This window comes from Gorilla gorilla, chromosome 12 (genome assembly GCF_029281585.2).
Source record: "Gorilla gorilla gorilla isolate KB3781 chromosome 12, NHGRI_mGorGor1-v2.1_pri, whole genome shotgun sequence".
NCBI classification, from domain to species: domain Eukaryota; kingdom Metazoa; phylum Chordata; class Mammalia; order Primates; family Hominidae; genus Gorilla; species Gorilla gorilla.
Window position 1 is genome coordinate 21,784,671 of NC_073236.2, and position 144,179 is coordinate 21,928,849.

Consider the following 144,179-nt stretch of genomic DNA (forward strand, 5'->3'; position numbering starts at 1 on the left):
TATAAAAGGCACTAAGCCTAGCGTGGGGTCCAGGCGTCTCTGGCACAGTGCCTTCCTAGGTCATGGTTGTCCCTCCTTGTTGCTCCTGCTGTCTTCTTCAGTTAGATCTGCTTCTCTGCATTTCCTCATTTTACAGTGTGTGAGATGCAGTCATCTCTGAACAGGAATAGGCAACTGTGCACCTGTTACGCCATGCTTGATGCTCTGCATTGATGTACACTGGGCCCAGGTTTCCCTAGTGGACTGCTTGGGCCGTTCTTGTCATCTGGCTCTGAAGTCTTTGTTCACAGAGGTGCACTTGCCAGATGGGGAAGCCAGAGATCTGGGGTCCTCTGATGAGGCCACTCTCACCCTGCTTATATTCCCTGACATACCTAACAGATGAAGCTCAGGTGGGCGATGCACCTCAGGCCACAGTGTGGACTGTTGTAACCAAGCGAGTTATAGAGGAACGCCACACTTTGAGACAAATTAAGGAGTCCTTTATTAGCCGGCGACCGAGGGCAGCTAACGCTCAAAATTCTCTTGGTCCTGAGGAAGGGGCTGGTTTTGTTTTTATTCTGTGGTCTAAATATGTGAGGGGAAGTTTAACTGAAACAATTTTTACAGAAGCAGAGCTGGCAAATAGTTAAAAAATTAATTGGTTACAAAAGCAGTTACAAAACAAATAAACAGTTCCAGGTGCAGGGGCTTAAACTATCACAAAAAGAGACATGCAGGGGTTTTGCGTGACATTCACCGAGCGCGTCCCCAGGAGCTGCTGGTGCAGCTTGCCTCAATATCTTATCAGTAAGTGCATTCCTGGACGTGCTTTGAGTCAGTTTACACTAGTTATGCCCTTAAGGGAGGGAGGTAATGGGGGCTGCACTTAAAGAAACTAAAATGGAGTCTCTCCGGCTCTCTCTCCTCTAGGAGAGAGTCACTCAGGTTAAAACAAGGTAGGGGATCACAGGACCATGTACAATTCTTCAAACTCCAGCTTCAACTCTTTCTAACTGTTCTCTTAGGACAGTATATTTAGATCGGAATAAATGAAAGTAATGTTATTAGGAGATAAGATAAAAATCTATCCCATTTGTAAAAAGGGAAGTAGATTATTTGTGAACTGTAATACTTTTTTTAGTGAAGAATCACCTTAAAACTTGGAACCTGGATACAAGATAATTCCTTCATTCTGCAAAAGTTTAGTAGCAAACTATATGCCAGGACTGTGTTAAGTACTAGGGATACATGGTTGACTATATAGTATAAGATGCCTTGGAGTGTCAGATAGTTTCATATAAATGGCTTATGCAGTATATAGACAGTGTGGTAAAAAGAGACTACTGAGATGCACAGAGTACAGACAATAAAGCATCTTCGAATGGTAGATAAATGTGTTTGGACTTTTCACTCAGGGCTGTTGAAGTTTTTGAAGGTCAGTGGTCTCAGAGTTTTGGTGTTTTCAAGCCCTGCTAAGTACTTTGTTTCTAGCTGATGATTGGCCACCATTACTGATCATCTATTGGCTCTGTCTGATTCAGCAATCCCACCACTGAGTATTTATGCAAAGGAAAAGAAATCAATGTATCAGAAAGATAACTGTACTTGTGTATTTTTTGCAACACTATTCACAGTAGCACAGATATAAAATCAACCTAATGTCCATCAACAAATGACTGGAGAAAGAAAATGTAGAAAATATACACAATGAAATACTATTCAGGCATAAAAAACAATAGAATCATAACTTTTGCAGACACATGGATGGAACTGGAGGCCATTGTTGTAAGTGAAGAAAGCCAGACATGGAGTAAACATCGTATTTTATCACTCATAAGCGGGTGCTAAAAGATGTGTAGATATTGACGTAGAGAGTGTAATGATAAGGGAGACTCAGCAGGGTGAGGGGATGGAAGGGGTGAACAGTGAGAAATTACTTAATGGGTACAATGTGCGTTATTCTGGTGATGGATACCTAAAAGCCCTGACTTCACCACTATGCCATCCATGCTTACAGCAAAATTGTACTTGGAACCCTTAAATTTAAACACAAAAAGTCTTAGACCTCTCTCTCTTCCCTCATAAGACTCAGAGCTCAGTGATCCCCTTCGATCTCCTCAGCCTGCTGAGTTTTGATTTTCCTACCTAAAATGATTTTGGGCAGAGACAAGGGAGTGTTTCAGCAAGATGTTCTCAGGCACACACTTCTAAAGAAACATAGGAGGCTCTTCTAGTGGCCTTTATCTAGTCACTGCTTTAAGCAAGGAATAAAACATCTGTGGCTAAAATTCGTAAAACTGTGTTTCCCACCCACCCTTCAGACCTGACAGAAGAGATTTTAGGACTTTAAGGGAACAGCTTTTTCCTGACCCAAAAGGGCACAGTGGTGCAAAGGCCAACGTCACGTAAGTACCTTTTCCCCATCTGTAAAATAACTTTCAGATAGTATTCCCACAGCTGGAATCAGTACAATGTTTTGACTGAGGTATTGGAAAAGCCTATGAGCTCATTATCATTTGAACATATGAGTAATGGAAAATTTAGGCAGAATTTTATTTGAAAGGATTATTTATGCAATTTTTAATTAACTGATTTATATTGCGGTTATTTCAAACAATAAAAATCAGGTCATTGTGTTGTAAGCTAGAAATATGTACAATAACACATGGTATTGATTATCTCACATAACGAATTGAAGATTAAAGCAAAATAATTTATCTTAGGAAATTTTGTGACAGTTTCTCTTTCACTTTGCTTTAATAATGACTTCAAACTGTTGCACATATATAGAGAACTCCTGACTAAAGAGAATTTTTTTGACTATTGTGCTATGTTTCTGTAACTTTTTAAGATCTAGAGGAACATACATTTAGTCTCAGTTGGCCAGCTAAATGTTATGGAGTCAGCTTCCGTGTTATGTGCTGAGCGTTGAAGGAATGGTGGAGACAAGGCTGCTGCCCTCGCAGAGTCTACGGAGAAAACCTGATGAAGTGTGGCAGGGAACATGCTGGGAGCATCCCAGGATGCTAAAAGCCCACACAGATGGAACACCTGCCTTAGAACCGGGGAGGGTCAGACAAGGAGAGGTGTCAGGAAAAACAAGGGAAGTTTAATCTGCAGGAATAGAAACACACTTGAGAAATCCATGGGGAATGAAAAGAGAATGGCTGAGCAGCAGCAGATTGTCAAAAAGGAAATCAAGAAGGAGCAGCCAAAGAGGTTGATGGAGAACCAGGAGAAAGAAGGTGACACTGAAGCCAAGGGAAGGAAAGTGTTTCAACTTTTCTGGGAAAAAATGACATGCTCTGTCTTAACCTTGCTGTTTCATGAGTCATATAGCCACATTCCAGGTTCTGAGAAGTCCAGCACAAAAGATGTTTCTTTTAGTTTGCTTAACCCAGCATTTGCCAGAATAATCTGGGCTCAGTGTGAGTGTGTGTGCGTGTGTGTGCAAGTGTGTTCTACTAATATCTCACTGAGGGTAGTGCTCTATACAACATAATTTTTAAAATACTGGTTATATCCATCTTTTTGTTCAGCTGCAGCACTTACAAAGGTCAACTTTGATCATGTGCCTTCGTTACTAAAGGAAACAAAACAAACTAATGAATAAATCCCACCCGGCAGTGGCTCCTCACTACCTGTAGGATGGAGCCCACCTGGCTTGGCCTGAGTGCCCTGTGCTGACCTGGCCGTGCTGTCTTCTGCCTGCTGCTTTGCCTCCCCTTTCCTCCTGAAGAAGGTAGAGATCCTCTGAGCTTTGGCCTGTCTGGAACATGTGTCCTTCCCCTCATGTGGCCCATGTTTTCCTGAGTCCACTTTAATCTCGTTTAAGGGTATAGAACTTCCCTTAAAGCTTTTGGTCCGGTCTCACTCTGTGTGCTGTCTTCCTGCCCCTTCTACAATGTACATACTTTACTGATACATTAATTATGCTATACCAGCCGAGGTTTTTACTTCTATATCATTTTATATCATCATCTTTTTTCTTAGAGCTTAGTTCACTTATTTCTTCAGTCTTTCCACAATATAATTGCATGTCATATAATTTCATATTTATTTTCATTGGTGTTTATATATCTTTTCTGTAAAAATGGAGGCTTTCTAAATAGATCTTCATTAGTGTTGGAAGAACAAGGTTTTAAGTCTCGGTCTCAGCCAAAAGGTGTTTCCCGCATTACCAGGAGGGAAAGAAACACTTGCATTGTTGCATTAGATATTCTTACAGAGAAAGAGAACCATGTGTAATGGAAAATTGTGAACTTTGCCTCAGGGAGAACAGGTTGATTCACTGAGAAAGTTTGAATTGGTTTAGAAAGCATAGTTCTGAGTTTTCTAGAAGGACAAAAGTTAGAGTAGAGCATAAGAAGTAATGCCCATATCGAAAAATTAGAAATATCTCAAATTAACAACCTAATATCACAACTGAAAGAATTAGAGAAGCAAGAAGAACTCAACCACAAAGCTTATAGAAGACAAGAAATAACTAAAATCAGAGCTGAATAGAAAGAAACTGAGACAAGAAAAAAGGTTCGAAAGATCACTTAATCAAGGTTTTTTGAAAAAATTAATAACATAGGGCACTAGATAGACTAATAAAGAAGAAAAGAGAGAAGATTCAAATAAACAAAATTAGAAATGATGAAGGGAATGTTACCACTGGCCCCAGAGAAATAAAAATAACAACCAGCAACTACTATGAGCACCTCTGTACACACAAACTAGAAACCCTAGAAGAGATTAATAAATTCCTGGACACATATACTCTCTCAAGGCTGAACCAGGAAGAAATTCAGTCTCTGAGCAGACCAATTATGAGCTCCAAAAATTGAATCCGTAACAAATAGCCTATCAACTCCCCAAAAAAGCCCAGGACCTGATAGATTAACAAATTTTAACACATGTACAAAGAAGAGCCAGTACCAGTCCTACTGAAACTATTTCAAGAAATAGAGGAGGAGGGACTCTTCCCCAACTTGTTCTATGAGGCCAGAAACATCCTGATACCAAAGCCTGGCAATGACACAACAAAAAAAGAAAACTTAAGGCCAGTATCCTTGATGAACATCCATTCAATAATCCACAACAAAATACTTGCAAACTGAATCTAGCAACACATCAAAAGGCTAATTCACCATAGTGAAGTAAGCTTCTTCCCTGGAATGGAAGGTTGGTCCATCATGGGCAAATCAATAAAATGTGATTCATAACATAAATAAAACTAAAGATAAGAACCACGTGATTGTCTCAACAGATGCAGAAAAGGCTTTCAGTAAAATTCAACAAAGCTTCAGTTAAAAATTCTCAATTAAATGAGGTATCGAAGGAACATACCTCAAAATAATAAAGGCCACCTATGACAAACTCACAGCCAACATTATACTAAATGGGCAAAATCTGGAAGCATCCTCCTTGAAACCCACACAAGACAAGGATGCCCTCTCTCACTACTCCTATTCAACATAGTATTAGAAGTCCTTTCTGGAGCAAACAGACAAGAGAAAGAAATAAAGGGTATTTAAATAGAAAGAGAAGTCCAACTACCTCTGTTTGCAGACAACATAATTCTCTATCTAAACCCTATAGTTGTGACCCAAAACTCCTTAAGCTGATAAACAACTTCCACAAAGTTTCAGGACACAAAATCAATGTACAAAATTTGCTAGCATTCCTATTCACCAAGAAGAGCCAAACTACGAGCCAAATCAGAGAGGCAATTTTATTCACAATTTCCACAAAAAGAATAAAGTACGTATGAATACAGCTAACCAGGGAGGTGAAAAATCTCTACAATGAAAATTACAAAACACTGCTCAAAGAAGTCAGAGAAGACACAAATAAATGAAAAATCATTCCATGTTAATGGGAGAAAGAATTAATATCATTTAAATGGTTGTACTGTCCAAAGCTATTCCTATTAAACTACCAATGACATGCTTCATGGAAGTAGAAAAAAGCTATTTAAAAATTCATATAGAACCAAGAAAGAACCTAAGTAGCCAAGGCAATCCTAAGCAAAAAGAACAAAGCTTGAGGCATCACATTACCCGACTTCAAACTATGCTACAGCACTATAATAACCAAAACAGCATGGTACTAGTACAAAAACAGACACATACACCAGTGGAACAGAATAGAGAGGTTAGAAGTAAGACCACATACCTACAACTATCTAATCTTTGACAAAGCTGGCAAAAACAAGCAATGGGGAAAAGATTCCCTATTCAATAAATGGTGCTGGGATAACTGGCTAGCCATATGCAGAAGATTGAAGGTGGACTTCTTCCTTATACCATACACAAAAATGAACTCAAGATGGATTAAATAGTTAAATGTAAAACCCAAAAGTATAAAAGCTCTGGAAGACAACCTAGACAATACCATCCTGGACATAGAAAGAGGCAAAGATTTCATGATAAAGACACCAAAAACAACAAATAAAACTATTGACAAGTGGGATCTAATTAAACTTAAAAGCTTCTGCTCCGCAAAAGAAATTATCAATAGAGTGAACAAACAACCTATAGAATGAGGAAAAAATATTTACAAACTATGTATCTGACAAAGATCTAATATTCAATATGAGGAACTTAAATTTACAAGAGAAAAACAAAAAAACCCTATTAAAATGTGGCCAAAGCCCTGACTTCTGAATGGCACTTCTGGACCCAGCCAGGGACTGAGGGATCTCACTGCCCTAAAGGAAAGAACACAGGCCTGTCTGGCTTTGCCACCTGCTAATTGTAGAGACCAAAGGCCTTGAGTGAACATAGGCAGTCGTCAGAAAGTGCATGCAGCAGGACTTGAGCAAGACCCGTGCTGTGCTAGCTTCAGGTCTGATCCAGGACAGTCATAGTGGTGGTGGCCAGGGGTGCTTGTGTCTTTCTTATCCCAGCTTTAGGTGGCTTAGAACAGAGAGAAAGACTCTGTATCTTTGAGAGAAAATAATGGTAGGGAAAAAGAGTCTCTGGCTAGTAAACCAGAAAATTCTCCTGGATTTTGTTGAAGGCTGTCAAGGTGGTACTTCTCTGAGTCTGGAAGAGTTACAGCATTATTGGGTATAAGGTCCCCCATAAAGCAGATATGGCTTAGACCACAACACCCAACTCTTTTCAAATATGTGAAAAGCCTTCCCAAGAAAGACAGCTACAAATAAGCCCAGACAATGAAGACTACAATAAATACTCACCTTTTCTCTCTTTAAATTTTATTTCTTAAACCTCTCATATAGTACTGCATGCCCAAGATTTTAATGTCCAGACACTGAAGAACACCTACTAGCATCAACACCATCCAGGAAAACATGACTTCACCAAGTGAACTAAATAAGGCACTGGGGACAAATCCTGGAGAAAAAGAGATATGTGATGTTTCAGATGGAGAATTCAAAAGAGCTGTATTTAAAAAAAAAAAACTGAAAGAAATTTAAGATAACAAAGTAAAGAAATTCCAAATTTTATCAGCTAAACTCAACAAAGAGATTGGAATAGTTACAGCAAATTAAGCAGAAATTCTGAGCTGAAAAATGCAATTGGCATGCTGAAGAATGCATTAGAGCCATGTAATAGCAGAATGGATCAAGCGAAGAAATAGTGAGCTTGAAGACAGGCTCTTTGAAAATACATATAAGAAACAAAAGAAAAAGAATAAAAACAACAAATCATGCCGACAGGATCTAGAAAATAGCCTCACAAAGACAGATCTAAGAGTTATTTGTTTTAAAGAAGATGTAGAGAAAGAGGCAGGGGAGGATCCAGAAAATAGCCTCAGAAAGACAGATCTAAGAGTTATTGGTTTTAAAGAAGATGTAGAGAAAGGGGCAGGGGTAGAAAAATTTATTCAAAGAGATAATAACAGAGAACTTTCCAAACCTAGAGAAAGATATCCATATCCAACTACAAAAATGTTATAGAACATTAAGCAGATTTAACCCAAAAAAGACTACTTCAAAGCATTCAACAACCGATCTTCCAATAATCAAACATAAAGAAAAGTTCTAAAGGAGGAAAGAGAAAAGAACAAATAACATACTGGGGAGCTCCAACACGTCTGGCAGCAGACTTTACAGTGGAAACTCTACTGGCCAGGAGAGAGAAGCAATAAATATTTAAAGTACTAAAGGAAAAAAACTTTTACCTTAGAATAGAATTTACAGTGAAAATTTTCTTCAAATAAAAAGAATACTGACTTTTTCAGACAAACAAAAGCTGAAGTACTTTATGAATACCATACCTGTCCTAAAGGAATGCTAAAGGGAGTACTTCAATCAGGAAGAAAAGGACATTAACGAGCAATAAATGATCACCTAAAAGTAAAAAAAAATCCTCACTGCTAATAGGATACAAAACAAAACAGAATATTATAACACTATAGATGGGTGTTGTGTAAACTACTCTTATTCAAGGTAGGAATACTAAATAATATCCAATCAAAAGTAATAACTACGACAACATTTCAAGACATAGCACAATAAAATATAAATAGAAACAACAAAAAGTTAAAAAGTTAAGGGATGAGCACGACCCGTCCTGAGCCGGCAGATGTGGTGGAAGCTCCGGAGCTCGGGAGCTCACGGAAGGACTGGAACGTGGACGGAAAGGAGGCCGCCCCTACAGCCGGAAGTCTGGGAAGGGGACAAAGGCCTCCGGCGCCCCCCAGCAACAGCAGGGCGGCGCCACATTGGTCCCGCGCCAGGCCTGGCCGCCGGTGACTGCGGGACTCTCTGGGAGGCCGGCGGTGCTCGGGTGTAGAGGGAGGCAGCTGCCCGGGGGCACGGGCGAGCGCCTCTGGGGGTCCCGGATCCGAGACCCGCGGCCCTGGGGTGGCGGTGACTCCTGGAGTCGTGCGGGCGTGGCTGGGCCGGGCTCTTGGGGCAGCCAGGCGCCGCTGCTGGCATCTAGGCCACACCACCCTGAACGGGCCCTCTCGCCTCTGATCTGTTGAAGCTAAGCAGGGTAGGGCCTGGTTAGTACTTGGATGGGATTCCGCCTGGTAATAGCGGGTACCATAGGCTTTCGGCTCCCCGCTCCCTCCCTCTTTCCCCCTTTTGTCTCCGTGCTTCCCAACTGCCCCCCGCCTCTGCTACCCCTTGACCACCCCCGCGCCCCAGCCGAAGCCCAGGACCTCGTCCTGAAGATCCGCCGCTGCAGCACCGCCAGGCAGCAGCATCCCACCTTTTCCGACTCGCCGCAGCCCCACCAGGAGCCCGGCTCCAACCCTGGCGCGACGGGACCCACCCCGAGGGCGAAGGCGCGGGTTCCCTGAGGTCCCGGGTGTCTTCACGCTCCCCGGACTCCCAGGCAATTCTATTCATTCTTCCAGCGACGCGGCAACCGTGCAAGCCGGGGGAAGGGGCGGGCAGGGACAGCGGGTCCCACAGACCCCAGCGAACACCTCCGCTCCAGAACCCGTGGGCTGCTTTCCCCAGGGGAAGGACATTGTCTTCGCCAGCCACGAGGAAATCCGTCCCTGTGCACCCGCTTTCCCAATGCCACAGACTTCGTGTGAACTCCAGTCCTGAGGACAGGAGAGAGATCCAGGTCTCGCCCCGTGGACACGCTCGGTGCCACTGCTTCCAGCAGACAAACCAGCACACTCTACAAATCTCGGGGCCCACGGCACCAAGGAGACAGAAAGAAGCAAACAAAGGAAGGACCTTCTGAAACGCACCCCCAAAGCAACCAACCAATTCAAGAAAAAAAAAACACACACGTCTCAGGGCTCCGTTGGTTTTCCTGGGTGGGGGTCCCTGACCCCCTGTTCTAGCCCGGCCCAAGCACCCTCCACCCCACCCCGGCCTGCTGAAAGGTGCCCTGTCTACCTAAGCAGAGCCTCCCTCTCCAAGGCTCTGTCGCTGTCGCTCTACAACTCCCTCACTCTCTCCCTTTCTCTACTTCCTCCTCCACTTCGCTCTCTACTGTGGGGCTGTCTCTTCCCCCCTCTGTCTCGCCTCCCCCTTCTCTGTCTCTCTCTCTATCGCTGTCTCTCTGTCCCTCTGGTTCTATTTCTCCATCCCTCTCTCCCTTGCTCTCCTTCTGTAGCAGGAGGAGCTGCAGACAAAACCCCTCAGACACCGAGTTGTAGAAGGGAGGGCTTTATTCAGCTGGGAGCATTGGCAGACTCACATCTCCAAAAACCTAGCTCTCTGAGTAAGCAATTCCTGTCCCTCTTAAAGGCTTACAACTCTAAGGGGGTCCGTGTGAGGGGGTCGTGATGGATTGAGGAAGCAGAGGGTACGTGACTGGGGGCTGCATGCACAGGTAATAAGATCAGAACAAAACAGGACAGGGATTTTCACAGTGCTTTTCTATACAATGTCTGTAATCTATAGATAACATAATCGAGTAGGTCAGGGGTCGATCTTTAACTACCAGGCCCAGGGTGTGGCGCAGGGCTGTCTGCCTGTGGATTTCATTTCTGCCTTTTAGATTTTACTTCTTTCTTTGGAGGCAGAAATTGGGCATAAGACAATATGAGGGGTGGTCTCCCTTCAAGCTCTCTGTGTCTGTGTCTTTGTGTGTCCGTGTGTGTGTGCCCGGGTGTGGTGTGTGTGTCCGTGTGTGTGTGTCTGCGCGTGTGCACCCGTGTGTATCCGTGTGTGTGTCAGGGTGGGTTTGCTCGTGGTAGTGGTGGGGTGTGTCTGGGTGTCCGTCAGCCCCTCTTTCCCGGGATGAGGCTGCCGGGGCTCTAGTGCTAGTACGGGGCAAAGCAGAGCCTTCCTGCCCCGTTGGCCACAGCAGGTCCTCGTCGGAACAAGCGACGATGGTGTGGGCGTTGTGAGAAAAAGGGCCCGCGGGGCTGGGCCGGCTGTTAGCCCCTGGGCAGCCCTGGCGGCTCTGGGTGTGTGGGGCAAGAGGGGGCCTTGCAGGAGGGGCGGCCAGGAATCCAAAATAATTTTTCCGCTGCAAGGCGGAGGACCGGAGGGTACCCGAGGACCCTGGGCCCTGGGCCCTGACGCCTCGGAGCACACCCCGTCCTGAGCGGGCCCCAGGTGTTGGAAGCTCTGGAGCTCGAGAGCCTGGGGAAGGCCTGGAGTGTCAGTGAGAGGGTGGCCGCATGGAGAGTCCAGAGCCCTGGCAGGGGATGGAGGCCTCTGGTGCCGCGTCGGTCTGGCGCGTGGTCTGGCCACCAGCGACAGCGGGACGCTCTGGGAGGTAGGCAGAAAGCGCAGCGCGGTGACTAGTGGTGCTTGGGCGTAGAGGGGGAGAGCAGCCCGGCCACGGGCAAGCGGCTCCGGGGTGCCTGATCCCAGCCTCGCGGCCCCGGGTTGCCAGCCAGGCGCCACTGCCATTGTCTACGGCCATACCACCCGGAAAATGAGAGAGACCCAAGCCGCGGCCCGTGGGCACGCTCAGCGCCACTGCTCCTGCCACAGTGACGGGTGCACTCTACAACTTTCAGGGCCCACAGCACCAAGAGGACAGGGAGGAGCCAACAAAGGAATGATGCTACGAAATGCACCCCCAAGGCCACCAACCAATCCAAGTAAAAACACGTATCAGGGCTCCGTTGATTTTCCCGCAGGGGCGGCCCTGCCCCCCTGTTCCAGCCCGGCCCAGTCACCCTCCACCCTACCCTGGCCAAAGGGGACCCTGTCTACCAGATAGAGCCTCCCTCTCCAAGGCTCTGTTGCTCTCCCTCTGTAGCTCCCTCACCCTTTCCCTTTCTCTACTTCCTTCTCCACCTTGCTCTCTCTCTCTCTCTCAATCTCCCCAGTTCTTCTCTGTCTCTCTCTCGATGGCTGTTTCTCTCTCTCCTTCCGTTTCTATCTCTCCATCCCTCTATCCCTTGCTCTCCTTCAAGTTGTCTGTGTCTTTGTGTGTCTGTGTGTGTGCTTGTGTTCCCACGCGTGCGCCCCTGTGCGTCTGTGTGTTTGGGAGTAGGTTTGCCAGTGATTGTGGTGGGGAGTGTCTGGATGTCCATCAGTACCTTTGTCCCGGGATCAGGCTGCCAACTCTATTGCCAGCGCGTGGGTGTCACAGTTGCTGTGATAGTCTCACACACGCAGGTGTGTGGATCTTGTTCATTTTCTCGTAGACAATGAGAGCAAAACCACAGAGAAAAGAAACATCCCGTACATCACAGCCTGACGATGCATTCTTGTTTCCTGCAAAATGGGGAGTCTCCAATATAGCCTGTTTGAAAACTGGAAAGCAGAGCACCGACATGATGCTGGTCTTCCACGCATTCCTGGAAGTTTCCGGGGCCCCACAGAGCTCGGGAAACAAACAGTCAACATGGTCACGCTTTCGGGGGGCAGAAACTTGAGCAACAGGCACCTTTGCAGAGGGCAAAGAACGTGGAATCCAGAATCACGCTTCAGTTGGCCTCAGTGTGACTCCCGTGTGGATGAGACTATCCGCCTCGAGCTCTGTTGCAGGGCTCAATGTGGGGATATGTCATCTGTGAACCATGTGGATGAAAAGCAGACAACCACCTGAGTCTCAACTCATTGCTTTCTGGGGAATTCGCTCATTCCTTCGGAAATGGAATTGGTCTGAATTTCTCCGGAATGAAGTAACCCAGGCTGGCGAACCAGAGGGCCGCTGATCACCCCGCTGGCCAACGGGGCTGTGGGCCCAGCACTTAGCCCGCAATGGGAACCCAACATTTTCCCAGAGTGCTGGGTCCTGTTGGCTCTGGAGGCATAAGACCGTTTTTGTCTCTGCCTTCTGTTCTCTCCTTCTTGCTCCTTTTGTCCCTCGGTCCATCCTTCCCTCTGTTCTTCCCTCCCTCCCCCGGGTTTTTCCTCCCTTTCTCCCTCCCTCTTTCTCTCCCTTCCGGGGTCCCTCCTTCCACCCATCCTCTCCTAGCTCCATCCTTCCATCTCACTCTTTCTCCGTTCCTGTCCTCATCTCTGCCTGCCTTCCCTTTTGCCTGGAATGGGCAGCACCCCGGTTTGCACGGGGTCTCAGGTCTACATTTAGTTGCAAGGCCCTCCATGGTGCTGGCAAGGAGGTTGATGGGACACGGGTTGGCAAGTGATGGTGAGCGAAGAGGCAGAGGAGTCGAGCCGCAGAAAGGAGAACTGGCCTGGCTTCTGCCCCGGCCCAGTGTTTCGCGGACTGAGGTCTCCGCCAACCCGACTGAAGAACGCGGGGAAAAAGGGATGAGAGCTCCGCCTGGGCTAGTCAGAAAACCCAGGCTGCTGCCTGGAAACCCGCGTATGCGCAGTAGACAGCCCACCTCCCGGTACCTGGACCGGCCCTGGGATCCCCGGGATGCTCAGGAATTCTTTCTTGTCATTCTTGACAGCCCTCCTCTGTGTGGAGTCTCTCGCTGGACCTGGAACTCAGGGATCCTAGGCAGGTCAGCTGGAAGGGAAGACACGCCTCTCCATACCAAGCCTGAGGTTCACCGCGAAAGAGAGGCCGCCGCCCTGCCCCCACCCCGCCCCAACCCCGCTCCAACCTGCTCCTCCAGAAGAGCCCTGTGTTCTTCCTGGCTGAGGAGTGGTTCCAGCAAAGCGTGCTCTTCCACGTCCTTCCGCTCTCCTAGTGGCGCCGGATCTAGGAAAGATTGAGCCTTTTGCTGAAACTTTGGGGTTGACAGGAGCTCATCTAACAGGCTGGAGGTGAGTGCAGATGAGAGCCCCGGCTCCTGGAGCTGTTGGGAGGCGCCTGGATGGCTGGCATCTGTGCTTGACGCGGAGGCCTCCGGGGTCGCGAGCTCCGGAGGTGGAGGTGCCCCGTCTTCGGGTTCCTACGCCGCCCTGGCGACCTGGGGCTCCAGCCCCACCACGTACTCCGGTGGGACGTGGGTGGCGCAAGCACACCTTGCCCCTGTGACTCAGCTTGAGGGGGCCCAAGCTGTCCCACTGAGCACGCGCCCAGAAGGACGTCGCGCTGCGGGTTCTGGTCTTCCTGTCATTTGTTGGGGTGCGGAGACTACCAGGGAGTCTGAGGATGGGAAAGCCCCAGTTCCGGAGGAGCCAGGGCAGCGAACACAAAGCCCCGCATGCCCGGGCAGGTTGGGAGAGTCCTTCTGCCTGCGCAGCCTGGCTGGTTTGGAGCAGAGGGATGGCCCTTGCTGCCTGGCTCACAAAAGCCCCCTGTGGGAGAGCCCCAGGCGCGCAGGGCATGTGGGTTGCGGGAAGCGCGGTTCCCCATGCCCCGGTGTGGGTGAACTTGATAGAGGAGGGAGGAGGGTGACACCCACCGGGGGTGCTAATTAGTAACCACTGTGGCTTCAAAGAACTCAAATGAAAGGAAGACTTGTATGTCTCTCACTTTAAGTCCAGAGCTAGAAATGATTAAGCTTAGTGAAGATGTAGAATTTTCATAGCTAGAGAGAAGTCAATGCTTGGCTTCAAAACTTCTTTGAGGACCACTGCAGCTGGTGACTTTAAGTTACAGCCAGTGCTCATTGACCACTCTGAAAATCTCAGGACCCTTAAGAGTTATGCAAAATCTGTTCTTTCTGTGCTCTAGAAATGGAACATCACTGTCTGGATGACAGCACATCTGTTAATAGCATGGTTTACTGAATATATTAATCCCACTATTGACACCCACTGCTCAGAAAAAAAAAAAAATTCCTTTAAAAAGACTGTTGCTTGACCAGGCATAGTGGCTCACACCTGTAATCCCTGCACTTTGGGAGGCCGAGGATCACCTGAGGTCAGGAGTTCAAGACCAGCCTGGCCAAAATGATGAAACCCCATCTCTACTAAAAATACAAAAACATTAGCCAGGCATGGTGGTAGTACCTGTAATTTCAGCCACTCGGGAGGCTGAGGCAGAAGAATGGCTTGAACCCTGGGGGCGGAGGTTGCAGTGAGCCGAGACCGCACCACTGCACTCAAGCCTGGGCAACAAGAGTGAAACTACGTCAAACAAAAAAATAAAAAGAAGGAAAGAAAAAGAAAAAAGTAAAGAAAAAGAAAAAAGAAAAAGATTGCTGCTTATTGACAATTCACCTAGCTATCCAGAAGCTTAGCTGGAGATGTACTTGGAAATTAATGTTATTTTCATGACTGCTAATACAAGATTTACCTTCAGCCTGTGGATCAAGGAGTGGTTTTGACTTTCAAGTGTTTTTGTTAATTAATAAATGCATTTTGTAAAGGTATAGCTGTCATAGATAGTGATTTCTTTGATGAATCTGGATAAACTGAATTGAAAACCTTTTGGAAAGGATTCACCATTAATCCTTTCATGATATTTGAACCTCCTCCCGTGAATCACAAATGTCCTTAATAGCAATCCTTAAGTGCCATTAAGGACATTTGTGATTGATGGGAGGAGGTTGAAATATTAACATTAACAGGAGTTTGGAAGAAGTTGATTCCAGCCCTCATGGATGACTTTGAGGGCTCAGGATGTCAGTGGAGGAAGTCCCTGCAGATGTGGTAGAAATTGCAAGACAGCTAGAATTAGAATTAGGGCCTTAAGGTGAGATGAAATTGCTGTAAACTCATGATGAAACTTGAACAAATAGGGAGTTGCTTCTTATAGACCAGCAAAGAAAATATTTTCTTGAGATGGAATATAATCCAGGTGGAGATGCTATAAACATTGTTAAAATGACAACAAAGGATTTAGAATATTCCATAAACCTAGTTGATAAAGCAGCAGCAGGGTTTGAGAGGGTTTACTCCAATTTTGAAAGAAGTTCTACTGTTGATAAAACGGTGCCAAACAGCATCACATGCTACAGGGAAATCTTTTGTGAAAGGAACAAACTTCATTGTTTGAAGAAATTGACACAGGCATCCAACTTTCAGCAGCCCCCACACTGATTAGCCAGCAGTCATCAATATAGAGGCAAGACCCTCACCAGGAAAAAGATCATGACTTGGTAAGGCTCAGATATTCATTAGCATTTTTTAGCACTGACGTATTTTAACTTAAGGTTTGTACACAGTTTTTTAGACATGCTATTAATTACTAATTATTAATTATTAAATGCTCATTAGACTACAATATAGTTTTAAGCATAACTTTTATAAGCACTGGGAAACAAAATGTTTATGCAACTAACTTGATTGTAACATTTGCCTTATTGCAGTGGTCTGGAACCAAACCCACACTATCTCTGACATGTGCTTGTAGGTTTTTGGTTGTAACATTTGCCTTATTGTAGTGGTCTGGAACCAAACCCACACTATCTCTGAGGTGTGCTTGTAGGTTTTTGGTTGTAACATTTCCCTTGTTGCAGTTGTCTGGAACCAAACCCACAATATCTCTGAGTATGCTTGTAGGTTTTTGGTTGTTCTTTGTTTTGAGATGGGGTTTCGCTCTGTCGCCCAGGCCAGAGTGCAGTGGCATGATCACAGCTCACTGCAGCCTCCAACTGCTGGGTCAAGTAATTTTTCTACCACAGCCTGCTGAGTAGCTGGGACTACAGGCATGCAGCACTACGCCTGGCTATTTTTTTAAATACTTTTTTTGTGGAGACGGGATCTCACTATGTTGCCCAGCTCGTCTTGAACTCTGGGGCTCAAGCAATCCAGCCACTTCAGCCTCCCAAAGTGCAGCCATTACAGGCTTGAGACACTGTACCCAGCTTGTCTGCAGTTCTTAAAACAAAAACGGCCAGGTGCGGTGTCTGACGCCTATAATCCTAGCACTTTGGGAGGCCAAGGCAGGTGGATCACAATGTCAGGAGTTTGAGACCAGCCTGACCAAGATGGTGAACCCAGTCTCTACTAAAAATAGAAAAATTAGCCGGGCGCAGTGGCGGGCACCTGTAGTCCCAGCTACTCGGGAGGCTGAGGCAGGAGAATCGCTTGAACCCAGGAGGCGGAAGTTGAAGTAAGCCGAGATCGTGCCACTGCTCTCCCGCCTTGCGACAGAGCAAGACTCCATCAAAAAAAAAAAGTAATTTAAAAGATTAAAAGTTAAGATAGATTTTTACAAATGTATATGTCTACCATTACAGTATCATACAGAATGGTTTTACTGCCGTGAAGATTCTCTGTGCTCTGTGTATCCATCTCTTCCTTCCCCTTGGTCCATGGCAACCACTGATCTTTCTACTGTTCCCATAGTTTCACCGTTTCCAGAACGTCATATAATTGGAATCGAACAGTACGTAGACTTTTCGGATTGGCTTCTTCTTTTAGCAATATGCATTTAAGTTTCCTCCATGTATTTTTTTGTGGCTTGATAGTTCATCTCCTGTTAGCAGTGAATAATATCCCGTTGCCATTATGCTTTTGTCAAGACTCAGAACGTACAACGTGAAGAGTAAACGTGAATGTTCACTGTAAGCTTTGAGTGATAATGAAGGGTCAAGGTAGGTTCCTGGTTGTCACAGGTGTGCTCCTGTGAGGCAGGAAGCTGTAGTGGGGAGGCTGTGTGTGGGGAAAGGGACATAGGAGAAGTCTGTACTCTCTGCTCCGTTTAGCTGTGAACCTGCACTTCTCTAAAAAATAAAATTAGTTAACATTAAAAGCAAAAAATTAGAAAAATTAAAACATTACAATGTGTCATATAGTTTTCAAATCACAAGACAGGAAAAGACATAATAAAAGAAACTATAGAAAACAACAAAGATAGGAACAAAACATCAGTAATAGAAGGCAGAAGACAGAAACGTGGAGCCAAACACATTAATTTATTTTAATCATTATTTATACTCATTTATACTAATTTATATTGATTTAACATATTAATTCTGACTAAATGGCATTAAGGGAGGTTTGAGGAATTTGCATGTCACATTCTGGATGAGAGGACTCAATAATATTAGCTCTTTAGTTTTCTGTAAAGCATTTAAAAATATGCTCAAATTCCAATAAAAATTCCAAGAAAAATATTTTTGAACAAGAACATGTGATTTTAAATCCATATATTGAACATACACACAATGAGAGCCAATATTATAAAATTTACTATAAGATATTTTAGATTATTGTCACTATTCAAAATTAAATTTGAAATGGCACAAAAATAAACACATTAATGAAAGGGAATTAAAAACACAGAAATTGAGTGTAATTTTATCTAGTAACAGGGTAACATTTTAAACCCACAAAACAGAGCGATTGTTCCAATTATGGTATTAAAATATTGGGTAATGATTTGAGAATATAAAATGAAAGAATTGAATCATTGTCCCACACCTTACATAAAAGTTAATTCCAGTATTAAATGTAAAAAAAGAGAGAGAGAGAAAAGAAAATTAGATGTGTGTGTGTTTTATGACCTTGAGAATGAATGTCTTCTAAAATCAAAATTTCAAACAGAAACCATATAAAAAGGAATAAACCTAATGTACCTAAAATGTAAATTCTTACATATTTCAACACCACGCAAATAGCACAAAACACACTGGGGACATTTTTACAACAATTATGTTACATGAAAGTTAAAATCCTTATGACATATACAATGTATAAAACAGTATTATTACCACTATTATTAATACCATTATGATTACCTGGTCTTCCCACGCACCAGTCCTCTTCTGGTTCCCTGTGGTGAAACAGAGCCCTCCCTCTCTGGCCACAGTGAGGGATCCAGCAGGAAAACTGCCTAAGCCCTCAGAGGGTGTGAGCCAAGCCAGGACATCACATTCCCTCCTGCAAAGGCTCAGATACCCACTCACGACAGAGATTTGGTCCCTCTCTGGAAAAGCTGTGTAAAAATTATTGCAGAAACTTGTTTCTTATGTTCCCAGACACATGGAGAAAGCTGGTCTGGAAGACTGATGTCCACATGCTAAGAGAAGCAATCACTCATAACATACACACTGCACACACCACACCATGTGCACACGCACACACCCCCCACACACAGACACCACACAAACAGCACACACACCATGTGCACACGTGAAGGGGTGGCCTGCCCCTCCACACTTGTGGGCGTTTCTCATCGGGTGGAACAAGACACTTGAGAAAAGAAAGAGACACAGAGACAAAGTATAGAGAAAGAAAAGTGGGCCCAGGGGAACGGCGCTCAGCATAAGGAGGACCCGCGCCGGCACCAGTCTCTGAGTTTCCTTAATATTTATTGATCATTATCGGGCATTTCTCTGAGAGGGGGATGTGGCAGGACAATAGGGTAATAGTGGAGAGAGGGTCAGCAGGAAAACATATGAACAAATGTCTCTGCATCATAAACAAGGTAAAGAAAAAAGTACTGTGTTTTTGATGTTCATATAAACATCTCAATGCCTTAAAGAGCAGTATTGTTGCCAGCATGTCCCACCTCCAGCCCAAAGGAGGTTTTCCCCTATCTCAGTAGATGGAATATACAATTGGGCTTTACACCCAGACATTCCATTGCCCAGGGAGGAGCAGGAGACAGATGCCTTCCTCTTATCTCAACTGTAAAGAGGCATTCCTCTTTTATTAATCCTCCCCAGAACAGACCATTTATCGGTGTCAGGCTGGGGGACAGTCAGGTCTTTCCCTTCCCACGAGGCCATATTTCAGACTATCACATGGGGAGAAACCTTGGACAATACCTGGCTTTCCTAGGCAGAGGTCCCTGTGGCCTTCCGCAGTGTTTTGTGTCTCTGGGTACTTCAGAGTAGGGAGTGGTGATGACTTAACAAGCATGCTGCCTTCAAGCATTCATTTAACAAAGCTCATCCTGCACAGCCCTTAATCCATTTAACCTTGACTCGACACAGCACATGTTTCTGTGAGCACAGGGTTAGGGGTAGGGTTACAGATTAACAGCCTCTCAAGGCAGAAGAATTTTTCTTAGTACAGAACAAAATGGAGTCTCTTATGTCTACTTCTTTCTACATAGACACAGTAACAGTCTGATTTCTTTCTTTTCCCCACACACACGCATACACATCCCACACACAGGCACACACACCCCAGACACCACACACACTGCACACACACCATGTGCGCACACACACACCACACACAGACACCACACACACTGCACATAAGCATCTGCACATGCACACGCCCCAGACACCACACACACTGCACACACCACACCATGTGCACAGGCACACACCCCATACAGACACCACACACAATGCACATACACCACACAGACACCACACCCACTGCACACACCACACCCACTGCACACACCACACCATGTGCACACACACACAACTCAGACACCATACACACTGCACATACACCATGAGCACATGAACACATATCACACAGACACCACACACTGCACACACACCATGTGCACAAACACACCACATATTGCACACACATGTGCACATGCACACACCACAGACACCACAAACTGCACACACACCATGGGCACACACACCACACACACACTGTACACACACCATGTGCACGCATACACACCCCACACAGACACCACACTGCACGCACACATCATGTGCACACGCACACACCCCACAGACCACACACCGCACACACCACGCCATGTGTACACACACCCCACACACAGACACCACACACTGCACACACCCCACCACACTGCAAATGCCACACCATGTGTACATGTGCACACCACATACACGCCACACACACCGTGTACACAAGCACACATGCGCCACACATACACTACAAGGCACCACACACACTGCACACAGCACACCATGCATGCACGCACACACACGCCCACACACCACACACACTGCACACACACCATGTACACACGCACACACACCACACACAGACATCACACACACTGCACACACACCATGTATACATGCACACACACCCACACCACACACACTGCACACACACCACGTGCACATGCACACACACCACAGACACCACACATTGCACACACACACCATGTGCACACGCACACACACCACAGACACCACACATTGCACACACACCATGTGCACACGCACACACCCACACACACACACCACACACACTGCACACAGACCAGGTGCACATACACACACCCCAGATACACCACACCATGTGCACACACACACCCCAGACACCACACACACTGCACACACACCATGTGCACATGCACGCACATCCCCACACCACACACTGCACAATGTGCACACACGCATACCCCCCACACACTGCACACACTACACCACACACACGAATCTACTACACACACAACATACACATACAGCACCACACACACCCCATACTCCCCACACACATCAAACACACACCCCACACATACTCCCCACACACTGCACACGTATATATAGCACCACACACACAGAGCACACACATCACATACACACAACACACACACTGTGCACACACACACCACACATTCTACACTCATCACACATCAAACACTACAGTGCACACACACCCAGCACCATACATACACACACATCACATACACCACACACTGCACACACACATATCACACGCACAACACACCACACATAGTATACACACACCACACACACATACACCACAAACACGGCACATATACACACCATGCACCACCCACAAACTACACACAGTATACACACATAACACCCACAATACACACCACACACATACATACCCCATGAACCTACTACACACACAGACCACATACACACACCATACATACACATCATACGCATACACCTGCGCACACCTCACAGCATACATACAATCCTCACTTTTAGAAATTAATTTGGCTTTTAAGGGGCCTGGATAGTAAAGTATTTTATTGGCGTTTGAATGAACCAAGAAAATGCATATAAATACACATGCGTAACTATAAGGGCAAAAGTAGTACTTTCGAAATCACAACATTAGATTAAACAATGTAAATTTTTAATTGTTTTTAAAAAATCAAGTCTTTCTCATCTTACTAGAAACTATTTACCAGAGTAAATAAGCTTCTTACTGAGGTCAAAAGACTTTCTGGAAAAACTTCTCCTTGATGAAATTACACTTAAAACATCACTTCCATCGTGAAGTATTTAAGATGTTCCTGGTCCTTTTCCTGTTATGTGGAATCATCAATTCAAATTTTAAAAGTGACTTTGAGATGTTTTTCATCTATTATTTTAAAAATGTTGAAGGTGTTTTTAATTCTGCCTTCAACAGAGATGGACACACTCTGATTATGATGTAAAACTGAACACGTTACTCTGACAGGCTTTCTTTTCTGCAGCTCAGCTACCATCATTATTAATAAGGATTGAATGCTTTTACTCCTTGCACAATCTGTATTCCCTGCTTTATAAAGAACAGAAATCTAATTCTCACTATGAAGGCAGATAAAAGTAATCCCTTCAACCTATAGATGAATCATTTACCAAAGCACTCAGACTTTAAATGGCATTTATCAAATGTGTCTACATTTCTACGCAGATTCATAGAAATAACATGTAGTTTAAATCATTGCACATTTTATGCTTTTAATGAGTTGTGATGGTCATTAGTATTTTTATCACATTTCCCCAAAGGTAGGCTAATTACTGTTATTATTTTCAGCTAGAAATATAAAATGTATTTTCTATTTTTGATGACTTTGAAACATAATCCTTGCAATATAATATCTGTGGAAAGCATGAAAGTAATATTCAAACAGTAGGCATTTTTTCCAGAATGAAAATTTCCTCTACAATGACATTCACCTTTTTTTCCCTGATGGGCAAATAAAAGTCAACATTTCTAACATTGCTGGATGTCATTTACATTAAACTTGCCTCAGCATCAGGTGTTGCAGAAACTGGACAAAAGGCCACAAGGTACACACTACACACACACACACACACACACACAAAACTTGTATTATTATACTTATCTAAGTGTCTAAAGAGGTGGATAAATATATTAGATTGCTCCAGAAGAAGGATTTTTATGGGGCCTATTGGAAAGTATGACTACAGTTTGAGTGAGATGTCTGTAAGAGATTCAATTTGGCCACTAATAGAGTATCCAATTTTAAAAATACCGACAGAAGGCTCATGAGATAGAAATTTTCACCTAGATCTATTGGAAATATGCTACTAGATTCTGTAATAAAAAGACTGGTGCGGTAATTCTAAAACACATCTGATATCTAAACCTTTGTTTGTTTTTTACCTGAAATCCTTATGAGGGTGATTGTGTATGTCAATTTGAATCTTCCCATCAACAAGATAAATAAATACTTGAATAAATAGCCAGGCTGCCTGGATAAATTAGCTCACCTTTTCTATATTTTGAGGGCAGTGCTTCTCCTCCTTTGACAGACACAAGATTCACCCGGGGATCCCTTGCAATGAAAAACCATAGACCACACTTTGACTAGCTTGGATAAGGAGCCAGAGCATTGAAATGAGTGTGTAGGTGACTGTGCTAAGATTCTGCTGCTCATTGGGGCACTGGCTCACCATATAAACAAAGCTTAGGACCTCTAGTCCTTGCTGGAAAAGAAATACACATACATAGGATGTGACTGTGCATATGGAATATCTGTTGTGTTCTGGACATTGTGCTAGACAACAGAGATAAGAAGTCAAATAATCCCTTGTCTCTATCGGAAAAGAGCTTCCTAAACACTGGCTTTTGAGGTCTTTGAAACTAGATTCACTTTCAGATTTGATTATTATATTTATGATTTGATATATTCATTGAACCCCATGATATAAGTTTTCTAGAATCTGCTAGAATAATTGACTTTGCTCTCAGCATTATGAAGCCACTGGGGCACATAAGTAATTCATTTATGTTTCTATTTAACCAGACAGGAACAACTTGAGCTACTTTTCTAGCCACTTTCGTTTAGAGCTGTTTTTGTTTGTTATTTTTGTTTGTTTGTTTTTGAGACGGGTCTCACTCTGTCACCTAGGCTGGAATGCAGTGGCGTGATCAGAGCTCACTGCAGCCTCTACCTTCTGGACTCAAGCAATCCTCTCACCTCAGCCTCCTGAAAAGCTGGGACCACAGGCTCATACCACCATACTCAGCTCATTAGAAATATATATTTTTTTTGTTGAGACGGTTTTTCCATGTTTCCTGGACTTGTCTCCAACTCTTGAACTTAAGCAATCTGCCTGACTCAGCCTCCTAAAGTGTAGAGCTGTGTTTTCAGTCTTTTTTGAGCTGTTTTACAATCCAATTTTGAATTGGTAAGTTTGGATTCATTCTGACATTTACAGATTTAACATCCTACTTCACAAGATGCTCATAGCCTTAATCCATTACAGCCAATGACTCATCCATCTCTGCTCATAGCCTTGATCCATTATTGTAGCCACCTCGTCCATCTCTGCTCATAGCCTAAAGTAATAGAAGCCAGAGGGAAGAAATGGAAGCCAACGTGAGTCCAGAACACACATTTTATAAGAGTATAAGAAATATAAAAATAGCAAAGTATATCGTGAAGTTTGTAATAGATGTGCATGGCTAAAATTTATTCTTAATATATTCTATAAATTGGGAAAAAATATTAAACACATGAAAAGTAAGGAACTTGGGCTGGGTGTGGTGGCTCATGCCTGTAATCCCAGCACTTTGGGAGGCCGAGGCTTGCGGATCACAAGGTCAGGAGATCAAGACCATCCTGGCTAACATGGTGAAACCCCGTCTCCACTAAAAATACAAAAAAATTATCCAGGGGTGGTGGTGGGTGCCTGTAGTCCCAGCTACTCGGAAGGCTGAGGCAGGAGAATGGCATGAACCCGGGAGGCGGAGCTTGCAGGGAACCGAGATCACGCCACTGCACTCCAGCCTGGGGACAGAGCGATACTCCGTCACAAAAAAAAAAAAGAAAGAAAAGTAAGGAACTTTCATCATTAATATATAACTAATATGACAAGAATGTGGTTTATGTTTTTATCTTTGCAAAATTTGGGAACATTTAGTGGAAGGAGGAAGAATTTATAATCATGAAGAGTGTGTATGATACTGGAGGGAGCCTTGTGACAAGGGGGAAATGGCATCACGAGATATGCTATGGTCATAGCTATGTGGGAGCGCAGCCAGCTATGATCTCCCCCGTCAAACCCACTGGTCAGTATTCAGTTACCAACATTGAGATAGAGCTCACCCACCCAGGACAGAAGAGAAAATATACACTGCAGTCAGAAGCCACTGTGTAGGAAGCTCCTTTCAGAAAGAGGCAAGGGATATTTGAATTTTTATCTCTAGTGTCTAGTACAATGTCGAGAACACAACAGATATTCCATATGCACAGTCACATCCTATATATCTGTATTTCTTTTCCAGCAGGAACTGGAGGTCCTAAGTTTTGTTCATATGGTGAGCCAGTGCCCACATGAACAGTAGGATCTTAGCACTGTCACCTGGACATCCATTTAAATGCTCTTGTCTTAGCTAGTCAAAGTGTGGTCTATGAGTTTGCATTTTAATAAGATTCCAGGGTGAATCTTGTGCATGTTACAGGGAAGCACTGTCCTACATCATATGTGACAGGCTGTCATAGTCACCATCATCACGGGAATCTTGTGCATGTTACAGGGAAGCACTGTCCTACGTCGTATCAGACAGGCTCTCATAGTCACCATCATCACGGGAATCTTGTACATGTTACAGGGAAGCACTGGCACACATCATATGTGATAGACTCTCATAGTCACCATCATCAGGGCAATCTTGTGCATGTTACAGGGAAACACTGTCCTACATCATATGTGAAAGGCTCAAATAGTCATCATCATCATGGAAATCTTGTGCATGTTACAGGGAAGCACTGTCCTACATAGTATCTGACAGGCTCTCATAGTCACCATCATCATGGGAATCTTGTGTATGTTACAGGAAAGCACTGTCCAACATCATATGTGACAGGCTTTCACAGTCACCATCATCACAGGAATCTTGGGCATGTTACAGGGAAGCACTGCCGAACATCATATGTGACAGGCTCTCATAGTCACCATCATCACGGAAATCTCGCGCATGTTACAGAGAAGCACTGTCCTACATCATATGTGACAGGCTCTCATAGTCACCATTCCCATGACCACAGTCATGGGAATCTTGCTCATGTTACAGGGAAGCACTGTCCAACATCATATGTGACAGGCTCTCATCGTCACCATCATCATGGGAATCTTGTGCATGTTACAGGGAAGCATTGTCCTACATCGTATCTGACAGGCTCTCATAGTCACCATCATCAGGGGAATCTTGAGCATGTTACAGGGAAGCACTGTCCTACATCATATGTGACAGGCTCTCATAATCACTATCATCACGGGAATCTTGTGCATGTTACAGGAAAGAACTGTCCTGCATTGTATCTGACAGGCTCTCATAGTCACCATCATCACGGGAATCTTGCACACGTTACAGGGAAGCACTGTCCTACATCATATGTGACAGGCTCTCACAGTCACCATCATCACAGGAATCTTGCACACGTTACAGGGAAGCACTGTCCTACATCATGTGACAGGCTCTCATAGTCACCATCACCATGGGAAGCTGCATTTAGAGCATTTAACTATATGGGCTCTGAAATCAGATGACTTAGGTTTAGACTTACTTCTACTTCTTACTATGCAGAGAACTCTGGGTTGAAAACTTTACGAGACCCAGTTTTATCATGTCCAAATTGGAGGCATGGGGAAATTATAGCATTTTGCATAGAATATTGTTTTAAGTATAAAATGAAATAGTACATAGTAAGCTTCTGCCATACACTGACTGCACAATAAATATTAGTTAATAGTAACTCATTTAATCCTAAGGTCTATAAATTTGTACACAATAATTTTTTGGGACTACCTTAATTTTCATAATTAGTCTAGATTTAAAATCAAGGAATGTTCTTACGTGTAGTTGGCAATCAATATGACATGCCAAAATGATATGTAAGTATTTCATTGTTGGTGGGGATATAAGAAATTTACCATCAAAAGAGAGATGATAATCTATGTTTGCAGACTCCAGAAAGCTATCTCTCACATAAGAATTTGCAATTTCTGGGGGAAAAGAAAAAGTTGATTGTGCAAAGAAAGATTACCATGGAGTCTTCTCTATGGCAACACCAAAAATGAAAGCTGATTCTCATCTTCCTAACAATCTGCAAAGATGAGAGAAACACAACCTACTGAGCATCAAGTTAAAGAAGGAGAGAATTTGAGTGGCACAGGAGGAAATCATGTCACCGCTAGCGAAATCAATATGACCAGTGTTCCTCTGCCCTCCTCCGAGGCTAAGGAGGGGTTAAATATCAGTGGCTTACCTCAGGTAATGGAATGAGCAAAAAAGCTATAAAAATGCATGCATTACATAATTAAGAGGGTGGGAAGGGATTTTTTTAAAAACGCAATTCCCACTCGGGTTCCTTCCTGTTCACCCCATTGGTGAAGAAGCTAGTCTTGCCCTAGAATTCTGGGAATGGCTGCAGACAAAACAAACACTGAGCAGACGAAATTCCCAGTAATTTACTCGTCACACATACTCAGCCCAGTGGGGGATGACACTGCATTTATGCAGGTCTACCCAGGGTTGCTCTCTGGAACAGATGGTGTGGGAGGCAGGCTTGGTAGAAATCAGAGGGTGGGGTAACCCCTCGTCCCTTCAGGGATGTGCTTGACTAATTCAGAGTTTTGCAGTCTGGTGGGGGCATGAAAGCCATTAGGCTGAGGACATGGTGGGGTGCTGCATGAAATTTTAGGTGTCACAATACAATTGACCCCTGATGCTTTAACATCAGACATTTATTTTCGTGATGACTAATATTTTGAGAGGCTGAGCGAAAGCTGCTGAGACATTGTAATAAGTGTTTAGGGACATAAGAGATTAGGAAGGCCACAGTTATGAGTAATGTAATGTGGAAGCCGATGCAAAGCTACTGCCCCCATTTATTTAGCAGGAGGCAGGAAAAGTGATCTGGGGTCTCTGGCAGAATAAGCGTGTTTGTAAATATTTGGGTGATATCATGCATTCCCCATGCATTGGTTTAGAGATCTGGGGTCTCTGGCAGCACAAGAGTGTTCATAATTATTTGGGTGACGTCATGCATCCCCCATGCATTGGTTTTCATGTCTCCAGTGAGTTGTTGCGCAAGTCTGATATTACTGATCCACACGCAGCAGACAGCTTCCTGTACTGAGCTAGCTCCACCCCTTGGACAGTCCAGGACTGAACGGTTGTCAAAAATGTGAACTCTTTGATGTCCAGTAAAGGCAACTGAGGGAACTGTGTAGCATTGGTGTAAAAAGTGCACTTTCCTAAGAAGCATGAACTTAGAGTAATCAAAGCCTGTGGCAACAGTGGAACCCAGCAGGGCATCCACTCGCTGCTTTGTAACTTAAATAGGAATTCTTTGAGGAGCTCAGTCTATCTCTCAACTAAAGCAGCTGCCTGCAGCCTATAGGGGCAGTGGAAGCCCTACTAGACACTTTCACAAGCCTAGCACTGTGTTTTCTGAGGAAATGTTGCCTTGGTCACCATCAGTAGTGTCAGGAACTCTGCAGGGGATAAGGAGTGTCCCTGTGAGATCCATCCTGTGTCCTTCGTTATAAAAAAGGCATCTGTTACCTTGATTGTATTCTGAGTATCCATGAGGCAAGAAGTTTCTTTAATTCAATGGGGAGGGAAGGTGGATAATTCTTGGCAATTGCCAAAAATTTGTAAAAATGTACAAATGGGGCTAATTGTTGGCCCAGCATCAGTGCTGAGATGACCACCTCAAGTTTGGCCAGTTGTGCTGAGGCTTGGGTGTCATCCTTTATCAGGGACATCCTGGCTAAGGGAGGGAAGACCGCAGCAACAACCCACTGAGCTCCATCACGTCAGATGATGGAATCCATTCAGAAGGTGGATGAACTTCACTGCTGGTCACTCAGTCAATCCCAAGGGGCCTCGGAGATGGGTGACTTCCAGCAACACAGCCTGAGGATGAAGGAGGCCAGTGTTTCCTGCAGATGAGAATGGCAGGGGGTCCAGGTTTGACTCCATCCTGAGGCAAGGAGGTCTCTGCAGCTGTGCCAAGGCTGTGGGGTGCTGCTTCCCAAGGCCTGATGGCCAGATGGGCATGAAGGCTCGTGGACATGGATGCAGAGCTCTCTGTTTCCAGAGGGTCCAGTATGTGGTCAGCAATCACTGCCCTGATGCTGTACAGAACACAGTGAAAAGGGGAAGGTTTGTTTTTTACATCAGAAGCCCATGGACTACTTATGGCCACCATATGCAATCCAGATACTTCAGGAGGCATGGGAAGAGGTTGCTAAAGCATCCACAGTGTGTTCTCTGAGGGAATTCATAGGAGCACCTGTTAATTTAGATTCGGACAGATTCCAGACTTGTTGGAGGAGGCTTCATTCAAGGTGGGTCAGTTAGCCAATGACAGACAGCATCAGTGAGATTAAGTAAGATTTGTAAATAAGAAATATGTTGTCACCTGAACCCCAAGTAAAGAATTAAAGGGCTGGGAACAGTGGCTGACACCTGTAATCCCAGAACTTTGGGAGGCCGAGGTAAGAGGATCGCTTCAGCCCAGGAGTTTGAGACCAGTCTGGGTAACATAGCGAGACCTTTTCTCTACAAAAAAATAAACAAAATTAGCTGAGTGTGGTGGCACACACCTGCAGTCCTAGCTACTTGGAAGGCCGAGATGGGAGAATTGCTAGAGCTCAGGAGGTCGAGGCTGCAGTGAGCTGAAATCGTGCCACTTCATACCAGCCTGGGTGACAGAGCAAGACTGTGCCTCCAAAAAACAAAACACAAATTAAAGAATGTTGGGCTTGTATTAACATTGTGGATGCTGAGAGGATCAATAACTATTTCTTGAAAGTGTCAGGAATAGAGCAGCCCCATGTTTACCAAGGAATTTTCAGGAATTGAAGCAAAGTGGCAGGGGCTTGCACTGCTGTGTTGGGGAAAGATCCATTCCCTTTGTGTAAGCCTCCTTGTATCTGTGTGTCCTTAGTGCGTAAAATGAATTTTCTCTGAGAATGATGTCATCAGTATAATGTCACACTTGTGCTCCTGTAGAAAGCTGGTTGCAGTGAGATCTTGTCTGTGAAGATTGCATGCAATAACAAGGCTGCCGAGGCACTCGGTGGGTCGCCTGGTCCCTTCAGAGATGAAGGCAGGCTATGACTGAGACTCTGTTAAAACAGGCACAAAAAGAACATGGCAGCCAAATCTGTAACAACAAAATATTTATCAGTTGCATGAATATATATAGGTTTATTGTAAGGAATTGGCTCATGTGGTTATGAAGGCTAAGAAGTCCCAGGACCTCCAGTCAGCAAGCTGGAGACCCAGGACTGCCAATGTTGGAGTTCCAGTCCAAGCCTAAAGTCCTGAGAACCAGGAAAGCTGATGGCGTAAGTTACAGTCCACGTCTGACTTCAAAGGCGAGAGAAGATCTACGTCTCAGCTCTGAAATCATCAGAGAGTGAATTCTCTCTTCCTCTACCCTTGTGTTTTATTTGGGTTTTAATGGATTGGATGAGGCCCACTCACACTGGGGAGGGCAAGCACTTTACTAAGTCTACATATTCAAATGTTCGTCTCATCAAGGAACACCCTCACAGACACATCCAGAGTGTTTAACCAAATATCTAGGCAACCCAACTTGGCACATAAAATTAACCATCATAGGGCGAAAGATATATACGATCTGAAGACAAATCAGGGATGCAGGATGGTTAAATATCTGCAAGTCAATAAATGTGATACACCATATAAACAGAATTAAAAACAAAAATCACATGATCATCTCAATACATGCAGAAAAAGGATTTGACAAAATCCAGCATCCCTTTATGCCTAAAACCCTCAGCAAAATTGACATAGAAAAAACATTTGACAAAATCCAGAATCCCTTTGTGATTAAAACCCTCAGCAAAAGCAACATCGAAGGGACATACCTTAAGGTAATAAAAGCCATATATGACAAACACAGCCAACATTATATGGAATGGGGAAAAGTTGAAGGCATTCCCCCTGAGAACTGGAACAAGACAATGATGCCAACTTTCACCACTTCTATTCAACACAGTACTAGAAGTCCTCGCCAGAACAATCAGATAAGAGAAATAAAGGGCATCCAAATCGGTAAAGAGAAAATCGAACTGTCACTCTTTGCCGATGACATGATCGTATACCTAAAAAGCCCTAAAGACTCATCCCAAAAGCTACTAGGACTGGTAAATGAATTCAGCAAAGTTTCAGGATACAAAATTAATGTACACAAGTCAGTGGCTCTGCTATACAGTAATAGTGAACGAGCTGAGAATTATATAAAAAACTCGCCCCCTTTTACAATAGCTGCAATAAAAACCTTAGGAATATTATAATTCCTATAATTATAATAGTATATTCCTATAATTGTCAATTGCATGCAATCTTTGCAGACAAAATCTTAATTATATCCGGAATACTTAACCAAAGAGACAAAAGACCTCTACAAGGAAAACTATAAAACACTGTTGATAGAAATCATAGATACAAACAAATGGAAACATATCCCATGCTCACGGATGGGTAAAATCAATATTGTGAAAATACCATACTGCCAAAAGCAATCTACAAACTCAATGCAATCCCCATTAAAGTACCAACATCAGTCTTCACAGAACTACAAAAATTCACATGGAACTAAAAAAGATATAGAAGGGACATACCTTAAGGTAATAAAAGCCTAGAACCAAAAAAGAGTCTGTATAGCCAAAACAAGACTAAGCAAAAAGAACAAATCTAGAAGCCGACTTCAAACTATACTAGAAGGCCATAGTCACCAAAACAGCATGTTACTGGTATAAAAATAGCCATATAGATCAATGGAACATAATAGAGAACCCAGAAATAAAGCCAAATACTTACAGTCATCTAATCTTCAACAAAACAAACAAAAACATAAAGCAGAGAAAGAATACCCTATTCAACAAATAGTGCTGAGATAAATGGCAAGCCACACATAGAAGAATGAAAGTGGATGCTCATTTCTCACCCTATTCAAAAATCAACTCAAGATGGATCAAGGACTTAAATCTAATATCTGAAACCATAAAAATTCTAGAAGACAACATAGGAAAAAGCCTTCTAGACATTGGCTTAGGCAAAGACTTCATGACCAATAACCCAAAAAGCAAAAGCAACTAAAACAAAGATAAATAGATGAGACTTAATTAAACTCAAAGGCTTCTGCACAGTAAGAGAAATAATCAGCAGAGTAAACAGATAACCTACAGAGTGGGAGAAAATCTTCGCAATCTGTACTTCTGATTAAAGGACTAATACCCAGAATCTGCAAGGAACTCAAACAAACCAGCAAGAAAAACATCCCATCAAAAAGTGGGCTAAGGACATGAACAGACAATTCTCAAAAGAAGATAAGCAACTGGCCAACAAACACATGAAAAAATGCTCAACATAACTAATTATCTGGGAAATGCAAATCAAAACCACAATACAATATGATACCCCGTCACTCCTGCAAGAATGGTCATAATCAAAAAATCAAAAACTAATAGATGTTGGCATGGATGTGGTAAAAAGGGAACATTTTTACACTTTTTGGAGGGAATGTAAGCTAGTACAACAGCTATGAAAAACAGTGAGGAGATTTCCAAAGAACTAAAAGCAGATCTATCATTTGATCCAGTAATTCCACTCCTGGGTATCTACTCAGAGGAAAATAAGTCATTATATGAAAAAGATACTTGCACACGCATGTTTATAGCAGCACAATATGCAATTGGAAGAATTTGAAACCAGCCTAAATGCCCATCAATCAGTAAGTGGAGAAAGAAAATGTGGTATAAATATTTACCACATGGAATACTACTCAGCCATAAGATGGAATGAAATAATGCATTCATAACAACCTGGATGAAACTGGACACCATTATTCTAAGTGAAGCAACTTAGGAATGGAAAACCAAACATTGTGTGTTCTCATTCTTAAGTGAGAGCTAAGCCATGAGGATGTAAAGGCATAAGAATGATACAATGGTCTTCGGGGACTCAGGGAAAGGCTGGGAGTGGTGGGGTGGGTGCGGTGAGGGATAAAACACTACACAACGGGTACAGTGTACACTGCTTGGGTGATGCGTGCACCACAAATCTCAGAAATCGCCACTAAAGAACTTACTCCTGTAACCAAACACCACCTGTTTCCCAAAAACCTATTGAAATAAAAAAAACCCCATCATATTCCCCAAAAACCTATTGAAATAAAAAAAAATTAACCACAATATTAGGCATTGGGTACGAGGGCCTTAATGGATGGGAGCACTGCAGTCACATTACAGCAATCCACTGTGAAACACCATTTATTATTTGCAGGTTTAAGAACAGGCCAAATTCTACTGCTAAACGTTGAATCAATGAGAATTATCACCCCTTCACTAATTAATTAGGTCTTATATAATAAGTTTTATTTATCTGAAGTCATGTTGTAATTTATGTTGGACCATATTTGCTAATTTATCAAGATGGGGAGGCTGGACACGATGGTCCACACCTGTAATCCCAGCACTTTGGTAGGCCGAGGCAGGAGGATTGCTTGAGGCCAGAAGTTAGAGACCAGCCTAAGCAACATAGCAAGACTCCACTTCTATAATGTTTTTTAATTGCCTGTGTTGGTGCATGCCTGTAATCCCAGCTACTTGGAAGGCTAAAATGGGAGGATTGCTTGAGCCCAGGAGTTCAAGGCAGCAGTGAGCTATGATTGTGCCACCACACTTCATTCAGCCGGGGTAATGGAGAAAAACCTCATCTCTAAAAAAACGAAAAATTAAAAATAAATCAAATTTAAAAAAAAACAGGAGAGGGAGTTCTGTAAGGTTACATTTGGTGAAGTCAATGTGTAAGTGCAAATGATTTAATATCAATTTGTTACTCATTAGGTCAGAGCATCCGGGTCCCCTATGGACAAAGGCTTCTACGACTACGGGAAATTTAGTCAAGGTAAAAAATGTGAGGCATAACTATGTGTCCTCTATTCTATATGCAGTTACTCTGCTAGGATTAGGGGATGCAATGTTTAAATTTAGTGAAATCTCAGGTATAACAAAGTTTGAGCTCCAGTATTGATTAAGTTTGTGAAGGTATGCCAATTGGTAGATTTCAGCAGATGTTAAAATTGATTCAGAATATATGCTGGAGAGTTACAAATACCAATCAGCACACTTTTATCTTTGGACTGTATAAATTGTTTTAGAAAATAGTACATTTACAATTAGGTCAGATGATAAACTTCCGTTTTAATTTAAATTTTGTTTTTCTGCATATCCAAGTTCCTTCCCTTCCTTCCTTCCTTCCTTGCATCTTTCCTTCCTTCCTTCCCTCTTTCCTTCCTTCCTTCCTGCCTTCCTTCTCCTTCCCTTTCCTTCCTTCCTTTCTTCCTTCCCTCCTTCCTTCCCTCTCTCCTTCCTTCCCTCCCTCCTTCCTTCCCTCTCTCCTTCCTTCCTTCCCTCCCTCCTTCCTTCCCTCTCTTCCTTTTCCTTCCTTCCTGCCCTCCTTTCCTCTCTCCTTCCTTCCTTCATTCCTTCCTTCCCTCTCTCCTTCCTTACTTCCTTCCATCCCTACCTCCCTCCCTACTTCCTTCCTTCCCTCTCTCCTTCCTTCCCTCCTTCCTTCCTTCCCTTTCCCTCATTTTTTTGCCGCTGGATATAGGGAAGGTTGTTCTCTTTCCCACTCATATTTATAATTTCTTTCTTTGAAACAGCCTCAAATCAGTGTCTTCAGAGTTAAGGTCCTCCTTGTGAGCAGATTGTGTGGTTTAAGAACCCTAGACTTAAGTCAGGTTTGGATTTATCCCTTCTCTGTGCCTCAGGCGTACCGCAGGTGTCTTTTCCTATAACCCTGGGAATTAGATCTTTGTTGCGGCAGAACCATAAGTCACAGAGCGATGCAGCACAACCAGCCCACAATTCAGGGGTCAGTGGATTGAAATCATCTGCTACGGCTCCATCTGGTTCTTCCAGGACTTCTCTCCCCTCCTTTTTTCCCTTTTAGGGTGTTGAAACATTAGTGGTATATACATTGCCTCATAATCAGTCAAAACTCCCTTTATCCCACATCATGGATTAAAGAAAACATTGCCAGGAGCCCTTCACTCTTCTAGAAGGACTTAATTTGATAGCTCCTTTTTCCATGGTTTAGAATAAAAGAGGTAATAACTAAAAATATCTCCCTCATAATAGGCTCTACAGCAAATTCTACTGTAAAGGCTGTTGTTCGTGTGTTTAACTGTGGCTGCCCTTAATGTTTTTATCATCCACAGACAATTGTTGTCTCATTTTGGTCCTCTTTAAATGATGGTTTTATAATCAGCTATAAAATTTAATAGATGCCCTTAAATGCAGGATTCTGATTAATGACGCTGGAGATTGTGATATTAGAATAGAGGGAAAACTTTCAAATGGAAGAGTGAATGGTGTTTGGTCTACTTTGGACTGTGTTTTTATAAATATGTTATTAGTATGTGTTCCAAAATTATTGGAAACTTCTATAGAAATGTAATCTCCAGTGTTGGAGATGGGGCCTGCTGGGAGGTGGCTGGTCCATGGGAGCAGTTTCTAATGGATAAGCATAATCCCCCTAGCGCTGCTCTTGTGATAGTGTTCCCATGAGATCTTGTTGTTTAAAGTGTGTAGGACCTTCCCCCTCTCTCTCTTCCTCCTGCTCTTGCTTTCCCTTCCACCATGATTGTTAAGTTTCCTGAGGCCTCCCCAGAAGCTGAGCAGATGTCAGCATCATGCTTGCTGTACAGGCTGTGGAACTGTGAGCCAATTTTCAGTACTCTTCTGTTTTCTTTTTATTTTTTTAAATTTTATTTTAAGTTCCAGGATACATGTGCAGGAGATGCAGGTTTGTTACGTAGGTAAACGTGCACTATGATGATTTGCTGTACCTATCAACCCACCGCCTAGGTGCCTAGGTATTAAGCCCCACATGCGTTAGCTATTTATCCTGATCTCCCTCCCCTTCCCCACTGACAGGCCCCAGTGTGTGTTCTTCCCCTCCCTGTGTCCAGGTGTTCTCATTATTCAGCTCCCACTTATGAGTGAGAACATGTGTTTGGTCTTCTGTTCCTGTATTAGTTTGCTGAAGATGATGGCTTCCAGATTCATTCATGACCCTGCAAAAGGCATGATCTCATTCCTTTTTATGGCTGCACAGTATTGCATGGCGTGTATGTACCACATTTTCTTTATCCAGTCTATCACTGATGGGTATTTGGATTGATTCCGTGTTTTTCCTAATGGGAATAGTGCCGCTATAAACATACGCGTGCATGCATCTTTATAATAGAATGATTTATAGTCCTTTGGCTATATACCCAGTAATGGGATTTCTGGGTCAAATGGTATTTCTGGTTCTAGATCCTTGCAGAATTGCCAAACTGTCTTCCACAATGATTGAACTAATTAACATTCCTACCAACAGTGTAAAAGTGTTTATTTCTCCACAGCCTTGCCAGCATCTATTGTTTCTTGACTTTTTATTTTTTTTATTATAGTTTAAGTTTTAGGGTACATGTGCAAAACGTGCAGCTTTATTACATATGTATACATGTGCCATGCTGGTGTCCTGCACCCATTAACTCGTCATTTAGCATTAGGTATATCTCCTAATGCTATCCCTCCCCCCTCACCCCACCCCACAACAGTCCCCAGAGAGTGATGTTCCCCTTCCTTTGTCTATGTGTTGTCATTGTTCAATTCCCACCTATGAGTGACAAAATGCGGTGTTTGGTTTTTTGTCCTTGTGATGGTTTGCTGAGAATGATGGTTTCCAGCTTCATCCATGTCCCTACAAAGGACAGGAACTCATCATTTTTTATGGCTGCATAGTATTCCATGGTGTATATGTGCCACATTTTCTTAATCCAGTCTATCATTGTTGGACATTTGTGTTGGTTCCAAGTCTTTGCTATTGTGAATAGTGCACAATAAACATACATGTGCATGTGTCTTTATAGCAGCATGATTTATAGTCCTTTGGGTATATACCCAGTAATGGGATGGCTGGGTCAAACGGTATTTCTAGTTCTAGATCCCTGACGAATCACCACACTGACTTCCACAATGGTTGAACTAGTTTACAGTCCCACCAACAGTGTAAAAGTGTTCGTATTTCTCCACATCCTCTCCAGCACCTGTTGTTTCCTGACTTTTTAATGACCGCCATTTTAACCGGTGTGAGATGATATCTCATTGTGGTTTTGATTTGCATTTCTCTGATGGCCAGTGATGATGAGCATTTTTTCATGTGTTTTTTGGCTGCATAAATGTCTTCTTTTGAGAAGTGTCTGTTCATATCCTTTGCCCACTTTTTGATTTTTTTTTGTTTTGCATTTTTTTTTGTCAATTTGTTTGAGTTCATTGTAGATTCTGGATATTAGCCCTTTGTCAGATGAGTAGGTTGCAAAAATTTTCTCCCATTCTGCAGGTTGCCTGTTCACTCTGATGGTAGTTTCTTTTGCTGTGCAGAAGCTCTTTAGTTTAATTAGATCCCATTTGTCAATTTTGGCTTTTGTTGCCATTGCTTTTGGTGTTTTAGACATGAAGTCCTTGCCCATGCCTATGTCTTGAATGGTATTGCCTAGGTTTTTTTCTAGGGTTTTTATGGTTTTAGGTCTAACATGTAAGTCTTTAATCCATCTTGAATTAATTTTTGTATAAGGTGGAAGGAAGGGATCCAGGTTCAGCTTTCTACATATGGCTAGCCAGTTTTCCCAGGACCATTTATTAAATAGGGAATCCTTTCCCCATTGCTTGTTTTTGTCATGTTTGTCAAAGATCAGATGGTTGTAGGTAAGTGGCATTATTTCTGAGGGCTCTGTTCTGTTCCACTGATCTATGTCTCTGTTTTGGTACCAGTACCATGCTGTTTTGATTACTGTAGCCTTGTAGTATAGTTTGAAGTCAGGCAGTGTGATGCCTCCGGCTTTGTTCTTTTGGCTTAGGATTGACTTGTTGATGCGGGATCTTTTTTGGTTCCACATGACCTTTAAACTAGTTTTTTCCAATTCTGTGAAGAAAGTCATTGGTATCTTGATGGGGATGGCATTGAATCTATAAATTACCTTGGGCAGTATGGCCATTTTCATGATATTGATTCTTCCTACCCATGAGCAAGGAATGTTCTTCCATTTGTTTGTATCCTCTTTTATTTCATTGAGCAATGGTTTGTAGTTCTCCTTGAAGAGGTCCTTCACATCCCTTGTGAGTTGGATTCCTAGGTATTTTATTCTCTTTGAAGCAATTGTGAATGGGAGTTCCCTCATAATTTGGCTCTCTGTTTGTCTGTTATTGGTGTATAAGAATGCTTGTGATTTTTGTACACTGATTTTGTATCCTGAGACTTTGCTGAAGTTGCTTATCAGCTTAAGGAGATTTTGGGCTGAGACAATGGGGCTTTCTAGATATACAATCATGTCATCTGCAAACAGGGACAATTTGACTTCCTCTTTTCCCAATTGAATACCTTTTATTCCCTTCTCCTTCCTGATTGCCCTGGCCAGAACTTCCAACACTATGTTGAATAGGAGTGGTGAGAGAGGGAATCCCTGTCTTGTACCAGTTTTCAAAGGGAATGCTTCCAGTTTTTGTCTATTCAGTATGATACTGGCTGTGGGTTTGTCATAGATAGCTCTTATTATTATGAGATATGTCCTATCAATACCTAATTTATTGAGAGTTTTTAGCATGAAGTGTTGTTGAATTTTGTCAAAGGCCTTTTCTGCATCTGTTGAGATAATCATGTGGTTTTTGTCTTTGGTTCTGTTTATATGCTGGATTACATTTATTGATTTGTGTACGTTGAACCAGCCTTGCATCTCAGGGATGAAGCCCACTTGATCATGGTGGATAAACTTTTTGATGTGCTGCTGGATTTGGTTTGCCAGTATTTTATTGAGGATTTTTGCATCAATGTTCATCAAGGATATTGGTCTAAAATCCTCTTTTTTAGTTGTGTCTCTGCCAGGCTTTGTTATCAGGATAATGCTGGCCTCATAAAATGAGTTAGGGAGGATTCCCTCTTTTTCTATTGAATGGAATAGTTTCAGAAGGAATGGTACCATCTCCTCCTTGTACCTCTGGTAGAATTCGGCTGTGAATCCATCTGGTCCTGGACTTTTTTTGGATGGTAAGCTATTGATTATTGCCACAATTTCAGCTCCTGTTATTGGTCTATTCAGAGATTCAACTTCTTCCTGGTTTAGTCTTGGGAGAGTGTATGTGTCGAGGAATTTATCCATTTCTTCTAGATTATCTAGTTTATTTGCCTAGAGGTGTTTGTAGTATTCTCTGATGGTAGTTTGTATTTCTGTGGGATCGGTGGTGATATCCCCTTTATCATTTTTTATTGCACCTATTTGATTCTTCTCTCTTTTCTTCTTTATTAGTCTTGCTAGCGGTCTATCAATTTTGTTGATCTTTTCAAAAAACCAGCTCCTGGATTCATTAATTTTTTGAAGGGTTTTTTGTATCTCTATTTCCTTCAGTTCTTCTCTGATATTAGTTATTTCTTGCCTTCTGCTAGCTTTTGAATAGGTTTGCTCTTGCTTTTCTAGTTCTTTTAATTGTGATGTTAGGTTGTCAATTTTGGATCTTTCTTGCTTTCTCTTGTGGGCATTTAGTGCTATAAATTTCCCTCTACACACTGTTTTGAATGTGTCCCAGAGATTATGTTGTGTATTTATTTTTTTTAAGGCAGAGTCTTGCTCTGTCGCCCAGGCTGGAGTACAGTTGCTCGATCTCAGTTCACTGCACCCTCCACCTCCCAGGTTCAAGCGATTCTCCTGCCTCAGCCTCCTGATTAGCTGGGATTACAGGCGCCTGCCACCACACCCAGATAATTTTTGTATTTTTAGTAGAGATGAGGTTTCACCATGTGGGCCAGGCTTGTCTCAAACTCCTGACCTCATGTGATCCACCCGCCTCAGCCTCCCAAAGTGCTGGGATTACAGGTGTGAGCCACCGTGCCCTGCCTGTTTCTTGTATTTGATGATGAAAGTCTGTTATTGACAGTAAGAGGATGGGGGCTCAGGTTAACAACAGGATGTTAGAAAAGCAGCAGTAAAATTTTGGTTCTCAAAACATTTGATGTCTTATTCCTTTTTTTGAACATGGGTTTTGCTAAAAAAAAAAAAGGCCAGGCATTTTGAAACTTGATTTTATTGTCATGTTCTCATTTTGAAATTCATCTTATTGTTTGTACAAATTGGCAGCCGTATGTGGGAAATTTCAGTTTTGCATATTTTCAGATTATTTTCATTTTTACATCAGAGATTTTGAACAGATGCTATACAAAAGTATTCATGTATTTATTCAACAAAATTTAGTGCTGGTTATGTTGCAAGCTCTTAGTGAACTTCATGGTGTACGTGCCTCAGATACTTTTGTGAATGTAATGGCAACATCAAAAACTTTGCCCTTATGCACCTTATAAACCTTTAATTTCAAGGCATGTTGATGAGTGAGCCTCTGCTGTAACATACTTTCATTGTCATTTAATTAACCATTATTTGGGTATACCTTATATTAAAACTGATTATTAAAAACTGGAAAATATTTAACACATCTTCATCTTGCCTTTTTCCTTAACATATGTAGATCAAGGGAGTCACTGAGAATCAATTTTAGGGATAGTTATAAAAATCTTAACTTTGCAATATAACTTTGTCCTCAATGTAATAAGTGGAAAAAATAATTTACGTTTCAAAGGCTTTAATCTTTGTATTTTTTTGAAAAGGAGCCTTCACCGAGATTCTTTAAAAATTCTTGCTCTGTCCTACAGTAGAGACTGATAGACTCATGGATATGGTCCTCTAATGGATCTGTACCACCTCAGTTCTCTGATCGTCGCCCTCCTGTGGTGAAAATTAAAGCTTATTTTCATTTCATGTTTAGGATGTAGTATGTTCTTTTTGGAAAAAATGATGTTTCTTGAGAAATAAGTGCCTTCATTATCACTGTGTGTCACTTAATAAATATGACCAGTATCTACTTTTACCAATTGCTGCAATTTGATCCTTAAAGAGCCATCTTTAAATTATACTTTTTCTTTGGTTAAAGAAATTATAATAGACATTAGTTATTTTTACATAATTTTCTTATGTGGACAGCCATTCTTAGAACTAAAACTTTCAGATGTTTATATTACAAGTACAATTATTATTTATTATTATTAATGTCAGTAGCCAAATGTAATCAACTGTCTTCCTTTTACTTCCTTTTTTGAATCAAAATGTTACACTTATACAAGCAAGAGCAACAGCTCTATATCTGCATCACTGCACTGCCTAGAAGATACAACAGCACAATTTACAAATCCAAATTTCCAGGAAGTCTCTGCACATACCTCTAGTACAAAAGATGCTTCAGAGACTAGAGGGTCAGAGGGCAGAGAGGAAATATTCAACTCCCAGTTCAGGTCAAAAGGGAAGAAAGACTGGTGTTGAAAGAAATCCAAGAATGACTGTATCTGCAACTCGCTCCTTTCTGTAAAGTATTCCTGGTGTTTTACTTAAAATATTTGCTCTTATGATGGTCAATAATATTAATATTTATGTTTTGTAAAAGAATTTATTCTTTACTTATAATTAATGGATCATTCTAAGTTATTATATGTTTAGTAGCTATAGGAAGATGACGTGAAAGATTTGTTGCCTGTTAAATGTTTCTGGGATCTTTGCTTTATTTTTATATTATGATATGTGCTTCCAAAGTTGAGCTGTAATTTTATTGTTTATACGAACGTAGAATAAAGCTTAAGTATGGGGAGAAAAATAAAAGCCAGAGTTTTCCTTTCAGCTATAGAACAGTCATTTATTTCTATAAATGTTCTTTATGTAGCTTTCCTAGTTCCACATTTAAAAAGATAAATATGGGGATCTACACAGGTCTCAGTAAATAATAGTTCTTGATTAATAATGCATTTATTATAAAGCTTCAAGTTTAAAGTAGAATTTTGCTCAGCCTACATATCTTTTATGGTCAGGCTGCTCTAATTATGTAATACCCAGTTAAATTTCAATTTCAGATAAATAAGGAATAATATTTTAGTATAAGCATGTCCCAAATATTGTATGGGATATACTTACACTGAAAAAAGTATTTGTTTATCTGAAATTTCAAATTAACTGGGCATGCTATATTTTCTGTGGCAACCTGTTTTATAGAGAACGGAGTAAGTCAGCTGAATTTTAGAATACTTAACCCTAACCTGGTGTTCTAGGTCTTTCCTTTTTGTAATTATTATTATTATTTGGAGTCAGGGTCGTGCTCCATCACCCAGGCTGGAGTGCAGTGGCAGAATCACAGTGCCCTGCAGCCTTGAACTTCTGGGCTCAAGTGATTCTGGCACCTCTGCCTTTGCCTCCCAAGTAGCTAGTACCACAGGTACGTGGGCCCAGCTAATTTTTTTTTTTTTCTCATAGAGACAGGGTCTCTGGCTGGTCTGGAACTCCTGGGTTCAAGCAATCCTCCCACCTCTGCCTTTACTTCCCAAATAGCTGAGACCACAGGCACACGCCACCACCATGCCCAGCTTATTTTTTATCAGGTTGGTGCAAGAGTAATTGCGGGTTTTGCCATTGAAAGTAATGGCAAAACCAGCAATTACTTTTTGCACCACCCTAATAATTTTTTGTGGAGACAGGGTCTTGCCCTGTTGTCTAGGCTGGTTTCCAGCTCCTGGGCTCAAGTGACCCTCCTGCCTTGGCCTCTAAAATTTCTGAGATTACAGATGGAAGCCACTGCACCAAGTTACTTTGTATAATTTTTAACATAAACATAAATATTTTGAGAAATAGAAATGTTAAAACCATTGGAGGAAAATATATTGTAAAGTATACAATAGAAAAAAAATCAAACAAAATACAACAAATACAACAAAAATTATCAAAATATTCAGAGGAACAAAACAAAATCTAGTTTTACAATCTTCAGAATTCAATCCCATTATATCAAACATATAAAGAAACATATTCAAAGAAAAAGGCAATCAATAGAGACTAACCTCGAGATGACCCAGATGTTGGAATTAGTGTGGATTTTTAAAGTAGTTAGTTATTGTAATTCTTACTAAAATCAAAACCCCAAAAACCCTTAAAATAAATGGATAGGAAATCACAGCAGAGAAGAAGAAACTACAATAATAACAGGCTCAAGTGGAAATTCTAGAAGTGAGAAAGTTTTCAAAATTAAAAAATAGTAATCAGTTGTGTTCAGGAGCAGCTTGGAGGTGGAAAAGAGTCAATGAACCTTAAAATACAATTGAAATGATTCAATCTGAAAAATGTGGGCAGTCATAGGTTGGGGTGAGGGAGCTTTTCCTTTGATTAATGCTTTTAGGTAATCTTGGTTTTGATAAGATTACTAGACTGATCCGTCAGGGGCATGCTAAGCCAGAGTTTATCTTGGTTTCAGTAGTGCTTTAAACAAACTCATATCCTTGTGTACAAGATGGAAGAAGAGTGGACCAGATGACAATATTTAGATGCAGTCATTCTTAACCTCCGTTGCTCTCCCAGTGGTCTAGCTGGGGTTTGTATAAAGTGGAATGGGAGGAATAGGGAAGGAGCCCACACCTACCCTCTCCCCTTGTCCACTTGTCCTGCTTCACTAGTGGATAAAGTCCACGGAAACAGGCAAGTTATTTTAAATCTGTATCTTCTGTTGTCAAGATCTGTAATCAGTTCTGCTCCCTGGACTGGGGACAGGAACCAAGGGAACATGAGGGTGAATGGGTTGACATGGAGTCCAGGAACACACTGTGCCTACATGCAGAATGTTTGTGCCAGGAAAGCCAGTCAGCAGGCAGATTGTCTCAGATACCAAGCTAGTGTTGTGAAGCAATATTCAGTCTCTTGAAGGCGTGTTCCTCATTCTGTGGTTTGTATCACTTGCTCAGAATGACCTGGAGTACTTGTTAAAATGCAAATTTTGAGCCCAATCCTAGACCTCCTAAGCCTGCATCTCTACGGATGGGTCTCAGTAGTCGATATTGGAAATGTGCAGGTTCCTAGGAGATGCTTATGCATATAGATTTGAACTGTTGTGTTTAAGGGTTAGCGAGCTGGCAAAAGCAAGGAATAGACCAAGCCCTTGGGTGGGAAGGCTCCACAACCTTGACACTGTTAGCATTCTGGGCGGAACAGGATTCTGCCGCATGCTTTGCAGCATCCCTAGCCTCTACTCTCTAACACCGTATTCCAGTTGTGAAAACCAAAAATGTCCCCTCGGAGGCAAAATAGTCACCAGTTGGGAACCGGAACCACTGCTTTGTGGGATCAGAGTGGTTACTTTGTTCCCAATCCAAGGATCAGAACACACGATGAGAGAAAGTCCAGCTATTGGAACTGAAGTGCCAAGTTGAAGCTAGACCTACAACAAAAGCTCCAAAAGCTCCTTTATAGGGCTGATCCCATGCCTCAGCTACCTAGCTTGTACAGATGCCATGTAACTCTAGATTTGGTGACAGAAGGAATTTAAGGCTAGAACTAGATAGGGTCTTTCAAGTTAGGCCAGCACACAACGTGGACTTTTGACATCATCCAGATGCTTGAACCAACCTCAGTCCAGAGGCAGAATTTCCCATAGCATCTGATACACAGCCTGGATTTGGAGCACTCACTGGGATTAGATGCCACGGGAATATTGTGTTTAGGAACTCTGAAAGAGACAGGCTTCAACAAAGCAGACCTAAGCAACACGTAGCGTCTGAACTTCTTTATCAGCTTCCATTCCAGCCCACGAAGACAAAAGCATCACATACATACCCACTGTGGCAAACCTGTCCTCAGTAGGGAGTTTCCCCAGTACTACTCTCCCCTCTGTTCTGAGCCTACTTGCTCCTTTGTAATGTTTCCACTTTCTGTCCCACTCCCTAATAGATGATTTGTCCTCTCTGTCCAGCCCCCTAGTTCTGATATTTGGATTGTCTGTGATCTGGGTAGTACTTAGGAGGTAGAATCAAAGCCTTGTTGATTGGATTGGGAGTTTCTAACTTCCTATGAAAGGCACTGATCAAGCATCTATTGTTTAAAGTAAAGTAAGATTATGATCCATTAAGAAAGATTCCACAAGTAGCGCAGGAAGAATTGGTTTCTAGTACACTTCATGCTTCAGGACACGAAATCCAGAAAAAAATTCTGTGGTACGTTAAATATGTACTGTAAGTTTCATTTCCATGTGAAAAACTGTAGTTAGCTAAAAAGTACATCCATGAAGAATCCTGATTAAACTTGTTTAATCCTTGTTATACTAGCTACTAGCTAAACAATAATTTCACAACTACTCAAGAACTCTGTAAAAGCATTTCCTCTGAATATTTTATTCAGAAAAAAAACACAAAAAGATAAGACAGAAACAAAAATCCCAGTCATCTGCAGTATCTGTCGGCTTTCAATTTGGTTCTCGTTTAAATAAAGAAAAATAGTAAAATTAATCTATGTAAAACATGCCATATATATTCAACTGCTACTAAATATAAAAAGCTTTAAAACTGTGTGTTCAGTTTTGGTTATTGTATTACCACAACACTTATATTAAAACATGTATACTTTTAAATTTGGTTTCTATAAAAAATGGATTCTAATCTTATAAAAGTTATTTCCTAATATTCAATAAATGTTGCCTAAGGGCTTTTCAATCCAAATAGCAATTTTAATTATTCTGGAATTTAAGGGTGCTCTAAATTTCCATTTAACAGGGTGAGAATGCTGTATTATTACAAGTGAAAAAAGTTACAGGACATAGAGCTTATTCCGTTTTAGAGTCCATATCCTGATTATATTTTATATCCTCTTCTTGATTTCTTACAACTAGATACATATTCATTTGCTCAGCTGGAAAAAATTCTTAACATTATTTACTGACTTTAGGTATGAACTCTACCAGCTAGTTAACAGGAAATATGTAATTAAACATTGCCTTTATCAAGTAATGTAAAAAAAGGGTAAGAGTAACTTTGCAACATAGGACTTGAATGAGCGGCTGGTGATTATCAAAATCTGGCACTTAATTGATGTATACTTGTACACTCACAGCTAAACGTCTTTACCTGTTTTTCTATGTTGTAAATCTAGGACATCACTTATCTACATAGGAAGAGTAATAAGTATTAATAATGTGCTATGATAAACATCCTGCACTCTTCCAAATCTTACAATAAAACTGCTTCAATTTCACTTATTTAGCTTTTATACTTAGTTTTTTAGTTGATCTATGCTTATTTTAAGGAACCTGAACTACTGTAACAGAACCCACATAATTTTTGTATTAGTCAAACTGCTTCTAACTCTGGTTCTAATAGTTATAAAAAGATAATGATAAATTTATGAAGTAGATACAGTCAAACCTGAATTTCTTAAAGTATATACTTAGAATCGGTTATAATTTTTAGATATTCTTTCTTGACAGTCTTTTCCCAAACTCATGATGTCCTCTCTAGGTAATATTGCCACACTCATAAATTATAAATAAAGACAAAAATGTGAAAACTACAGTAATTTAAGAGAATATAGGTTTTCTACATGCCATTTGTATTGGCTACTGAAAATAGTGAAAATAAGTAAATAGCTACCTGTCCAGAAGCGTTTCATGCAAAAATCCATCTTTCTGAGCCTTTTTAAGAATTTTACTGTATTCTTTACTTATTTTAAGTTTGTGGTCTTGGAAGCTCTGAAATTTCTTTCTGCAAAGAAAATGTCTTCATTGAAAAATACCTCAAACTCTGATTATACATATTTACTATTAAATTTATAAATACTGTTAATTTCTTTTTCACTTATTAAAAAAGTCTAATTGCAGGCCAGGCGCAGTGGCTCACGCCTGCAATCCCAGCACTTTGTGAGGCCAAGGCAGGCAGATCATTCGAGGTCAGGAGTTCGAGAACAGCCTGGCCAACATGGTGAAACCCCGTCTCTACTAAAAATACAAAAATTGGCCGAGGGCAGTGGCTTGCGCCTGTAGTCCCAGCTACTCGGGAGGCTGAGGCAGGAGAATCACATGAACCTGGGAGGCGGAGGTTGCGATGAGCCAAGATCATGGCACTGCACTCCAGTCTGGGGGACAGAGCGAGACTCCGTCTTGGGGGAGAAAAAAAAGTCTAATTGTATTTTTTTAATAAGCTGGAGCTTTTGAACAACAAGATGAACTTTGTGACCTCTCAAGAGGAGGGCCACTCATTGACTGGGTAGCACAAGACCCCACTTCTATTAGGGCATGCTGGCTGGAGTCCCCTGTGTCCTGGCCAGAGAACAGCCTTTGACTGGCATCACGCCCATTCTATGAATGAATAGAGAGGTTGACTAACCCGACTGAGTAGCTTTGGGAGCTGGTAGGATGATTAGGAAAACTGAACCCTCAAGAAAAGAAAAGAATTTAGCTCAGTGCTCTGTCCTAGAGGCTACATCGTGTTGCCTCTTCTTGTCCATCAGTTTTTATTTTTTCAGACGGGATCTTGCTCTGTCACCCAGGCTGGAATGCAGTGGCGATCAGAGCTCACTGCAGCCTTGAACTCCTGGGCTCAAACAATCCTCCTGTCTCAGCCTCCCAAGTAGCTGGGCCTACAGGCGTGCACCACCATCCCCAGCTAATTAGGTAATTTATTTTGAAAGCACTTTGAGAAGCACTTCACTGTCAAATCTGTAGGTCTAAAAGGAAAAGCATACACACACATAATTGATTTCACATTGTTTTATATTTCCTTTGTCTTCTTCTGGAATGTCATCTTTTTTCTTGGTTTCTCTTTCAGCACAGGATCTAATATAGATATTGGAAAAGAGAATCCAATGGGTTATATGTTTATCTTCCACCTTCCCCACTTTACGTATCACATAAGAATATTCGAGATGATTTCTTATGCAGAAGAAAAAATTAACTGAGCAACTATATTCAGAAAAAGACAGGTTCTGGCTATGCGTTTTTAATTCATATATATAATTTATATGAGTAAGTGCTATCACATGCTTCCTCCGCAGCCCTTGTGTCAGAAACACTACAGACAAAATTATTTCAGAAACATTTTACACATCAGATCCTGCTAGGCAATAAAGAAATCATTCATTTAATTTTGTCCTCCAAGTGAATACACTAGGATCAAATTATCCCTAGTAGACAAGTGTTCATTTGATCAGACTGAAAGCTTAATAGCTATTTTACATTGCACAGACTATTATCAAAGTATTAAAACTTTTAACATTACACAACTTGTTTTTAATTAATTGGAACCCACCTCTTTTACTGGCTTCTTATATTCTCCTAAGTTTGGACAGATGTTTACTATCACATGTCATAAGTTAATTGATCTGCATTCAACAATTAGGATCGCCCACAGAACAGGCAATTGGCAATGGTAAGGACTCATGTCTCCTAAATGATCTCTGTGGCCAGAGTCCAGTTCCAGGGCTGCTTAGAAAGTGATGACAAATAACGTGTTTGTGCCAATGACATCTTTGTGACAGTTTTGATTAGAGGGGTCCCAGACCTGAAAACATTCCCTGCTAGGGCCTGTAACACAATGCTACCTTTAGTAAGAGGGATCTGTGTTCTGGTAGATAAGGCAAGGTCATAAAGGTGAAGGGTTGACAGAGATTAGGAGAGCCTGCAATTAAATGGTATGAAAAGAGTCCTAAATAATCACTGTTCAGAGCTTCCAAGTACTTGACTAACCAAAGAGACCCAGAAAACTTTGTATTTCATCTGAAAATTGCTTTAAATTGTGAAAAACGCAATCTTTGTGTAAGTATCTTTGTATCTTTGTATAAGTGCAAAGCACTGCACATATACTTGTAATTGTTGCCTTCAATAACACTTTTGTGATGATATCCAGATGAAAAACAATTTACACATAATACAATAAAATATAAATAAATAAAATTAAATGTAATCACAAACCCATCTGCATTTCCTCAATGACCTGTTTCCTGAGAAGCAATGTGCTATGAAATACTGAGAGTGGCCTCTGGAGTCAGCTGGGCCTGGGCACACGTCCTGTCTTACCACACCTTGAAATCACTGTGATTTCCATGAACTGACTGACAAAAACCACGAGGATGTAAGGAGGGTCAGAGGCTGTCTTCCTGTCTGTAAGGCTGAGCTCACATCCACCTCACAGGAGCATTATGGAAATTCAAGACTACAGCGCATGTGCCGGATGCATGCAACGAAAAAATATAACATTTCACTTCTCTAACTGTAAGAAAAAGCTACATTTTAGATTGAAATTGTTTGAGCTTTAGATTTGAAATTATCTGAAATCAAGACTATTCTAAAAAGAAAATCAAACATATGACCGGAAATCTAACATGAAGCATGTACAGAGAATTGATAGATGCTTTTAAATTACACTGGTAGTAGAGAAAAATGTTAACATTAATTTTTATGCTCTAATTATAAGAATGAAGGGCATTTTAGAAAAGGCATTTGCCCCCTCTCTTAGAGCCTTCCACTCTGGCCCCCACAATGCCTTACAGAGCAAACCTGGGTCAGACTGGATGCAACTTGTGATTCCCAACAGAGACAAACAAAGCAAGGTTCAGGATGCTCAGTACTGCGATGGAATGCCAAGACACAGAAAAGCCATGTGTCAAGAAGGGGAGAGTTATTCTTTAGACACATCCTGGTATATGTTTATCATTAAAGATCAGTGGCTTTCGTAAGTCTAAAAAATTAAGCCTTAAATGTTTTCATCACATTCCAGTTAACTGCCTGATTAATCTAGGTTATATTAACAGTATTATTTAGAATTTCACCTTGAAATGAAGATGTCTCTATAACTTTTACAATGATGTAAAACAAAGAGTAGGATTAGGGAGGCCACAGTCTACTGGTGCAATAGCTAATGCGTCTGACTATGGATGAGGGAATTTAGCCTGGAATAAGGAACTTTTATTTCCAGCTTAGTGATGCACACAAATTTTAAAAATAAAATAAAATCATGTTTTATGTGATTCATGTTTCTCATAATGCAAAGAAGATGGGTACTATTAATAAAAATATTTTTAAAATGTAAGGGCTAAGGCCCCAGAAGTTCTGCTATGATTTTTTATGTTTCATAGAGTGATTATCATCACAGAAGCTCAAGCATTACATAAATACAAACGTGTATACCCCGACCTGGTAATTCTGCTTCTGGAAATTTATCTTCAAGTCCACCCGCACATCTACAAATTGATGCATATTCAATATTATGTACTGCAGCACTGTTTATAAGAGCAAAAGACTGGAAACAGCCTAAATTTCCATCTACAACAGACTAAATAAAGGTACATCCCTAAAATGGAATATTATGTGGCTGTTAAAAAAGAGAGAGAGAGAAAGAGAAGAAAAGCAAGAAAAAGAGAAAACTTTCTACATTCAAACTAATAGTAGAAAACTCTCCAAGATACAATTTTAAGGAAAAAAAATCAAAGTCAAGAAGACTATAGAGGAGGCTGCCTTTAGTGTAAAACAGTTGAAAATTATAAATATATTCATATGTCTATAAAGAAATTTTAGGAGGCTATAAAAAAAACAAAGGGAAAGAGGAAAAGGAGGTGGGAGACAGGTGAGTAAGATGCATGGCAGGCATATGTCTTCATCTTCATATGCTTTTATTTAAAAATGTTGGACTACGTGTACACATTATCTATTTTAAAAATTAGATTTTAAAGTACAAGCAAGAAAACAAGAAAATGAAAGCTTAAAAAGAGCATGTGGAACTACCAGAAAAAGATACTAATCCATGGAGATAATGGCAAGGTAGCTCCTAGATGCACTGATTTCTCTACCACATTGTATAAACAAGCCATCAACTATGGGATTTATAATTAAAAATGACTCTATTTGAAACACCACATTATAAAAAGCCATTAACAAATCTTTAAAGTGACTGTAAATGATGACTTAACATTTTAAAGAGATACAGTCACATCGCATGTGTGAATGCAGTCATCTGTATAAAATGTCATCATTACCTTGATCATTTCTTCTTCTCCTGCTGTTTTACTTTTTGCTTCTATGTCCCCTGCTTCACTGCATCTAATAAAGCAGCTATTTGAGGCCAACAAAGCCATTTTCCCCTAAGTGAAACAAAATAACAAAATAGCCATGAGGATTCTTCTTGTAGAAGAAACATTAAGTGTTTACACTGAATTAATTTTTCCTCCCTGATTTAAAAATCACAGAAAAGAACTTAGAGAAAAACCTGAAAAATATAATACAAGAACATATAGAAAAGGAAACCAAAATCACCTTTCATTTTACTATTCAGAGATTACCACAATAAACATTTGTAGCGTATCTTCCTAGTAGGACTATTCTAATTAGATGAGGTAGGATTGCTTCCTTTCTAAAAGACCTACTGAAGATAAAACTGATTTAGTTCTGTTTGAAAAATTAACTTTAAAGAGGAGAACATAATTATGAATGCATACTTTATTCAAATATTAGCATTTTAAGTAAAATTTATTTTCTTCACAATTAGAAAACATGAAAAGGTATATACAATGCCTTTGGTGTTTTTAATTTAAGAATCAATGTCTGAGGGACTTTCGTGGGTGAAAATAAATATTCATATACATTTTTAGTTGTTTAATGTTTGATGTATTACACTGCTTTCTATTAAACAAAACTTTAAAAACTGATTTTCTTGTGTATCTAAATCTGGGTTATAAATTTGGTTAGCTTAACTCCCGTAACAAATATAACGTTTATTTATAACTTGTATTTGGTTGATTCTTTTGGAAAACTTGGAATACCATAACATTTAGACAAAATATTTATAAATACAATGATTACAAAATATGTTAAACTTATATCACATCCAGTTAAAAACGTGCTGATAACATCGATTTAATTTCTTAGTCAAGTCACAAGGGCTGGGTGGTCTCTCATCTGGATGGCTCCGGGTGAGCCCTGGAACATGGTGGTGGGGTCCAAGGCGATTTAAACCTGTGTCACAGATTATTCAGCTGAGTCCTTTTTGCAAGAGAATTTTAAGACCCTCTTTCATTTAAATTTAAATTTTTGAAACTCAGTGTCCTTCCTAAAAATAAAATGAAATGAACTTTCCTAAAGTGTTGTATTATTAGTACTATCTAAGTCATCATCCTGGCCTTATGAAATATTGGCATTTTCTACTGGTGTAACTTTTATTAGAAGCATCTCATCGTAACTAGTAGGATCATCTCAAAGGGGTTGCAACACATTAGCAGATAATGAAATCAATGTAATGTTTCCTGAATGGTATTGGGTGGGTGGGGGGGAAAGGAAAACACACAGACACACAGAGGAAGGGTAAAAGAGAATAAGAAATGTCAAAGTGCATAACACATGGATAAGTAAGTATTGTTAAGTACAACTCTTGCTTCAGTTATACATATGTGTGTGCTGGGCTGCAATGTAAAAATCCATTTCTCAATGGATTGGGTCAAAATACTTTTCAAGTCACTGACTTAAGATTTTATCCTAGGGGATGACGAAATTAGTCTAAGTGATTACCTCTTTCTGGTGGGATGTTTGTTTAATCTGTCATCTTAGAAAACACTGCTGAGTTCCTATTTTCAGTTCATTATTGTATACTACCAAAGCTGCTACTCAAAGGCTGAGCTTATCTTCTATTTGCTTGTTCTGCGTGGTGCCCACTGGTCCTTACTGTTTTTGATATAGTTATCTACTTTTTAAAGACAGTTTAGCACTCACATATTTTTGTTCAATCTTTACTTCTCACACAGAAAAAGGAAATTATGTATTCTGTATCAACAAAGATTTAACAAAACATCCATATACTACAACTACTTACTAAAATTAAGAATTAGTGTACTATCTTTTTTCTTATATTACATCTTTTCATACACTATTTTAAGCTTATGAACTGAAAGTCTTTTAGAGATAATTTACTTCAATGAACTATTATTATTTATATTTTATATGCAAATTGTCACAACTTGGTCTTAGCTAGCTCCACTGTTCGCTTACAGTCTGTAATGTTTCTGAAAGCATCCATGATTTCTGCTACAAAGAAGATACTTAGGAACTATTCTGTTTTCCTACTCTGTGACCTAAAATTGACTGGTTTTTCAATGGAAATGAGATCCATATCTAGGCACTAAGGGTATACAGAAATAATTGTGGGCAAAAGTACTAATGCTATTTTTGTTGCACTATATTTTGAGACCTCTTTAAGGCTCTATGTTCTTACCGATTTATTCCTATTTAATGTATTATACTATTGCATCCTACTTTTTCTTTTTAAATATGTTATGATTGACTGTTACAGACTTTCTGTTAAATTGACAGGGAGTTTTTATAAACAATAACAGCACTTACATTTTTAAAGACTGGTTCCCATTGTTCTCTTGGTCCAATTGCATCTGAATGCCCAACAACAAGTTCATCTGAATTTATACCAAGATATTTTCCATAGCCAGATTTCAGGGTGATTCTGTACATTAATAAGATAGATAAAAGTTAAAAACTGAGAGAAAATTAATTATAGGGCATCAAAACAGGACATGTGTATGTGTGTGGGTGTGTACATATCTAAAATTTCAGACTGGACATATTCCAAGTGTTCAAAAGATGCATGTGGCTGAGTGGTGACTCATTCCTGTAATCTCTGTGCTTTGGGAAGGCAATGGGAGAATTGCTTGAGGCAAGAAGTTCAAGATCACAACATAGTGAGACCCCATCTCTACAAAAAATTTAAAAAGTTAGCTGGGCATGGTGGTGTGCACATGTAATACCAGCTACTTGGGAGGCTGATGCAGGAGGAGTGCTTGAGCTCAGAAATTTGAGGTTATAGTGAGCTATGATCACACCACTGCCCTCCAGCCTGGGTGACACAGTGAGACTATGTGCCTTCAAAAAAAAAAAAAAAAGCTACATGTGACTGGTTGTTGCCATATTGGACACTGCAGATTTAAATTTAGTTTTATATTTTGCTTTTTTAATATAAACATTGTACCTTACATATTACATAACAAATATTTTCAAAATTCATCATTCTTCAATTATACCTCTTTAGTTATAAACTTCAATAATAAATTACTAAAATTATGTCATCAAACTGTTTTCCAGAAAATGCTGCTTCCATTTACATTCTTACCTCAAATTAACAGAGTATGTTTTGTATCATGGATTTTTTTTAAAACATTATGACTCTAAAAAAATACTCGAAAACCTGATATGAAAAAAACAGTATCCTATTAATTTGCATTTTAGTAGTTAACTAGAATAACAATTGTTTTTCTTTTCCTTTCTTTTTTACTGTTTAGATTATCTGGTAATGTCCCTTGTCCATTTTTCTATTCAGATCTGATTGTTCACAGTTTTTCTACTGGGGTCTTCAGTGCTATGAATTCTATACAAGATACATTTGAACAGTAAGAACTCACTGCCTATTAAGATTGTTGCAAATATTTTCCTCATTTGTCAGTTGATTTTCTTTATAATCCTTTTCTGTTTATAATTGTAAAGCAGTTTAAAACTATTGAATTTTTTCTTCCTTTGCTTTTATTCTTTGTCTTTCACCCTACTTATCAGTCTTTCAAAGAAAGAATAGAAATAATCATCTTAACGTGATTTTTTAAAATTATGATTTCTTTTACCTTACCAAGAATCTCCTCGGATGCCAGAATTGACTTTTACTCCTTTATACATTAATGATTGTATAACAGAAATCATTATCATGTTGATGTAACCAATTACTAAAATATGTAAATTCACTTTCAGTATCTTTTACCCAAAGAATCATTCTATACTTCTGCACAAGGTGAGAATAAAAAAGGTTAATTTATAAAATGACTGTAACAATAGTGAGTAAAAATATTCTTTTGGTCATTATGATACTGTAACATTCTCTGCTGGTTTCAACAATATTCCTTTTTTTAGTCTTCCTGTTTGTCTTTAGACTTCCAAACAGTGAGTTTAAATATCATACCAACAGTGAACCAGGTTTTGTACTATTTGATATATTTTTTAATCTATCTTATTTGGTGTGTGAAATTATTAATCTTCATTTTTTAACTTACATATCTTTTTTCCAGCCTAGCATTATATATTGATAGGAAATCCACTAAAAGTAGATCACAAAATCTACTTCTCAAAAAAGCTATTTCATTTTTTATATCAAAATTACCGTGGGCTTAAGACAGATACTAAAATTTTTAATGAATACATTAAATTTTTAAAATCACTGGTTACTAATTATATTACAACATAGGCTCACCTGGAATCAGATAATTTGACAGCCGTAAACTGCTCTGGAGGACTAGGGCCCTCATCAACTATTGGAGAAAAAACATTTGAAAATAAATTTGACGTTTGCTATAAATATAAAGACATTATTTTGCTTTAAAAATGTGGCTATTTTCTTCTGCAATTAAATGTAAGAATATTCAGATATACTGATGTCACTGTAATACTGTATCTTTGGAATCAAGATCTATTTTACCTTTTTTTAACTACAATGCTAATTTTATACACTGAGTAAGACAGGGTGATATAATGTTTATTTAATAACTTTCGAGACAGCTTCTCTTTATGTTTTAAAATACAGTCATAAATAAGCACTTATTTAAAAAAGCTAAATGCTTTCATTTATTCAATGGATGGCCTTGCTGACCAAATGATACTGCTTTTTATCTTCTAATTACTTCGTATCTCATTAGTGCTTCCTCTAATGGGCTAAAGAAAATGAGGAAACTTCAAATTGTTAAATGCACCCAGGTTAGTTTTGGTAATAGGTCTGAATAAAAAAGTAATTCAAACATGTTTGACTCATATAGGTTTCCTTTTTTCCTTCCACTTACTATTTTAATTATTCATATTCTTTTGGTTTCCAAAGATACTCTTCTGGAACTACACGGAATGTTTTCAAATGCTTATATTAGAAAGAGGGACTTGCCAATGGCTGGTAAATACTAAGGAATTAAAAAAAAATGGAAGAGTCAAATGCAATGGTTCCATTCCTTTGGAAAATGTTTGAGACTAGTTAGAGTTTGGCCTAAGTGAATGAATGTCCTAAAATCTACACTTGTGGCAGGATCTTCCCTTCCAGACACAAACCTTCTTTGTGTGGAGCTCCCAGGGTAAAAAGTCCATTGTCGAGTGCATGTATATAGGTTCCCTCATCCATTTCAATGGCTATGGTTCCTGAAATTTCACCAAAGTTTGTTACTGTCCACCAGATTCCTAAAAAATAAAATTGACATTTCTACTTTATATTTTAGTTTTGACACAGAGTTCTTTTTTATTATAACTTAGTTTTAAAAACTTTTTATTTTGCAGTCGTAAGAAATAATATGAAGATCTCACATATCCTTTACTCTCTTTGTCTCAATGATGACATCTTGCATAAGTATCATACATTGTTAGAATCAGGAAACTGACACTGATATAATCCATGAAGCTTATTCAGATTTCACCAGTTTTACATGTACTTGTTTGCATGTATGTGCACAGATTCATGTGACTACCAGCACAGTCAGGATTAGGTTTTTAACATACAAAATAGCAACATACAGCCAGGCATGGGGGTGCATGCCTGTAAACCCAGCTACTCGGGGAGCTGAGAAAGAGGATCACTTGAGCCCAGGAGTTCAAGGTTATAGTGAGCTATGATCACGCCACTGCACTCTAGCCTGAGTGACAGAGCAAGGTCCTGTCTCAAAAAAAGACCAAAACAAAACAAAAGGCAACATGTGAAGGTACAAAGTGATATATGGAGAACGGTCTCTCTCATGATAGACCCCAGCCATCTATTCATGCCTGCTTTCCAGAGGCAATGCCTATCATAATGCTTATTAAAAATGCCTCTACAGGAAGACTTTCTAGCATAGTAATCTTTTTTTTTTTTTTTTTTGAGACGGAGTCTCGCTCTGTCACCCAGGCTGGAGTGCAGTGACACGATCTTGGCTCACTGCGACCTCCGCCTCCTGGGTTCAAACAATTCTCTGCCTGAGCTTCCCGAGTAGCTGGGGTTACAAGAGCTTGCCACCATGCCCGAATAATTGTTTTTTGTATTTTTAGTAGAGACGGGGTTTCACCACATTGGCCAGGCTGGTCTTGAACTCCTGACCTCGTGATCCACCCGCCTCTGCCTCCCAAAGTGCTAGGATTACAGGTGTGAGCCACTGTGCCTGGCCAGTGATCTTAACTACGATTTTAGACTGAAAGTAAAATGAGCAGAATCTATGTCTATGTATACTAATTTCCAATTTGCCAATAGAAATGTTAGACTCTAGCAACAATTATTTTAGCAGTTGTCATAAAAGTTTATACCTTAACGTTAAAAAATATCCTCAAACCTTCTCCTAAATTGTACTTTAACTAGAGTAGAAATGAGTCAGTCATTAACTGGATATGACACATTAAGGAATTCTTGTTAATTTTACAAGGTCTGATAATGACATAGTATAACATATAAAACTAAAGAACAAAACAGGTGATGAGAAAAAGACATACCACGTTAAGAAATGTACATTTATGTGCTTATGGGTAAAATGATGTAATATCTGTGATTTTACTTAAAATTTTCTAGGAAAAATTGTGTGTGGGAGTGTTTATGAAATGAAACGAGATTGGCAAAATATTGATAATTAATGCTGGGGCCTGGGCACATGGGGGACTCATTATATTCTTCTGTGTATGGATTAGTTTGCATATTTCCATAATAAAAAGGTTTTAAAGATTCAGTTAATTCCACTGCACAAAATTTTCTATTCAACTAAACATTTCATGCTTTTCATAATCAATTTTAAAATATATAAAATTTTAGCTAAAATGAAGTTGGACCCTTATCTAACACCAAATACAAAAAGTAACTTAACATAGACCAAAGACCTAAATGTAAGAGCTAAAGTTAGAAAACTTTTAGAAGAAAATGGGAAAAGCTTCACGACAATGAATTTGGCAATGATTTCTTATATAGAACATCAAAGGCACAGGCAACAAAAGAAAACACAGACAAACTGGACTTCATCAGAATTAAAAACTTTTGTGCATCAAGAACCACTGTCAACAGAGTAAAAGGTAACCCAGAGAATGGAGACAATATTTGTAAACTACATACATTATAAGGAATTAATATCCAGACTATATAGAAAATTCCAAAAAGACAAATACCACAATTCAAAACTGGGCAAAGGATATACACGGACATTCCTCCAAAGATGAGATACAAATGGTCAATAAGCACTCGCAAAGACGCTCAACATCACTAGTCACTAGGCAAATATAAATCAAAACCATAATGCAATGCCACTTCACACCCATTAGAATGCTATTATCAAAACAAACAAAAAACAGAAACCAAGAAAACCAGAAAAACAAATGTTGGGCAGGATGTGGAGAAACTGAAACCCTCTGCAATGCTGGTGGGAAGGTAAAATGGTGCATGTATTTAAATGCCACTGAAGTGTACACGTAAAAATAGAAAAATTGGCAAATTCTGTATTCTGTATATTTTACCTCCACTCACACACAAAACCAATGGAGAAAAAGAAAATTAATCAAAATTAAAATTTCAGCTAAAGACGATTAGAAAGCAATAAAACTAATGACAATTTAGGTGATTGAGTTATAGCTACAATTGTTTTCAGTAAAGGAAATAATGCTTTATTCAGAATCATTATGAACAGTGTTATGATTAGCAAGTCTTTCTTATAAACGTAATAGTTAATAATTTTAAATTAGTTTTATTTTGTATGTTCTATGCCACGTTCACCAAGTACACTTAATATTAAATAAAATCATTTAAATATAATATCTCATTAATGTTTTGCAAATGAAGGAGAAATTTCTGGCAGAGAAGCTCCTCAAAATTTTCACCCTCTATCCAAGTAGGAAAATGATACAATAACATTACTTATAATATTGTCAACTGAAAAAGAAATTACTTTGAGCAGATGCCAGTATTTCTTCTCAATGAGATTTCAAAGAGTAAGAAAGCTAAACACAGTATCATCAAGAATTAAATGTGAGCATTCTGCCTACTTTCTGCAAGTGGCCTACATTCAACCTTTGGAGGTATGCTTATATGTTTAACGACTAAAGTAACATAACATAATACTTAACGGTGCCACTCGGGGGTTTTAGCTGTGAAAAAGCAGTGGATCCTAAGAACAGTGGGCACTGAAGTTGCCTGTCTCTACGTCAGGTTACAGCTCAAGCTGTGTATATGCTGCAGACGCCCAAGCTGAATTTAAGAGAATCCGCTCTAAAACATTACTTGCTATTTAGACACATGCTTAAAGTTGTTTCCTTTTAAACCTTAGGCAGATGGTGAAATATTCCCGCTGTGTTGTCTCACAATGCATAACAAAGCTTTTCACATATTTTCACATAGTTGAGAATGTTTCCATATGTCTGGCATGCCTGTAATCCAGCACTTTGAGAGGTGGAAGCAGAAGAATCACTTAAGCCCAGGAGTTCAAAGTCAGCCTAGGCAACAAAAGGAGACCCCCATCTCTACAAAAAAATTAAGAAATTAGCTGGGTATGGTGGTACAAGCCTGTGGTCCCAGCTACTCGGGAGTCTGAGGCGAGAGGATTGCTTGAGCCTACAAGGTCTAGGGTGCACTGAGCCATGATCATGTCACTGCACTCCAGCCTGAGCAACAAAGCAAGAGCCTGTCTCAAAAAAAAAAAAAAAAATGGCCCGATGCACCAGTGTCATGGCTGATAAGATACTCCCAGGGCACCCTCATTCTAGCATCAAGGCTGTGAGACAGCTCACCTCACCTTCTGACTAACCCAGTGCTTCTGTGCTAAGGGCCCCCTTAAATCTCTACCTTCATTATGTGCTTGGCACAAAGGAATGATATATCTTAGATTTGGAAATGGAATTTTATTCCCAAATCTTACTGTAGTCTAAGTACCCTTCACAGACCTTCTATTAACCCATAGCTTACTTAGCTTTAGTTCCTGGATAAATCAAATCTGTGTTTTGCAAACTACGATGTTGTAAGTCAGTTGCTTCTGAATCTAGCAGAGCTCAGTGAAACTATTTGCTTACAGACATGCTCATTTTTATTAATGTCACACATGGTATTCTCCATGTGAAAGACAGAATTTCTTTCATCCTATTTACCAATCCCTTCAGATCCTTGTGAGGAACCAACAGAACAGCTCTAAAAAATTAAAAGGTTTTTTTCTTTCCCTTCACAAATAGGCACATGCTTATTTTTACGGCGAGTTTAGAAAATCCACAATGCAAAAGAAGGTGGAAGGACAAAGAGAAAAAGATGCAGAAGGACTTCCTCTTCCAGCCAAGATGGACTTGCCCTCCCATCATGACTAGTGAGAAAACTGAAACTGGATAGAATATTTGAGAGAACTGTTTTTGGGGATTGGAACACAGGCAGAACAGGACTGTGATATTTGAGAACAGGAAAACACAGGAGGCAAATCTAACACACACTTCTGTTTTCTGCCCAATGGCAGTTTCTTGACCACACAGAGAGAGGTAGAGACCTCCAAAAATGAGGCAATGTCACTGTCACTAAGCTGAGAGTCTTCCAGTGCTAACATGTTTGGAGTTTATAGAATAAGGTACTGGAGAAGAGGGAACAACATACAGGTGAGGCCTCAAAAGAGTATGCAAAAGTTCTCTTCAGGTCTGGGGCCAAGGGCTGGGGGGAGTGCATACAGTAGGCAGGCTCCACAAGGCCCATGCAGAGTGGCTGGCACTTCTGAGGGCTGACTGGAGATGCCAGAGATCACACAAATTTGGGACATAGCAGAGTGGAGAGAACTCACCAAATATACCTAGAACATGTGGCTGAGGCCCATGAGGATGAAACTTTCCTAGAGTAAGAGTCACTGTCTAAGTCTACAGGCAAAAACCTAATAAATAAGCACAAAGTAACAAAGGCCCAGGCTTGACAGGAGCAAAAGGGTGGTCAAATAATTTAACTAGGCATCAAGACATTTAACAGAAATAAAGGTTAAAATGTTATAAAAATGAAAGACTGAATTTATAAGGAAGACTTAACAATCCTAAATGTGTACACATGACAGCTTCAAAATACTTTAAGCAAAAACTGCTCAAGTAGACAGATCTAGAATTACAGCTGGAGATTTTAACATAACTCTCAATACATTGTAGGATGAGTGAAAAATCAGTAAGGACCCAGAAGATGTGCATAGTCACAAGCTCCACCAGTTGATATAACTGACATCTAAAAAACAATGAACTACCAAGCGCCACAGCTCATGCCCGTAATCCCAGCACTTTGGGAGGCCGAGGCGGGCGAATCCCCTGAGGTCAGGAGTTTGAGACCAGCTTGGCCAACGTGGTGAAATCCTGCCTCTATTAAAAATATAAAAAAAAATTAGCCAGGCATGGTGGCAGGTGCCTGTAATTCCAGTTCCTCCAGAGGCTGAGCCAGGAGAATCACTTGAACCTGGGAGGCGGAGGCTGCAGTGAGCCAAGATCACGCCACTGCACTCCAGCCTGCTGGGCAACAGAGCGAGACTTCATCTCAAAAACAAACAAACAAACAAAAAAACCCTGAACCAACATCTGCAGAATACACATCCTTTTCTAGTGTACATGGAAATTCACTAAGAAAGTATGTTCTCCAACTATACTATAAGTGAATTAGAAATCAGCAACAATATCATACCTATAATATCTCTATGTAGTAGAAATTAAAAACAGTACACTTTTAAATAACTCAAGTGTCCATGAAAAGAAAAATCACAAGGAAAACTAGATGATATTTTGAATGGAATGAAAATGAAAACAAAATGTGTTGACTATAACTAAAACTAACATGGAATGAGGAGATCTAACTCCCTTCTTAAGAAGCAATAAAACAAGAGCAAAGTAAACTGAAAATAAGTTAAAGGGAGGAAAAAAAAAGACTGAAAATAAATCAAATAAAACATGAAAAAAAGAGAAAATAAGTAATGTTGAAACAAGCTTGTCCAACCTGAGGGCTGCATGTGGCCCAAGCCAGCTTTGAATGCAGCCCAACACAAATTCGTAAACTTTCTTGACACATTATGAGACTTTTTGCTTTTTTTTTTTTTTTTTGGCTCATCAGCTTATCATTAGTGTATTCTATTTGTGGCCCAAGACAATTCTCCTTCCATTGTGGCCCAAGGAAGCTAAAAGATTGAATACCCCCGTACTAAAAGATCATTAATGATCTAAAATAAATGATCTGATAAAGAATTGATAAACCTCCAGCTAGACTGACTGATCCAGGAAAAAATGGAAACAACAAAAATTACCAATATGAAGAGACTGCAATACAGATTAGATTCTACAGACATTAAAAGGATATTAAAGGAATATTCTGAACAATTTTATGCCAATAAATCCAACAACTTGGATGAAATGAAATTTTCCTAAAAGACACAAATTACCAAAACTGACAACAGAAAAATCTGAAAATATCTCTTAAAAAATCTTAATTTTCCCACAAAAAACTAAAACCAAACCAAACAAAACCCTCTAGGTTCAGATGACTTCACTGGTAAATCCTATCAAACATGTAAAGAAAAAAACATACCGATCTTACACAGCTATTTCCAAAAACAGGGAAGGAGACAGCACTTCCCATCTAATTTTATGACACCCAATATCACCTTGACACCAAAATCAAATAAAGCCATTACAAGAAAAGGATACAAAAGTCCAATATCTCCCATCAACATCAATATAGAAATCTTATAAAGAAGAAAAACGAACACCTAGAAGTCAAATCTAGCAATATCCCAAAAGACAACGCACCACAGCCAAGTGGGGTTTATCTCAGGGATGTAAAGTTAGTTTAAAAGTTGAAAATGAAACCAATGTTATTCAATGGCAGAATGAAGAAAGTTGTATAATCATCTCAACAGATACAGAAAGAGGCACTGGACAGCATTAAACATCGTTATGATAAAAACTCCCAAGAAACAAAGTTTAAAAGGAATGTTCTCATTTTGATAAAGGTTTTCTCTGCAGATCCTACATACATCATACCATATGGTGGACTACTAAAAGTTTTCTGCCTAAGCTTGGAAACAATGCAATTATGCCCATTCTCGTGACTTCTGTTCAACACTATGGAAGTCCTGAACAGTATAATAAACCAATAAAAAGCAAGACAAGACATAAGGATTAGGAAGAAAGAAGTAAAACGATAGTCACAGGAAATATAATTGCAAATTTCTTAGTTTTCTGTATAAACAAATCATTAGAAGTAAGAAGTGAAACAGACTTATCAGACTACAAAGTCACTATACAAAAATCAATTGTATATCTATATACTGACAGCAAACAACTGGAAAACCAAATTCAAAAGTTCTACTGACAGTAGTGTAAAATTATAAAATACTTAAGAATAAATTTTTAAACAGGCATGCAAGACTGCTACATTGAAAATTATGAAATATTGAGGCCCAATATTAAGATGTTGATTCTCCCCTAAATTATCCGGACTCAATACTATTCTCCGAGAAAATCCAACAGGCTTCACTGTAGAAATTAATAAACTAATAGTTAGTAAGTACAAAGTTGGTGGACACACACTACCTTATCTCAAGACTTCATGAAATTATAGCAATCAAGAGAAATATACCAAAAGAAAAACAGACAATCGATAGAACAGAGTCCAGAAATAGACCAATACATAAAAAGTTAATTGATTTTTTATGAATATACGAAACTGGATTAATGGAAAAAGGAAACACCAGTGGTGCTGGCACAAATGGCTATCAAGATATTAAAAAAAAAAAAGTAAATCTTGAAACCAAACTCACACCATGCCAAAAATTAATTTGAGATTAATGACAGATTTAATGTGAAAACTAAAACTATGTTGCCTCTAAAAGACAATGTAGAATATTTTCCTGACTTTGGGGTAAGCAAAGATCTCTTAGATCAAAGAGATAAGGCAGTAACCGTAAAAGAAAAAAATAAACTAAGATTTATAAACATTAAAAGCTTCTGACCATCCTGGCTAACATGGTGAAACCCTGTCACTACTAAAAACACAAAAAATTAGCTGCGCGTTGTGGCAGGTGCCTGTAGTCCCAGCCACTTGGGAGGCTGAGGCAGGAGAATGGCATGAACCTGGGAGGTGGAGCTTGCAGTGAACCGAGATCGCACCACTGCCCTCCAGCCTGGGCGACAGAGCGAGACTCCATCTCAAAAAAAAAAAAAAAAAAGGTGTCCATCCGAAAACCACCATTAAGAAACTCAGACTGGGAAAAACTCAGACTGGGAGAAAAGACTGATAACACCATCAACTCTTGGCAAGGATGTAACTGGAGAACTAATTCATTCTTGGTGGGAGGGTAAAATATCACAACCACTTTAGAAAATTTTTGGCAGTTTCTTATATAGTTAAACATTCACCTATCCTTTGACACAGCAATTCCACATCTACATATCTACCCTAGATATTTATCCTAATTTTAGAATTGTTGATTTGCCATTTCAAAAACAATGATTCTTCCAGAATATTAGCTTTATACCATTCCATATTTTACATATTTTTTAAGCTACCATAATTTATGAAGTTTCAAAATGCAACTTAAAAAGTTTTAAAAGAGAAAAAAAAAGTATGGAAACAGCCAAACAGAAAACAGGCTGGTTAAGTGTGTTTGGGTCAATTTATTTCCAGTATCATTTACAGGCTACCCTGATATTGTACTTAAAATTTTCATTCGTTTCAGAGTTCACAAAATAATGATTTTTCCTGTGAAGATACTTCGTTTAAGAGACAACTGACTTCTACAACTAAAATGTATACATGTTCAAAGAAAATAACTTGTAAAATATATTTGATTGAATAACATTTACATTAAGCCTTTAAAATTATGTATCAGAATCTCTGGCTATTAAGCAGTCTAATGATGCCTACTAAGTCAGAGAGTTCTAATTCTTCTCTCCTGTGCTGTGTTCTGATAATGAAGTAAAGGCATCAGTAGCATCTACTGTGCTAAAGAATAAATGGAATTTACAACTGTAGGTAATATTTAAGCACTTTAAGACAAATATGAATACATCATAAATTTCTAACTAGGAAAATATTTTCAATGAGATCTCAAGAAATGTTAACTTTTTTCAGAATAAAGCACTGAAAACTGACTCACCAACATATCAAGCTGGGTTTCTTCATCTTCTTCTCTTTTTCTCTTCTTATCTTTGCTCTTTTTCTTCTTACTACAGGACATAATTTATATAGATGAGTTTAGGTATATTGATTTGTGTGATAAATAAATATCATAAGATTGAAACTTGGAAGTCTTTTAAGCTGTTTCATTTATAAATTATTGATTTAGGAAGACTTACATTGCTATGCTCTCTTAAATACAGTGCTGAGAATTTGCTTCAGGCTTTGTACATATTATGTTAAAGTTCAAAGCAGATTGTAGAGCCACACTTCCAGATTTTAAATCCTGATTCTGTCACTTCTTAGCTCTGCAATTTTTGGAAAAGGTACTGAATCTCTCTGTGAGTCAGTTTCCCCACTTAAAAAGTTAGGATAATAACTTAACTCTTAAGGCTATTGTGAGGATTAAGAGGTAATATGTATCTTCACACATTGCTGGTGGAAATGTAAAATGGTGCAGCATCTACAGGAAACAGTTTGGCGTTCCTCAAAAAGTTAAAGAGTTACCATATGACCCAGCAATTTTACTCCTAAGTATGTATACCCAAGGGAAATGAAAACATACACCCACAAAAATACTTACATAAGACTATTCACACTAGCATTAGTCACAATAGTCAAAAAGGGGAAACAACCTAAATGTTCATCAACTGATGAATGGATGAACAAAATGTTACATCCATACAATGGACTACTACGCAGCCATAAAAAGGAAAAAGTGCTACAACAATGATGGACCTCAAGAATGTTATAAGTGAAAGAAGCCAGACACAAAAGGCCACATGTTGCATGATTTCTTAGGAAATATTCAGAATAGGCAATTTCACATAGATAGCAGACTAGTGGTTGCCAAGGACTAGGAGAGGGGGAGGATGGGATGTGACTGCTTTAATGGGTAGGAAGAGATTTCCTTCTGAGATGACGAAAACACTGAGAAACTAGACAGTGGTGAACCTCTTGAACATATACTAAAAACCACTGTACAAAAGGGTGAATTTTATAATTATGAATTACATCGTAATAAAAAAATAAAAAACCATGAGCGATTTGAAAAAAGTTAATGTGCAAAGTGCCTACAACTATTTCTTGGCACACTGAAAGTGCTATACAAGCATTAATTATGATTATTACGATAATCTTAAGACACTCTTGTCTGCATTATCATCATAAAGTTTTCAGAAGATAACTCACCACTTCTCATAGGAAATTCACAGAGTAAAAATCTCACATTCATTCAGGATATACCTGCCACTTATTCTGGCATCTTCATGAGCCCAGACTCCTCGAGAGGGTTCTCAAGGGCAGTGGCTTCAGCTCACTCCTTGATACTTTCTTTCCATCTCGCCTAAAAATATCAAAACCTCTGTTTATCACGGAGACCAGGAGGAAATGCTCAATATTTGTATGTACAGTCAACCTCGGGCAAATCTGCCAGTTAAAAAAGAAGCGGGGATATGAGTGCACAGGTATTTTTCTCCTAAAGAGCTAATAAATTACCACTATGACCTCCTCCTCACATTTGGTTCAATTTATTTACTGCATATATGTTCTCTCATTTAATCCTCACAGTCTTCTAAAGGTATAAGAAATGATCTGAAAGTATAAATGTGTAAACGGAGGTTCAAAGATATTTGATCTCTTAATGAGCAAATGGAAGTTCAGACATATTAACCAATTTACCACAAATTACAAAATTAGTAAATGACAGAGTGCAGGTTCCAGCCCATATCACTATCAAAGCCCATATACACCTCAACCACTGTGTGATTCATCCTGGTTTCACTCTACATATTAGCTTAGAAAAAATTAATCAATAACTTTTCCAGGAAGAGACGATGGAGAAAAGAATAATCCCTAATAAAGGAAGTTATCATCATGAACTACAAGATCAGGCTAACGCAGACCCACCAGGCAGAGGCCTGGAGAGATGCCTCAGGGGACCCAAACTCGTGGATACGGGGCCACGGGTCACCCGCCCGTCTATCCTGTTTCCAGGGTCGTCCGCGCGGGAGGCTGCCCCTCTCTGCAACAGGCGCCAGGAACCGCGGTCCAGCCTCCATCCAGCCCGGACAGGGGCCAGGGCGAAGCCTGGGATGCCACAATGCCAGCTCTCCGCGCCACGACTTCCACCGGATTCGCGGGGGTGGAGTGCGTCCGAAAAGAACTGAGGAGGCTCCCGCCACAGCTGCAGGACCCACCTCTTCGCCTTGGTTCCCTTGAACACGAGCTTGGTAGACTTCACATAAGAGTACTCGACTCGCAGAAGTCGGCTCCGGGAGACTTCTGCGCGGAGAGGCTGAAGCTGGCTCAGGACGAGTATGTGACCCGGAGCAGCACCAGGGCGGGGAGGAACAGAAGTGGAGGCAAAGTAAACAATCCCTGACAGCGTACGTCTGTCCAGAACCCGCCTTCGTCTTGACCCAAACGCTGAATGGCTGAGATTTCCACTTCCGAGTTTCTGCTGGGGAGCTACGGCGGCCGCAGAGGGCCGAAAGGTGCCGCACGCAGCTGCTCCCTGGCTCCCTCTCGAGGAGCCCCTGAGGATTCGCACCTCCCCGAGGGGAGTAAAGCCCGCCCGAGGCGCCGGTGCTGGCGGTGGCGGGGCTGCCGGGCGCGCTGTGAAACGGCCTCCCTCTAGAGCTGCGGGCTGGCGACGGTCCCCGCGGGGGCGGGAAGCGGCTTAGGCTGCCCTCGTTGGCCTGCGGCGGCGCGGCTGGAAGCGCGGGCCACTCTTGCGCCGGTCACTCGGGGCTGTGCCTCGTGCGACTCTGTGTGTAGGAAACAAGCAGGAAATACCGTAAAATAGAATGAAGCACCATGTTGAGGGCCGCGGACGTCGTGAGTGCTGTGGGAATGTGGGCTGACGTGGAGAATTATGGTGGCGCGTGTTACAGGCTCAGGGGTCAGAAAGAAGGCTAATCGTGGAGGCGGCATCTGTGGAGGGTCTTGAACGCTGGGCAGGCTTTTGCCCGATAGAGATGGAGGAAGCTAGTCCTGTCTGATGGAGGAAACAGGGCGGAGGTGTGGAGGGAGCCGTGCAGCGCTGGTGTGAGGAGCCGTGAGCAGGCCAGGCCTGTAAAGCAGAGTGATGGGAACCAGGATAGAGAAGGCAAGTCGGGGTCCTGTTTTCGCTGAAGAATTTGAATGAAATCAGTAAACAGGTGAGAGGGATCCATCGCAAGAGCATGGGATGAAACGAGGAGTAGTCCACGGTGATTCCTCTGCAGCGGTGGGTATTATTCATCGCGTATGTGACACCAAAACGGTGGGTATTATTGATCGCGTATGTGACACCAAAACCATCCCACTCCACTCAAGCTGTGACTCTTTCCCTAAAGTAGAAAACAGAGACCAGTTGAGTTCCAAGCATCCACGAAGATTTTATTAAATTCGTGATCCCTGGTGGTACCATGGAGTCAGGATTGGCTCATCTCAAACCTGACTCAGAAACAAAACCATCTCAATGTGCAGAGATGAGTGGCCTTACCCGCTATCATAACGTATTTTCTGGTGTTTTCACAGTGCTGCACTTCCTAATCCCCATTCCAGGGCAATCCACATGCCATGATGTCCAGAGGCATTAACAAAGGAGACACACAGGGGCTCCTCATGTTTGCTTTCCGCGGTTTTGATGAAAATCTGTTTCCTCATCTCATACAATGTGGTTGGTAATAGTATCATTTAGGGTTGAAGAATTAAATGGTACGAATTATATAGGCTGCTTATGATAACCTACATGGAAAATGCCTAGGATATGTTAGCTATGCTCATCACCAACATCGTTATATGATGGTAATAAGATAGTTAGGAAGGCCGACACCAAGAAAATGGATACATGCTCTGAGGGAATGAATATGGAGAGATCAGAAGGTCAAGAACAAAGCCGTACAACATGTCTGCAGTAAAGGGATAGAGAAAAGAAAGGCTATAAAAGAAGGTGTGAAACAGAGTTAGAGTAAAATTATAAAATCAAAGCTAAGGAGAATTTCTAGAAAGGGTAATATCATTTAATATCATAGAAGTTTAGGAGCACAAGATGGAAAAAAGGCCGGTGGGTAACTGACATTGAGGCAGTCTTTAGGGAAGCTCTATTTCCGATAGAGAAGTAGACAGAAAGTCAGCTTGAAGCAGGGACTAGGTGAAGAAGATGTTGGCTGGTCGCATGGGGAAATAAATAAGGGATGGCATATGCCATATTTCTGGATTTCTTTCTTTCTTGCCCAGCCTCTATATATGCATAGAGTTTGGCAAAAACTTACCAAAAATAAAAATGAAACCAATTTCGTTTGTAGACTCAAATACAATGCTTTGTGTTAGAATCAAGATAAATTCATGTCTCTCCCTTCTATTGTCACAGTCAGTTTTGAAATTAAACATCAGCTCTTCTTCTTCATTAAAATCATTTTCAACTCCTCCCAGGTGTTGATGGTTTGGGGGAGTTACATAAACAGTCAGGTCTTGATGAGTAGAGGAGGAGGGAACAAACACTTTCAGCAAAGGCAGAATTCTGAAATTCTGCTCGTATTTTTCTCCAGTAACTTTCCTATGTTTGTGAGGTTATTCAGTCATAAAGATCCTAGTGAAATTTTTTTCAAGCTTGACTAATCATAATCACTGTGGACGTTTGTTTAAAATGTGTATTCCCAGGCCTCTCACCTGCTGATTCTGATTCAGAAGATCACGGATGGGACTCAGAATACATGTGTTTGACAAGTACCACAAGTGGTTCTTATGGTCAGGCAAATTTTGGAATCTAACCAAGAATTTATGTTTTTATGACTGGCAGCTAGAAAAGATTCCTAGAGTCTTTGCTTTTTGAAAATAAAATATTCCTTCTTTAAAAGGAAAATTGTATGACTAGATACAACATTTATACGTGTGGCACGTGTACTATATGGTGTGCTTTTGTCGTATTTACAGTTAAAGATGTGTAAGAACACTCTGCAAAAAATTATATATTAAATGCAAAGAGGGGTAAGTCAGGGTTGGGGAGAAATGGGAAGGGTGTGCTTATTGTTGCTAAAAGGTAGAAAAGCCAGAATGATAGCCATCTAAGGTTGCAAATAGCACATTGTAAGTTGAGGGAGCTTCATAATCATGTCCGAAACCTTCTTTGATATACTGAGTTGTTAACAGTGGCTTTGGACAAGATTTGAGGGAGAAACCAACTATGCTTTAAAGTGTTCATTTAAAAGGCTTTAATTAAAGGAAAGTCTTTGTATTTACTTGAGCTAATTTAACTTCAGGACTTTAACAAATTACTAGCCCTTAACCTCTTAAAAATTGTCTTTCATTTCAAATGAAAGTTTAAGATGGCCTTTATGTTCGATTGGTATACTTGTGTGAAGACTTAACAGCAAGGTACTGTACATTTCTAAATGTTTACTTCTTAATTTTGCTGGAAGAAATATACTACTCAGTTGATTATTTTTAAAGCAAAGTAAAACAATTTATTTTGACAAGCAACACTGTATTTTCCCAGTTTTCTGGTGGCAAAGATTAGGCTTAACATCACTAATCATGAGAGAAATGCAAATCAAAACCAAAACGAGATACTATCCTACACTAGTCAGAATAGCTACTATTAAAAAATCAAAAAACAACAGATCTTGGGACGCTGTGGAGAAAAGGGAACATTAATACATAATTGGTGTGAATGTAAATTAGTTCAGCCACTGTTGAAAGCAGTTTGGAAATTTCTCAAAGAATTTAAAATAGAATTACCTTTCAAGCCAACAATTCCATTACTGGTATATGACCCAAAGAAAGTCAGTTATTCTACCAAAAAGACATATGCACTTGCACGTTCATCGCAGCACTATTCACAATAGCAAAGACATGGAGTCAGCCTAGGTGTCCATCAACAGTGGATTGGATCAATAAAATGTGGTACATCCACGCAATATTATTAGGCCATTCTTGCATTGCTATGAAGAAATACCTGAGACTGGGTAATTTATAAGGAAAAGAGATTTAATTGGCTCATAGCTCTGCAGGCTGTACAGGAAGCATGGTGACGGCATCTGCATGGCGCTTGTGGAGTCTCCAGGGAGCTTTTACTCATGATGGAAGGCAAAGAGGGAGTAGGCACATCACATGGCCAGAGCAGGAGCAAGAGAGAATGAGAGTGGGGTTAAGTACCACACACCCTTACACAACCAGATCTCGAAAGAATTCGCTATCACAAGGACGTTATCAGGCCATGAGAGATCCACCCCCATGACGCAAACACCTCCTACCAGGCCCCACCTCCAACACTGAGGATTACATTTCACCGTGAGATTTATAGGGGCCACCTTCCAAACCATTTCACACACCATGGAATACTATGCAGCCATAAAAATAACAAAATCATGTCCTTTGAAGCAACATGGATGTAGCTGAAGGCCATTATCCTAAGTAAATTAATGCAGGAATACAAATCGAAATACCACATGATCTCACTTATAAGTGGGAGCTAAACATTCGGCACTTATGGACATAAAAATGGAAAGAATAAACATCGGGACTACTAGAGGGGAGAAGGAGGAAGGCATGGTTTGATGAACTAACTATTGGGTACTATGCTCATGTATTAATCTGTTCTCACACTGTTGTATAGAACTACCCGAGACTGGGTGATTTATAAAGAAAAGAGGTTTAACTGACTCACAGTTCCACAGGCTGTACAGGAAGCATGGCTGGGAGGCTTCAGGAAACTTATAATCATGGCAGAAGGTGAAGGGGGAAGCAAGGCACGTTCTACCATGGCGGCAGGAGACCAAGTGAGCCAGGGGGGATGTGCCATATGTTTAAACCATCAGATCTCATGAGAACTCACTTACCATCTAAGAACAGCAAGGGGAAAATCTGCCCTCATGAGCTAATCACCTCCTACCAGGTCATTCCCCCTGCATTGGGAATTACAATTCAACATGAGATTTGGGTGGGGACACAGAGTCAAAACATACCAAATCAGCATCTGGATGATGGAATCATTCATACCCCAACACTCAGCCTTATGAGATATACCCATGTAACAAACTGGCACATGTACCCCTGAATGTAAAATACAAGTTAAAATTATCTTCAAAATAAATTAACTAATGACTAAATAAATATGATTAAATGAAATTAAAATTTTGAATTAAAAAAATTTGAGAGTGATTTCAGCTTGACAGTTATGTAAGTTATGTAAATGGGAACTGAGTTCTGTAGGGTTCAGATCAATTGCACTATCTGTACTAAGTTGATGTCCAGTTGTTTGGATGAAAAGAAAAGAGGAGAAACATATAGATCTAACAGGAAAAAGGTGGACAAGTTTTTATGATAGCAAAAAGAAGAATGGAGGAAATAGGACTGAGGTTATAGTGATTGATAGATATTAATAGACAACTAAGTCAAAAGCCACCGGTTGCAGAAAATATTGATTAATTTTGTTTTATTCCAGTCAGACAACAAAATCCTATAGCCTGCCTCTAGAGAAAACCCTTTTAGCCCTGTAATTATCTTTATTCCAAGCACCATTCCATTCATTAAGTAGTGTATAGGGTGATTAATAAGTGAATTATTCACAGAATTAGGACAGAATTTTTGAGTATTTCAGGATATTAATCTATAGTCAATGAACTAAAATAAAATTTGACTAGAGGTGTGATCACCATGAATGCCATGTTGGTATCTTGTTAGATTTGGCAACCCAAAGTTGCCAAATTTATTAATAAAATAAACGTTCCTTGATGATTAATTTACATTTAGCAAACATGCTCTTTCTTCTTCCTTCCCTTTCTTATTCATTCATTCATTCATTCATTCATTCCTACAGAGCAGTGACTTTCATTCTAAGATTCCCAGAATCCTAAGGAATTCTTGAATGTCATCATAGGGTGCCAGGTGTGAGGATTCCCAAAAGTTGTACTTAATACTTGAAAAATCTCAAAAAGTTATATATTTACACCAGAAAAAGCTATACAGGTTTTAAGTTATATATATATAGTCGAATACTTCTTATTTCCATCCAGAACTAAGTCATTAGAGTTAATAATGTTGATTATTTCATACTCACCTAGTGGGTATCCTTTATATATCATTGATTACTTATTAGTAAAATAAGAACCCCCCCAAAATTACAAAATACATATATTTTGTGGGTTTTTCTTAAGGCTTTTGAAACATAAAATCAGAGGAGAGGATTAAAAGTAATCCTTGATTGTTAAAAAGGCAGGGAACTACTAACTTAGAAAATTGTATGAAAACAGCAAGATATATACATTGCCCTCAGACCAGCTGCCTGTTTTAATAAAGTTTTGTTGGAGCACATCCATGGATCTATGGTGCTTTCCTGCTACAATGGTAGAGATGAATGGTTGCTATAGAGACTGTATGGTTTGCAAAGCCTAAAATATTTATCATCTGGTCCTTTATAGCAAAAGTGAACCCAGTTTTAGAACATTCACTTCACAAATTAAGATACAGTGGATGCTGCCTTAACTGACTTCCACTTAACTGATTTGCCATCAGCACTTTCTGGTACCCCTGTACAACTTATTGACTGGTGTCCACTGCAAACTGAAAGCCTTTGAGCTACTTTTAATGCCTGTACATTTCTCCTTCCATCACAGAAACTGTATAGTTTCTAAGGGGAAGCTGTGTTCATTCCTAAATATGTTTACACCATTTGTTCTTGTTCTTGTAGTTATGTGATTTAATTAGATATTATGTTGAGACGCAGAGACGGGTGGATCACTAGGTCAGGAGATCGAGACCATCCTGGCTAACTCGGTGAAACCCTGTCTCTACTGAAAATACAAAAAATTAGCTGTGTGTGGTGGCGGGTGCCTGTACTCCCAGCTACTGGGGAGGCTGAAGCGGGAGAATGGCATGAACCCGGGAGGTGGAGCTTGTAGTGAGCAGAGATCGCACCACTGCACTCCAGCCTGGGTGACAGAGCGAGACTCCATCTCAAAATAAATAAATAAATAAATAAATAAATAAATAAATAAATAAATAAATAAATAAATATTATGTAAACTGAGAAAATGAGTATAACAACAGTAGTATTGTTGTTTCTTTGAGAAATAAACTAAATGTGTTGGAAAAATGAGAAATTCAAACAGCTGCTCTCAGCTTAACTGTTGTTGGCAAGACAACTAGAAACAAATGGGAAAAATTGTGTAATCTAGGATTTCAGATTGCTTTACCCCAGTTGTCTTCACAGAAAGTGAACAAGAAATCAATGACAACGTATCATTGGCGTAGTTTCCACAAGAAACTCCACTCTGAATCCGTGCAAAGCTTTGACCTTGTCATCAAAATTCTGGCAAATTTATTTACACGTCTTTTAAATTAAAGTTAAGTTTTAAGGACTTACATCTAATACTTCTTATGATTCCTCCATCTAACTTAAATTTGTGATTAATCTGTTTATTACTGTTCCCAGTCTGATTGAATAAGGGGGTTTCTACCCTTTTTGCTAACCAAAAGTTTACTTTGATGAAGATGGAATTATAAATACAATAATTCAAGTTTAAAGAATTAGAATGGTAATGGTTAATACAATTTAGTATGCCTAAAAATCATTTGTAAAGCCTACTAACAATGCAAATTGTTGTGCCTTAGGCCTGAGATTTTGATTCAATAGGTCTAGCATGGGGGATAGGAATCTGTATTTTTAGGAATGATAAAGGAAAATTGCTTAAAATAGGGTAAATTATAACTTACAAATATAAAATGAACACTTGTCTAAGATTTTTGTTTAACTCATTTATTTAATTAGGGAGCCAGTAAGATGTTATACTGAGCTTTATGGAAAATTAAAAGAGCCACACATATCTAGGCACTAAGGAACACTGAAATAAATCTGCTTGATAGGTTCAAAACTGACTTCTTGATGGAAGGTGGAAAAAGGAAAATTAATTATACTTCCACCAAAATCAATCATTTCCCTGTCTATAGTCAAGAATATTTGCATTACTATCAGTAATCTACAACTAACGGAATTGCAAATAGCAAGGAAAACAAAAGACACAGAGACCCTACAGAAACAGATAACCTAGGTTATTCTAGACAAGGCTGAGATTTCCATTAAAGACACTCAGTGGTAATTTCGTTGGTCCATCTTAAAATCTTTCCATTTTCTCCTGAAACAAATTGCTCAAGCAATTCAAATACAATGAATGTGGTCAGTGGGTCACACCTGGAGAAATCATTTTCTAACCTATAATCAAGACTGTTGAATTACTCCCTTCACTGGAAAGAATAAAATATTACCTCATAGATTTGTATTATGATAATGGTCCACTATGAATGCTTTGGTGTTCTTAATTTTCTTAAGATTTATTAATATTTCTGAAGTAACTACTGAATGCCAAGCAATATATTTTCTAATTTAATCTTTCATTGACTTTTACTTTCACTTCAATTGAGCTACTCACTTTCATGGCTATCAACTTAACTTTTCAATAACTTAAAAATTGATTTCTAATGGTATAAACTTTAATGTTCCACTCTGTGACATGCTCTTTCAGACTCTCTCTTCCTTATTGCCAATTCACCTTCTCTTCTGTCTCTTCCAGTGCCCCAGTATCTTGACTCTTCCATTTTCTTTTTTCTTTTATTAAGTGGATACATGATAATTTCACATGTTGATGGGGTACAATGTGGTATTTTGATACATAACACATTGTTAAAACCTCTCCTCCCTATCTTTCCCAGTCTGGTAACCACTCTTCTACTCTCTATTAGATCAGTGTTTTTAGATTTCACATATGAATGAGATCATGTGATATTTGTCTTACCGTGGTTAGCTTATTTCACTTACCACAATGTCCTCTATGATCATTCATGTTGTCACAAGTGACACGATTTTATCCTTTTTTATGGCCAAATGTGCATATGATATAGTTTGGATATTTGTCCTGACCCATATCTCATGTTATATTGTAATCCCGACTGTTAGAGATGGGGCCTGGTAGGGGGTGTTTAGGTCATGGAGGTGGATCCCTCATGACTTGGTGCTATCCTCATGATAGTGAATGAGTTCTCAAGCTTCCTGACTAGTCAAGCAGATGTTGGCACTATGCTCCCTGTACAGCCCATGGAACCAGGAGCCAATTATGTCTCTTTTCTTTTAAATTATCCAGTCTCAGGTATTTCTTTATAGCAATGCAAGAATGGCCAAATACAGCATATATGCCACATTTTCTTTATCCATTCATTCATTGTTGGACACTTAGTTGATTCTTGGCTATTGTGAATAGTGCTGTAATAAACATGAGAGTCCAGAAATCTCTTTGACATACTGATTTAATATTCTTTGAATATATACCCAGTAGTGGGATTGCTGGATTATGTGATAAGCCTATTTTTAATGTTTTTGGAAGTTATATTGTTTTCCATAGAAATTGTTCTAATTTACATTTCCACCAACAGTGTATGAACATTCTTCTTTCTTCACACCCTTGCCAGCATTTGTTATTTTTTGACTTTTTCATAAAAAGCATTCTAAGCAGGGTGAGATGATATCTCACTGTGGATTTGACTTGCGTTTCTCTGATTATTAGTGATGGTGAGTATTTTTTCATATACCTGTTGTTGATTTTTTTGTCTTATTTGGAGAAATGTCTATTCAACTCTCTTGACTATTTTCTAATCCAATTATTTGTGTTTTTGCTATTGAGTTGTTTGAGTTTTCTATAAATTTGGGATATCAACCCCTTATCAAGTGAATAGTTTGCAGATATTTTCTCCCATTTTGTAGGTTGTCTCTTCACTCTTGTGACTGTTTCCTATGCAGTGCAGAAGTTTTTATTTGGAGTAATCCCATTTGTTTATTTTTGCTTTTGTTGTGCATGTCTTTTGATGTGTTTCTAAAAAGTCCTTGCCCAGACCAATGACATATAACATTTCATTTATGTTTTCTTCTACTAGTTTCATAGTTTGGGGTCTTACATTTAAACATTTAATTTATTTTGAGTTGATTTTTGTATATTATGAGAGATAAGGGTCTACTTTCATTCTTTTGTATGTGGATATGAACTTTTCCCAGCATCATTTGTTGAAAAGACTGTCTTTTCCCCATTGAATGTTTGCACCTTTGTCAAAAATAAGTTGCATGTAAATGTGTGGATTTATGCCTGGGCTCTCTATTTTTGTTCCACTGGTCTACATGCCTGTTTTTATGCCAATACCATGCTGTTTTAGTTAGGATAGCTTTGTAATATATTTTGAAATTAGATAGTGTAATACCTCTAGCATTGCTCTTTTTGCTTAAGATTTATTTGGCTATTTGGGGTGTTTTGTAGTTTCACATGGATTTTAAGATTTTTTTTAATATCCGTGAAGAATGAAATTGGAAATTTGATAGAGATTATATTGGATTTATAGATTGATTCGAGTAGTATGGTCATTTCAACAATATTAATTCTTCTAGTCCATGAACATGGGATATCTTTATTTTAATTTTTTAAATTGCTTTTATCAATGTTTAATAATTTTCATCTTTCCATGGCTTAACTTACTTGTAGGTATTTTGTTTCTTTAATAGCTATTTTAAATGGGATTACTTTCTTGATCCCTTTTTCAGATAGTCTGCTATTGGTGTATAGAGATGTTACTGATTTTTTATGTTGCTTTTGTATCCTGAAACCTTATTGTATTCATTTATTATTTCTGATTCTCAGTGGTGTATTTAGGGTTTTTTACATATATGATCATGTCATCTGCAAAGAGGGACAATTTGACTTTTTTTTTCCAATTTGGATGCCTTTTATTTCTTTCTCTTACCTAATTGTTCTGACTAGGACTTCTAGTACTATGTTGAAAAAAGTGATTAAAGTGAACATCCTTGTCTTGTTCCAGATCCTAGAGACAAAACTTTCATGTTTCGCCATTCAGTGTAATGTTGCCTGTGGGTTATCGCATATGATCTTTATTTTATTATGTTCTTTTATAACTAATTTTTTAAAAGGTTTGATCATAAAATGATGTCTAATTTTGTCAAATGCTTTTTCTGCATCTATTGAAATGATTATATGTTTTTTATCCTTCATTGTTTAATGTGATGTATCACATTTTATTGATTTACATGTATTAGACTATCCTTACCTCTCCAGGTAAATACCACTTGATTATGGTGAATAATCTTTTAAATGTGCTTTTGAATTATCATTGCTAGAACTGCTGGTTTTGAATGTTTGCATCTATGTTTATCAATGATATTGGCCTGGAGTTTTCTTTTATTTGCTGTTCTTGTCTCATTTTGGAAACAGGAAATGCTGCCTTCATAGAATGAGTTTGGAAGAGTTCCCTCCTTTTCATTTTTTTGAAATAGTTTGTAAAAAATTTGTATAAGTTTTTTAAATGTTTTGTAGAATTTGTCAGCGAAAACCACCAAGTCGTGAACTTTTCTTTCTTCCTCTATTTTTTTAGAGACAGGGTCTCACTCTATCACTGAGGCTGGCATACAGTCGTGCAGTCATAGCTGACTGCAGCCTCAAACTCCTGGTCTTAAGTGATCCTCCTGCCTCAGTCTCCTGAGTACAAGTACACACCACTATACCTGGGGAATTTTTATTTTTATTTTTAGAGGTGGAGTGTCATTGTGTTGCCCAGGCTAATCTTGAACTCCTGGCCTCTAGTGATTTTCCTGCCTTGGGCTCCTAAACTGTGAGATTACAGTTGTGAGCTACTGTGTGAAGTGGATTTTCCTTGACTGAGAGCCTAAATCTCTCCTTCAGTCTCATTATTTGTCATTGGTGTGTTCACATTTTCTATTTCTTCTTTCTTCGATTTTGATAGGTTATATGTGTCCAGAGCATACGTTTTTCTTCTAAGTTTTTCAATTTATTGGCATATAATTGTTTGTAGTACTTACTCATGATTCCTTATATTTCTCTAGAGTCTATCATAGTATATCCTTTTTCATCTCTGATTTTATGTGAATTTTCTCTTTTTTTCTTAGTCTGACAAAACATTTGTCAATTTTACCTTTTCAAAAAAGATTCCTTCATTTAATTAGTCGTTTGTATTTTTTGTCTTCATTTTGTATATTTGTGCTCTGATCTTTATATTCTTTTGCTAATTTGGGTCTTAGTTCTTGAATTTATAGTTCCTTGAAATACATAGTTAGATGGTTTATTCATCATCTTTCTTCTTTATTGATGTAGAAATGTATTGCTGTAAACTTCCCTCTAAGGACCGTTTTGCTGTATTTCATAAGTTTTCATATGTTCTGATTTCATTTTTATTCGTCTTAAGACATTTTTAAAATTAATTTTTTTTTCATTGACCCATTGGTTGTTTAAGGATATGTTGTTTTATTTGTATGTATTTGCACAATTTCTGAAGTTCCTCCTGTTGTTTATTTCTAGATTTATTCCATATGGTCAAAAAAACACGTGATATGATTTGATTTTTTGATTAGCTAAGACTTGTTTTGTGGTCTAACATATCTATCATGGACAATATTCCATATGCAGGTGAAAAGATAATGAATTATCCAATTGTTGGATGAAATGTTATGTAAATAACTGTTAAATTCTTTTGATCTAGAGTGCAATTTAAATGTTTCTTTGTTGAGATTCTCTCTCAATGATCTGTTCATTGCTGAAAATGGGATGTTGAGGTTTCATACTATTATTGTACAGCTTTTGTCTCTCCTTTTAGATCTATTAATGTTTGCTTTACATATTTAGGTTCTCCAATGTTGAGTGCATTATATATTTACAATTATTGTATTCTCTTGTTGTACTGACCCCTTTATTATTATATAATGGCCTTGTTTGTCTGTATTTACAGTTTTTCTACTTGAAGTCTATTTTATTTGATATAAATATAACTACTTCTGCATTCTTCTGATTTCCATTGTCATAAAATATATTTTTCCATCTGATCACTTTCGATATATGTGTGTATTTACAGGTGATGGGAGTCTCTTGTAGAAAGAACATAGTTAGGTCGTGTTTTTAATCCATTTACCCATTCTCTGTCTTCTTACTGGATAATTTAATCTATTTACATTCAAGGTAATTATTGATAGATAAGGACTTGTACTGCCATATACTGTTTTCTTATTTTCTTTTAGAATTTTTGTACCTTTTTGTCCCTTTGTTGTCTTCCTTTGTAGTCAAGTGATTTTCTCTGTGTGTTTTTGTTTCTTGTTCTTTTATTTTTAGTGTATCTAATAAAAATGTTTGCCTTTTGGTTACTATGAAGCATGCAAAGAATATTTTATAGTTTCAATAGGTAATTGTGAATGGATAACAACTTAATTTTGATAATAAGAAATGGAGAAAAGCAATCACTCTGCTCTTTAACTCAATCACTCCCCCACATTTTGCATTTTTGATGTCTTAATTTACATCTTTTATATCACTTATCCCTTAACAAATTATTGTAGTTGTTATTATTTTTGTTTTGTATTTTAACCTTCTTACTAAAAACATGTAAGTAGTTTATATTCAATTATTACTATACTAGAGCATCCTGAATTTGTCTGAATATTTATTTTTACCTGTGGATTTATACCTTCCAATTTTTTGTATTACATATTAGTGCCCTTTTCCTTCAGTTTGAAGATTGTTCTTTAACATTTCTTTTAAGGCAGGTATGGTTACAATGAATTTCTTCATCTTTTGTTTGTCTTAGAATGTTTTAACCTCTCCTTCATTTCTAAATGAGAGCTGTGCTGGATACTGTATTCATTGTTGACAGTTTTTTTCTTCAGCACTTGATTCTATTATCCTACTCTCTCCTGGTCCATATTGTTTCTGCTGAGAAGTCTGCTGCCAGGCACATTGGAATTCTCTTATGTGTTATATGCTTCCTTTTTCTTAGTGCTTTCAGGACCTACTCTTTGTTTTTGACGTTTGAAAGTTTAATTATAATATGTCTTGTGGTTGTCTTATTCAGATTAAATCAAATTAGTGATCTTTGGCCATCCTAAACATCTTAATCCTTCTCCAAGTTTAAAAAGTTGTCTGTTATTTCTCTGAATAAGCTTCTAACTCTTTTTCATTCTTAGGTCCACTTTAACACTGTAGATTTTTTTTCTTGATGGTGTCCCATGGATCTCGTAAGTTTTCTTTGTTTCTTCTCATTTTTTTCTCTTTTCTACTCTGACAGTGTATTTTCAAAGAGCCTGTCTTTGAGCTCACTGCTTTTTTTCTTCTACTTGATCAGTTCTGCCCTTGATGCCCTCTAGTGCATTTTTCAGTTTGTTTACTGAACTTTCCACCTCCAGGATTTCCATTTGATTTTTTCCCATTATTTTAAATTCTTTGTTGAATTTCTCATAAATTTCCATATTGTTTCTCTGTGCTTTGTTGAAGTGCACAGATTTAAAAAAAAAAACAGCTATTTGAATTTTTTTGTCTGCCACATCATTCATTTGCATGTCTTCAGGTTCAGTTGCTGACACCTTGTTTTCTCCATTTGATGAGGCAGTATTTCCTAGGCTATTCTTATTTTTTGTAGATGTACATCTCTGTCTACACATTAATGAGTTAAATATTTATTTCAATCTTCTCAGTCTGGGTTTGTTTTTGACTGTTTCTCAGTGGGCTTGTTTAGAAATTCTGTGTGGATTTCCATTATATTCCATTTTAGCATTAGGAGGTGCCCAAAGCAAAGGTTAGACATAAGTCTTGCAATGGGGCTTCACCATTGATGCAATGTAACTGGATGGGCCCATGGGTGATCCACAGAAAGACTGCTGTCTGTAGGGGGAGAACAAGTCAGGCCATCAAATCTGGACAGTCTGTGTATCATGTTTCCCACAGTGTGGTGCCCATAAAAAACCTGCCTGGTATAATGTTTCCTCTGGTAGGAATGGCTAGCCACTGCTAAGTTTCATATAGTAAGTATTGCTAACCCAATCTCTTCTTTATGTCCCTAGCATGCTTCTGGTGGTTCAGCTCTGTTGACACTCATGGTGCTGCTTGTGGGCTGATGCAGGAGTGAGTCTACTGTGAAGGCACTCAGTATGGTGGAAAAAATATTCAACTTCTGCTCACTTTATTCAGTGTAAGAACTGTGAGTTCAGGAGGACTTTCTGCATATAATACCATTATGGCCTGGGGGAGGAGTATCACAGTCAAAGAGTACTGTTTCCCTTACTGTCCAAGCATGGTTTTACTCCTCTTTGCAGTCCAAAGGGGCTTCATAGACTCACTCATGTATTCAGGGTTCCTTAGCTCTTGTAAAGGTAATTTCATATGTGGATAGTTGTTCATATAGATGTGTCTGTAGTGGTATGATTACTGAAGAGATCTACTCCACTACCTTGCTCTGCCCAAATCCTTCCCCTTTCCAACAAGAGTTTGCCACCTCCTAGTTTTCTTTTTTCTTAACCAAACTAAGTTTAGCCTTTTAATCCTTCACCCTCTTCCACTTCTAATGCCATTGCTTCTTTGTATGCTTATTGTATTTTCCATGCTATATGACTTTCAGCTGGTTATTTACAGTATGTAAGTTTTAGTATCTTGTAAAATGGGGATAATAATAGCATCCATTTGATAGGGATGTTAAAGATATTAAATGACACTGTCCATGTTAAATAACTTCTTGAGATATATTGAGATGTTTCTGTACTTCCTTGTTCTGGCCTTCTTGTTGAACCAGAGGAATCTATTGTCATGAAAAGCAATAAAACTGTGATAGTAGAAATTAAAAGTGAGTAGGAACTTATTTAAAAATCATCATTCTCCTTTTCAATGCAAAAATAAGAACTAGAAACTTTTAATAAGGCAATAGTCTGGAGAAATAATTTATGGAAGATAACATGGATTTTTTAATCTTAAAGGGTTCTTTTACATATTCAAGGGTCGAGATTGGCTGCCTTGAATCCTACTAAAATTTCAATGTAAGTTTTAGAGAGGGAGGAAAGAGTCAAAGAAAAAAATTGCACTGGAAAAAGTTAAATAAGTAAGGAAGATATTATTCAAGCTATTGCAATACGGGAGCGAGGCCAGACCTAGTCTGAACTCAGCTCCTCTGATACAAAGGGCCGTGGAGTTTTTGAAAGTGAGGGTAAGGGGGCGATCATAGGCTACCTGTCTTTGCTAACTGTCTTTTCTCAAAGGAAAATTAAACTTTCTTTTATCTTTATGATATAAGGTAATTTTTACAACTTGGAGCAAGATTAGGCTCTTACTCTCTCATGGAGACTGGGAAATAAGGTATTATCTTTCTGGAGGATTACATTTGAAAGGGATGGCTCCCAGATCCTTGAAAAAGGAAATTTTCTGCTTACAAGCTACACATGCCACTTCTACCTGCATTTCAGTGGCCAAACAGGTCACATATCTAAATCTGACCCTTTCTTCAATAGGACAGAAATGTATAATCTTCTAGGAGATAGGGTCACTGCAGTAGGAAGACCAGATAATGGGAGAATGATAATATAATCTACCACAATGACCACAGTGAAAACATTAGTAATCCTCAGGGTTAAACCAAGTCTTCTTGGACACTTAGGTTGATTCTAGGCTATTGTCAATAGTGGAATAGTAAAAAATAAAGAGAATAGCACATTTATTTTTTGCAGAGAAGCTAGACAATTCACAGTAACTTATGGCCTAGACAACTTTGTTTCTTGATCACCACAACTCTTTATAGATGCCTGTGGTCCAAAAATGCGGATTCCTTATCGTCCCCAAAATGAAGGAATCCTCTGCAAGGCAACCTGGGAGGGAGTTTAGGATTGTTCTGAGGCAGTGAAAGCCATTGAGATTCACATGTAAGAGGCTAGAGAAAGGGAATCCACATGTTTTGATCCCTCCATGTGCTGGATATAACTTGATCTTCATTATATTGCACCACCTTTGGTGTCAGAGAGAACTGGATTTGAATCCCAGTTCCATCACTCATTATGATTTGATGGTGAATGTGTTTTTAACTCGTCTGAGACTCAGTTTGCTCATCTATAAAAGATGGGATTGTTATGAGACTTGCATAAGGTAAGTGTTTAAAAATCTGGGAATAATCCCTGTAATTTAAAAGACGGGGTTGTGATAAGGCTTCAATAAGGTAAGTGTGTAAAATCTGGACACAATGTTACTAATTTTGTAGGTTTTCAATATATAGAGAAGGAGGATTATTTTTCTCTCATTTAATTTTTACAACAAGTTTATAAAATTGGTATTATTCATATTTTTGAGATAATCAAAGGATCAGTAGGTTTAAATAAATCACCATAGTCACAAAGCAGTTCACAATATATTGACTGGATAATTGCTAGTGAAAAGTAGCAATGATGTTCACATTGAAAATCTTTTTTTTTTTATTATACTTTAAGTTTTAGGGTACATGTGCACATTGTGCAGGTTAGTTACATATGTATACATGTGCCATTCTGGTGCGCTGCACCCACTAACTCGTCATCTAGCATTAGATATATCTCCCAATGCTATCCCTAGGTGGTGGTTTTCTCTTGCATAAGCCTCTTCGTTTGTTGAAACCATAGATTCTAAGTTTGCTCTATCAAAGTGATCATTAGAAAAATATAATGTACTTAGTGTATAAATTTTAGAAAATTTCCTTTTTAGTCCTGTTAATTTGATTGAATATGTGCATTTTGAATTATGAATATAAATATGAATATGTATGGCATATGAAATATGACTTGACATCACAGAGTAACCTTAGATCGTGGCAATGTTTTTTTCTGAAAGCACCTGCAGAAATGTATCTTCTTTCTAGTTTCCAAAAAACTCAGAGGCCATGGGGGAAGAGGGGACTTTGGCTGTCAGATAGTGCATGAGGTACATTAGGATATAGTAATTGCATCATAATTCATATTCATAATTCACAGTTAGGAAACCTGAAATTTGCTTCCAGCTACCAATAAATGAAAGGTGGGGCGGGGTCGCTGGGGGGCGCCGCTTTGTGAGCCAGTGCCTGGACTCACACGTCACAAATGGAAGGGCAGCGCGTGGAGGGAACTCAAGGCCTGATTGGTTCTTCCTAAGCAGGACACGATCAGGTTGGCTGGGCAACCGGCCTTCAGTTGGTGGCCTTCAGTGGGTGCCTTAAGTTGGTGGCATTTGGTTGCCTTTCCTGGGGAGAGGCAGCAGGTGCTCAGCTCTGCAGACGTAGGGGCAAGCGAAGGCCCAAGCTGCCTCGAGAAGAGCAGAGGTGCCCCATGGGGACCACGATGACCGGTCGCATGTGCACCAAAGCCAGCCCCCGGCAGGGCCAGCGCAGTGATTCTGCGGGGCCGTCCTGTGGCTCTGATATCTATGAGTCGCTGGCCAGCAAAGGCACAGGCACCAGCAGAAAGGAGCAGAGACGCCCAGAACATCCTGTCCCCCAATGCCAGCCCCAAGCAGGGCCAGCTTAGGGTGCGGTGGGCAGAGCCATCCTGCAGCTCTGAGATCCATGAGGAGGAGGTGGGAGTAGCGCCAGGCTCCACTGCGTTGGATCTCGCACAATTTGAGCCCAATTTGATTCCAGAGCCATGACTTGCAGCACATTGGCGACCAGAAGACCCCCAAAGGTAGGGAGGCGACAGATACCGCTTGGCCTCAGGAGCTCCTCTGGCCGTTGCTGAACCAAGGTTCCCCCAGAGACATCCACAGCCTGGGGCTCCTCCCTTCTTCACCTAGTTCCTTTCCTAGGCTCAGGCCCCAAGCATGAGGACTGGCTCTGCCTGGCGTCTCCATCCCTTGGTCTTTCTCTGTTGCATCCAGGTGGTTTCTTTTCTCCTCCCTACCCATATGCCCAGTTATGGGCCCTCTTCTTCTTCCTAGAGGCTGGCCAAAAACTAAGTTTTCAAAGTACAAAATGGATGCTACAGATTTCGTTGCTTTAGAGGAAATGTCTGACAGCTCTTGTATTTAAACTTAAGTAGCTACACTGGGACTCAGTTTCATATCTTGAGTTCTAGACCAGAGCTATCTACCCTAAAGCAACGGCAAGGGGTTAGAGGTACTCTTCTTGATTCGAATAATAAAAAATGATTTTTTTTTGTAGGGACAAGGCTCACTGTGTTGCCCAAGCTGGTCTCAAACCCCGGGCCTCAAGTGATTCACCCACCTTAGCCTCCCACACTGCTGGGATGACAGGCAAGAGCCACCACACCTGGTCATTGGAGGTGCTCCTGCTTTGTGTGTTTCGGCTGGTCTTCAGGCGCAGCTGTCAGTAAGATGCTCCTGCAGTATAGTTCTAAGTCTTTCTGCACAGATTCAGTGGGTCCTGTGTTTTTTTACATGGAATAGCCCCTTTATTTTTTGCAGAGAAGCTAGATAATTCACAGTAACCTATGGCCTAGAAAATTTTATTTCTTGATCAACACAACTCTTTATAGATGCTTGTGGTCCAAAAATGCAGATTTCTAATCACCCCCACGAATAAGGGGGCCATTGCAAGGTAACCTGGGAGGGAGTTTAGGATTGCTCTGAGGCAGTGAAAGCTATTGAAATTCCCACATGAGGGGGCAGAAAAGGGAATCCACATATTTTAATCCCTCCATGTTCTGGGTGTAACTTGGTCCTCATTAAATTGCACCATTTTTGGCATCAGAGAGAACCGGATTTGAATCCCAGTTCCATCCCTCATTATGATTTGATGGTGAATGTGTTTTTAACTCGTCTGAGCCCCAGTTTGCTGATCTATAAAAGATGTGATTGTTACGAGGCTTCCATAACATACATGTGTAAAAACCATGGCAAAATGCTTGTAATTTAAAAGAGAGGGTTGTTAGGAGACTTCTATCAGGTAAGTATATAAAAATCTGGACACAATGCCTATAATTTTGTAAGTGTTCAATATATGGAGTAGGAGGATTATTTTTCTTTCATTTAATTTTTAGAGCAACTTTATAAAATTGGTGATACTCATATATTTGAGATAATCAAACCAAGGATCAGAAAGACTAAACAAATCACCATAGTCACAAAGCAGTTCACAATACATTTACTGGATAATTTCTAGTTAAAAGTAGCAATGATGATCACATTGAAAATTTTGTATTATCTGGTGGTTTTCTCTTACATAAGCTTCTTGGAATTTAGTAAGATAAGTTGCAGCTCAAAAAGCAGATCCATAGAATATTTTATTCCAGAGATTGTAGTGGGGGCCAAAGTATTGCATGAGTTTTGTTGGGAACAAGGTGTAGGCTGAGAATCTAAGCAAACTTCAGTTGGTGGTTTTCAGTTGGTGGGCAGTGGCAGAAGGAGGAGGAGCTCCGTCTGTGATCTCTCTTCCCCCAGTCACAGCCCTCAGGCTTGTTGCACCCAGGCCCTTCTAAGTTAAACCAGACAGGTTGACAGGTTTATTTATCATTTAGTAGACAAGTCAGCTCAGGGTAGGCGGGTGAGGTGGGGTGTGGGCTGCTAGTACAGTGCTGCCCTTTGACCCAGGGCTGCCCGTGCCCATAGGGCTATTCCATATATTATATATATATATATATATATATAATATTTTATATATATGTATATAAGCCTGTTGGTTTGTTAAAACCATGGATTCTAAGTTGCTCTATCAACGTGATCATTAGAAAAATGTGATGTACTTAGTGTGTAAATTTTAGAACATTTCTTCTGTTAGTCTTGTTAATACTCAATTCTTTTCTAAAACACCTAGCCCAAATCTCCATAGGTTTTAATCGAATTATATTATAATTTGGATTTCTGGTCTACCTATGTTCCAAATAATAAAGTTCTTAATATTAATTTTGTATTGCTGCCATAACAAATTACCACAACTTTGTGGCTTAAATCAAAGACTTACGACCCTATAGTTCTGTAGGGCAAACCTCTGACTGTGGTCTTACTGGGCTTAAGTCAAGGTGTTGTCAGGGCTGTATTGCTTTCTGGAGGCTCTGGAGAGAATCCATTTCCTTTTCCAACTTTTAGATGCTGTCCCTATTCCTTGGATCATGGGACCATCCCTCCATCTTCAAAGCCAGTAATGTGGGATGTCTGTGGCCATTGTTCTGTAGCCATATCACCTTCTGACTGTAGCTAGGAAAGATTCTCTGATTTTATAGACACATGCAATTAGATTGGCCCCCAAGATAATCAAGGATAATCCCCTTAACTCAAGAGTTAATTACATCTCCAAAGTCCCTTTTGCCCCATGTAAAGTAATATGGTCACAGATTCCAGGGACTAGAACATCTTTATGGGGTCATTATTTTGACTGTCACAAAGGCAAAGTCTTGGACTTATGCATAGCTAGATTTTCTTTGCTTAATTTCTGAGCCTAGAACACATTAGACTCTAAATAAATGTGAATGAGTGATAAATATTATATTTACAGATTGCTGCCACATTGCAATTCTGTCCTCCCACTGGTGGTGGAATCCTATGTACTTTTTACCATCTCCATTTTGCATTCAGACTGAACATGGCTGTGTTACTCCTTTCACCTGGGTGATTTCAAACCATCTCTCTATTTCTATTTGTAGAGATCTTATCTATCAAGCCCTTCTCAAATGCCACTTCAAAAAACTTTTTCTAATCCCCAATTGTCTTAGTCAATTTATGCTGCTTTTACAACAAAATAACACAGACTAGGCAATTTATGAAAACCAGACGTTTATCTGTCACAGTTCTGGAGACTAGGAAGTCAAAGATCAAGGCATTGGCAGGTCTGATGTCTGGTAAGGGCTGTTCTCTCCGTTCAAAATGGTGTTTTGATGCTGCATCTTCCAGAGACAGGGAACACTGTGTCCTCACATGGTGGAAGGCGGGAGGGCAAGAGTGATGAACTCCCTCCATGGAGCCCTTTCATGAGGGCTCCTAAACCCATTCCTGAGGTAGGAGTCCTGATGGCCTAATCACTTCCTGTAGGCTCCACCTCAACACTATCACATTGTCAATGCTGAATCTCGGAGGAGGCACAGTGAAACCATAGCACCAATCAAGTATGATCTTTCTCTCCTCAGAAACCCCCTCATATGTTTAGACCTCCCATGCACTTTTATACATTTTGTCTCATGGTTTCTTCCTGTACAAATAAGGTGCTATAAATGGATAGCTATAGGTTTGGGTTTCATTTCAACAAAACACCCTTCCTAGTTTTTTGAACCACAAGCGAAATATGAGGACAGGCCCCACCTTCCATTACAAAAGATGAAAGGAGTGCATGATCCTTTTTCCAGTTTCTTGGCCACTCACATGTGGGCACATATCTAGGCCCAGCCAACTGATGTCTCTTTATTAGAACTTGGAACCCGATGAAATGATGCAAAAGACCTGAAATAATCAGAGATGATTCTGAGAAACTGAGCAGAGATGAGATGCAGGTCCAGGAATGTGGTAGCAAGTGCCTAGGTTCAGCAGAGCCCAGCTACATGGTGACAAGTGTCAAATGGCAACATCCTAGTGGTGGCATCCCAAGATCTGCTTCCATCAAATGAACTTGGCTGTGCTGAGTTTCCCTCAGTTCTTACCTTGCTTCTCCAGCATCTTCAATGATTTTTTGAACTATTCAATATCCTTTCATCGAATTCCTATTTAGCTTAAGTTGTCTAGAATTTGTTACTTTCAGGGAAAAATATAAACCAATTATCCCCTCACATTAAAACACACTCCACTTAGGCATCTCCTGTGATCTCACTGGAGAAAAGTGTGGACGTTATTTGTAATTTGACTCAGAATGATAGGATTAGTTTGGTACTGGTAACAATGGAGATAAGTAACTAACTTTTTGTGAAACTTCTTCCTGGGGTGAAACAAAATCTATTGTGGAAACTCTTTCCAATCATCTCTGGAAATTTATTAAGTGACCTAGTATGTAATGATAATTTACCATGATACTTGATAAAATAGTTTTGTGTGTTCAGAATAATTTCTTTTTTCTTTACCTTTGAAAATGATGCATCGATAGTTAATTTTCTCCTAAATTGTCTGTTTTTATTTCCATAAAAGGTATTTATTGAATGTCTCCTTACTTTTAATATAACTAGGCATTGTGTGATCAAAGCAAAATAAATATGTTCTTGTTTCTGGAATTACTAAAGCTTTGAAAATGGACTTATCGACCTCAAACCAATGGGACATATTCCCATGTGGCCTGCTCCCCTGTTAGGTTTCCCAGGGTGAGTGGTGATTCTTTTTCTGTCTTTTTAAAGATTTTAGAAATGCAGCTTCTGCTGTGGGCCACTAGGTGGAGTACTTCAGAGCTGGGTTTGTGGGAGTACAAAGCTAACTTCTGCTGCTTTTGCTTGATGCTTCTGCAGCTTCCTTGACTACTGTGGATGATAAGTAACTATTTTCTTCCTCTTCTTTCTTTTTTCCCCACACTCTTTTGAGTGAACTTCAAACATTTAGGAAGTTTGTTGATCAACATATACCGTGTTTATGAAAATCCGGCTAAGATAATATGGTAGGACTCCTTTGGTTATAAATAATAGAATTCAAACTCAAACTGGTCTAAGCCAAAAAATATATATTAATTTGTGGACTCGTATAATGGAAAAATCCAGGGTGTAGCTTCAGAATGTCTGAACGTAGGGACTCAGGACTTGGCTCCTCTCAGCTTCCTTGCTTTTTCTCCCCCATTGATTTTATTCTCAGACAAGTTTTCCCTTTGTGCTGCAATGTGGCCATCATCACTTCTCCAGTTTACATTTCCTTAGTTCCAGAGCCGCAGAATAAAGCAAAAACAGAAACACTTCTAATAGTTTCAATAAGAGACTAGAGATTGACTTTGGGTGTGAGGCTTGGATTTCATGTCCATTTCTAGTTTCATCTGTGCCAGGATTAGAAGTATATTCATTGGCCAGGCCTGTGTCACGAGCACATACAGGGTTTCCACTGTCCACACAGTGCCTTTGCAAGTATTAGAAAATGGCTCCCCTTTCTCCAGTTAGATGCAGCCCTGTATCAGGGCATGTGGCTTGGAGAAGAGCATGCAGGCTGGATTTCAACCCCCCTTTCTCCCTTAGCTGGGTTTCTTCCTTGAGAGAACAACATACTTGTTAGTAGCTGTCCTGTGCTTATTCCTGAAACTGGGGGTGAAATCAGCCACCACGCCAAAACTGAAGGATAGAAGGTGGCTTCATCTAGGGTATCAGATAATGGCTAATAACAAAGGGAGGGGACAGTGGGTGCTGTGTGGGCAAAAGGAGCAAAAAATAATCCTAACCTGTCTAGACTTCAACTCAGAAGCCATATACAACCTTCTTCAATGGAAATATTTAACACTTCAGGAGTGCCAAGAAGGCTATAAGGAGCATATCTCTTAAGGACTTAAGTTAGGGCATTCTAGAATGTATGCTTTACGGATTTACCTTATAAATATATAACTGACTAATACACACAGAAAATATATTGCAGAGTAACATAGATGACAGAACTTGAAATACATGACATTCTACTGCAGTCTATCATTATTTTCTAACTTATCAAAAGACTCAGAGGATCTTTTTTTCGTATTGATAAATTTCTAACCAGAGCCCTATTTACTTGTGTCTTGAAAAACAGAGTATTTGCAAATATGTCTGAAGAGGGAAGAGAAAGAAAATGATTTCAAAAAAGCTGATAACATTAAGACATCTGTTTATAGAAGATGTAACTTTGCAACCACAAATTAATAGCTTATAGGAGCTACACAGAATGTGAAGAAAAATAAATGAAACCAAACCACTACAAGAAATAACCAAACTAAGAAGACAGCAAGAGAGGAAAAAAAAAGAACTGCAAAACATATGAAAAACAATTAACCAAACGCAAGTTACTCCTTACCCATCAACAATGACTTTAAATGTGAAAGGATTAAGCTATCTTGTTAAAAGACATAGAGTGGCACAATGCATAAAAGATACTCATCAGTACATATTTATAAGGGAGTCACTTTAGATATAAAGATACATAGAGGCTCAAAGTGAAGGGATGGGAAAAGATACTCTACACAAATGGTAAACTAAAAAGAGCAAGGGTATCTATATTTAGATCAGAAAAAATAGACTTGAAATCAAAAACTGTCACTAGAGACTAGGAAGGTCATTATATAATGATAAAAGTTCACTTCAATGGGAAGATTGAAAATATATATCCACCCAACATTAGAACACCTATATATATAAAGTTAATATCAACAAAGCTAAGGGGAGAAATCAGTAACACTAAAACAATAGTAGCCAACTTCAGTACCCCAAATTCAATAATGGATAGAACATCTAGGCAGGAATAAAAAAAGAGGAAACAGCTGACTTGAACAACACAGTAGATTAAACACTGACAGATACACAACTTTCCATCCAACAGCAGCAGAATATACATTCTTCTCAAGTGCACACAGAATCTTCTCTGAGATAGATCAAATCTTAGGTCACAAGGCATACTACAAATTTAAGAAGTTTGATATAACGCCAAGTATCTTCTCATTCCACAATGGAATAAAATTAGAAGTCAATAACAAAGAAAACAGAAACATTTACAAAAATGCAGAAACTAAACAACACATGCTTGAACAACCATTGGGTAAAAGAAGAAATCAAAAGGGAATTTTAAAAATATCTTGAGACAAATAAAAATGAACATACAACTCAACAAAACTTACAGGATGCAGCAAAAGAAGTGCTAAGAGGGAAATGTTACAGTGATAAATACCTACATTAAAAAATAAGAAAGATCTAACTCGAACAACTTAACTTTAAAAATAAACAATTAGAAAAAGAAAAACTAACTAAACCCAAAGTTAGCATAATGAAGTAAATAATAAAGATTGGAATATAAATAAAATAACTATAAAATAGAAAACAATAGAAAAATCAACAAAGCTAGAGTTGAATTTTTGGAAATACAAACAAAAATAACAAACCCTTAGCTACACTAAGAAAAAAAGAGAAATTCAAGTAAATATAATCAGAAATGAAAATGGAGACATTATAGGAAATGTACAGGAATACAAATGATTATAAAGGACAATTAAGTGATTAGATGCCAATAAATTGGATAACCTAGAAGAAATGGATAAATTCTTAGAAAGATACAATCTACCAAAATGGAACAAAAAAGAAATAGAACAGACCAAAAGCAAGCAAAGAGATCTAATCAGTAATCAAAAATTTCCCAACAAAGAAAAGCCCAGGTGCAGATGTTTTCATGGGCAACTTCTACCAAACATTCAAAGAAGAACTAACACCAAAACTTCTTAAACTCTTCAGAAAAAATAGAAGAGAGAATACTCTCAAACTCATTTCATGAGGCCGATGTTACCATGACTTAAAAGCTAGACGAAGACAACACAAGAAAAAATAATTACAGACCAGTATCCTTAACGAATATAGATGCAAAAATTCTCAATAAAATACTAACTAGCAATCTGAATTCAAAAGCACATTGAAAAGGTCATACACCATGACCAATTGTAATTTATCTATGTGATGCAAGGATGTTTCAATGTGTAAAAATTAATAATGTGATATACCACATTAACAGAATGAAAGATAAAAATAACATTCCAATGGATGCAGAAAACACATTTGACAAAATTCAATATACTTTCATGATAAAACTCTCAACAAAATAAGTATACAAGAAACTTACCTCAACACTGTAAAGGCTGTATATGAAAAACCTATATCTAATATTATAATCACTGGGGAAAAACTGAAAGCTTTTTCTTAATATCTGGAACAAGACAAGGATGTCTACTCTCATCACTCCTATTCAACATAGTACTGGAAATCCTAGCCAGAGCAATCAGACAAGAGAAATAAAAGGCATCAAAATTGAAAGGAAGTATATAGTTACCTCTGTTAACAGAAAACATGATTATTATACATTGAAAACTCTAAAGACTCCACAGAAAATGGTTACGAATAATACAGTCAGTCTTTCATATCTGCTGGGGATTTGTTTCAGGACCCCCTCAGATAACAAAATCTGTGATGATCAAGTCCCTCACATAAAATCGCGTACAGTTGGCCCTATGTATCCATGGGTTCACATCTGTGGATTCAAACCACCACAGACGGAAAATGTGTACAAGTTATGTTCATAGTTGATTGAGTTCATGGTTGCAGAACCCATGGATATGAAGGACTGACTATATAATAAATTTACTAAAGTTGTAGGATACACAATCGACATACAAAAATTATTGCTACTTCTAAACACTAACAATGAATTGTCTGAAAGGGAAATTTAAAAAACAGTATCAAATAAACTGCTTAGGAACTAACTAACCAAAGAAGTGAAAGACTTAAACACTACAAATTATAAAAGATTGATGACAGAAATTTAAACCAAAGTAAATTGAAAGACAACCCGTGGATTGAAAGAGTTAGTATTGTATTATTAAAGTGTCCATATTACTCAAAGCAGTCTACACATTTAATGTAATCCATATCAAAATTCCAATGGTATCTCTCACAGAAATAGAAAAAAAATCCTAAAATTCATATAGAATCACAAAAATCCCTGGGTGGCAGAAGCAATTTTGAGCAAGAACAAAGCTACAGGTATCACACTTCCTGACTTCAAATTAAATTACAAAGCTGTAGAAAGAAAAAACACTGTGGTACTGGCATAAAAACAGACACATAAACCAGTGAAACAAAATAGAGAACCTAGGCATAACCCACACATTTGCAGTAATTGATCACCCTGGAAGGTGACAGGGAGACACTATAGGGAGAGGAAATGTTGTTGACCAAATGTGTTAGGAAAGCTAGATGTCTACATGTAAAAGAATGAAATCGGATCCCTGGCTCACGCCTTATGTAAAAATTAACTCAAAATGGATTAAACGTTTAAATGTAATCACCGAAACCATAAAACTCCTAGAAGAAGACAAGAGAAAACATTCTTGACATTGGTCTTGGCAATAATTTGTTTAGATATGATGCCAAAAGCACAGGCAACAAAGGCAAAATAGATAAATGAATTACATTGAACTAAAAAGCTTCTGCACAGTAAAGAAAACAACTAATGAAATGATAACGCAACCTATGAAATGGGGAAAATGTTTTAAACCATATCTCTTATAAGGAGTTCAAAAAATAAGAAGGACACATACACATCAATTCCAAACTTATGAATAACCTAATTTTATTTTAAGACAAAGAACCTAAATAAATACATCCCAAAAGAGGAAACTCAAATGGCTAACAGGTATATGAAAATGTGCTCAACATCTCTAAACTTCAGAGTAATGCAAATCAAAACCACAATGAGATATCATGTCACACCAGTTAAAATGGCTATTATCAAAAAGAGAAAAGATAAGTGTTGGTAAGAATGTGGAGAAAAGAAAACCATTATACACTATTGACGGGAATGCAAATTAGTAAAACACAGAAAACAGTATTGAGGTTCCTCCAAAGAAAATTGAAAATAGCACTGGCCTGGTGTGGTGTCTCACACCTGTAATCCCAGGATTTGGGGAAGTCAAGGCAGGAGGCCAGGAGCTCCAGACCAGCCTGGGTAACACAGCAAGACCACATCTCTGAAAAAAATTTAAAATTAGCCAGACATGGTGTTGTACACCTGTAGTCCCAGCTACTCAGGAGGCTGAGGTAGGAGGATCGCTTGATCCCAGGAGTTCAAGGCTGCAGTGAGCTATGATCTTGCCACTGGACTTTACCTTGGATGACAGAGTGAGACCCAGTTTCAAAAATAAAAAAAAAGAACTACCACATAATCCAACAATTTCACTTCTGGATATATGTCCAGTGAAATTGACATAAGAGTCTTAGAGAGGTGTCTGTCATCCCCTGTCATTGCAGCATGACACACAATGACCAAAATACGAAAATAACCTAAGTGTCGTTTGGCAGAGGAACAGATGAATGGGTAAAGAAAAGGTGACGGGTATACATAAAATGAAATATTATACAACCTTGAAAAAGAAGGAAATCCTTCTATTTGTGAAAACATGGATGGAGCTGGAAGATATTGCGCCAAGCAAAAATGCAAGACACAGAGACAAATACTTCATGATCTCACTTACATGAGGAATCTACAACAGTCAAATTCATAAAAACAGAGAATAGGACAGTGGTTGCCAGGGGCTCAGGGAGGGGAAATGGGGTGATGTTAATTAAACTGTGCAATGTTCAAGTTATAATAATTTCTGGAGATATAATGTACAACATGGAACAACACTGTATCATATTCTTGTGTTCTGCTAAAGGACTAGATCATAAATTAATTACTGTCAACACACACACAATGGTAAATATGTAGAGATAATATGCTAATTTGCTTGATTGTGGTGATCATTTTGAAAAGTATAGAAATATCAAAACATTAAGTTACCTTAAATTTATACAATTTGTATATGTCATGTTATCATCATAAAGCTGTTAAGAAAGATTTAGTGAATCATGTCAACCACCTGGGAACTTTCTCATGACAGGGAGGGCTGGAGTAGGAAAATGGAATTTTGCAACAAGGATAGGGTGAGGGACATGGGAAATGATTGATCAAGTATTTAAGAAATGACCTGGGTGGAAGCTACATCAAAGGGTATGAGATTTACCTCATCAGTCCTCAAACTTTTTGGTTTCAGGAACACTTTACATTTTTAAAAGTTATTGAGGACCCCAAAGAGCTTTTATTTATTTGGATTATATCTATCTATATTTATCATATTAAACATTAAAACTGAGAAATTAAAACAAAATAATATGTTTACATAAATCACATTTTTATTTAAAATTATCATTTTTAAGCAGTAAAGTTGGTGAGAACAGTGACGTTGTATATTTTTAGGTATGTCTTTAAAGTCTGGTTTAATAGAAGAAAACTTGGTTCTCCTTTCTGCTTCTATGTTTAATTTCTTGTGACATCCCATGTCAGGTAGCCTCTGGGAAGGCAATCAAGTAACTTGTCCGAGGTCATGCATGCAAGGAACACGGAAGCCCCACTCTAATGGAGATTTAAATTCAGGTCTAATATGAGAGTCCAAGTGGCAATGTGTGATGTGTCTGGACCACGTGGTGTGAAATGGAGTCGGCCTCTCCTGGGAAGGTTACTCAGACAGAAGCTTTCTTCACAAGCATGCTCCCCACGGCCTCCTCCCTTTCACCTGCACCATGTCTGTCTCCCATTCAAGACTGGCAGCCCCAGCCAGGCACAGTGGCTCATGCCTGTGATCCCATCATTTTGGGAGGCCAAGGCAGGAGGATCACTTGAGGCCAGGAGTTTGAGAACAGGAGACAACACAACGAGGCTCTATCTGTACAAAATATAACAAAACTTAGCCGGGCAAGGCCATGTGTACCTATAGTTCCAGCTATTCAGGAGGCTGAAGTGGGAGGATTGCTTGAGCCCAGGAGGAAGAGGCTGTAGTGAGCTGTGACTGTGCCACTGCACTGCAGCCTGGGAGATAGAGCAACATTTTCTCAAAAAAAAAAAAAAAAAAAAAAAAAAAAGATGTGGCAGCCCCTTGAGAAAGGAAGAGCTCCTATCTTGACAATTTCAGCCAATGCCCGTGAGTACCAGCAGGAGCCTCTATCCCTCTCTGCCCCACCCTGCATCCACGCATTCATTACATCATTCATCCCCCCTCATTTTCTCAACACCCACTTCGTGCCAGGCCCTGAGGTGGCTCTAGGATCGAGAGACAGGGATCACAGAGCTCCCCAGTGGAGTGGAGGGTACAGACATGTCGACAAGAACACTGGAACCCAGTGCGGGCTGGGAGCGTGCGGTCAGACCTGCAAAGCAGGGAGGAGAAGGGGGTCGGAGAAGCTTTGCAGGGAGAATGGGGTGAGGCCTGAGGCCTGTCTCGGAAAGCAGAGGGGCAGGTGGGAGAATGGAAAAGACATTCCTGGAGGAGGGAACCAAAGGTGCTGAATGTGCAGAGGCAGAGATCCTGCGACAGGAGAGAAAGTCCTCGAGAATGACCCCAGCACAGGATGAGAACAAAGGAGGGGATCAAAGGAAACGGGCCCTCGGAGGCCGGGTGCTAGAAGGCTCTGAGTGTCAGGAGAGGGAGCGTGACCTCCATCATGGGGTCAGTAGGGCCACTGTATGGCTTTAAGCCAGGGAAGGACAGGAGAGGTTTCTGTAACTGTGGCTGTAATGATGGAAGCGTCTGGAGGCGGAGAGGAGGCTCCTGCGGCGACCCAGGCTTCAGAGAGAGAGAGAGAGGAAAGAAGGAAGGGCAGATAGGAAAGCTAGGAAAGATGCACAGAGAGACCAAGGCAGAAAAGGCTGAAGGGAAGACGGCAGCCGTAGGAAGGGGGCAGAGCCGTCTCAGGATGCAGCCAGCGGGCGAGGAGGCAGAGACCCGCTCGCCCGGTGCCTGGACTCACCAGCCGGTGCAGCCAGCGGGCGCCGGCGTGCGTGTCCTTGAGGCGGAAGAGGCGGCGGTGCGCGGAGCTGCGGCCCACATACCACAGCATCCACAGCAGCTGCAGCAGCATGAGCGCCATCAGGAAGCACAGCAGGTAGCTCTTGCTCACGCCCGCGGCGTGCACGGCCCAAGCCAGCAGCAGCAGCCCCGCCACGAACACGATCAGCCCATACTGGCTGCTCAGCATCTCGGCCAGCTTCTGTGGGACGCTGGCGCGCACACCGCCCCTCCGGGGGGCCGGGGACTCCGGGGACCTCGGGGCCGACGGCGAGGGAGGCGGGCAGGCCGCGGGCCCAGATGACCCCGCGACTGAGGCGCTCGCAGCTGCCCGGGGCGAGGCGGGCGACCCCAGGCCCTCGAGCATCTTCAAGACACCCGCGCCAAGTCTGGCCCCGGGGGTGGCTGCCGTCGGGCCCCGCCTGCGCTCCTGGCTCCTGTCCTTGCCCCGACGCCTCTGCCAACCAGCACCCCCCTTTTCAACTCCCCTCCGATTCCTACCCCACGCCCCTGACAACCTGCCCCCTCTCCTGTCACTTCCCGACGCCCGCCCTCCCCTCTTCTGCCCCTTCGTCCTCAGTCAAGGTACCACCCTGTCCACTTACCCAGCGCCCCACCCCGCTGACCCGGGATTCTACGAGCTCCCTCGTCCACTGCGCCTTACTGGGCAACGCCCGGGGCAGCCATCTGTCCCCTCCGGGACCCACGCGGACCGCTCCCCGCTCCTGATCCCTGGGACACTGGCCAGCCCTGCCGCGACATTAGCGCGTCCTCCCGCACCTCCGCCCGCGCGCCAGGCCCCCGCCCCCCCTCTGCAGCCCTCACCCCTGCGCCGACGCCCGCCCACCCAGCCCCTGTCCCGGCGCCCCAGAAACGCTGGGTGACGAGAGATGCCTCCCAGGGTCCCGGGGTTGCGGGGCTGGGGAGAGGGAGTCTCCCGGAGCCAGCCAGAGGTGGGGTGTGCGCGGGGGGCGTGGCTGCTGCCAAGTGGGGCGCACGGGGCTCCACAGGGGCGTGCGATGCTCCGGGCCTTCCCCGAGGGTCTCCGTTGGGGAACCCAGAGGTCCAGGTGATCCTGCCTGGGTCCGCGTCCGAGCGTCCGACGGTCTGTCCTTGTCCCTGCGTATTTCTGTATTGTCTTCTCTGTGCCGGTCACTCTGTGTCTGGCCGTCTGTTTTCGGGTGTGTCTGGTTAGGGGTAGAGGAGCGCCCGTCACTGGCTCTCTGAATTGGGGGAGGGGCCGCCTTCTGTGGGTTTTTCTGTTTGTCCGTCTCATGTGCCTGTGTGTCGGCTGCGAGATGCCCAGGCGCAGAATAAGACCTGGGCCACTTTCTAAGAAAAGAGACCATCCCGCACCCTCCCCCAAAGGAGCGGCAGCCGTTCTGGACGCAGAGGAGCTGGAATGAGGGAGACCCCAGGGTCTGCCCTGGGGCTACCGGCGCCCAAGCATCTCCACCAGCCCCTTCCAAAGCCCCGGTGCCTGCCTTGCACCTGCCTGCTCCCGGAAGGAGACTGCGTCTGCCAGGGTGCCCTGCTCGGGTGCCATTAAGTGGAGGTCTGGGAAGTTTCTGCAGAAGAGCGTTCTACCAGTCGGGCGTGGCTGACAGGAGGCGGTGGACCCCAGCCCCCCAGCCGCAGGTTGGAGAGGGGAGTTGGGAGCGAGCCTGGGGCGAGCCCCCATCCCACCATGCAGCAGCCCAGGGCTGGGCCCCGGAAGACACCCTCTCCCTCTTGGTTTAAGGCTCTTGCAGTCTTGAAATTGTTAATTTTTGAACAAGAGGGCCCAGGTTTTTGTTTTGCACTAAGCACAGCAAATTGCAATAGCAGGTCCTGACTAGTAAAGGAGGGGTGGGGAGTCCTGGGCCGGCAAGAAGTCAACCTGGGGGACCTTGCTTTGCCGCCGTCATTCTTCCAATTCATGCATTCATTCATTTGATCAACACATATGTATGTGTTGACCTATGAATCATTGGCTGGTCTCTGTTGTAGGCGCTGGGGTTTCAGCTATGAAAGGCTCTGTTCAGGTGGAGCTGATGTTCAGGTAGAGAAACAGCAATAAACAAACAGCTAATGAACCTTGACTGGGAAGCTGGGGAGCGTGACCTGTGAGACTTAGCCCTCAACTTCTAAGAGCTTGGGGGTGGGGACAGAGTAAGCAGCACAGCACCCTTGAGCAGGGCTACCACCAGGGGCCTGGGAGGAGCCCAGGTCTGCAGGAAGGCTGCGAGGTTCAGGGAGGAAGCAACACCTGCACAGTCTTCTTTCTTTATTTATTTTATTTTTATCTTTTAATAAGGACAGGGCCTCCCTATGTCTCCCAGGCTGGAATGAAGTGGTGTGATTATAGCTCACTACAGCCTCAAACTCTGGGGCTCAAGTGCTCCTCCCACCTCAGCCTCCCAAATAGCTTGGACTACAGGTGTGTGCTACCACGCTTGGCACATTTTTTTAAAATTGTTTTTTGTAGAGACAGGGGTCTCGCTGTGTTGCTCAGGTTGATCTCAAACTCCTGGGCTCAAGCCATCCTCCTACCTCAGCCTCCCAAAGCACTGGGATTACAGGCTCCAGCTACCACGTCCAGCCTCCTGCACATTCTTTAGGCTTAGGAGTGGCCAGGCAGAAGGGAGCAGGGGTCTGGAAAGGCAGTCCAGAGAGAGGATCCAGCAAACCTACTAGGAATCCTCCACCTTCTCCCCTCCTCTTCCTACCAACAGCCAGAGCAACCTGGGAGGCTGAGCTGAAGATGGAAGAGCCTGTCTGCATGTCTCCCCAGTGACTAGTGAGGCAGCTTTTCCTCCCGAAGCTGGACCTTACATCAGTGAGAAATAAACTTCCATTGTGCTAAGCCACCAAAGTCTGAAATGTTACAGCAGCTAGCAGTACCTTAACCAGTTGAGTACAAAGATAAATAACACTCAGTCACTATCTGAAATTCAAGTGGAATGCCTGTCTCTGGGCTACCTGCACTTTTTTGTTTGTTTGTTTGTTTGTTTTTGAGATGGAGTCTCACTCTGTTACCCAGGCTGGAGTGCAGTGGCACAATCATCTCAGCTCACTGTAACCTCTGCCTCCTGAGTTCAAGCGATTCTCCTGCCTCAGCCTCCCGAGTAGCTGGGATTACAGGCGCCTGCCACCATGCCCGGCTAATTTCTGTATTTTTAGTAGAGATGCAGTTTCACCATGCTGGTTAGGCTGCTCTCAACTCCTGACCTCGTGATCCACCCCTTGGCCTCCCAAAGTGCTGGGATTACAGGCATGAGCCACCACACCTGGCCTGCATTTTTTTTAAGAAGCAATGAAATGAAAGTTTCTGGAGGCTAAAGTCAGCCCCCTTTATTGTAATCTCAAGACAATGTTAAAACTCACTAAAAGCCTGTAATCCCAGCACTTTGGGAGGTCGAGGCAGATCACTTGAGGTCAGGAGTTCGAGACTAGCCTGGCCAACATGGTGAAACCCCGTCACTACTAAAAATACAAAAATTAGCTGGTGTGGTGGTGCACACCTGTAATCCCAGCTACTTGGGAGGCTGAGGCAGGAGAATCTCTTGAACCCAGGAGGCAGAGGTTGCAGTGAGCCAAGATTGTGCCACCGGACTCCAACCTGGATGACAGAGTGAGACTCCATCTCAATAAATACATAAATAAAACTGAGAGATTTACCCACACTGTGTTCTGCCTTCCACCAGTGAGATTTTTTTCAAAAGTCTGAGCCACACGGGGCCCCCAATTTCTTACGACTGACCCCTGCTCCATGATGGGCAGATACAAGGGGTCAGAAATGATGCTCTGGTGGTGCCCAGGCCTGCTGTTTTCACCACATTTGGCGCATGTTACCCCTGCCCACACTGTGTCCTGAGAACTGTGTGGCATGGCTCAATCAGTGTAAAAGCTGGAAACGTCCTGACCAGGCAGCTGCTTCCCAGTGATGATTCAGTACCACGCAGATGGACAGGAAGGCATGGTGCCCTCGGGCATGGGCTCCCTTCCTTTTTTTCTTTTTTCTTTTTTTGAATACTTTAAGTTCTAGGGTACATGTGCACAACATGTAGGTTTGTTACATATGTATATATGTGCCAAGGTGGTGTGCTGCACCCATTAATTCGTCATCTACACTAGGTATTTCTTTTAATGCTATCCCTCCCCCTTCCCCCCACCCCATGACAGGCCCCAGTGTGTGATGTTCCCCATCCTGTGTCCAAGTATTCTCATTGTTCAATTCCCACCTATGAGTGAGAACATGCAGTGTTTGGTTTTCTGTCCTTGCGATAGTGTGCTCAGAATGATGGTTTCTAGTTTCATCCATGTCCCTACAAACGACATGAACTCATCCTTTTTATGGCTGCATAGTATTCCATGGTGTATATGTGCCACATTTTCTTAATCCAGTCTATCATTGATGGACATTTGGGTTGGTTCCAAGTCTTTGCTATTGTGAATAGTGCCGCCATAATCATACATGTGTATGTGTCTTTATAGTAGAATGATTTATAGTCCTTTGGGCGTATACCCAGTAATGGGATCGCTGGGTCAAATGGTATTTCTAGTTCTAGATCCTTGAGGAATCACCACACGGTTTTCCACAATGGTTGAACTAGTTTACACTCCCACCAACAGTGTAAAAGCGTTCCTATTTCTGCACATCCTCTCCAGCACCTGTTGTTTCCTTTTTAATGATCACATGAGCTCCCTTCTTCCAATGAAGTTGACAGGATTTCACAAGGCCAGAGGCCCACTGGCACTCTCAACTACCAGAGATAATAGAAGGTCCCAAGGAGCAATTAGCACATTTTGCCCCCAGTCATCTTTGGTGGTAGCTATGTAATCCCGGTATTTTTAAGAACAAAAGAGTTAGACAGTGTATTCACTTCTTTTCTTTCTTTTTTTTTTTTTTTTTGAGACAGAATCTTACTCTATCGCCCAGGCTGGAGTGCAGTGGTGTGATCTTGGCTTACTACAACCTCTGCCTCCTGGGTTCCAGTGATTCTCCTGATTCAGTCTCCCGAGTAGCTGGGATTACAGGCACACACAACCATGCCTGGATAATTTTTTGTATTGTTAGTAGAGATGGGATTTCACCATGTTGGCCAGGTTGGTCTTGAACTCCTGACCTCATGATCCACCCACCTCGGCCTCCCAAAGTGCTGGAATTACAGACATGAGTCACTGCGCACAGCCAAGTGGGTGGGTCTAACAAAGTGCCACTCACTGGGTGGCTTCAAAACAATGAAAATTTATTCTCTCACAGTTTGGGAGGCCAGAAGTCCAAAATCTAGATATCAGAAGAGCTAAGTTCCCTCTGAAGGCTCCAACGGGGGGTCATCGCCAGCCTCTTCCAGTTTCTGCTGGTTGCTGGCAACCCCTAGCATTCCTTGGCTTGTGGCTGTATCACTCCAATCTTTGCCTCTGTTGTCACTTGACCATCTTTCCTTTGTATCTGTTTATAAAGACACCAGTCATAATGGGTTAAGGGCCCAACCTACTCCAGTATGACTTCATTGTAATTTACATCTTAATTAAATCTACAAAGACTCCATTTCCAAATAGGGCCACAATCAGATGTACCAGGGGTTAAGATTTCAATAGATCTTCTGGTGAGCAAAAATTAAATCTATAACACACAAATGATAGTCAAGATATGGAATTAACCTGTGCATCCATCAATGGATGAATGGACAAAGAAAATGTGTGTATGTATACACATTGTATACATACACAACAGAATATTATTCAACCTTAAAAAGAAGGAAATGGCCGGGCACAATGGCTCACCCTTGTAAACCCAACACTTTGGGAGGCCATGGTGGGTGGACTGCTTGTGCCCAGGAGTTCAAGACCAACTGGGCAACATGGCAAAACCTCAACTCTACAAAAAAAAAAAAAAAAAAAGCTGAGTGTGGTGGCTTACGCCTGTAATCCCAGCACTTTGGGAGACTGAGGCAGGTGGATCACCTGAGGTCGGGAATTTGAGACCAGCCTGACCAACATGGAGAAACCCCATCTCTACTAAAAATGCCTGTAATCCCAACTACTCAGGAGGCTGAGGCAGGATAATCACTTGAACCCAGGAGGAAGAGGTTGTAGGTGAGACAAGATCACACCATTGCACTCCAGCCTGGGCAACAAGAGTGAAACTCTCTCTCAAAAAAAAAAAAATTAGCCACACCCAGTGGTGTGCACCTGTAGTCCCAGCTACTTGGGAGGCTGAGGTAGGAGGATCATTTGAGCCTGGGAGGTCCAGGTTTCAGTGAGCTGAGATTGTGCCACTGCACTCCAGCCTTGGTGACAGAGCCAGACCCTGTCTCAAAAAAGAAAAAAAAAAAGGAAATCCTGACATTTGTAACAGTGTGGAGATGAACCTGGAAGATACTATGTTAAGTGACATAAGCCAAGCACAGAAAGACAAAGGTCACATTATCTCATTTATATGTAGATCTAAAAAAGCTGAGGTCATATAGGTAGAGAGTAGAATAGTGGCTACCAGGGGCTGGGCAGCAGGTGGAATTTGGGGGTTGGGAGATGTTGGTCAAAGGGTACAAAATTTCAATTAAGTAAGAAGAGTTAGTTCAAGAGATCTATTGTACAGCTTAGTAATTATAGTTAATAACAATTTATAGCATTTTAGAAATTGTGAAGAGTAGATTTTAAGAAATCTCACCACAAAAAATAAGTATGCCAAGTAATGCATATATTAATGAACTCCATCTAGCCATTCCACATGTACCCTTGGACTTCAAAACTTGGAAAAAATGAATTGAAAATATAAACTTTATGTCTCAACATAAGCTCCATCAAGTTCAAGACACTTCTATAAGTCATGCTACAGCCATTTAGCCCATCCCTAAGGAACTGAAGGTCCTGAGAATTTAACCATATCAATGCAGTCTTTTACACATTAACTGAAGAGAAAAGGGTACCCTTTACAGATTAAGATTACGAAACAAAAAGAAGTTAGGAGGAGCCAAATCAGGACTGTAATGATTTCCCATCAAAATTATCCCAAAATTGCCCTTGATGACAGGAATAATCAGAAGCATTGTCGTGGTAGAGGAGGACTCTGCTGAAGTTTTCCCAAGAATTTTCTGCTAAAGCTTTGGCTAACTTTCTCAAAACCCTCTCATAATAAGCAGATGTTACCATTCTTTGGTCCTCCTGAAAGTCAACAAGGAAAGTGCCTTGAGCCCCAAAATACTGTTGCAATGAGTTGTGCTCTTGACTGGTCTGCTTTTGCTTTGACTGACCCACTTCCACTTCTTGGTCGCCATTGCTTTGATTGAGCTTTGTCTTCAGGATAGTACTACGAAATCCATGTTTCATAACTTGTTGCAACTTTTTGAACAAATGCTTCAGGATCTTGATCCCACTGTTTAAATTTCCATTGAAAGCTCTGCTGTTGTTTGCAACTGATCTGGGCACAACAGTTTTGGCACCCATCAAGTGCAAAGTTGGCTTTCAGTCAGAATTGTGTAACCTGAACCAATTTGACGTCTATGACACTGTCTATTGTTTCTGCTATTGTTAACTGCTGTTAATCATCAGTCCTCTTTGATTAGGGCATAAACAAGATGAATTTTTCCCTCAAAGATTCGTGTGTAGGGTCTCTCACTGAGGGCTTCCTCTTCAACATCATCTCATACCTTCTTAAAACAAGTTATTCATTTGTAAGCTGTTGATTTCTTTGGGGCATTGTTCCCATAAACTTTTCATGAAGCATTAGTGATTTTACCATTTTTCACCCAAGCTTCATAATAAATTGATGTTTGTTCTTGCTTCGATTTTAGCAGAATTAATGTTGCACTTATGTGGTCTCTTTTCAAACTGATGTCTCATCCTTCTTAGTGTCTCAAACTAGATCCTGTTCAAACATGTTATGACAAGTTAAAGACTCTGTCTCAAAAAGTCTTTTTTTTAAGTAATAGGACAATCTTCATACCATCCTAATTGGCCAGTTATTAGCTCTTGGGAAACTGGGTTTTAACTAATTGTTTTAAACACATGCCAGCCTTAGACTTCTATCCATGTTGTAAACATACTCTTCAAGAAAAATAAAAGATATAAAATGTGTGAAGGCTGACACTGGGGCACTCTCCGCCCAAGCTCCCTCCAGGGAGTGTGATCCAAATGCCCTCCCTTCCCGGGCTGCAGCCTCAGTTGTGCCGGACCCTCACATCACTGCCTGATTCATCACTGCCTGATTCGGCTGCCTGATTGTGGCCTTTGCCTGGCCTTGCTCCCTATTTTAAATGACACTCTCGCCACACCTTCACATACCCATGACCACAAACTGGGTTTACTTCTGTCTACTCATCATGCCTGACTTTCCCCTTTGCAAACATCATGACGGGATGTGATATTCCTGATCCTAGATTCTGCTTTCCCTTTCTTTCCCTCTCCATTACCATTTATTGAGTCGACACCTACTGTGTCAGGCACTGTAATTGGTGTTTTACAAACATTATTACTATTACCCACAACCCTACAAGACAGATATTGTTCCCACTTCACAGCTGAAAAAAGATTACAGGCTGACTACCCCTTCTCTGAAATGCTTGGGACCAGAAGTGTTTTGGATTTTGGAATATTTGCATTGTATTCCAAAACCTGAAATGCTCCAATGAGCATTTCCTTTGAGTGCCATATCAGCAATCAAAAAGTTTCAGATTTTGAAATTAGGGATACTAAACCTGTACTACTGAAGGACTTGCAGCTAGTAAATGGCAGGGTATGATCTGAACCAGACACAAGTGGTGATTAGGTCAAATCATTATTAGAAGTCACCTTACAGAGAAAACAATCAACATGAGGTACATTCTGTCACAATGCTTATGCTGTTTAGATTTAATGTAGACATATTTGCATTTGAAAGTGCAAATACTGTCTTTATAAAGTCTTTGAAGAACAGAGTTAGCCCTTGTTATTTCTATGGTTAATTCAAAGTGCTAATAGCTAAAAACCAGAAGTCATTCCAAAGTTTGCATGAACAAAACTCACAAGAAAGTTATAAAAATATTTTATTTAAATGGTACAGAAAAAAATATGTATACTTAAAAATGATTAAAACTTCACATTAGGAAATGCTAAAAACCCAGTAATTTACCCAATGATAAAATCTAAAGTGATGGGAAAACATAAAATATTTTCATTTGGTCCTGTCACCTAACAAAACTATCATAAATATGAGATTATAGTAATTACTAAAGCTGGTTAAAGACACATGACAACATAATTCCTTTATACACATCCAGTCATTTTATACAAGGAACTGCTATCCCTTAAATGGAAGAGTGAACTATTTGTTTAAAATATTAAGAGTGCATCATGTACCTATAATGAAACCACTTTCTCCAAAGACTCAAACAGATTAACATTGCAAAATAGTATTTCTGTATCACTGACTTCTGAAAATTTTAATAATTTAAGAATACGCAAGTGAAATATAATTTATTCTGGTTTCAACAATAGTTATACAAAGTCACAATTTTCCCCAGGAAACCATTCACTTCATAGTTGCAAAAACACACTGTAGCTTTTCTGTTAGGGTCTGCCATGCTTTCAGCTAGCTGGATGTTTAACCATTCACTTCAAATTTATGTGTCCAGCCATGCACGGTGGCGTGGGCCTGTAGTCCCAATTACTTCGAAGGCTGAGGCAGGAGGATCACTTGATCCCAGGAGTTCAAAGCCAGCCTGGGCAACATAGAAGACCCTATCTCTTAAAAAAGAAAAAAAAGTATATGTCCTTAAATCTGAAAGAAAACCAGCATTTATGTAACAAGTAAAACATTCTATCTTAAGCTATTGCATTTAACACTAAAAAGCATAGTTCACTCTGTGATCTACAACGTTGTCTGAGTCTCCATTACAATTATAAATTCATGTCAGAGTAAGAGCTCCCAAACATCTGTAAAAACTCAAAATTCAAGAGTCAAAGAAGGGGCTGAGCACACGAGAAGGGGAGAGATGGGTGACAGGGTCAGGTGAGGAAGTGTTCTGAGATGTGTAGGATTCCTCCGGGCCCAAAGCAGCTTGTGGCACCACATGCATACAGGAATGAAGGGCCTCCTGTGAGGGCTCCCAGTGGTTCCAAGACACAGCAAGGTGCCTGAAGGAGGCTGGAGACATTGGCGTGGGCATGGAGGTGCTAGCAACTATTTTCAGACTGCTAACAATGAGACTATGTCCATTTCTTCTTTGTACAGTTACCATTGACCTTCCTTTAAAATCCCACAGGGAGAACATGCTGTTTTTAGCAGAAATGTCAGTTTTCATTAACTCCTTGAAAATTTAGTGTATTAACTTTCATTTCCATGAGCTTCAATTTCCACACCTCTCAACTGCTGTATAAAGCAGGTTTCCTGCAAGTTCTGATGTAAGTGACCTGACAGGAGGCACTATCTTTGTCCTTCTCAACATGCCTCTAAGCATCTGGAGTGAGTATTCTCAATATGCACTTATTTAATAACAGAGTCATCCGACACTCAGAAAACAGCCTCCACTGTGTAAGGCAGCAGATCTCAGGATGGGGTGATCTGTAGGGAGGCAGAAATTCTATAAATAACACCAAACAAAAGCTGATTGTGTCATCCAACACATTTTTATGAGGAAGTCAGAATAATTAGAAGATGGTAGAATTTTTTTTCCCAATTGGGTAAAATTGTCCATTCTTCCTGTATTCCCATTTCTTAAGAATGATCTAGCCAACAGTCATTGAATATAAGCTGACACAAATTAATATAATTTCAACATAAAATGGTCTAATGTGTGAATTTAACTATATTGGAAGGTACAAATCCTGTCTTTATGAGGTCTTTGAAAGGCAGGGTACCTTCTCTAAAAAGTAGTCACTTAGAACCAACTTTTACAAAAGAAAGAGTCTCAGCCCCCAACCCCTGCCAGCCTGGGCAACATAAGGAGACTCTGTTTCTACAAAAAAAATTTTAAAAATTAGCCAAGCGTGGTAGCACATGTTTGTAATACCAGCTCCTTGGGAAGCTAAGGTGGGAGGATCGCTTGAGCCCCCAGCTGGTCAAGGCTGCAGTGAGCTGTGATCATGCCACTGTACTCCAGCCTGGACAACAGAGTGAGACACTGTCTCAAAAAAAAGGAGCCTATCTCAGAGTTCAACGAATGGATAATTCTAGTGTGGGCAACTCTGGTGTAAACATGACTGAAAATAATTCACAAATAGTCTGTAACAGCTCCATCCACTGAAAATTGTCATAAAAGACATTTTTCAAATGAGTTCATTTTTAGAAAAACCATTCCAGATATCTTACCTTTGGAAATCATCCAAGGAGTGTGATAAACATTATAACTCCCATAAACTGGGTAAACAACAACAATGGAGTGAAAAACGACCATACATGCCGTAAAGCAATGTTGAAGCTGAAAAGAACATGACATAAACAGTTGACAACTCAAATATGCATCAATATATTTTATTCTAGAATCCAGATTTAAAGTATTCAATGTAGAAAAGTTCATCCAGTCAGCAACCTTCTCCATGTATCATATTTCTCAGCTATGTGACTTAGCCAATGCTGGAAAGAAAACTCTAGATATACTTACACAAGTATCACAATTTCTTCAAGAAGGCCCTGGAAATGGAACCACTAAAGGTCTCCTAATAGGAGTTGACATGGCTTAATAGAAACTGAAGTCTCTTAGTTTCTGCACTTGAACAAGAATTTAAATGGCTACAGCCCATTTTTATGACATCACACACTAAACTATCATGGTAAAAAAGACCAAAGTATTTTCTCTTAAAAACAGAATGAAAACAGTTATCACTTATAAGCTGCTATTATATATTTCATTGAGAAAAACTCTATTCCTGTCATCAAAGTAAAATTAAAACACTTTCTAAGTATAAAGATTGTTAATGACCGAAATTTCTAAGAACAGAATAGGAAAAACTATATTCAAATAAGTTCAGATGGTTATTGGTTTTAATATATAATATTTTGATAAGTATGAGTATTAAATAACTGTAATCACACTGTCTAAAAAATTAATACTTCTGGAGATGATCTTAGCCTTATGGGAAAAAGTAAAACAACATATCTGCATGCCCCCACATACAGGTTAACAATAACCACATCACACTGTCAAACACCCTTGAACTTCAACTACAGAAAATAAGTCATAGAAAGAATATGTATAAAGGTATACGGTTCTTCCAAAATAAAAATTCAATTAGGCCGGGGGTGGTGGTGCACGCCTGTAATACAGCACTTTGGGAGGTCAACACAAGCAGATGGCTTGAGGCCAGGAGTTTGAGACCTGCCTGAGCAGCATGGCGAAACCCCATCTCTACAAAAAATACTAAAAATAGCCAGATGTGGTGGCACATGCCTGTGGTCCCAACTACTCAGGAAGCTGAGTGAAGTAGGAGGATCACTTAAGCCTGGGAAGTCGAGGCTGCAGTGAGCTGTGATCATGCCACTGCACTCCAGCCTGGGTGACACAGTGAGACCCTGTCTCCAAAAAAAAAAAAAAACCAATTGATATAAAGAAAGAAAAAACTAGAGAGCTACGCCCAACATAGGAAAAGTAGTTTTCTTTCTGGTCGGATCATAGGATATATTTCCTTTGTGTTTTTCTGTAATTTACAGAATTTTTTTTCCTCAGTGAGCAAGTATTACTTTTATAAACCCAAAAAAACCCTGTATTTTTCATTGAGTATTTAATTAACTTATGAAGAACGTTATTCATTGTGGCATTGTTTGAGTATAAATATAATGAAGTCCAACAACAGAAGACAGGTTAAATAAATCATGTTATGTCCATGCTGTGAAAACTATGCAACTGTTTAAAAAAAAGAGACACATCTATATGTACCATTATGGAAGAATCCTAAACTATAAGGATCCACTGAAAAACAAAAGGAAAAAAAGATGAACAACCACTTTAGAAAGCAGTTTGGCATGATTTACTGAAGTCAAAGGTATGTACATCCAACAATTTTACCCCTTGGGGTTTATATATATATATACACACACATATATACATACATCTCTACACCCAACAGAAATGTGTTCACTGTGCTACAAGAGCCATGTACAAGAATGCTCTTTATAGCATCCTTCATGGTAACCCCAAACTGAAAAAAAATCTAAACACAATCAACAGTGGAAAACAAAACTGGGATTCAATTAAACAATGGAATGCTAAAGAGCAATGAAGATGAGTCACTGTTCCCGGCTATAATATGAAAGAACTGCACACAGTGCTGCACACAGCCAGCTCAATGTGAAGGAATACACCCTGTATGAATCCATTTCTATAAAGTTCAAAAGCACAGCTGAAACAAAAATAGAATATCTAATGGAAGAAAAGCAAGTAGTTACCATGAAGGTCAGGGCAGTATTTACCTGTGGCAGGAGGGATGGTGCAGTAACTGGGAGGGAGAATGAAGGGGGTTCCCAATGTACTGGCTCAGTTTACACCAATGCTCACTTCATGAAAATTCATTCATTAATTCATTCATTTCAGTTTTTTCCACTTTTCTGTATGTATTGTATGTCATAATAAAATAGACTTAAAAAGCAAAACGCAGAATATGTACAGAATGTCACCATCTGTGCTTTAAATAACTAGATCCATAAATAGAAGGAGAAAGAGATACTAATGAAAAGGGAACCAGAGAGCATGAATGACCAGGAGACTATTTTTCTGTTTTAACTTTTTTACTTTCGAAGTTTGGACCAAGTATATCACTATCTGATCAGGAGGAGGGGGGGTTGTTGTCAGCCCAAGCAGCTGCCACCGTGGGCAGTGGACACAGGACCAGCTTCTGGGGATGATCCTGTCCTCTCCTAGCACAGCCCCGTGCATGGACAGGGCATCCATGCCATCCGTGTCACCCAGGGCAGGTCACTGAGCCTCCCGCAGCCCATTTCCCCGAGTCGCCCAGGTGCGGTGGAGCACATGCAGCACAGTTGTTTTAGGAATTGGATGACTCACTAAGCTCCTGACAAGTAGTAGGCTCGGCACGTGGCTGTGGCACTTTTTTCTAACTGCCTGGGTTCCATCTCAACTCCCAGAGAGTGAACATCCCGCCTCTCATCTCAGGACTGGTGCTCTCCGAAGCATTAAGTAGGAAATTGAGAGTAGTAGCAAGTGAGACTTAGGGGGCAGGTAGGCAGAAATCAGTGATGGCATAGCCGCGCCACCATGACCATCCTGGCCATTGTCTCCTGTGTCTCCTGCTCCTTGAGGTCTTCAAAGTCTCATGCCGCCTTCTCCAGCAGCTGCTCTCTGTGATGGGAGGGTGGGCACAGGGTGGGTTTGTGGGTGATTCTGCTGAAGCCAGGGAGATGACGTCTGTCCAAGGACCCTCAGCCTGGAGCCCAGGCTCCAGGAAGCTCTGTGGGGGACAGCTGACGTCACTGGGCATCTCCTTTCTGTCTGCTCTGCTCACAGAAACCTGCAGGACACTGCCCATAAGGTGAAGTGAGCAAAGAGGCCAGGCCAGTCCTTCCCAGCCCCATGGAAGCCAGTTCAGCAGGACCCTACATGGATGGGCTTCTCCAACTGTGAGCAAAGGGGGCCCATCAGGCTGTGCCCAGCCCCTAGGACACACAAGGGAAGGGCTTCTTCCCAATACCTGCCACCTGCTGCCTCTGCACAGCCGTGGTGTGCACACTGCTGCAGGGAGCAGGCACCCTCATCCCTGTGGCCCATCTCCCCCTTCTTGTCCTCATTCTGAGGCCATAGAAAACTGGCCTGCAGCATCCTCACCCTCAACCTTGCCCTGCTGGGAAAACTTAGGCCCTCAACTAAACTCGGGCCCCCAGATGCACTCGCTCGGCCGCAGTTCTCAATCTTCCCTCTGCCTGGAAGGCCCTATCGTGTGTTTCACACTTGCTAAGCAGAGTCCCCTCTGAACTCAGCCCTCTGGATCCAGCCCAGCCCTCCTGGATCCACTTGCCAGAGCAGCCCCGGACCCCGCCAGCCCCTCCCACTGACTCTAGTGCAGGTCAGTGAAGGTGACTATGACAGCTCTGGTAATCCTGGAAGAATCCCCAGGATTGAACACAGCTCTTGGGCTCTGATTACAGCCGATTACCATAATGGAGAGAATATCTGGATTCTCCCCTAATTTCCTCTCCTCTTAAAATTTTCAATTAAGAGCCTAATCTTGATGGAAAATGGCTGCTTTCTGGAGTATTCTCTGCAGTGCTGATTCCTCATTGCTAAGTGCTTTTTCTAGACAGATAGAGGCTCTCGATGATTCCAGATAAAATCAGAGCAAAGGAGCTTACCCAAAGAAAGGAGGAGAGCAGAGCAGCAATAGGCTGTGCCCCGGAGCCCTCCCCGCTGCTGGAGACACCAGGTGGGTGAGGGGTCTCTTGGGCCCTTCCAGCCTGCAGAGCTGCTGAGAGTCAGGCCTGGCTGCCAACAAAGCAGCTGAAGTCTTGAGAAAACTTCCTGACTGCATTAGCGAGGTCGCAACACCAGGACATAATCAAATCTCCCTGGAGGACGTGGCTTCAGGAAGGGCTGCTACAAGCCAGTGGCAGAACAAGGGCAACCAGGGTCAGACACGGCGGAAGGAGGGAAGTCCCAGAGCCGAGCGTGGGTGGACATCAGAGGGGTGTGGGCTGCACCATCTGGGTGCAGGGGCCAGCAGGCAGTGCTGGTCCACCCAGCCCAGGGCCAGCCTTTCCCAGCAGTCGTGTGCAGAAACCTGGCACACGTCATGGGGCAGCGGTCCCACATCATAGGCCCTCCTGGTGTTAGCCGTCAGGAGGGTGCCTAGAAAAGCCTCCCACAGCCACAGGGACAGCAGGATCTGAGCCCACCCTCCACACCAGGAGCCTGCCCAGCACCGCAGGCAGGGCCCGGGTGCCCTGCTCAGGAATGAGCTCTGCTTCCAGCTTGGCCATCCTAGTTCCACCCTGTCTGTAACTTAGCCGACCAGGAAGATGGTTGTGATGACCACAGAAAATCCCGACACAGAGCTGGCATGAAGGAGCTGTGCCTGTGGGAGCTTCAGAGTCCTCAGGCCAGGCTGGCCCTGGCTCTGCCACCTCCTGGCTGGAATGCCTTCAGGCACCTACTGAGCCTCTCAGGGGCCCAGCATCCTCATCTGTGGGACACGGATAATAATAGGGTTGTTTTGAGAGTAAAAGCACAAAACACAGAGCCTGGCTGGAGAAAGCACAGGTAGCTGAAGTCAGCCAAGGCTGAGTTAAGTGTTCTTCTTAGAAAAGCGGACAGGCCATTCCCTGAAGGCATCAGTGCGGGCAGGAGGGAACCTGCACTTTGCAGTTCCAACACCTCAGGACACAATTCCTGCTAACCTGACCCACAAAAGACCAAAGGACACACCCAAGATCCTGGACCAACGTCCCACAACGATGCCTCCTGGTTTCTTCTCTAAGAATACTTCTTAAAATGTTCCCCAGGAAGCTAACTCTATATTCCTAATGTATGGACCATGGAAAGAAAACAAGTGTCTCAATAGGTTTGTTCAACAAATGTGCAAATGCAGAGATGAACAAAGATGCCCAAAGTCAAGGAGCAGCTCAGTCGCCTCCGACATGCTCGGGGGCCACATCCACCTCCAACCTCTGCCCTGTTCACACTTTCCTCCACCCAGATTCCCCTCTTGCCCTGGCACTCCAGGAATTGTTTGATGTCCTGGAAGCTCCCTTTCTCTGTTCCACAGCCCCTGAGCCTGGCACCTCCCTGCATGCGTGTCCACCTCGCCCACCGAGTTCCAGGAGCAGGCGTCTATCCTGCTCGCCCTGACTCAGCAGGGAGGGCTGAGCTCTGGAGCCTGCGTGGACCCAGACTTGCCCCTTGGCCTCCTGTGCCTCTGTGTTCTCCTCACCCTCGACTCACCAAGGAGCCCTGAGGACGTGAGAACTGGAACATGCCCAAGACCCACATCGGGGCCTGGCACACACCAAGTGCCTAGTGAACGCTTGATGACTGAGGACAGCATCGCTTCTTCTAAGAGAGGAAAAACAGGAAAGTCAACCAGAGACAATTTGTAAAAGATGGCTTTTGACTGAGGCCTTGAAGGATGGGCAAGGATGGGCAAGGGGAGGGGGGACTCAAAGTGCAGGATGAGAAGGCTCTAGGTGCATGAGTGCCTGTGCATGTGAGCATGCATGTTCATGTGTGTGCATGTGTGTGTGTGTGTGCATGAGACTTGCAGCCTTGCGTGTGTGTGCATATGCATATGTGTGTTCATATGAGCATGCATGTGTGTGCCCTAGTCCAGACAGGGTTCTGAGTACACTGTGGGGGACAGATGATTTCAGACTCCGCCCTGAGTCTGAAATCAGTGGGACAGATGACCTTGAAGAAGGCCTTATGGCTCACTTAGTGTGAGCCAGACTCCATAGAGACAGTGATGGCAGGACACACGCATAGGGGTCCACCTTTCCAGAGCTGGAGCCCACATAGCTCCAGGACCTCAAGGGAAGCCCAGGGCCTGAGGGGCCCAGGAGGCCCATCCATGTGATGGACCCAAGGAGACTTTGGTGGCTTCTCTGTTAAGATTTGAAGGGGGCCAGGTGTGGTGGCTCACGCCTGTAATCCCAGCACTTTGGGAGGCTGCAGCAGGGGGATCACGAGGTCAGGAGTTCAAGACCAGCCTGGCCAACATAGTGAAACAACATCTCTACTAAAAATACAAAAAAAAAAAAAATTAGCTGGGTGTGGTGGTGGGTGCCTGTAGTCCCAGCTGCTTGGGAGGTTGAGGCAGGAGAATCGCTTGAACCCAGGAGGCAGAGATTGCAGTGAGCTGAGATCGCACCATTGCACTGCAGCCTGGGAGACAGAGCAGGACTCTGTCTCAAAAAAAAAAAAAAAAAGATTTGAAGGGAGCCCAGGGGGCAAGACTGGGTGGGCACAGGATGGAGATAGTGACACCCTTGGTCTTGGGTAGCCCCTGCCAGCCCCAGCATATCCTCAGCAGATAGGGTGACAACAGCGCCTCTACCTCTAGTGGGAGGCGCAAGAGAAATTCACGTGATGCACTTGCCTGGGCTTGGTGAGTGGAAAGCTCCCCACTGACTCGAGTGCTGGTGGTGAGGATGGAGAGGGAGGTGGAGATGGAGGCAACAGCATGGGCAGAGCAAGAGCACAGCCGTGGAAGGGAGGTCCTCCCAGCTAGCCTTCGGGAGGCCCATGGCCAGTCTCGGGGCAGGAGGAAAGAATGTGGACCAAAAGCGGAACGTCCAGCCAGGGGAGGCCCCAGCAATGACTGTATCAGGGCTGAGTGTGATCACAGGAAAAGTCACCTAAGGACTGAAATCCAGTGGAGTCAAGACTACGTGGAAGCGTATCTCTCCATGATGGCAACTTTGGAAGAACATGTGACCTTGTGGAAGTGCACAGAAGGCATTGCTGGCCGGAATGGGTCCTCGGGCCGTGGTCTCGGGGCCGGCTTCTCTCCCTTCCCCAGACCTGCTGTGGCTCCATCCCCTCTCTCCTGCATCCTGGGATTGCCTCCAATTAACTACCTGCTTACAAGCCTTTTCTTTATTTTCTTTTTGCCTTTTTTTCTTTACATGTAAAGCATGAATCCATCTGGAGCTTATCTTAAAGCACAGTATGAGGACTGACATTGACCTGTTTTTTTAAATGAAATAACTAGTTGTCCCAACCCTGCTTGTTGGGTAACACTGCTCTGTTTCAGGAGTACCCCCACTGTCATACACCCGTGGGTCCATACCCCTGGGCTCTCCATCTGGGCACTCCCCTGCCTGTGGCACCTCCTTCCTGAGGGCCGGCCTCACCCAGGGCCCAGCTACCCTCTCCATGGCCTGTGTCTTCCTTTCTTGATGCCTCAGATTCCCCCCATTCTCTGGCACTCTTTCCAGCCTCCTGGCCTCACTCTGCACCTCCCCTGAGGTGCAGGACTGCCCTGCCCCAGCCCCCAGCTTCCTCACTCCCGAAGCCTTGTGCCACTGAAGCATGAGCTCCAGAGTGCACCTGGATGGCAGCTTCTCTCCTGGCCAACAAACGCCTGGTGCTGGCTGTCCTCCCAGCATCTCCCCTCAACTCCTCAGCTCCACCCCAGGGCCTTAACACACACATGCCTAGCACACACACATACAAACATATGCACACGCAGACATGCACACAAATGTACATATGGACTTACACAGACACATACAGATGTGCACACACTCGTGCATACACAGATGTGTTCATGCAAACACACACATGCACGCTCACGGGCACATACACATGTGTATGTTATGCTAGGAAATCCATTTTGTGTAGAAGACACTCAGGCTCAAATATGTGTCCAAAGTCACACAGCTATGGAGCGGCAGAACTCAGGTCTCTAGTGCACACAGCCCCGACTTACCGCAGTTCCACTTAACAGTTTTCAACTTTATAGTGATGCAAAAGCCATCCACAGTCAGCAGAAACCCTCGTGTGAGTCCCACACGGCCAGTTTTTTGCTTTCAGTACAGCAGTCAATGATTACATGAGGTATCCGACACTTGACTACAAAACAGGCTTCGTGTTGATGCTTCTACCCACCGCAGGCTCAGGGCACTGTTCTCAGCAGGCCAAGGTGGGCCCCCACGCTGTGCTATTTGGTGGTAGTCAGGTGGACTCAGTCATTTTCCACTCGCAGCGGCCTTATCGGGCCACAGCCAGGGGTAAGTTGAGCAGTGTCTGTACTTTTAGCTCCACCCTGGGTATTTTTAAGTGGCAGATTTACAAAAAAAAAATAAAAATAAAAATGAAAAAAGACAGCGTTCCAAATAGCAGGGACATAAAAGGAAAGAATGCACGTTGCGGTCAGCCCATGCCTGGGAGCATAAGCACTTCAGGGGCATCAGCAGGCGTGACTGGCTATTGTTCCTGCTCTTCTTGGCAGCAGCGGCCTGGGCCTGAGAGGGATCGCCCTGGCCACAGCCGTAGGCAAGGCTGCTGGGAGCCCGGAGCCGCTGCGCTCCGCGGTAGCGAGTCTGCGGCGCCACCTCGTGGGTGCTGCGTGGAACTCCCCGTGGTGCGGGCCGGGAAGACCAGGTCCCCACAAAGCCGGAGCCCGAGCACAGCGGTGCGAGCTCGCCCCAGGGCATCCCACAGCACCCGGAGACGGGGGCTGGTCCCCCAAAACCCTCAGGGGTGAGAGGAAGGAGGTCCCCAGCCTGCTGAGAGCTGTCCTCTGAGCACGCACTCGCGCACACTCACACGTGCATGTGTGCATCCTCGGGCACCCTGACGCGTTCACATGCACGTACACGCGTGTGCACACGCACAGTCTTTCACAAGCGTATGACGCGTTCACACGAGTGTGACGCGTTCACACGTACGCACACTCCCTCTCCCTCGAGCCTGGAAGGCGCACGGGGCTCATAGGGGTGGAAACCTCTACCATGGCAGAGGCACAGCGCCAGGGCCAGGATGCTCGCTTTTATTTCAGACGTGAAAACCGAGGCCCGAAAGAGACAGCCAGTGTCCAACCCTGTCCAACGTCTCTGCTGATCGCGCCTCCTGTGTGCGACCGGGGCCGGTGTGAGGGCAGCGGGCCCACCGCACGTCTGGCCCGCCCCGGGGCCTCGAGCCACTTCCTCAGGAGCTCCTGGCAGCTGCAGCGACGGCGCGCCCAGCGCCCGAGGGTCACATGGAGCCAGGCTTCCCAGCACACAGGTGCGGTGGAGCCTCGGGGCAGGCATACGCCCCGCGAGCTTGCGGGGGCTGGGCACTGCGGGTCCTCGGGTGGGGACTCTGGAGTTCAGTCTTGAAGGACAAGGTGACTGAGGGTCAGGGAACCAGGAGGGTAGGGAGGGTAGGGAGGGGTGCCTAGGCCTAGTGGGAGAAGCATGTGAAAGTTCCCTAAGAGGGCTGGCGGTGAACAAGTGCTGGGCCCGGCCTCTCCCGGTAGACTGCTCTGGTGCCCCGGAGCCTCCCTTCTCCAAGGCCCCACGTACGCCCCCAGAGGGGTGACGCCGTCGCCCACGCTGAGCTCTGAGTGCTGCACGAGAACTCCCAGAGCCGTGTGCACATGCACTCCCCATGTTATATGTAGGACTGAGGCACCAGGACCAGGAACTGGCTCAAGCTCGTAGAACTTCATGGCAGGATCTGAAACAGGCAGATCAGCTCCAAAATCCATTTTCTTTTCAAATTTTTTAATTGTGGTGAAAATACACCTAACATAAAATGCACAGTTGTACCATCTTTTAGTGTGGGGTTAACTGGCATTAAGTGCACTCACATTGTCACATATCCCCTACCACCGTCCATCTCCAGAACTTCTTCATCTTCCCAAAAGGAAACCATACCCATTGAACACCAACTCCCTCCTTTTGTTAACCACTGCTCTTTCTGTATTTGAATTTGCCCATTCTGGGCCCCTCATGTAAGTGAAATCACAATGTATTTGTCCTTTCGTGGCTGGCTTATTCCATCTAGCACAACGTCCTCAAGGTTCATACGTGTTGGCACGCCTTTCAGAATTTCCCTCCTGGCTGGGTGATATTATAGGCTCACGCCTATTATCCTAGCTGTTAGGGAGGCAGAGGTAGGAAGATAGCTTGAACCCAGGAGTTCGAGACCTGCCTGGGCAATATAGCGAGACTGCATTTTCCACAAAAAGAAAGAAAAAAAAGAATCTCCTTCCTGGTAAAGGTTCAGTAACAGTCTACTGTATGCATAACCACATTTCACTTGCCCATCCACTCACCCATAGACCCTCAGAATGCTTCTACCTTTTGACTCTTGTGAATCACGCTGCTTTGAACATGGGTGTGCAAATATCTGTGAGAGTGCCTGCTCTCAAAAAAATCCACATTCTTGGCACCATGAAGAATCACCTCTCACAGACACCAGGGAAAAGCAAGTCTGTCTGAGAGCAGAGGGTGAGGAGGGGAAAGCCGGGCTGCGGATCACAGTGGGCGTAGGAAAGCCCATCTGTGTGTTCCCATGTGTGGGAGGAGAGAGGAGATATGCCCTCTAGTGAAGGAACTCTTGTAGCAGCCAGCTCCATTCCTGCTTGGCCTGCGGAGGGCCAGCTCAGGAGCCCAGACCAGGAAGAAGTCAAATGACCGACAAGATCCATCAGGAAGCAGAAGTGTGCTGTGTCTCATCGGCAACAACAAACAGAGCTAGGACCAGCCACCCACCCCTCAACCCAGGGGAAATGCACCCACCACACAACTACCACCGCTGCGCTCATGACACTCTCAGAGACAGGCACGGGAGCTCCTGGCAAGGCACAACCAGGGCAAGTGACAGTTTGCCAGTCCTGGGCAAGCAGACACTTATCCTCTCTCCAGTCCCCAATCCCACCAGCCTGCACAAGCAGAGAAACATCCTGCATAAATTAAAAGATTATCCGGATCATCAAAAGATCTGAGCAAACAAAACGACTGAGACAAAAAACAAACAAAACAAAACAAACAAAAACCAGAACAACAACAGAAGAACACTCACTTTTACAGAGAGATTTGAGCCCATCCCAACAGAGTACAATGCTCTTTCCAAGCTCATGGATGGCGTTTGGGAAAATTTAGCTGTGCTAAAGGAGCAGGAAAGCCTCAGCCCCTTTCCCAAGAATTGCTGTTACACAAATCACATTCTCTCACCAGGGTGCAAAAAAATTAGAAACATACAATAACAAAGACCATGTTAAAAGTGCATTTTGGGGCCGGGCATGGTGGCTCATGCCTGTAATCGCAGCACTTTGAGAGGCTGAAGTGGGTGGATCACCCGAGGTCAGGAGATCGAGACCAGCCTGGGCAACATGACGAAACCCTGTCTCTACTAAAAATACAAAAAATTAGCCAGGCATAGTGGCAAGAGCCTGTAAACCCAGCTACTAGGGAGGCTGAGGCAACAAAATCACCTAAACTTAGGAGGCAGAGGTTGCAGTGAGCTGAGATTGTGCTACTGCACTCAAGCCTGAGCGACAGAGTGAGACTCTGTCTCAAAAAAAAAAAGAAAAAGTGTGTTTTGGAAACAAAGTTAGTTTTCACAATGAAAATTATAAAATGCCTGGAACTCAATAGCAATAGGGTATTACATATTAAAATTATGAAACTCAACAAAATTGACATTTAGGGAGAGATTTATATCCTCAGATTAATTTGTCAGAAACAGGATAAAAGGAGAAAGCTGATGATAATTTGAGTAAAAGAGAAAATAAAAACTAAAATGAAAAACTTTTCAGAAACAAACTACAATAAGTGTGTGACCTATCAAAATCTCTGGATGTGTCCAAAGCAGTTCTCAGGGGAAACGTTATAGCTGGAAGTGTTTGTTAATATGCTTCAACAAAAGACATATAAAATTATATAAACTAAGTAAACATACAAGAAGCTTTTTTAAGGAAAACAAGAAATAAATGTATTTAATTTTAAAACAGCCATAATAAAAGTAGACTTGATAAATAAAACCCAAAACCACTTCTTTGAAAAGACCGTTAAAAAAACCTCTGAGAAGTCAAGCAAAAGAGAAAGAAAAGGCACAAATTTTAAAATGTTAGATTTAGAAAAATGGCATAATAACCAACGTGGAGAAGCTGCTTCAACTCAAGGAGACGGGAGGCCAGCTTCATTCCATGGGAGGCCAGCTTCATTCCAGTAGGTTGTTTCACCTGGATGAAATGGAAGATTTTCTTGGAATGTATAAATTGGCTTAGCAGGAGGCAGAAAACCTGAATAAACAGAACAAACAGAAATGGTAAGCAGGTGCTCGAGGGGCTCCATCAGCCTCCAGGGATGGGCTGCTGTGTTAGGGAGGGCCAGAGCACAGGGGAAGTGGAGTGTAATTCTTTCTACAAGATTAGCAAGCTGAACTTGAATCTCACACACACACACACACACCACAGTGACATGGAAAGAATCCACAGGACACTTATGAGAGGTAAAAATAGAAAGTTTCTGCACAAAACAATCGTGTGTGTTTAAAAGATACCATGTGGCAGAAAATAGTGATCTACGTTTGCCAGTGTCTAAGAAGAAACCTTGAAGGCGCACGCCAGACTGGCGGCTGGGTTGGCTAGGGAGGAGACGATGGGGTGGGAGCAGCTAAGGACGACACACACTCTTTTAACTCTGTTCCTGTGTTGCCGGGACATTTACAAGCTGAAGATATATATTTTTAATTAATTATTTTTTTTTAAATTTTACTTTAAGTTCTGGGATACACTTGCAGAACATGTGGGTTTATTACATAGGTATACATGTGCCATGGTGGTTTGCTGCACGTATCAACTTGTCATGTAGGTTTTAAGCCCTGCATGCATTAGGTATTTGTCCTAATGCTCTCCTTTCCCTTGCCCCCAACCCCTGGATAGAACCTGGTGTGTGATGTTCCCCTCCCTGTGTCTACGTGTTCTCATTGTTCAACTCCCACTTATGAGTGAGAACATGCGGTACAAACTGCAGATATTTATACATTACTTTAAAGTAATTAAGTTAAACTAAACTAAATGTAAGCCAACTACATGTAAATAAATAAAACCAACAATTAATAACAAGATAAAAGTAATTAATACTTTAATAATTACTTATTTCTCAGTTAAAAATTAAAAATTTAGAAAATGTGGAAATGTGTTTCATAATAGGAGGATATTTAAAATGAAAGGGCATTTCTGTAGTCAAAGGGGTAGGAGACTCACCCAAACAAGACACAACCTCAAAACCAAAAGGAAAACTATCAGGTTTGATTATACAAATACTGAAAACCTCTGAATACATGAAAGGCAAATTCTATATCCCATGAAACTACCCTTCAGAAATGAAGAGAGAAATAAAGACATTCTCAGAGGAAGAGAATATAGGAATTTGTCACTGGTCAATTTAGAAATGCTAAAAAGTGGCTACAGAAATATGTTCTGTCATTTTCACAATACAAAAAATTAAAACAAAAAAAATCAAAATAAAAAAATGGCTATAGAAAGTTCTTATGCAGAAGGGATGAATATGGGACTATGGGAGGAGGGACAAAGGAAAGACCAGAAATGTGGATACATACGCGAGACAATCCACAGTTCTTAAAATCACATTTGACGACTGAAACAAAAACTATACCACCACCTAATACTCAAGCCAGTGATTTATACAAGTGGAAAAGGTAAAGAGACATAAATGCAAGGCAGGTTTCCACACTTTGAAGTGGTAAATACTGGTACCAGTAGACTACTATATTACAATACACATATTGTAACATCCAGAGCAAACACTTTAAGACTATACAAAGAGATACACGCAACATTATACAGAAACAGATCAAGATGGAGAGAAAGAAAAAGGAAACAAAAAAGCAAATAATAAAAACATCAGACATAAGCAATTATGTAACAATAAGCACCTTAAATGTAAATGGTCTAAATAAACCAAAAGACAGATTGATGGAGAACCTATAATAAACACATGGTCCAACTAAATACTGTTCATAAGAAACTTCAAACTCACTTAAGGACCTAAGTAGGTTGAAAGTAAAAGAATGGAGAAAGATATCCTGTGAAATCATTAATTTTTTAAGGCAGCAGGAGTGAATATATTAATATCTCATGAAGTAGACTTCAAGCAAAATAATTTCCCAGAGCTGGAGAGGGTCTTCGCTGAATTTTAAGATCTAAAATGTCCTATGCTGCCTTGACATCTTTGAGCCTCACAGGGCCCCAAAGGCCTAGCCGTGGGTTTTCCTGTTTCTACCAGACACCCCCTACCCCGCCACCCAACAGGAAACGCTCCCCACCTGGCTAGTTCTTTTATCAGCCAGAACAGTTGCACCTCAGCCTAACAAGTTTCACCTCACTTGTCTGCCAGCCCATGAATTTATTCAAACAAGCCAGTTGCACTCCCCCTCGGGAACCATTGGTCATTGTGTGCTCTTGGTACTACCAAGCCTGCCTGCTTCCTCAGCCCGCAGCCCTCACTCCGCTACAGAGTGCGGTGCCCATCTGACCCTGTGTGGCATGCAGTGTCCTCCTCTGAGCTGTGGGTATATGTGACTAAAACACTGCTGTCAATCTCATCCATCCACGCCAGGTGTCGTGTTCAGCCATCTCCTACACTTTAGGGCAGGTACCCCTCCTTCACCAATGGGGTGAAAAGGAAGTGACCATAACAACTACTTAATAACAAAAGGATTAACCCACCAAGAAGACATCTACTTCAACATCCTCCTCTTAGCAACTGTTAAAACTAGGCAGAGGCTGGGCACAGTGGCTCATGCCTGTAATCCCAGAACTCTGGGAGGCAAAAACAAAGGATAGCTTGAGGCCAGGAGTTCGAGCCTGGGCAACATAGCAAGGCCTCCTCCTCTCTCCAAAAAATTTTAAATTTAGCCAGGTGTGGCGGCACACACCTATAGTACCAGCTACTCAGGAGGGTTAAGCCAGGGGAAGTACTTGACCCTAGGAAGTCAAGGCTGCAGTGAGTCATGTTCGTGCCACCGCACTCTAGTGTAAGTGACAGAGTGAAACTAGGCAGAAAAGGAGCAAGGATTTACAAAAGATCTGAACAGTCAACCAGCAAAATCTGACATCCGTATAACACCCCACTCCCCAACAGCAACACACACACATTTTTAAAGCCAATAGAAATCTACCAAGATGAAGTACATTTGGGGCAATAAAAGAAATCACAGCAAATCTCGCTGTGCACCCCACTGCGCCTGCGCCAGCGCCGTGCCCCTCTCTGCGCCTTCTTTTCTCACCATGGGGAAGCGTTTGCGGGCCTCTTGAGGGACCCCCTAGATGCTTCTACTCACAGCCCCCAAAGCCGGGGAGCCTCCACTCCTCTGTCTGCAGCCTCCCCTGTTGGTTCTCGCTACCCAGGGTTCAGTGGCCTGGGGCTGACGGAGGGGGTCGCCTCTGCCAAGGCCCCTCCCGGCGCCTCCCTGGCTCATCCAGCCCACCTTCCTCCCACGTTGGCTCACGCAAAGTGCTCTGGTCACCAGGAGCCCTTCCTGACCAGCCCCGGCCCCTTCTTGGCCTTCGCCCACCTGGCCTCCCCTGGAGCCCTGACCTGGGTACTGGGCCTGCTGGGTCCAGAGCCCACCCCGCCCTGAACAACCCCGAGTCTCAGCCACCCTCAGTTCTTACCCTTTCACAGCTGGGGAGTGGAGCCTGGGCCTGCGCCTCTCCGCGCCTGCGCCGCCGCTGTGCGCCTCTCCACGCCTGCGCCGTCGCTGCGCGCCTCGCCGCCGCTGTCCGTCTCTCCGCCGCGCCGCCGCTGTCCACCTCTCCGCCGCTGTCCGCCTCTCTGCCGCACCGCCACTCTCCGCCGCGCCGCCGCCGTCCGCCTCTCCGCCGCGCCGCCGCCGTCCGCCTCTCCGCGGCGCCGCCCCTGTCCGCCTCTCCGCCGCGCCGCTGCTGTCGGCTTCTCCGCCGTTGTCCGCTTCTCCGCCGCTGTCCTCCTCTCTGCCGCACCGCCACTCTCCGCCGCGCCGCCGCCGTCCGCCTCTCCGCCGCGCCGCCGCCGTCCGCCTCTCCGCCGCGCCGCCGCCGTCCGCCTCTCCGCCGCGCCGCCGCCGTCCGCCTCTCCGCCGCGCCGCCGCTGACCACCTCTCCGCCGCTGTCCGCCTCTCCGCCGCGCCACCGCCATCTGACTCTCCGCCGCGCCACCGCTGGCCGCCTCTCCGCCGCTGTCCGCCTCTCCGCCACGCAGGCGCCAGCGCTGTGTGCCTTTGCGAGGGCGGAGCTGCGTTCTCCTCAGCACAGACTTCGGAGATACAGGGAAGGCAGAGCAATGTTCTCCTCAGCACAGACCCGGGCGGGCGGTCCGGTGGCACCGGGAGGGCGGAGCTGCGTTCTGCTCTGCACAGACCTTGGGGGCACTGCCTCGCTTTGGGACAACTCGGAGCCGCATGGACGGTGAATAAAATCCTTCCTGTTTGCAGCCCTGTTTGTGGTTGGTGGCAGCGATGGACACTGCAGCCAGCCAGAGCGTACAAAGGCGTCGGGGTAAGTGCGCTATCCAGGCTGCACTGTGGGTGGCCTGGGACGGGTTGGGAGCCCTATCTCAGACATCACTGCCCGTCTTGGGTGGCCGGTTGGGTGTGCTATCTGGGGCTGTGCTGCCTGCATGGGGGGGCGGTGGTTTGGGGGCCCAAACCGGGGCTGCACTGCCTTTGGTGGGGAGCCGGTGGGGGCACTATCCCAGACTGTTATTGCTGGCAACAGTGAGGTGGGCTAAGTGTGCTATCCGGGGCTGCACTGTGCGGCTGTGGGCGGGGGGTGGCGGTTTCGGGTTGAGGGCACTATGGGGTGCTGTAATGCCCATGGTGTGGGGAGGCGGGGCAGTTTGGGTATGTTGGGTGTGTTATTGGGGGAGTGACACTGCTGGTGGTAGGGGGCAGGGTGGGTTGGGGGCCATATCAGGGGCTGCACCGATTGCTTTAGTTAGGATTTCTGGTACTATGTTAAACAACAGTGGTAACCGGGGGCATCCTTATCATGTTCCAGATCTTAGAGGAAAAGCTTTCCATTTTTCCCCATTCCATATGATTCTAGCTGTGGGTGTCTTTCCTGTAGTTTTTATTATGTTGCGGTATGTTTCTTCTGTGCCCGTTTCTTTGAGGATTTATAGCATGAAGGGATGTTGAATTTCATCAAATGCTTTTTCGGTTTCAGTTGACGTGATGATACTGTTTTTGTCTTTTATTTGGTTGTTATGATGTATCACATTGTATGTTGAGTGACCCTTGCATCCCAGGGATACATCCCACTTGATCATGATGAATTACCTTTTTAATGTATTACTGAATTTGATTCAGTGGTATTTTGTTGAGGATTTTTGCATCAATATTAGAGATCCTGGCCTGTAGTTTCCTTCTTTGATGCTGTTGTCTGATTTTGGTATCACAGTAATAATGGTCTCATAGAATAAGTTTGGAAGTATTCCCTCCTGTTTTTCAAAATAGTTTGAGCAGGATTCGTACTAGGTCTTTAAATTGTTTGGTGTGAAGCTATCAGCAGTGAAGACATCAGTTCCTGGGCTTTTCTTTACTGGAGACTTTTTCTGATGGCTTCAATCTCATTACTTGTTACCAATCTGTTCTGGGCTTGGATGTTTTCGTTGTTTAACCTAAGTAGGTTGTATGCATCTAGGAATTTGCCAATTTCTACTAGGCTTTCCAATTTATTGGCATATAATAGCCAGTTATGATCCTTTGAATTTCTGAAGTATTAGTTGTAATGTCTCCTTTTTTAATCTGTTGATTTTATTTGAATCTTGTCTCTTTTCTTAGTCTGGTTAAAAGTTTGTCAATTTTGTTTAGCTTTCCAGAAAACCAACTTTTCGTTTAATCTTGTGTGTTTTTTATTTCAATTTTGTTTGTGCTATGATCTTATTCATATTCTTATTTTCGGTTTAGTTTGTTCTTTACTAATTCTTTAAGATGTATTGTTTATTTGAAGTTTTTCTTTTGTTTGGATGGTAGGCACTTATAGCTGTAAATCTCTGCCTTTGTACTGCTTTCTGCATAACAAGTTTTGGTATACTGTGTTTTCATTACCCTTTGTTTCATGAAATTTTTGAATTTCTGTCTTAGTATCTTCATGGACCCGGTAGTCATTTATTCAGGAGGGTAGTGTTTAACTTCCATGTGATTGTATTGTTTCCAAAATTACTTTTCTTATTGATACCTAGTTTTATTCCTTTGTAGGGAAAGAAGATGGCCACGGAGACAGACAGCGGCGTGGTCAGAGTGGTAGGAGCCGGCCATCAGCGAGAGCTGCTCCGTGCCTGGCTGCTGGGTCCTAGAGCCTGTGGTCCACTGGCTTGCCTCACTGTGGTTGGTGGTGGCGGTGACAGAGACTGCAGGACGACCAGAGTGGTAGGACAGGGGCTATCCAGGGCTGCACCTTTCGCAGTGTGGGGTGGGTTGGGGGCGCTATCCAGGGTGTCATTGCCTGCATTAGGGGTACTGGTTGGTAGCACTGTACAGGGCTGCACTGCCCACGGCAGGGAGGGTGGGTTATGGGTGCTTTCTGGGGCTGCAATGCCCATGGAGGAGGACAGGTTAGGGCACTGTCGGGTATACGCTACTGGCGGCATTGGGGGACGGAGGAGGGGGGCGCTATTGAGGGCAGGACTAGCCGTGGAGCGGGAGCGAGTTCGATGCTATCAGGGGCTGCACTGCTGGTGGCAGTCAACAGAGTTGGCATCCAAAGAAGGAGTGGTTCTCCTCTCCCTGACTCCACACTCCAGAGGGCGACCCACTCTTGGTCATACTGGAGTACGGCAGGGCACGCAGCATTTGTGTGGGAATCCTGAGCATGGCAGAGCCCCCAAACCCACCGTGGTTCCTGGGCCTGTGTACTCTGGGTCTGTGCCTCAGAGGCTGCCAGGCACCCCTGGGGACACCACGGGGGACAAGGCCCTGTGCGTGGAGGCGTCCGGAACAGGAATTGGCACCTGGGGGCGGAGGGCTGCCTGGGTCTGAATTTTTCTGCTTCTCCTGCTCCCCGAGGAGTGCAGCCCCAGTGGGCCCAATGGTTCCTGTGGAGTGGGGAGCTGGGTGCTGTGGTGTCTCCAGCACCCACCCCAGACCCCAGTTCCCGGCCAGCTTGGGCCAAAAGGAGAGGCTGGACTTTGGAGGGTGGGTGTGAGTGCCTTTGCTGAAACTGGCCCCTGCCACCCAGTGGCCGGCATGACAAGTTGAGGCTCTAACCCTTCCACCCCTCACATCTTTCTCTAGGCTTTTCTGGCTTTGCCTGTCCAGCTGCTCCATGCCAGGAGGAGGAGGAGACACCTAGAGCCTGCGACACCATGGCTCGCCTCACTGCGGGTGGGCAGCAGTGACGAAGACTGCAGTGTGCCAGAGAGGTAGGACAGCGGCCGCGCTAGGAGGGCAGGCGGCTGCAGCCAGGGTTGGGGGTCAGGCTTACAGCGATGGACGGGCTGCAGCAGTGGCCAGGTGGTAGGAACCTTGTAGGGAGGGCTGGTGCATTGGCAATGGGCCTGGCTTTGCCCTGCGCCTGCCGTGGATCTGGCCCTGTACTGCCCTGCCTTGCCCTGTACCTGCCCTACTATTACTTGGACTCTCGGCCCTGTCCTGCTCTGGTCCCATCCTGACCCTGTCTTGGCCCTGTGCTACCCTGTCCCTGCCCTGGTCTTGCCCTGGCACTGGCCCTGCCCTGAACCTGCACTGGCCTGACCTTGGCTCTGGCCCTGGCTCTGGCCCTGCCTCTTGTCCTGACCCTGATCGTGTCATGGCACTGGCCCTGCCAATGATCATGGTCCTGCTCTTGTTCTGGCCCTAACCTGGCCTTGGACAGTCCTGGCCCTGCTTTGGCCCATCCCTGCCCTGGCCCCACCATGGGCCTGCCTGTTCTGCCCTCTCCTGGCACTGACCTTGCCCTGTCATGGCCCAGTGGTGCCATTGCCCTGCCTTACCCTGTGCTGGTTGTGCCTTGGCCCCACTTGGTGCTGGCCTCTCCCTGGACCTGCCCTGGACCTGCCCTGACCCTGCCTTGGCTTTTGCCCTGCCCTCACTATGGCCTGGCCCTGGCCCTAGCCCTGGTCCTGCCATATCCCTGGCCCTGCCCTTATCCAGGCCCTGCCCCTGCTGCTGCCCTGGCCCTGGCCTGGAACCTGGTCCTGTCAAGGACCTGCCCTGATTCTGCCATGGCCCTGGCCTTGCTCTGCCTTGTTCCTGGCCCTGACCCAGACCCAGACCCTTTCCTGGCTCTGCACTGGACTTTCCCTGGCCCTGAGCTGGCAGTGGTCTGTCCCTGGTCTTGCCATCACCCTGCCCTGCTGCGCTCTGGATGTGTCATCACCCTGCCCTGGCCCTACTCTGCCTTTGACCCTGCCCTGGCCTTACCTTGGCCCTCACCCTAGTCTTCGCTAGACCCTGCTCTGGAGCTGGCCCTAGCACAGACCTGGCCCTGATCCTGGCCCTGGTCTTTGTCCTGCCATAGCCCTGTCCCTGAAGTGGACTTGGAGGTGTCCTGGCACTGGCGTAACATGGCTCTGCATTGGCCTGTCCCTGCCCTGCCACTACCATCGCCTTGCCCTGCTCTGTCCTGTCCCAGTACTGACTCGGCCATGCTATTTCCCTGCCCTACCCTGCCTTGGCTGTGCCCTGGCTCGGTTCTGGCCCTGGCCCTGGCCATGCCCCGCCCCGGACATGCTCTGACACTGCCTCAGCCTCAGCACTAGCCTGGCTCTTTCTTGGCATCAGCCCTGCTCTCTCTGTGGACCGGCTCTTGTCCTGTCCTACACTGGCCATACCATGCCCTGCCCTGCCCTGATTCAGCCCTGGCCCAGCCCTGGCCCAGCCTTGGCCTTTGCATTGCCCCTGGTCCTGCCATATTTCTTGCCCTGTCCCTACCCTGGCCTTGGCCCTGACCCTTACCTTGCCCTGGCCCTGCCCTTGTCCTAACGCAGCCTCTGGCCCTGTCATTGCCCTGCCCTGGACCTGTCCTGGCCCTGGCCCTTCCCTGCTTGAGACCTTGCCCTGGTTCTCCCCTGGCCCTGACCCTGAAATGCCTGGCCCTACCCTGGCCTTGCACTGCTCTGGCCCTTGCCCTGACTCTGATCCTGTCACTGGCCTAGCCCCAGCCCTGTTGCTGGTCTTACCATGGCCCAGACTCTGCCTTGGCCCTGCCCTGACACTGTCCTGGACCCTGACTGTGCCAAGAACCTGCACTGTCCTTGCCATTGTTTTGCTCCTGCCCCGAACCTGGTCCTGCCCAGGCCATGGCCATGGCCCTGGCCCTGGCCCTACCCAGGTCTTGGCACTGGCCTGGCCCTGCCGTGCCCTGACCCTATGCTTTCCTGGCCTTGCTTTGCCGGCCCTGGCCCTGCCTTGGCCCTAGCCTGGCTTTGACCCTGCCCTGGCCCTACCTTGGCCTTCACCCTAGCCTTACCTGGGCGCTGTGTTGGACCTGGCCATAGCACAGACCTGGTTGTGGCCCTGGTCCTGCCGTGGCCCTGTCTCAGACCCTAGCCCTGCCAGGTACCTGTCCTGGCCCAGCTCTGGGCCTGGCTTTGTCCCTGGTTCTTAGATGAACCTGGCCCTGCCCCTGCCCTTGCTCTTGCCCTGGCACTGGCCTTGGACATGTCCGTGGTCCTAACCCTGGCCCTGCCCAGGAGCTGCCACTGCCTTGGCTGTGCCCTGGCTCTGGCCCTGCCCCATCCCCAGCCATAGACCTGCCCTGGTTGGTCATGCCCTACCTTAATCCTGTGCTACCCTGGGCCTGCTCCACCCTGCCCTGGCCCTGCCCTCCCTTTGGCCCTGCCCTGACCCTGCCTTGGCCCTCAAACTGGCCCTAGCACAGACCTGGTCCTATGTGTGGCCTTGGCCTTGCATTGACCCCTGCTCCTGACCCTGGTCCTGCCATGGCCCTGGCCCTGCCAATGACACTGGCAGCCCTGACCCTGGCCCTTTCTTGGCCCTGGCCCTGAACTGGCCCTGCCCTGACCCTGGCCCTGAAGTGGATTTGCAGGTGTCTTGTCCCTGATTTAACCTGGTCTTACCATGGCCCTGTCCCTCCCCTGGCTCTCTCCTGGTCTTCTGCTGACCCTGACCCAGACCTTGGCCCTGCCCCAGCCTTGTCCTAGATCTGGCCATGGCCCTGCCTCTGCCGTGGACCGGCACTGGCACTGGCATGGACCCTGGCCCTGGCCATTCGCTACTTAAGGCCATACCCTGGCCCAGCCCTGGTCCTGACCCTGTCCTGGCCCTAATTTGGCCTGGCTCTACCCTGGCATGCTATTCTGGCCCTAGCCCTGACCCTGTCCCTGTCCCTGTCTTGGCCCCAGCCCCGTTGCTGGTCCTGCCATGGCCATTGTCCTTACATTGCCCTTTCCTGGTTCTGACCCTGGCCCTGTCCCAGCCCTGCTCTGGCCCTGGTCTGAACCCTGGCCCTGCAATAGACCTGCCTTGGTCCTGCCCAGACCCTGGCTCTGGCCCTACCTCTGCCCTGGCCATACCCTTGCCCTGGCCTGGACCCCGGTCCTGGTCCTTGTCCTGCCCCAGCCGTGGCCCTGGCCCTGCCCTGCCTGTGCCCTGTTCTATCCTGGGCTGGCCCTGCCATGGCCTGGTCTTGCCATTGCCCTGCCCTAGCCTGCCCTGCTTGTGCCCTCGATCTGCCCCGGCCTTTGGCCGTGTCTTGGTTCTAGCTTTGACTCAGCCCTGGACCTTCCCTGACCTTGCCTCAGCCCTGGCACTACCCTGGCCTTGCCTTGGCATTTGCCCTACTCTTTCTATGGCCTGGCTCTGGTCCTGCCCTGCTCTGCTCTTGTTCTGTCCTGGCACAGCCCTGGCCCTGGCCCTGCCGTATCACTGGCTCTGGTCCTGCCCTTATGCAGACCTGACCCTGCCACTGCCTTGGCTTTGGCCTGGACCTTAGCCATACAGTGACCCTGCCATGACCCTTTCCTGGACCTGGCCTGGAACCTGGCCCTGCGAAGGACTCGCCCTGGCTCTGTCATGGCCCTGGCCCTTTCCTGGATTTGGATGTGTCCTGTCCCTTATTTGCCCTGGCCCTTCCCTGGCTCTGCCATACCCCTTCTGTGGGGTAGGGCCAGGGTCAGGACCAGGCCAGGGCAGGGTCAGGACCAGGGTAGGGCCATGGTAAGGCCTGAAGATGGGAAGGGCCAGGGCAGCGGCTGGACCAGGGAAGGGTCAGGGCCAGGGATGTAGTAGGACTAGGGGCAGAGCTGGCACTAGGGCTGAGCCAGGGCAGAGCAGGAGAGATTACATTAGGCTATTATGTAAAATTTTTATTTTAGATTTTTAAGATAACTATAGTAGTAGTAATGTCTATACTATATTTTTTGTAATAGTAATAATATTTGCAGTAATCACTAAATTTTAACTGATACTATCTTTGCTTCCAGTAGTGTTCTATGAGTATAATTTTATCAATATGTAAATATGGGAGGCATTGATTCTCACAATAATTCTATGTGCTAGGTACTTAAAGCATCCCCATTTTCCAAATGTAGGAAACAGGCATAAAGAAGTTAAATACTTGGCCAGATTACTCCTTTAATCCCAGCACTTTGGGAGGCCAAGGCAGGCAGATGGCTTGAGCTCAGGAGTTTGGAACCAGCCTGGGCAACATTGTGAAACCCCATCTCTACTAAAAATGCACAAAAAGAACTAATTTAAGTTTCTTGTAGGATTCTGGTTATAAAACACTGGTCAAACACACAGGGCGTGGATAGGGCAGGGCCAGGGACAAGGTCAGTCCAGGAAGGGGCCAGGGCCAAGGCAGGACCAGAGCTGGACTTGGAGGTGTCCTGGTCTGATTTACCCTGCCCCAACGTTGGCCCAGCCCTGCTCTGGCACTTCCTGTCATGCCCTGTCCCTGGCCTGAGCATTGGCCCTGTCCCTGTCCTGCTTCTGGCCCTGCCCCAGAGTTGACCAGGCACTGCCATGGCCCAGTCCTGCATTGCCCTGCCCTCCTCTGCCCTGGTGCTACCATGGCTCTGCTTGGGCCCTAGCTCTGCCTCTACTCTGGACCTGCCCTGACTCTGCTCAGCCCTGGATCTACCCTGACTCTGCCTTGGTGTTGCCCTCCCATCACTATGGCCTGGCTCTGACCGTGCATTGCACAGGCCATGCTCTGCCCTGTGTGTCCCAGCCTGGGCCCAGCCCTCATCCTACCATATTCCTGACCCCAGCCATACCCTTGTTCTGGCCGTGACCCTGCCGTGGCCCTCTCCTGGCCCTTCCTTGGTCCTGCTCTGCCCTTCCATGCCCTGGCCTTGCCCTCACCCTGCATTGGCCCTGCACTGATCCTGCCCTGCCCTGGCACTGCCTTGGCCCCGGCCCTGCCTTCTCCCTGGTCTTGCCTTTGCCCTGCCCTGGCCTGACCGCATGCCTACCGAGTCCATGAAATGGCCCTGGACCTGCCTTGCCATCATCTGTCCTGGCCCTGTATTGTCCCCACCATGCTCTGGTCCAGCGCTTGCCCTGGCCCTGTTGCTAGTCCTGCCACTGTTATGGACCTGCCCTGATTTTGGCCATGCCCTGTGCTACCCTAGCACTGCCCTGCCTTGGCCTTGGCCCTACCATGGCCTTCTCCCACCCTGGCCTGGCCTTACACTGGCCTTTTCTACCCTGGCCTTGCCCTTCCGTGGTCTTGCCCTGCCCTGGCCTTGCCCTGCCCTGGCCTTGGCTTTGCCTTATCCTGGTCCTGGTTCTGCCCTGACCCTGGCCTTGCTCTGGATCCTCTCTGGTTCTGCTTTCTCCCTGGCCCTGCCCTTGCTCTGGCCCTGTCCCTGGCCCAGCCTTGAACCTGACCCTGGCCCTGACAATCCCCAGGTCTGACACTGGCCATGCTTGGCCCTGGCCCCTCCTTTTGGCCCTGCCCTGGCCCTGCCTTGGCCCTGTGCTATCTTAGTCCTGCCCTGGCCCTGAACTCACCCTGGCCCTACCCTCACCCTACACTGGCCCCGCCCTACCCTGGCCTTGCCCTGCCCTGGCCCTGCCTTTGGCCTGCTCTGGCTCTGGTTCTGCCCTGGCCTTGCCCTTGCCCTGGACCCTCCCTGGCCGTGTTTTGTCCATGGTCCTTCTCTGGCCTTGCCCTTGCCCTGTCCCCTTTCTGGTCCTGCCATGTTTCTGGCCCTGTCCTGTCCATGTCCTGGACCTGACTCTGGCCCTGGACCTCCCTGTCCCTGCCCTGCCATACCCTGGCCCATTCCTTGCTCTACACTGACCCTGCCCTGCCTTGGCCCTGTGCTACCCTAGCCCTGCCCTGGCCTTCTGCTGAACCTGATCCTGCCATGGCCCTGGCCCTGCCATGTCCCTGCCCTGGCCCTGGTTCTTCCCTGCTTCTTGCCCTGGCCTTGGTCCTCTCATGTCCCTGGCTGTGACCCTGCCCCTGGTTTTTCTCTGGCCATGACTCTGCCCCTGTTCTGTCCTATCCCTGGCCCTGTCTTAGTTCTGTCCTAGCCCTGGCCTTTCACAGTACTTTGTGCTTAGTAAGGGCTCCATGGTGTCTGTGAGTTGAATGTTGTGTTCATATATCTGCCAAAACAGAAAGAAAAAAAAGCAAAATATTTTGATAAGAAGTTAAAGCTTTGTATATAATATGCCTTGAATTGTAAGTGCCTGTTATTAGTTGTATTACATATAGGTCATGGTTTTGTACACATAACTCCAAACCATTGATACTGTTAAAAGAATATATGAATATATGAAAGAATGTATAAACGTAAGAATGTATCAGTATCTAATGACCTTTCCAAATTAATTTTTATTTTTAGCTCTATTAGATTTTTCTCAGTGTAACAAATGTTTATTCCTATGTAATTAAGGGCATATTTCCTGTACAGAATAGTCACATTACCTAATTGAAAATTATATGATACAAAAATATAATACTATTTTTAGGCCAGGCATGGTGGCTCATACCTGTAATCCCAACATTTTGAGAAGCCAAGTTTGGAGAATCATTTGAGTCCAGGAGTTGACCAGCCTGGGCAACATAGTGAGACCTTGTCCTTATTAAATAAATAAATGAATAAATAAATAGGTTGGGCACTGTGGCTCATATCTGTCATCCCAGCATTTTGGGTTGCCAATGCGGGAGGATTGCTTGAGCCCAGGAGTTTGAGACCAGCCTGGGCAGAATAGCAAGACTCCATCTCTACAAATAATAAAATATTAACCAGGTGTGGTGGTGCGCACCTGGGGTCCCAGCTACCTAGGAGGCTAATGTGGGAGGTTTTCTCGAGGCTGCAGTGAACTGTGAACGCACCACTGCATTCCAGCCTAGGCCACAGAACAACCTTGTCTATGAATAAAGAAATAAGTAAAAATATAAATAAAAATAAGTAGAAAGAAATATAAGTAAATATAAATATAAATACATATAAATATAAAAATGCATGCATGAAAAGAAACAATTTTTAAATTTAACATCACTGAGGGCATCCTATCCATTTCATTTCATGATTCCATTACGTCATTTCACTTAGATGAAATGATAAGATGAATTGAGATGAGATGAAATGATGAGATGAAATGACAAAATGATGAGATGAGATGAGATGATGAGATGAAATTTTGAGATGAAATGGTGAGTAGAAATGATGAGATGAAATGATGAGACGAAATGACAAAGTTGAAAAGAAATTGAAAGGAGATGAGATGAGATGAAATGAGATGAAATGATGAGATGATAGATGAAATGATGAGATGAAACGAGATGAAATGATGAGATAAAATGAAGTGAAATAATGAAATGATATGAAATAATGAAATTGAAATGAGATGAGGAGATGAAATAATGAGATAAAATGAGATGAAATGAGATGAACGATGAGATGACATGATGAGATGAAATGAGATGAAAAATGATGAGATGAAAAATGAGATGAAATGAAATGAAATAATGAAAGGAAATTATGAAATGTAATGAAATTGAAATGAGATGAGTTGAAATGATGAGATGTAATGATGAAATGAAATGATGAAATGAGATGAGATGAGAGGAAATGAGATGATGAGATGAGATGAAATGAGATGAAATGATGAAATGAAATGAAATGATGGATAAATGATGAGATGAAATGAGATGAAATGTAATGAGATGAAATGAAATGACATAATGAAATGAAATAATGAAATGAAATGAAATAATGAAATGATGAAATAATGAAATGAAAATGAAATGGAAATGAGATGAGAAGAAATGATGAGATGAAATGAGATGAGATAAAATGAGATGAAATGATGAGATGAAATGAGATGAGATGAAATGAGATGAAATATGATGAGATGAAATGACATAATGAAATGAAGTGATGAAATGGAATAATGAAATGGAAATGAGATGAGATGCAATGAGTTGAAATGAGATGAAATGATGAAATGAGATGAGATGAGATGTAATGATGAGAGGAAATGATGAGATGAAATGAGATGAAATGAATGAGATGAAATAATGAAAGGAAATTGAATTGAGATATGAGATGAAATGAGATAAAATGAGATGAAATAAGAAATGATGAGATGAAATGATGAAATGCTGAGGTGAGATGAGATGAAATGAGGAGATGAAACGATGAGATGAAGTGAAAGGATGAGATGAAATGATGAGATGAGGTGAGATGAGATGAAATGAGATGAAATGAAGAAATGATGAGATGAGACGAGAAGAAATGATGAGATGAAATGAGATAAAATGAGATGAAATGAAGTGAAATGAAATGAAATAATGAAATTGAAATGAGATGAGATGAAATGAGATAAAATGATGAGATGAAATGATGAGATGAGATGAGATGAAAAATGATGAGATGAAAAATGATGAGATGAAATGAGATGAATTGAAATGAAATGAAATAATGAAATGAGATGAAATGAAAAGAAATGATGAAATGATATTGAAATGAAATTGAAAGATGAGATGAAATGAGATGAAATGATGAAATGTTGAAATGAAATGATAAAATGAATAGATGTGACATGAAATGATGAGATGAAATGATGAGATGAAATGAAATGAAATGAGATTAAATGATGGGATGAAAAATGATGAGATGAAAAATGATGAGATGAAATGCTGAGATGAAATGAGATGAACTGAGATGAGATGAGATGAAATAATGAAATTAGGTGAAATAATGAAATGAGATGAAATAATGAAATTGAAATGAGATGAGAAGAAATGAGATGAAATGTAATGAAAGGAGGAAATGAGATAAGATGAAATGATGAGATGACTTGAGATGAAATGAGATGAAAAATGATATGAAAAAGATATCAAAAATATGAGATGAAATGAAATGAGATTATATGAAATGACATAATGAAATAAATGAAATTAGATGAAATGAAATGAAATAGTGAAATGAAATGAAATAATGAAAATGAAATGGAAATGAGATGAGATGAGATTTGATGAAATGAGATGAAATGATGAGATGATATGAAATGAGATGAGATGAAATGAGATAAAATGATGAGATGAAATGATGAGATGAAATGATGAGATGAAATGATGAGATGAAATGATGAGATGAAATGATGGGGTGAAGTGATGCACTGTCACGTGTGTGTCTATTCTTTTTCCCAAGCAACAAAAATTATAATTCATTAATTTTAATTTTATTATTTAAGAATATTCTTAAGGGTTGAAGGAAAAATAATATCTGTACATTATGGGTTACAATCTAAGTATAAATAATACATAAATATATTAAAACTTACAAAGAATATGTTTTGGAATCGAATATACCATGCTTCTGTGATGACAGTTATTTCATGCTGGTTGTCACAATTTTACATGAAAAACTAATGAAAAAATGTTTTTAACTGTTTCTAAAAATAACAGTTTCCAAAACAGTTTTACATTCGAAATATGAAAAAGATGTCTTCATGTTCCTTAATCTGATGAGATTTTCACACTCTGCACATGATAATTGTTAGATTTTTATTGTGTTGATAAATTGTATATCAAATAAAAAATGTTATTACCTCTTAAATTAGGATTTTTAGGTGATATAGGCAGAAAGGAAGGCAAGTTTTTATAACTTTGTCTAAATGAACTTTCTAAATGCCTGAGTATTAAAAGATAGCATGTCTATAAATCACAATGTATATATTACTGTATGACCTAGGACCAATCAAAACCATTACCTCTGATAACATTATATTGTGCCCAGTATAAAATAGATATAATAATACCTCAAACTTAAATCCAGGCATTGTCATTGAGTATCTTAAATATATGCAACAAAGGTGCTTTTAAAAATACAAGCTAGTGATTGTACCAAATTTGTAAATTTATTTCATTAATATTTGTCATTTTTGTTGTCGAAATCTTTTACTTCCTTGCTTAAATTTATTTCTAAGTACATTTTTGTAGCTATTGTAAAAGGAATTGCTTTCTTAATTTCTTGTTTCAGCTAGTTTACTATCAATATATAGAAATGCTACTGATTTTTGTATGTTGATTTGTATCCTGCAACTTTATTAATTTCATGTATCACCCTAAGAAGCTTTTGGTAGAGTCTTATTTTTTTCCATGTATAAGATCACATTGTCTTTAAACAGGGACAATTTGACTGTCTCCTTTCCAATTCAGATGTCCTTTATTTCTTTCACCTAATCGTCCTGGCTAAGACTTTCACTATGTGAAATACGACTGATGAAAATAGGCATCCTTTTCTTGTTCCAGTATAATCTTTTTCTTGTTCACAGTAAAATCTTTCACCTTTTCCACACTCAGTATGATCTTAGCTGTAGATTTGTCCTTTATGTCCTTTGTGTTAAGGCATATATTTTCTATACTAAATTGTTGAGAGGTTTTTTGTCATCTAAGAATATTTAATTTTGCCAAACGCTTTTATTGTGTTTATTAATTTAATCATATGGTTTTCAGTATATATCCAAAGGAAAGAAAATCAGTATATCAAAGAGTTACCTGCACCCCCATGTTTATTACAGCACTATTCACAATAGCCAAGATATGGAATCAACAAAAGTGTCCATCAACAGATGAATGGATAAAGAAATGTGACATACATATATAGTGGAATACTATTTAGTCATAATAAAGAACAAAATCCTGTTATTTGTGGCAACAAGAATGCAAGTGGAGGGCATTATGTTAGGTGAAATAAGCCTGGCATAGAAACATAAACACCACATAACTACGTGTTCTCACTTATGTATGGAAGCTAAAATTTTTAATCTCATAGAAGTAGATAGTAGAGTTTTGGTTACCATATCCTGGAAAGAGTAGGAGAAAGAAGAGTATAAGAAAAATGTGGTTAATACATACAAAATTACAGCTGGAGAGAAGGAAGAAGTTCTAGTTCTCTACAGCACTGTTGGGTGACTGTAGTTAACGGGAATTTATTGTGTGTTTTCAAATAACTAAAATAAAAGATTTTGAATATTCTCACTGCAAAGAAATAATACATGATTTAGATAATGGATATGATAATGACTCTGACTTGATCTTTATGCATTGCATAAATATATCAAAATATCACTCTGTACCCCATAACATGTACATTTATTATGTGTCAGTTAAAGTAAATTTAAAAGAGAAAAAATGAGGTAAAGGTAAATATACATAATTTAATTACTTTTTCTTCTATAAAACCCGAGTCAGTACCAAGTAGAGTCAATTTATTAGTTTTCTAAAATAAAAACAATCAAAATCACCAAAAAAGAGCAATATCCAAGAAAACCTTGAAAATGAAACAACATTTAGTAAGAATAGAAAACTTGGGCACTGTATCACCCTGTTCCTAGATACCGATTTACTGATGGCCATTTAAATAGAATTTTATTCTATCTATTTCATTTATTCTCCCAGAGTTCAAAATTACATTTTACCTACAATAAATGAGATAACACTTGTAAATTATATGGTACTCTGCCTAACACACGTTAATAACTCAATACATGTTAGCAATAAACTTTTAGTATAGTAGTCAAAGTATTAATTTCTCACATTGCAATTTCCTTCAAAGACATGAATACAACCTTTCTAATGACTCCTTGTTCATCAAGATACCTCTTCAAATTATTCTATTTGTTTCATTCAGTATATTATCTGTGTATACCGATATTACACTCTTTTCTTTTTTTGAGATGGAATCTCATTCTGTTACTGATGCTGGAGTGAGGTGGCATGATCTTGGTTCACTGCAACCTCCACCTCCCAGGTTCAAGCGATTCTCCTGTCTCAGCCCCCCAAGTAGCTAGGACTACAGGTGCATACCACCATGCCTGGCTAATTTTTGTATTTTTAGTACAGTCAGAGTTTCACCTTGTTGTCCAGGCTGGTCTCGAACTCCTGACCTCAGGTGATCCACCCACCATGGCCTCCCAAAGTGCTGGGATTACAGGCATAAGCCACCGCACCCAGCCTGATATTGCACTCTTGGATTTTGAACACTGAATATCTTTTTGAAAGATTACACCTCTTTACCTCTTCGTGCTTCAGAAATTATTTTCCTTCAAGTGTTCTAAGAGTCTAATGAAGAATGAAGTCATGTTTTATCACTTTTGTCCTTAAAGATTTCAGACATGCTGAAACTGATTGAAGTATCATTTGCTACTAGATAAATTAATTATCTCTAGTTGTAGGAGTGGATACATCTTTAATGGTATATTTTGGGTTATTGTCTTATTTTTGATGCAGTATTCTATAAATAATTTATTAAACCTGGCATCCTTGGGTGAGCATAGATTTTTCAACTTTGGTGTTATATTGTGTTTGCTTTTAAAAACTGCTTTTGAGGACAGGTATGGTGGCTCTTGCCCATACCCAGCACTTTGGGAGGCCAAGGTGGGCGGATTACCTCAGGTCAGGAGTTCAAGACCAGCCTGGTCAACATGGCAAAACCATGTCTCTACTAAAAACACAAAATTAGCCAGGCATGGTGGTGCATGCTTGTAGTCCTAACCACTCGAGAGGCTGAGGCAAGAGAATCACCTGAACCTGGGAGGCAAAGGTTGCTAGGTTGCTGTGAGCCAAATTCACACCATTGCCCTCCAGCCTGGGTGAAAAGAGCAAAACTCTGTCTCAAAAAAAAAAAAAAAAAACACCAAAAACTGCTTTTGAATGGAGTTGTACATATAATTTTTATGAAAAAATTATCAAGTGCATAAGTTCATAATAGAAAAAACAATAATACTCCAGGCACAAGTTAGGCAAATTATAGTATCTAAACCTGACGTCTCAGCTCTGTGTCTTTGAGATATAAATGTTCTACCATGTCTTATCTGGAATCTGATAACTATCTATCTCTTTAAAATGCAAGTCTAGGGAGATGACTCATCAGAAAAAGAAGAAAAAAGAGGTATTTGGAAATTGTGCAAATTAAAGCAGCCCCTGATGCCAAAGTCTACACATTCCTGAATGAGTCAGTTCTGGCCAGTTCTAGCTGGATCAAGAGAGCTCTTCTGGGCAGTCCTGAAGAGCAGCTGAATGGCAGACACCTGAGGAGCCAGGTGCCTGAAACTTCCTCCACCTGCTTGAGGAGCGCCAAAGCCCAGGTGCTGGCTGGACAACCCCTTCTGGCTGCCTAAGCAGGTGGCAGAAGAAGGAAACAAGGTCAGAGGCAGAGTATTGAACCCTGCCTCCCAGGTGGGTGGAAGATGCCTGTCGCCAAACTAGGGCCCAGCTTGCCGGGTGAGATGGGTGAATCAGTGATCCCCCGAGAGAGTGGACGTCAGAACTACATGTTCCTGGACTTCACCTCGGCCAGCGAAGGAGAGAGAGGGTTAATGTTAACTGCACAAGGCCCACTCTAGCCTTAAATTCTGTAATTCAAACCCTTCCCTTGGAGACAAAACAAACATGACAAGGAATTCTGAGGTCAGGGGACAAGAATCACAAGTTCTCTAGTGGGAGACTGAGGAGGCAGTGTCCTTCCTACCCTTGGTCTACTGGCTAAGAACCTTCCTCAGCCTGACTTTTGCACATTGCACTTTCAGCTCTGTTTGCAATTTTCCTCCTTTAGTGCTGAGGGAATCCCAGTGTTCGATCCTGAAATCTATAGGTTCCTAATGGGTGGTTAAAAAAAACCTCAGCAAGAGAAGCAGAAAATGTTTCCTCTTCCTGAAAAACTGTAGAAAGGCAGGCACCATTCTGGGTGAGGACATGGTCCTTGCAAATGTCTTTGTGTTTTTTTTTTTTTTTTTTTTGAGATGAAGTTTTGCTCTTGTTGCCCAGACTGGAGTGCAGTGGTGTGATCTCTGCTCATTGCAACCTCCGCCTCCTGGGTTCAAGCAGTTCTCCTACCTCAGCCTCCCGAGTAGCTGGAATTACAGGCACCTGCCACCACACCTGGCTAATTTTTTGTATTTTTAGTAGAGATGGGGTTTTGCCATGTTGGCCATGTTGGTCTCGAACTCCTGACCTCAAGTGAGCTACCCGCTTCTGCCTCCCAAAGTGCTGAGATTACAGGAGTGAGCCACCGCGTCCAGCCTGCAAATGTCTTTAAAGACAGCGTGTTTCAGAGGCTGTGACAGTGCCCTGTGAACATGCCAATTCTCGCAGTCCCGGGAGCTCTGAGGAGCAGGCCCGGCTCCTTGCCAGGCTGATGGTACTGAAACTCTGCTCTCCAAGACATAACCTGATGGCCGTGCAAGATTTCTTAATCGACTGTGGACCATGAGAGTCTGCATCTCATTTTAATTAAGATGGGAAAAGAAAGAACAAAAGAGCAACTCCCAGGTTATAGAGAAACTGGATTTTAGTATAATGTTCAAGTGTAGCATTGCTAATAATAACAAACCTTTCCCCTCCCAAACGGTAAACACTTGCACTGCATATTATACAAAAATTCAACCACCCTCTCTGTTCCCCCGATATCTCCTCCACAGTGACCTCCCCCTCTCATGTGGCCTCATGAGCCTGGCCAGTGGTGAATGGCACTTTCATGGGCATGAGACTCCACGTGAGTGGGACTCAGCTAGGACCCCTCTCCACGTGGGAGCTGGAGAAGCCACCCTAGTAGCAGCTCAAAGTGTCCGTGATGTCCCTGCTGCTTAGGTAGGGGCCGCCTCTGAGCTGGTCTCGGGGTGTGAGCTGCTGCTGGTGGTGGGCTCTGCCCTGAGGGCCTGGTGGCTGGTCGGAAGGGCAGGCACACATGTGTGACTCCCCAGGAACTCAGGCCACCTCCCCACCACAGCCCTGCACTGTGTGCTCCAGGCATGTGCTGAGTGCCTGGTCAATCACCAGTGCCCTATTGATCCCAGTCTCCAGAGAGAGCATTTAATGTCACTCCACAGAGGGGGAAACTCGGCCCAGAGAAGTAAGGTAACTCTTCCCAGTCACAGGGCTGGTCAGCAGTAGGATGGGAGGCTAGTCCCTTGCTGTCTGACTCCCTGAGCCCACCCATATCCCAAGGCAGCCAACCTCTGCCCGCCCTGGTTCAGGCCCCGACTGGCCCCTGTAGTGGGTGATGTCTATCTTCCTGGCCTTGGTGCTCCCAGCCAACTGGGATGGAGCCTCCAGCTGGCATAACATGTTGTAGCTATGGACAGAAGAGTGGCTGTGAGGCTGCCAGGGCCCCCTCCCAGGGCCTGTCCAGAGTGAGGTCTGGGTACCCCAGGCATTTCCAGACCACAGGATCTGATGTTGGCCAAGAGGCCATGGCCACAGGCTTTCTGAGGCTGGCCCCCAGGGAGAGTTCAATCCTACTATCCCAATTCCTGTCCTGGCCTTACCTCTTAGT

General features: G+C 42.2%; 1 protein-coding gene across 9 annotated transcripts; it reads right to left on the reverse strand.

Annotated features, from left to right (window-relative positions):
- Nucleotides 1–21,505: 21,505 nt before the first annotated feature.
- On the reverse strand, nt 21,506–67,280 carry LOC129527278 (protein FRG1-like). 9 transcript variants are annotated; one of them, XM_063695487.1, is made up of 9 exons: nt 67,042–67,280; nt 66,089–66,188; nt 65,023–65,151; nt 64,824–64,893; nt 55,798–55,923; nt 54,959–55,016; nt 53,059–53,173; nt 50,706–50,810; nt 28,903–29,886 (listed from the first exon to the last, which is right to left on the reverse strand). In XM_063695487.1, the coding sequence occupies exons 5-9, from the start codon at nt 55,865–55,867 to the stop codon at nt 29,740–29,742; spliced, it is 495 nt and encodes a 164-aa protein (XP_063551557.1). In that variant the 5' UTR covers nt 55,868–55,923; nt 64,824–64,893; nt 65,023–65,151; nt 66,089–66,188; nt 67,042–67,280; the 3' UTR covers nt 28,903–29,739. The 9 variants fall into 9 exon arrangements, with proteins under 9 accessions (XP_055220191.1, XP_063551554.1, XP_055220189.1 ...); XM_055364213.2 differs by having other exon boundaries at nt 66,035–66,188; XM_055364216.2 differs by lacking the exons at nt 28,903–29,886; nt 65,023–65,151 and adding an exon at nt 21,506–24,082 and having other exon boundaries at nt 66,035–66,188; nt 67,042–67,279.
- Between the last annotated feature and the right edge of the window lie 76,899 nt (nt 67,281–144,179).

What these genes read in the sequence shown, in the direction of transcription:
- LOC129527278 (XM_063695485.1), bottom strand. Translation starts at nt 55,867, where the DNA reads ATGGATGAGGGAACCTATATACATGCACTCGACAATGGACTTTTTACC. An exon ending in GTCAAATTATCTGATTCCAG is followed by an intron (nt 53,174 to 54,958) that starts GTGAGCCTATGT and finishes ATTAATGTACAG; the next exon opens with AATCACCCTGAAATCTGGCT. An exon ending in GAGAAGAAGAAATGATCAAG is followed by an intron (nt 29,887 to 50,705) that starts GTAATGATGACA and finishes CTGTTTTAACAG; the next exon opens with AGTCTCAGTCATAGCCTGCC.